Source organism: Cygnus atratus, chromosome 4 (genome assembly GCF_013377495.2).
Source record: "Cygnus atratus isolate AKBS03 ecotype Queensland, Australia chromosome 4, CAtr_DNAZoo_HiC_assembly, whole genome shotgun sequence".
In the NCBI taxonomy this organism is placed as follows: domain Eukaryota; kingdom Metazoa; phylum Chordata; class Aves; order Anseriformes; family Anatidae; genus Cygnus; species Cygnus atratus.
The window spans coordinates 32,258,415-32,402,593 of record NC_066365.1 but is presented as its reverse complement, the minus strand read 5'-3'; the positions used below and the strand labels follow the sequence as shown (position 1 = coordinate 32,402,593).

Sequence of the window (144,179 nt, the reverse complement as noted above, 5' to 3'; positions counted from 1 at the left end):
TGGAAAGCTGCCTTTGGATGTCCCTGGAGTCTAGAGGCATCCATTTCAGGTCAGAACTACTAGGGCACAAATGGGCACAGCAAGCAACAAAGTGTCTCCATGCTGACTTGATGAAGCAGAAGAGCTAAAGGTAATTTACTTTTTTTTTAATTATTTTTTTTTAGCTCCCTGGGCTGAATGGGCTAAGTGGAGATCTCGATCATGAGTGCTGGTTATGGTGATGGCATTGCATAATCCCTGTGTTTTGTAGTTAGAGGTACTAAAATGCAGGGAGAATGGGGAAGGTGGACAAGGAAAAGACCAAATTGTGACACCAATGGCTCATTTGTTTTCCAAATAACTGTTTGACTTCCTTTTTACAGATATATATTCCCCTGTGTATACCAATACCTCAGTTCCACCTGCTGTCTTGTAGTAGCAGTAAGAAAACCAAACAATCTAATGATAAAGGCATCCTGCAAACAGGATGCTGCGTGTACTGTGTTCAAGAGGCTTTTGGTAGATATAACCTCATTAAAACACATCCAGATGTGTTTGAAATTATGAATAGCTGTTAAAGACAGAACCTGCAGCATTGGAAAAGAATCATATGAGCCACTCTAAAACTGTGAGACAGGTAAGAAGTTGTGCTCTGCTTTTTGGATGCATTACTCGCTGGGTATGTGACAACTTCAACAGCCCTTTTTCCTCTTCTGAACTTATGATGATAGATGCAAACCAGAAGGAAACACATTTTTTTGACTGAATTCAGAACACTGTTCTATGGAAGTTTTCAGGATTGTTTCCCACTTTTTGATTATGATGTTAACTGTTATGTATCTGTTTTTCCTGCATTTCTAGATGAAGTACTGAGGCGTGGATAAGGCTTTCACCTTCACTTCTACACCACTAGAACTCTAAAACTTCATAGTGTAAATGGCAAATTTTACTCTTCCATTTGTTGTTCCCTTAAAGTAGCCTCCTCTGCTGTAGCTGTATAGACCCAGTGCAGATTCTTTCTACTGTATCTGTTCTGTGTGTACAAATAAGATCACAATCAATGGCTAAAATTCTTCTTTTGATGTTGTGGAGCCTTTTAAAAATTTGTGTGAATGGATTTGATTCCATATGTATTTTATTTGGATAGAATGGGTACAGAAAGAGTCAAGTAAAACAGAATGTTAAGTGGCAGCATTTTGGATGGGAACTTTTAATTTGGTCTAGTGATAGAAGGGAAAACTTGGAAGCATTTGAAGTATTTTGGATTGAAAAGGGAAATCTTATCCTACAGTCTGTGATTAGAAACTTGTGGATCTATCACTCTGTAAAGGAAGGAGAATCATCAGGTTACAAGTAGATAGTAGATCTAGGAAGCAGTTTTAGGTCCAATACAACATCTCCACAAGCACAGAGAACTCTGAGAACCCTAGTTACTGACATTCTGATATAATAATACTTGACCCTGTAAATGGGGGACCGTTCTCAAATATTTCTTGGGGAATAAAAAGAAGTTCCAGAATGATGGGAACTGTACCTTTGTATAGGAAAAAAGATAAAGCATCCTGAGTTAAAGGGCTGAACTGTTAAGTTCCCACTTCAACCTTTTGTAGGTCTCTTGATTTTTCTACATCATTCAGCCCCCTTAGGAATAAACAGACTTCTGTTTAGCAATTCACAGGATTTGTCTGAGGTGAAGAACCTTGTTTAGAGATGGCACCTTGCATGTTACATCGTCATAACATGTAATTTTACAGAGCAGTCTATGTTCCACTCTCCAGGCAGTTGAACATCATCTCTGCATCTCACCCTGGGGAGTGAGTAGTTCATTGGCCATGTCATGCAATCATATCACAAAAACCTTGGGGACTGTCAGTGTTTAATCTGCCCTTAACGAAGCCTGCCAGATCAGCTTACACTGTTTGTCACTATTTTCTGGCCTGGTTGCCGGAGCCTTGCCAATGATTTCTGCTTCTAAAACAGGGAAAGAAATAGGCAGGCCTGCAGCTGGGAGCATTAACTGAAACTGAAATCCATGAGAAACCCAGGTAGAAATCCACCTTTGATCTGTTTCCTGTGTGTTCTAGGCTAGATGAAATCAGATTAGTTTTAATCCCCATAATGACCGTTTCCTTGGCTGAACTTAGGCAAAATCCAAGCAGGGACTGAGGTCAGAGGTAGGGCCTGCCCACTCTCTGGGGTAGACTAGGGTTCAGAAACCGCTGGTCTGGGAAAGTCCCACAGCAGAGTGCAGCTTTGTGCACAGCACTATAGCTTGTTGGTGACCATGCACAGGGCCGGATTGTCTCTGTTTCTGTGCTGAGCTCCCCAGCATTTCTGGGCTATGAGTCGGTATGCAGATCCCTCCCAGCTCAGGTGCCCCTGTTCCCACATTGTAGACATGGCCTCAAGTACCTAATAGCCACCTTAAACACTTCTGGCAGAAATGTAGGTCTTCACAACCTGCCACGTAACCCAGGTGTCTGGAGATGCTAAACAGCAGAAACTGGGCATCTCCCTCATACACGTCAGGGCCGTCACAGAAGACACTCTGTGCCTGTCCTCTCTGAAAGCAGTTTGTCTGACAGAGCTCTGAAAACACCTGTTGAACCCCAGCAAAACAGCTCCTGCTGTCAGGGACCCAGAAACCTGGTACTACTCCTGATGAGCATCCAATAACTGAAGCAGAGACTGGACTTGCCAGGTTAGTGCCTTAACCAACAGCCGTGTACTAGGTTACACGGTGGTCTTTGTTCCCTCCTTCATTCCTTTCGTTATTTACTAGTAGCTGGACAGCTGTTTCAGGAAGATTCCTACCTTAGAATAACCTAAAATACATCGTTCAAGAAAAGGAATGTTGGTTAAGCTTTCATCTGGGTGCTAGTAGAGTTGAGCCACATTCTCTCATCTTTGAGTATTGTAATTGCCTCCCATCTCTTTGTCAGTCAACTTCTGTGAGAAAGGGTACAGGCAGGCAGTTAATTCCAGGTAGTGGCTGCGTATGAATCCCAGTTGGAGATGGGCATTTTCCTGCAACCCAGGTGAGGGTACCAAGTTCATGGAGAGAGTGTAAGGTCTCTTTCTTGGCTTTTCCCATTAGTTATGTTAGGCAGCTCTGTGCTAGTGTGCTGGCTTTTGTGGGTGTCATTCCTGGAAATCTGCCACCTGTAAGGCACCTTGCAGTTAGGATCTGGCAGCCCTGCGTGTGTCTCTTTGTAAACCTGTCTCCCCCTTTATTTATTGCTAAGATTTTCCCCCCCCCCATCCAAATCATGCCAATCTAAGTAGATAGAAAGAAGGACCTTTTCTCTGTAATACAGGAGATGATTTCCATAGGAGGAAAGAGACTGCTGTATCAAAAGCAATACAAACCTGATATAATTCCAGGGTATTGACTGTTTAAGTAGTTTGTCTATTTAAAAGCCTAGCATGGAGCTAATTAAGGTGATGTGTGGACTAAAAATTTCTTTGGAATAAGTAATATTGTACAAAGGTTTCTATTGACACTTCTCTCTACATTTGAGGAAGGCCATATGTAATATTGTGTTACTAATATAGGTTTTCGTAAGCTTGATGTAATGAGATGGGAAAAGATGTTGGAAACATCTGGACATGCTGGAATGGGTAGATACCATTTTAGATGACCACTGAAAGTCTGCGTTTCTCAGCTGTGTGTTAGGCTGTAGGATTGCTATCATGTTCAGTGACATGTGCCAAACAGTGTCCATGTTGTAACAGCTCAATTACATGTTTTCTGAGTCTCTTTGCAAAGAGACTATTATTGCAGATCCAGAGCTGTCAAGAGAAGTTTTTAGTCCCGGAGTGAGCTAACTCTGTGCTGGAAGGAAACTAACAGCAAGTTCGCAAGTTACAGCTGCATCTCTGCGTGCCTGTGTCCTTCTGTGAATGTAAATCTTTCTTTTGTTAGTCTAACTGCCTTCTCAGCAGTATCTCAGCCAGGTCACTTAGTGTGATCAGAAATCTATGCAGTTTGAGATCCCCAGGTAGCTAAAGAAAGAATTTAGAGAAAGAAATAGAAGTGCTGCAACGTTCCTACTTAGGTTAACTTACTGGGAGTACACTGGTAGTAGTGAGATGCCTATTTCTGAGCTTGATGCCCAAATACCCCATCTTATGCATGAGGAAGCAGCAGGTGTCTATGAATTGTTTATTTGCATAGGTAAATGGTGATGGATCCAAGTTCATGCTGCCTCTGTGCTGAGCTGACCAGTTATTATTTAACTTGGTCTAGAAGCCACGTAACCAATAATAACAATTGGTTGTTATTCTGTGATGGGAGAATTGGTACAGCTATGAGAATTAGTTGAGTTTTCTCATTCTATGTCAGATGTTTGCTTTTTTTCTTCATTTCTTTACCCTCTTTGGTTATAATACTAATTTCTCAATTTGCCCCTCTAGCTGTCTTTGTGCAACGTATTCTTAGAAGTTCAAGGTTTTACACAGCAAAATGTCAGAATGACATGAATTTAAGTGACAGTTTAGCTCTTTCTAATTTGCTCACAGAGTATTTTCAATTTTATTGCTTTTCTTTTGAGTATATTTTCTTTCCTAGGGCATTAAATATGTGTTTCATTAGACATTGTCTAATTATTATGTGATTTTGTATATAGGATTAATTTGGAAGGGTGATGAAAATATTTTCTAATTTCCTTTTTTTTCTTTAGTTTTGCAAGACAAAAGGTTGTTTGTAATACACTGGTTGTTGTGTCCTGTGGATAGAACATGAGATCAGAGGTTCAAAGATCAAATGTCAGAGAAGCCTGACTCCTGTGTAATATTTGACTGCGTATGAAACTTCTATGATTTATCCGATATCACAGTCACATAAGGTGCAGAGAATGTCCTGGTGGTTGTGAACTTTGTCAAATCCATTTGAAATTAACACCATGCATCAAACTTCCTTTGTTTTTCTTTGTTTACTTTCACATCTTCATAGAACGCTTGAGTTTTGGAAGAAGAAAAAAAACCACCAGCCTATCTGTCAGTATGATTGTCAAAGTAGGTGTGTATTGTGTAAATCAGTTTGGGTATTCAATGCAATTCATGGAGCAGTTTTCTTCTTTAGTTTAAAAGTCAAACTTTTCCCAGTCAGGGAAATCCCTTTGCATGCGTTTACCTTACGCATGTCCTAGTCGCTTGCGTCACCAGCTGCTTTTTAGTGAAATCTTGCTCTTGGTTCTTGAACACCTGCTTGGAGAAGCAACATCCCAATCAACACCTTGTCTTCAGGCAGCATGGGCTGTCTCAACTACACAAGACAAAGCTGTGGGGTTTGAATCAATGCTTCCTTTCTGCCTTATCCTATCCGGGACATCTTGTCTCCCTTTGTACAGTGCAGTGCAGGAGGACCTTACTTAAATTTTGGGGAAATACTCTGTAGGCTGTGCGCTCTCTCTTGTTCATCTTCTGAGTAGGCATAGAGGAGAAGAATCAGTCCCCATGTATATTAGTGCATTTTATGCTAATAGAAGTTGCTAGATTGACAGGTAAGGAGAGATTATGATCCACTGAGTCACAACCCTGATACCTCAAAGATAGGCTTTTGCTCGTGTTTCCCCAACAAGATTCTTCAAACTGAGATCTCTCATTTTGTGTAAATGTATAGCTCTGACTTCCTAATCATATGACTTTTGTTTTTTCTTAACACTAAAAGGGCTATCTGCAGGTGTGTCTGAAGGGGAGACATCACCAACCTGCTTCACAGGGGTCACTAAACATCTGTTACATGACCACTGTTTCATGTCATTCCCAACCCAGGCAAGTCTTCAGCCACTGAATTAGAAGCCTGCACAGCCCCATTACCAGGGCCCTCATCTTCCCATCTCCCAAATACGATCGGATAATCTGCCCTCCCTGCAATGGCTGTGGACAGGTTTGTCTCCTCCCAGCTGAGAGGAAAGCCATGTAAACAGCAATTTGCCTTCTCTCTTTCTGCTTCATTGCACACTATGCCTCACTGACTCGTACAGCTCCTTCCAGGCACTTCCTCGAGTTTTAATGTAGCACGGTCTCATAATGTCTAATGAGCGACTTTGAAGCTGATACTTCAGTTCTGAACGTAGTAGATGTGGTGAGATTCCTGTTGCTGGAAGAATAAATAAACAGAAAAAAAACCCAACAACTCTACGCTTTAATGTGCAGTATTGATTGCTACATTGAGCCATGATGTCAACTAAATGCCTCCCTTTCTCCTTGCTTCCCACAAATGCACAATAATAGACCTCGTTTACTGGATTTAGAAATTATTTTGTCTTTGTGAGTGGTGCTGTGACAGTGTCCACTACATTCTCATTTAATTTGTAATATCATTTGTATATTTCGTATTTCTGATACACTTTTTAGATAACTATATTTCTTGCCCCCAAAACTAATCAGCACTAATTTTATAATGAGAATTTCAGTGTTACCTTGTTATTAAAAAGAATCTAGGCCATATGCATTATGTAAGGTTGCCATAGGAACAGTTTCTCTGAGGGGAAAACCGACTGTCCGTAGTTTCCACAGAAACCACTCCCTGCTGAGACAGGTGCCTCCAAGGGAAGTGAAGGGAATATAAATGAGAGAGAAAGAGACGCGCACAGCTGTCATACGATCTCTGCAGCATCCCCACATTGCTGCAAATTCATTTCTGGGTTTATTTTTAGTCTGTAGTTTTTGCCTGTATGTCTGGCACCTTCTCTTGGCATGTAAACTCTGCCCATCCCTCCCTCACCTGGAACTGGTTTTGCAGATGGAGGTCCGGAAATGCTCCACCTTGGCAGTGAACTGACCACATCTGATAAGAGTCCAGTGCTCTGGGAACCACAGTGCATGGGAGGATTTAAATGGTAAATGAGAACTTTCCCCCTTTTATTAATTCCGTTTTTCTGAAAGAAGTCAGCAAAGGCAGATTTGGAAATAATTCCTTCTGGAGAGGAGTCAGCTATCTCGACTAATTTGTCAGTTAATGGTTTTGTTGTTTTTGGGTACCAGCATCTGATGATAGGAAAAATGTGTGATGAAAGATCAGGAGTTAATTCCTTTTTGCAACATCAGTTCCTAGGATTTGTTAACTGAGGAAAAAAGGAGCCATTTCTTTTAATATACTTTAATGTCACTGAAAGCAAGTATGGATTCGCATTTCTGAAATCCTTTGGCACATTTCTTCACAAATAGTGTTGATCTGTTTTATTTTTTTCTTCAAGGGAAATAAAACCATGACATTCATTCAAGGCTTAGTGCGGCCATAGCTACAGATTAACACGCTGGCTACTTCATCTTCATCCTGTCATGTCTCTGCTGCTTTATGGGGAAAGCAGGCTGACATGGTTATTAAATCTGGCAGCTGTGTTGTATGCACATGGGAAGCAAGTAGAGCACAGCATATAGAAAATGAGTAGCTTTCAGATAACTGCCTTCTTTTCACTGCTACGAGGCTTGAAAGTCAGCCTAAAAAGCTCCTTCTCCTCTTTGTAATCACCAGTCGTTGGATCAGTGTGCAAATATTGCAAATACAGTTGCAAATGTAAGTATTCCTTGCCTGTGTGCTGCTTTCAGATTGCTAATTAGGGTTTCTACCTTGGTGTTCTGCTTGAAAAAGCAGAGAGATGAAAGCTGAAAACATCCTGACAGGGAATGCTTCTATGCAGTATTGTTTCAGCTTTCAGTGGAAGATCTACTGAGGGAATGGGATGCATGAAAGCTTTCCAGAACAAATAGTTTGCAGTTGTGTTTGTTGATTTTGGGGATATCTGCTTGCTGCTTTGTCTCCGAGGGAAGAACCCAAGCAAATGCAGGGGGTGCTTCTAGATAGATGGTTTTCTGTTAGATAATATTAGATATGCAGTGGGAATGACACTTCAGTATTAATAGGCTGCTTGTGAACACGTAGGAGAGAAATCTGCCGTGGTATTTTTCACCTCGAATCTTTTCTTTGAAAATCCAAAAATGCAGAACTGGACTTCTCATTAAGAAACTCAGCAGTACCTTATTATCGGAAGCGCAAATAGTCATCATAAGGGGCACCAGTAAGTCTGCATCTGGCCTGATAAGAACAATGAACGTAGCACGGTGAGCGATGCATGTTTTTCACCAATCTCACTCTATTTGTACGTGAAGAGGATCTTTATCTGCTATGTTGCATGAAGGCAGGATGGTAAGGTGGTTGGGAAAGGTTGTTGGGAAGTAGAGGAGTTGCAGGTTTTCTGGTGTCACGGTAATACTGTAAAGAAGAGAACTGGTATTTGTTGAGTGTTTTTTTGATCTTTTAGCACTGAAGAAACAGCATCCTGTTTTTTAGCTTCCTTTCCAGTTCAAAGCTTCTTTGTCCTACCATTGTCCTATTGAGTTTATGGCTAGTGAATTCATATTATGCTGTGAACAAAATCTGCTTATTGGAAACAGCCAGCAATCAGTGACAAGTATAAATGTCAGATAATTGCATGAGAAATGCAGGCTATAGCCAGTTTGTCTGAGATGCCATGTCATGTTTCTTGCTTTATTTACAGGACTTGTTGTTTCTTAGGGACTGCTTTGATATTCTAAGCTTTTTATGAACCTGTGAAAAAGTCGTGATAACAGTTAACAGGTGCCTGTCATTAAGTGACTAGGGAGAGAGTATGTTGTATTGCTTGGTGCAAGGAGAGAACTAAACATATTCATAGTATTACTGTCTCTATGATGCTGTTATAACACAGATTATATGCTTGATCCATTTGTTGTTTAGAAGCTGTTTTTGCAGTATTTCAGATTCATCTTAACAGACGTATACATAGAAATGCCTGTCTTCGTTGTAGGAACTGAAAGGTGATTTTGGAGCTTCTCTTCCTCTTGTCCTCAATGCATACCCTACTCCCACCCTCCCCATACACAGTTAGAAATTAATAGCTTCCCAGAAACAGCTTTGAAAACGGTCATTTTTGGTGACAGCCGTGGAGCTAATCTTCCCAAGCTTGAGTGGCAGCAAGCCAACTGCTGAGACAAGTGGTGACCTTTTAGGACAATGTCTCTCACAAAAATGTCAAAATGTTAAAATGGCAGACATCAAATGCCGTGTGTGCAGGGAAGGGGTGTCAGCTGGCAGGCTTTCGGCTGAAGGCAGTTAATCCACTGCTTGCCTGGATTAAATATGGAAAGCCCCTGCCTAAGTCTATAAAAATGTAGAGAAATAATTCATGTGTGTCCTGAATCATTTCAGATTTGAGACATGGATGAAAAATCTCAGGTGTTTTATTTAAAATCTGCTCTGGCATCTTCCTGACAGATACCAGAAAAGCAGCCTTTTTGCACTTTGAATCATATACCCGTTTTTCTCCCAGATCTCATCCACGATGTAAATTGATCTTGATGAAGCCTAAGCAATGTTCATTGATGTGCATGCAGCTGGATGCTGAAATTCTGAAAGTGTGTGCATTGACTTTTAGACATATGCTCACTGAATGTTAAACAATCCCCTGCAGTTCTTGGCGCTGCAGCCCTGAGCTGAAACCTCATTTGTAATTATGTACACTGATGCTTTGTAGCTTTCTTTGAAAGCAATGAAGTCTGACCATTCCCATGCTTTCTGGTGTGTCAGCCTCTTGGAGATACCTTTACCCCTGGTAAACAGCACAGAACCAGATCAGTGATGCTGATTGCCACCATTGTATGTATGTCATCCCCCCTGCGTATTTCAGGGAGGTGTGGGAGGTGCGAAAGTACCCAATCCTTTACTGTGGCCTGTAGGAAAGCAGTATGTGTGGTTGGAAACTAACCAACTATCCTGTTCACCTTTTGGTTGACCTCACTTGGAGAATAAGAAAGGTTAATCCAGTGACTGTATCAGGCCAGTCTTGTCTGGCCAGTTTGCAACTGGCCACAGTTGAAAAGAATTTTCAGCGTTCTCTATGCAAAACACAGGGTGCACTGCCAACACAGGTAACCCCTGCAAAGCAGTCAATGACCAGAGTTTTTCTTTCCAGTCATTATTGTGATCACTCCTGTTTCCTAATTCCCTTCACGAAGAATTATGAAGCACATGAGGTAGGTAAGGACAAATTTCCTTAAATGTATTTCCTCCCTCCTTTCCATTTCTCCCTCCCACCTGTCTTCTAATTTCTATCTGCTTTTCCACAAGCACTTTCATGATTTGTGATTTACCAAGACTTAGAAATCTGTCTGGAAGGAGAGCATTATGCTTATCTAGTTGAGGAATAAAAAGGAAATTGATATACTGGTTAATGTAACCAATCACAATAAAGCTACCTATGATGAATTTTGGATTTTGATTTTCAAACAGCAAGTCACATGTAGTTACAGTCTATTTAGTCATCCATGATAATGGCGAAGGACAAATTAAAAAAATATGCTGCTGTTTTTCTGTGGACTTTGTGTGAAGACAAATTTGAGGAAAGTAATTAGGTATGTTCATTCAGTTATAATTTGTTTTTAATCCAATTATACAGGGCTTGTTTGTTTCCTAAAAACCCATCCAGTGTCATATCAATTCGTTAAACGTTATTAGTCATTACACCTGATATGAAATTCTGATCACAGCAATGGCATTTTCACTTTATTCTGCATATTAGATTATTACTCTGTTATTTCTGTATCATCCAGGAACACTCTTATTGGAATATCACTGAGCTAGATACTGCATAGAAACAGAAGGTAATCCTTGGACCTAGATTACTTACAAGCTATTGTAAAAATAAAGCAAAAGCTTAGCCATGAGGGAAAGAAGAAGCAAATATTTTAACTATATGTGATCCAGATGTCAAATCTTATCATACAACCAGTTTTCATGTTTGTCTTTTTATCTGAAGTCAGAATACAGATGTCAGTAATATGTTGAAACTGAATTGGTCATGAGGATGCCAGAGTTTTGCCTAGATATGACTTAAAATTGCATGTAATTAAAATAAGAAAATGTATACTTGCTGTGACCTTATTTCAAAGCTGTCATACTGATTCACATGGAATATCTCCCTTAGGCTGTTAGAGTTTAGCTATGAAGTTAATGAAGTTATTAATTGAAATTAACTCCACTGACCAAAGCATGACTACAATTTCAGGTAGTTGTAGACCAATGATGAAGATTCCCCTTAAAATCATTAAGACACTATTTTATTATTGACTTTAGTAATTACTAAGTTAATAATGTTGACGATAACCTTAATTACTAGGGCAATAATATTCATTATTAAGTTTAATGAAGCATGTTTACCTGCAGTTACTTACAGGATCTAAATTTCAATGTTAATTGTTGGAATGAAACAGCAGCAACATGACACTTGGCCGTCAGATGGTAATTGACTCATCATGGATCATGTACTGTGAACAGTGGGGTTCATAATATCTGTGTTTTCTATAAAGCCAATTTTTCCCGTCTTTCTGCTCCTCGCCCATTTTACAAGTAGATTCCAGGATAAGTCACACATCTGTTAACATCACCTTTTCTGCTATGTTTGTTTGAAGGGTATGGTGTAAGGTAGGCAGTGTTTTTTATACCCATAAACTAGAACTGAATCTGCCATCTGAAATAAGTCAGAAATACCCATATTATAATATGCTATTCCACTGAGAAGGTATTTCATTTATTCAGTTTGTACAATCTTCAGATCATCCTTCATGAAGCAAGTCTGTAGCACATGAATGCAAGCTACAGCTTAACTGAGCAATGTAACTGACATAACTGAGCAAAATTGTGTAATTATTCTTTCTGGACATTTATATTGTGCATATGATTTCTAGTTGCCATTTTTAGTATGAGAGCATGAACCTAGTTGTATATGCAGGACTAAAAATTCTAAAGAATCCCGGAGGGCCAAAGTGTAGTTGGAAAACTTCAGTACCTTGAATTTGATTTTTTTTTTTTTTAATTTATTTCAGATTGAAACTATACTTTGCAATAATATCTTCTTCTGTATTGACACTGCAACTTGTATAACTATATTAAGATGTTGTATAACTATGTTATCATAAACGTACACAAAGCTAACAGTGGGCATTAGTATGGGCCAAAATTTAAATATATTCTGACGGTGGTACTGTTGTCCCTTCCATAAAGCAGTTGCAGGAATCTAAATGAATGGAAGCTGCTGAACATGAAAGGTTATTGTACTCATCAAATGTCTTTTTTTTTTTTTTTTTTTTTACCTTGAATGCAGGGAACAATGAATAAAACAATTCTGAAAGATTATTTGCAAGCATGCAATTATCTAGTTTGATCTGAATGGATGAAATAGTATCTTATCAGTCTGGTTTGCTAGTACTTTGGAAGGATTTTGCAGAACTCATTAGTTCAGGAGTATTAGGACAGGTACCTTTTTTTTTTTTTTTGAGACAATACTATGATTCCCAAATGGATAAGCTAGAATCTCAAAGGCAAAATAATTTATCCCCAGGAGTGATATGGATTACTGTTAAGAAGTTTCTGAAATCCTGTCCTATCATTCACATATTTCAAAGCATTACTAAAAGTAATGACCTGATTTTAAAGATGGTAGATGAGAAATAACCACATCACTGCAGCTTGTTTGTCATTTAGAAAGATGATTAGTCTTAATTTTTAAAGGCTTCAGTTCTTTTTAGTTGCCTTTACAAAGACATTCCAAAAAGTTAAATACCTCACTGGTCTGAGGTGTTTTTTTTACTCATTCAGTGGGAATTCAATCAAGGGGCCTTTCTTAAGAACTGAGAGGGTCTATAGACTAAAAGTGAGCTTTCTCTGCATTGTTACAAACCTGCTTCCATTCTTTGCTGGATGGAAGTAAGTTCATTAAAATATAGCTCTGGTTCTGCCTCAGCGGAGTGTAGAAAAATAATTCCTCCTGCGTACCAGGGCTAGGTTTTGTTTTCTTTTTGAAAGAGGAGGTTGGTATTGACTCCCTTGATGTTGAGTTCTTTCCTGCTGACATATCTGAATCCATAGGCTGTTACAACTTTCTTATAGTATGTGTAGCCCTCAAACGGATTTTAAATTAGCCATTAGTTTATGCTGAGGCATTAGGTAAGTCCTATGTAAAAGCGTACCAATGAGTCTGAAAACTGATTAAAGAATTAAATCATCTAACACCCAAATTATTTTAATATGCTGGAGTTCCTAGGGCAATACGCATATTAACCTTGAGCCAAGATGTAGCCATCCTACAGGTAAATGTAACTCAATACTGAATATTCTCATGGCAAAATTTTACCCTGAAGGGGCTTCCAACCATCATACTGTTCCACCCAGTAGGATGGCCAAAGTACCCTTTTATTTACAAAATGATGGCTGTGCAATTTAAGATGCAAAACAATGAACTTGTTCAGCTTATTTTGTTTTTAAGAGCATGCTGAGAGTTAACAGCGGGGCTTATAACATGGATGGCTTTGTATGGTGCTAATAATAAACACCATAGTATGGACAACAAAGACCTAGAAATCAATAATTATTGATGAGAAAAGTCATTATTCTCATGGTAATTACTAGGATACTTGTGATGGCTTGCTTTGATTCTGACCTTGGTTCTTCATGCACTGAAGTAATTGCAGCTAATTCCTTTTTTCCAGAAATGTTTTTTTGTTCCATGTCAGACAGCGTAGGCAAGGGAGGACCACAATGGAAAACACTGTTATTCTTACATTTTGGGAATTATCAGTTTACCCTCTTGGGGCAACGAAAGGTCACATCATTGTTTTCAGGTAATGTTTTTTAAACAACAGGTCTGTCCTTAAGTTTTCTGAAGAAAGCACAAAAGTTTTTTTTTCATTGCTTGCTTTGAAGATATGAGGGCAGTCAGACGCATAGGGGACCTCAGCTGATTGTACGTCCTGTGGGGGGCTAAAAGAAGAAAGCTCTCTGATGCTCCTTGATCCTCAGCTAGCTAGCCCTTGGAGAAATTGGAGTGGGTGTTAAGCAACCCTGATTTATGGAACTGGGAAAAGGTTGTTTAGATCTTTCAGCAGCAGAGACCCCCTAGTAATCTGACCCTATCTTCTGAAAAGCCCTTTCCTTTAAATATACTTCCCCTCTATCTGTTGCTGAGGAAAGTTTGAGTATGGCCAGAGCAAGAAGTGGCACAACATCACCGTGTTGTCAGCTGTGCTTGTGGTGAGCTATCCAAATAAAGGTATTTGCTATTACTAAGGAGAACTCGAGAGAGCTCTTCAACTGATTGCTTCAATCAGGTGTGGAGATTAAAAGTTGTTGCAGGGGTGTCTGTTGCACTGTAATTCTCTAGGTCAGTGGGGTGTCATCTCTTTACAGGACTGTCTGTGAATGGATGTGTGTACAAAGAAGTCCATAGTAGTTTGTTTATCTACTGATTCAGAGCAGATGCTCAAATAGCACAACTTTTTATGAAGGAGGAATTGATAAAGAGTGCAGCTGGGATGTGGTTGGTACAAGAAACTCCATCCATCATTTTCCGAAAGGCATAATGAATGGCTTAATTGTTGCTGCTAACAATTGTTGGCCATTTTATTTGCTATAGAAAACGTATGATCCCACTAACAGCCAACTCAGAGAAATACAGTGACAGAGGAGTCTTTTTTCCATTCATTTGACTTCATTCACTGCACAGATTCCCTCTGGACCAAGACCTTTGAATACTGCTCACCTGCAGAGGAGACAGCCAGCAGCTCACATCTTTTCCACCGCGAGTGAGGTCCTGAGCTGCCTAACATAGCTCTAAATGGGGAAGGAACAGACCTGACAGTAAGGAAATAGTGTTAGTACAACATGCAAGGAAAAAAAAAAAAAAAAAACAACTATTTCATGCTGGGAAATCTGTGTACAGCAATATGTAAAGTTACTACCTTCTGAGAGAGCCCCCCATGGGAATACTTCTTATATCAAAGAGTTTCCTTCAGAGTCTTGCAAATGTAATCTGCCCTCTTCTGTGTAACTGGGTTCAGTGTGTCTTGTTTCGTGTCTTCCTCGGTTGCAAGGCTTATATATAAGGCTATCTCTGGTGCAACCTTTTATGTAAATTTTACTTCAGTGCTGACGTCTCTAGAGGACTTCACAAAACATTTGATGTTTGTCTTTCTTTTTTGGAACAAAATGCCTACCTGAATTTTTTTTATTATTTTTATGTTTACATGTTAACAGTCTCCAGTTTTTTTGTGGCCGACTTGTGCTTTTTTGATGTCTTTAACCTGTCTTTAAAATGGCCAAGAAATATAGCTTTAAAGTAAGTCCATTAATTCAAACAATTGCTTAATTTTAGCAATTATCAATGCCTCTTTCTGCGAGATCTCTTTCAGCTTGAGTCAGAAAGCAACCAAGAGCAAACAATCAGTTCTAAGCAAGAAGCCTCTTTTAAACATGCCACATGGCTGATCTCGACAAACATGCAGAGAAGCACAAGTGAATACACAAATTCTCAAGGCCTGCTGTTCATCCAAACTCTGGGTACTGTGCAGTATTGCCTCATAACACGTTTTGTTCCTTGCATGCAAATAGACTGCAGTGTGCAAGCTATAATTTAATCCATGCCATAGACAAGGCCCACACAAAGGCCCTGGTAGGGCACTGGGCTGTAGTCAGGCAGCTGTGACTGTTTTAACAGAAATCAGGGAGTTCTTGCTCAAGGAATGAGGCAACATATTCAGTACTTTTAGAGCAAGAAGAGGACTAAGAAGACCAAATGCTGAAAGAAACACTTTAAAAAGATACTATTTTAATGGCAGTTAAAAAAAAAAAAAATTGAGGTGGAACTGATTTCCTATTACTGTAAAAAATATCTTAGTGCTGCTGGATCTAAGTTATAGTTTATTTTTTTTCTCATTCTGCATATCTTCAGAAAGCCTTTACTAATGTAGATAGCATTGGAATTGCTTTTGCATGTACATTTTTCTTTACTTATTTGCTTAAGATAGAATACACGATATCCCCAGTTTTCTTAGTTGGCTGGCTAGTATTTCAAATGCTTTGTTCCTGCCCTAATGTAACATTAGCAAGCAATCTACCTGGACATATCTAGACACTATTGTTGACAAATGAAAAGCTACCTAGTTGATTTTAGAATCACACTGAACAAAAAATTAAGTATGTTTAATTTTCAGGCATGTTCTTTGTATTTCATATTGGTTATAAGTATGTTCTTATGTGGATTTTCCTCCATAACTTACAGTTGCTGTGTCGAAATACACTCTCATGCAACCATTTTCTTATGGAGAATGTTTTAAATGCTTGCAGATCTCTAACAAAATATATATTTCTGGAGCATTTCATCATTCCTTGAATTTATTTCTTGTCAAAACAATGAGACTGTACCAAATGGGGCTACATTCTCCTGGTGTGCATTAGTTCAGTAGTTTTGCTTGAATTTTATCAGCCATTTAGGAATTTGTGATAGCATTGCTGCTTTCACTCTGCAGTTATTCATTCGTCTATAGACTTGTTTGTTATTCTTGCCTTTAACATTGCCTTTAAAAATCTTAGTATGCTCAGTCTGCTAGCATTGTCTCTTATACATTTTTATCCTGGTTCTTGTATGTGTGATTGACAGAAGAAAGCTCTGGGAGTATTTTGACCCCCAGTTCACTTTTCTTAGGCTGCTATAAAATGATATGACTTAACTCCAGGCATGGGGACAGTTTGGTCCTGATCACATGACAGCTTTAACCATGTGCTGCTTGTTATGTTGTAACTGAGTTCTTCATGGCTGAAGTTTGTAATGTCTTCTGATATTAAGCCCTTCCCCTCTCCTGCTGTTCAGAACACCTTGTATAACAGAGGTTTGCTTGCAGACTAGCATGGCCCTGTTTTTATAGGGAACTGGGTGACCACAAGGAGCCTGACTTGAGAACACCTGGAAGTCATCAAAAGTTCCCTTTTATGTGACCCAGTTATATGAGGATGCTGAACACTTAGACTGTTGTGTTTGTTTGCTTTCAGGCTTCTGTAAGTACGCACTACCATCTTTTAAAACTATCTTTAAAAGCATTTGTTCATTCAAGTGAATGATTCTGACCTTTTTTGTGCCTCTACAGTTTCAACTGTTTGAATTATTTAAGTGTTTCCATGTGCTAAGTAACTAACATGCTCTCTCTCTAGGTTTGCTAGATAGAAAAGGGGATGCAGAAATAAACTGGGCGTAGCATTTTCTTGGTATCCCCCTCACACAGATTCAATATGTAGACAGCCAACATAAAACAGCTGGGTAGCCTCATTCAGGAAGAGGTAAGCTGCTGATCTTCATTGGGAGTGGGAAGGGATGAAGGGGACGAGCTTCATCTGCACTGTGAGGTGCAGACCACTTTGGCCGTTATTCAGTGTGTGTGTGAGGAGAGTTAATTCCTTTTAGTTCCTGGCTAAATCCATGGCTGACCTCATTGATGTGAGAGTGAAATCAGCAGGAGTTCTCATATGCTTGAAAGGAAGGCGTGTATTAAAGTGCTCTCTTTGAAACAAGGTCACTGCATTGCTAATTGAGCATTTTTCCTCTGATGGGTAAACACCTCCCCTTCTCTGAGCATCCTTTGCTCTTGTTTGCAGAGGTTTGGTACTGTGCCAAACAAGTGAGTGTGATATTTATGTTTAAGTTCAAGATGAATAGGTTTTATGATGGGAGCAGGAGCCACTGCTATCTTGAAGGCAGTCTTCTAATTATTCATATCTATTTGTGGCTTAACAGCAAGGTCTTCACAAAGAGTTCTTTTGAATATTTTCCCTGAGTTCATCTGTGTGACCAGGGACATCTCAACCCAGAGAAGTGTGAAGAACAAGCCCGCATTACAAAGGCCGTACCTAAAATGGGAGATGGCATGTTTTTTCATATCAGTTTTTCTGTTCCAAATATACTCCTTGAAATATTTACACTGTTATCTGGAAAAGCATTCCTTGGAGGTGAATCATTTTGTGTTGTTTGAAATGAGGGTAGATGTATATACTGCTGGTGTCAGTGGCTCTCTTTGGAAGTACCTGACACTGAATGTAGGTCTGTTCCAAAAGCAAAACATTTGTCCTTCTGGAGTATATTTGTGAACTCCAAAGCTAATCATAGCTAAGGGGTGTTTCGGCATTGTTTGAAAAATCCCACTAGAAGCAGATGAATCACCCCTGAACACCAGTGGAATTTAAATAGTGTCTAGATTCATTCAGAGAATTTAACAGAGGAGTGACTATAATGTAGTACAGCATAGATCAAAGTAGCTTACAGCCAGCTGGGGTATTGGAGAAATCTGTTTAGGGCAACATAGTGTCCAGCACAGGCTACTTCGCTTTGCTGCTAGACAGAGTTTTCTAGTATTTTGGCATCGTATATAGCAGACAGCTAGACAGCTTAGAGCTAGGTTTGGTATTTTTTGCTACTCTTGACGCAGAGAAGTCTAGTCAAACCTTAAGGCTCAAAAAGTCTCTGGTGAGATGGGAAACTGAGGAACTTAGTCTGCAAGTAAGATAGAGCATATGCAAAGAGTAGTTTGTACTTGAAACATCTCCTCCAAGCTCTGTGAACCACCTCTTACCAGGACAAGGAACCCAATGAAAACAGGGAGAGAACTTGCACAGAGGGAATATAAGCCTGAGGATTTACAGTGCTCTGTGACTCCAGGGTTAATCATTATCCGCAGCACAAGTATTTTTGGAGGTGCTTCTCTTTTTACTAGTATATTTGTATTATGTTTGGAACGAGTGACCTTAGAGGTGTCAGGAAAGTTGAAACAAAACTTACAGAAAGACCACATCAGTTGAACTGGATGAAGAAAAATTTCTGGCCTATTCATTTTCATTCTCCATGCACTGATGTTCTCTAACAGTATTTAATTGGCACCCTGATCAACCAGAGAAGGTCAGAATTAGAAGCATTAAATTATCCAGCAAACTCCTGTTGGAAATAAAATCCTGCCAGACTAGTTATCCTGTATTTATTGGTTCTGGAAAGATGTCTTTCCTAAATCAATAATGAAAGCAATAAGAATCTGCGTGTCCAGAATTTCTTCAATAAGTGCTTCAAGGTGCTGTAAATGTATCCACACAGTAGTTCTGCGAAATAGATGAGACATAATATTGATATTTTACAGAGGAGTATAAAAGATTAAATCACTAGTCCACATCTAACTAGAACATCAGTGATAATCGGATAGAATAGGAATTATCACAGCTGTTGATGTACATCAGCTATGTAACCTTATTTCTTTCAACACAGTTTCTACTGTGATAAATGATATTTGTATTTTTGCTTACAGTTTTATAGTAGTGTGCTGCTTTTCCACTCCTGTGCTGTAGAGAAACAAGTCTCTGTGTGCAATTTGGCATTATTTCCACTATTAAGTTCCAGGTGGGTATCTCAGCTTTGATCTGATCCCTGGTGTGGCATTACTGATGGGGAGCTGGCAGAATAGAGGACATCCCAGCAAGCCTTCAGCGGTGCAGGAAGGAGGAGTTGCAAGCCTCATCTTTCTGTGTAGCGAGCCATGAACAGTGATGTGCTGACAGCTGTTGTTTCACTAAATCATTTGGAGCACAGGGAAGTTTCCTGTAGTCAGATGTGACCTCCAGGGGCTAGACATATCCCCAGTGTCTTTTCTGGCATTTGCTTGACCTTGTGAGGCACCACAAAAGGGTTAAATAGTTCCACAGTGTGCCCCTTGCTCTCTAATTAGGAAATGGTCCAAGAGCTCAAAGTTCAAAATGCACATGGTCTGAGCTGGGACTAAGCCCAAGTTCCCATTGATTGCAGACTCATGTGTTAGTGTGCTACATCTGCACATGATCTCTTCCCCTTGCCATTTCTACGGTTTCTTTTCCTTTTTAAAAGAAAAGCTGAACAATTCACATACAGAGTTTCACTTGTCACCATCCAAAGTCTTTTGTTACTTGAGCTTGTGTGCTTTCTGGGAACAACTTGTGACCCACTTTCTAATTGAAACCAGGCCAGTAAAACATGACAGAAATCTTCCTACTCAACTCCCTTCTGCACTGTCTGTGGCTATTGCTGGGGAAGCAGGAGAGGACTACTCCTAGTGGAGGCACAGATACGAATTGGTCAGGCTGAGCCTCAGGGGGTCTGTAGCTCCCTGTTGGCCTCGTAAGGGGTGAGGGTGACAGGCAAAACGGCATGCAGCTGGGATTGTGTTTTGAGAAGAAAGTGCAGGCTGAATATAGGCTGAGGCCACAAAAAGGGAAAGGGAGAAAAGCAGTTTTACCGAGCAAAGAATAAACGATATAAAGCTGGGTGCATGGACGGAAGTAGGGAAGAAGACAGACTCAAAATGTTACCCCATGGAGGAGCCTGGAACCTCAGGAGTGGGCAAAGTTAAGTTGTGGTGATTCATATTCCAAATGCTTTCTGTTTTCAGATGCAGAATACTTAAATGTTCCCTTTTTTTTCCACATCAGAATCTTTCCCCTATCCATTTTTTTCCCCAGTAAACCAAGTTATTACTGTTTTCAGAAACGTGCATTTAATGAATATAGTACTCCACTTTCAGTTTGAAAACATTTTATTAAAACATTTTAGTGCTTGCTGGAAATCAAGCAGAGGGATCTTAGGTGTTTTTGGGATCTTGTGCCGAAGAGTGGTGTGGTTTGGGAGCTCATAGTTTTAGGTCCCACCCCAGAAGGGATGGGGGTTTCTGGGGATGACAGCCAACTTTCTGCTTATAAAAAAAGACAGATCCTGTCTACACCTCTTTACCTGTCCTGCTTCCAGCCACATGTGATCACTGCTTTCCTTTGCTGCCTCTTGCGCTGTTTGACATGACAGGGAGATGAGTCAGATCATTAACCTGCCTGAAAAACATACCCAGCAAGTGGAATTGGCTCCGTGAGCCATCACACAGCTCCTTGAGCACGTGTGAGGGAGGGGGCAGGCCTGTGCAGCTGGCAATCATGGTGAGGAGAGGGGCTGGATGGCCTCTTCGGTAAAAATGAGCTGTTAAATGAGCTTGGCTGTCCTCACATTAGCTGGCACTTGGGTCTGCAACCTTGGCTGTGCTGGTGACAATTCTCCTGCATCATACAAGGCTTAAGGACAAAGAGGTAGCTTCATCCTTGGCATAATTCTGTGAGTGGAGTCACAGGAGTTGTACCCAGAGTGACTTTGTCTAAAGTCTGCCTTTTCAACATAGTCCACTAAATCAGCTCATTCTTGTTCTCTCTTTTGTTTCTTTATTTGTGGCTACACTGAATTAGCATCTTAAATAAATTGCCATGGGAATCGGAGATGCAATAGCTAGCTTTCCTTCTTTTGTGCATCTACAAACAGTCTTTTCATAGCAGTCTTTTCACAATCTCATGTACAGTGTTTGAGCACTTGATCCATATCCATCAAGGGCTTTTGATACCTATCCTCTCCATTAAAAATCTAGCAGCAAAAGGTGCATTAAATATGGCATATGGTTGATAGAAAAATTCGAGCACATAAAATTTATATATGTGTATGGAACATCTCTCTTTCTGAAGTTACTTGCAGCCTACTTATTGCTCCTGAGACTCATTCTGATATATTATTTCAATGTTTAGTGATGTGTGGGTTGTAGAAAAGAAAGGGAAATAGATACTTCGATTTGATCAAGCAGGGCATTCTCTGCATAGAGGACAAGGTGGAAAGAAAAGGGCTTTGTAGGAAGAGAGAAGGCTGAAAAGACAGGCCTTGTGGTGAAGAGAGCTGTGGGAGTGGATCAGTAAGAAAGGAGAAACTCTGAAAAGGTCTTGAAGCTCAGGACAAGAAAGCTTGGCTTGCATGGAGATGTGTAGGCAGCGTGGCTGGGCTATGAAACAAAAGATGACCTCAGATGCTGAATTTTCTGAGGAGAACAATGCAGGTGCATTGGGAACGAGATCCAGGCTCAGTAATCAAAATGACTAAAGTAATCAAATACTGTGATCACACAGTAAATTTCAATATTGAAAACATTAAAGAAGAGATCTCTAATAAAATATTGTCCATGTGGCTAGCTTAGGGTTAACTAAGCAGCAGACCTGGATAAAGGTATAGGCACTGTACATTACATGCTTGGATGGCAGCTGATGGAGCCGTGCGGTTGCGCTAGAGTCTCAGATATCATTGCGAAACGTGCCTAGTATGCCTCCCTGTGAAGAAAAACTTGCAAACGTGACCCAGGCACGTTGTGATGCAGCGAAGTGTGCCAGAACTCACGCGCAGCCTGTCAGCAGGAGCCTGAGAGCTGCGATATGCCTGCCCACCCGAACGAGGTGCTAACTTCAGCAGCTGCTTTTGCAGGGGGCTCAGCTCCTTTACCAAAGCGGGGGGGCGGGAAATGGCTTGTGCCAAGACTGTAGAGACAGTAATGAATGGAGGGTGATCAGCCTGCTGTAATTTGCTCCCAGAAAAGAATCTGAGAATTAGGAACTGTCAAGGCATTTAATGCAGTATTCTTAAAACTCCGGGTAACATGTAGGACCAGAAAGAAGCAGAAGGCTGAAAAATATAAATGCACACTTACGAAAGTGGAACAGGAGCACACACCAGCAAACAGTAAAAGCTGTATGAAATATAACAAGTAGAATGCCTTGGGAGCGAGTGAGGAAGATGCTGAGAGAAGAATTAATTAGAAAGGTCAGAGAGAAAACTGCGAAAGCCAAAAAGATGGCATGGCATTTAAGAAGCATTTTAATTATTTCCAAAGCAGGGAAATTGCTCAGACAGACTGGAGTACAAAGCATGATATTCATCTAGGGAGTTGGTATAAGAGACTTGATGAGATTGATTTCAGCAGCAGACGGGCCTCACAGCCAAACTAGAGGCAAAAAAGTAGGACAGAGCAGGGATGAAACGGGATCAGCAGCTGTAAGCAGGATATTCAATTAAATAGGAACAGTTCAATTCAAACAACAAAGGAGATAAGAACTTGGAGAAACAGGTGTGAGCATAGATGGCTGAGGCAAGATCAGAAAGAGAGATTTCAGGGAGTACTTGCTTTGTGAAGCAGCTCTTCTGTCTCTTAGATTCACTAAACTGACCTAGATGTATTTGCTTCTGTGCTATGTTGCTTTTTCTTGGAAGGATGGGGGGGTGGGAGGGTGAACAGAAGGGAGGCTCAGCATCTCCACTTTCACCAGCATTATGTTGCTAGATTAGCTTGATTGTCTCTCAAAACCTCACCTTGAGGGTGCTGGGGTTGTGACTCTGCCCCGTAGGGAGGCAGATGACCAAAAGAACAAGCAGTGATGATGGAGGTGAAGAGAAGCAATGAAGAGGATCAGTAAAGGCTGGGAGGTCAGGGCCAGAGGGGCAGGGTAAGATGTTTGTGACTGACAAGTGGGAAACCACAGTATCAGCAAATGAAACATGTTAGGAAGGATGAGAATGTGAAAAAGAGTGGAGAGAAGAAAAATCAGAGACTTTGCAAGTGAAACTTCTCTATAGCAAATATGGACTGGACTCAGTTTACAGCGTTTGTGTGATTGACCTAAAAGGAACAATACATTGGGGATGCCTGTGGGTTTTCTAAGAGCAATCGCAGCAAGTATGCGTTCTTCCCGAAGTGCCTTATTGGTTCTTTTTCCTTCCGCCTTAAGCATTTTACTGCCCAGCAGTAAACTGTCAAGCACTAGTCCTTCCCAGTCAGCCCCTACTGAAGAATGAAACACAATATCTCGAACACCCAGAACGCGGAGCAGCTAATCATTGGCTCGCATTGTGGCCGGCAGGGCCGGCCCGCCTCTTTGGCTTGTGCTGACAAGCTGTTTGTGTTTGTGCAAGGCCACCCTTCAACGCAGCCGCCTGATGGCCATAATGGGACCAACTGTCTGAATGCTGCAGGGAGCCGGGTCCTCTGATCGGAGGCAGAGTGAGTTTCAGCCTCTCATACTCCTGCACGGACTCTATGGAACAGCAGTAAGTAGCCTTCTGGCTCATCGTGGCCTTTCTCCTAAGGTTAAGGACATGTTTTAGCAAGGCAGGTAGGCACTGCCATTACAGAGGTAGCTGTTAGAATGTTTTCCTCTGTCTGATGTAAAAAAGCAGCTACTTTGTATGCAGTGTCATGACTACCAGGATTACACTCTTTCAGTCTCAAATGAGACCTTCCTGGGAGGGCAGAAGTTAGTGGGGACACAACCCATTTAAGCTTGCATTTTTAAAAATAAATAAATAAATAGGTAAATAATTAATCAGTATCTAGTTCTTTTTAGCTGCATTTCCATACATGATCATTCAGTTGTGTTTCAAAGCGTAACAGTTTTTGCAATGTCATGAATGGCATTGTGTGAAATGGCTAGATGTGGGGTACAGTTAAATGAATGCTTCCTAAAATGCTGATAGGTGCTGTCATACTCTAAGATATATACACAGCCATAGGAAAAACAAAGTCATGTTCAGAGATTTCAGTCCTCTTTGCTGGCTGCTATTAGGAAAAGTTCACGGTTCCACAGAGCAAAAGACTGCAGAGATGGATTGAGCTTTACTTTTTTTTTGTCTTTAATATCATTTTTGATGTTCAGAATTTTAAATACAATAGTCCGTTTGGGCAATGTTTTTAAATTTAATCCTGCATTGCAAATATTGATGGACTTTTCAGATTCTTTCACCCTTTCCACCTACAAAGAAAATCATAATGACCCTATGAGCTGGATACCATGCAGAATCTCAGACCCACTCTGCCATTGAAGTTTTGTCCAGTCTGTCTAGATTTCATGTGGTAGCTGAGGAGCTCATCTTTCATTCACATTTTGTAAATGAAGAAAATAGAGATATGACAGATTAAGTGACTTTGCTATGACCATAGAGCAAAGTATCTATCACTCAGCAGCATATTGCTGAGGCCACTCAAGTATGTTATATTTTTTTCTTCCTTTCATTTATTTTACAAAATTATGTTGGATAATGCTAATGATAATTTCTAGGGGTGTCTGTGTATATCTCCCAGGGTTCGGATTGGCTGCTTGTCCAAACTGCTCTGAGCTCAAAACTGAGTGGGAAGCCTCAAGCAGATGAGGCTGCAACAATATTTTTAGTGCTTCCTTCTTCTGGAATAGCTGGAAATGTCCCATATGGCACTACGACAGCACTTCAGTAGTGCCAGGATGGCAGGATGGTCCTTTCTCCAGTGTGGTACTTCAGCTGCTGCCTGAACCAGAAGTGCTTGGATCTGCAGAAATTTCAGCTCGGGCTTGGAGTTCAGAGTACCTGGGGGGGAGAAGCTGTTACTGTAAATAAGCATATTCACTGTACCTATTTTTAAAGTCACAGAACTAATCTTATGTTGAAGTTTCAATCAGATCCTGGTTAGCTTTGAGTCATGACAAAAAATTAAAATCTTGAGAGACCTGATGCCATATAATTGTGCCCCGTGTCTGCCCTGCTGCTTGTGTTTTGGGGTAGTGCATTGCTTCTGCAGACAGCCCTAATGCAGTTGTAGACCCTTGGCTTAATGCTCATACTCCCCATAATGCTTCTGAGGACTGCTTCATTTAGTGAGTCTTGAGTTGCAGAGGGTTAATCAAGCAATATTATCTGTGTGAAACAGTGGTTAAGAGATACTTAGAGAGAAACCTGCAAATAGAACTGGCCAAACTGTGGGCAGCTATTGCACTTAGTACATTCTAACTAGAGGGGTGTTGATGCTCACAGAAATTGAGGTTTATTGTTAAAACACTAAAAAGAACAGTTCAGTTCTGAGACTGAACCTCCTCTAAAGCAATAAATAGTGTGAATAAAAGCTAGTTACAGAAATAGGCTGCTTCCATGTCAGCCTATGAACGCAGACTGGAGGTTCTCAGTTTTTCTCTCTAAGTAGTAGATAGATACTAAGCCTTGAGAAATAAAGATGAAAATGAAATTTGTTTTTTTGTCTATAGATTAAGAAACCTGGATTTCAGTACTTAAGTAAAAATGAAAGCAAAATGGGATACACATCAGGCATAAATGCACACCTAAGAGTTTTTGCTGTGCTCTCACCGTACACAGTTAGGAATAATCAATGTGCTTACCACATTGTCTGTCTCCCGTCTAAAGAAAGAACTCCCTTGTGCATCATGAGCTCAGCACAACATGGCTTGCTCTGTAGAGGCAGACTGTGCCTGTTTGATTTACATCAGAGTAAACAGGCAGCAGATTAAAATTGATTTGTCTTCCTCCCAGAGAGATAATTTTCAAGATGTATTCACAGGGGTTGCTAAAACAGGGCACCGAATCAACATCCTTCATTAAAAAAAAAAACAAAAAACTGACTACTGTGAACAGCATATACTATAATTGTACTTTCCGATTCTGAGATGATAGGCAGTGTGTGGAAACAAAATGATTTACTAATACTCATGAACTCAGCTCTCAGATAACTGAGGAAGCAGATTAGCATATCATCCTCAATCTGCGAAAGGGGGAAATGAAGTCTGCAAGAAAGTTGGAAATAGAACTAAGATCTGCTTCCCAGGGCTGTGTTTTTAGGGCAATTCATTTTCTTCCTCTGTCTCTGTAGGTGCACTGCGTGTTGACTGTGGGATCCCTTGCCAACATTTCCCTGTGGCTGGCATGTTCTGCCGGCACATGTGCAATATAGCTGCACTCATGTTATTGTTCAGTAATATGGCAGTTAACAGAGGGAATTAATTTGAGGTTGACCAAAACCCTGACCTGTTACTAAAAATTGCCAAATATATTTACTGGATTACGAAGACTGTAAAGTTGAATCTGATCTACTAGATTTCCCCCTTGTCCTTGACAATGTCAGCTGAGCTTCCAAAATTGATCAATCTCTTGGGAAAGAACGGCTATCTAGATTAATAAGAGTTTTGTGTTACTGGAGCTGTAATTTATGACACTGAGCATTCAAATTCTTAGTGAAAACAAGAGACTTTGAGGGCACTGTTCCTCTCAGGGATTCAGCTTATTAGCAGGTGCTCTGTTGATGTGTCCTATCTGCTTGACATTTATCAGCTAAGGCTGTGATAAGAGAGAGAGACATCAGCTGTTTGAGTCTGAACAGAAAACTGAATTGTCAGGTAACAGAAAAAACATCTGAGTGCATGAAAGAAGCTGTGGGAGCCTGCTGTCAGGTGTGGGTAGATTTCCTTGTAAAACTCCTCACGATCAGCACTCAGGTTTCTACTGGGATAGAGACTGAGGTTTGCAAACAACCCCTCCTCAGCCTCCCTGGATATGGTTGTCCTCTCTCTTAAGTCTGAACCCTCTGACTAATATTCTCCATGCTAACATCCTCAACCTTCACCCACACTTGGGAAAGCTTTTAAAATCTTTAACTGTATTTTTTGTTTTAGGGCCATTTTCCTAGGTATTAGATCCTTTTCTAGGTAAGGGATGTTGTTCCTAGTAAAGTGCAACGTACTGCTTCATTCTAAAAAATGAAAACTGTGGTAAGCATGTAGCCTTTTCAATTAAAAAAAAGAAAATAGAAGGGTTTTAGCACTCAGATCTTACTTGGATATCAAAAGCATAGGGTCTCCACCTGCTGTCAGAGTTTTATTTTGGTGGCGTTACTCAGTGAAAGCACTGTATCTAGGAAAGAAAAGGATTGTAAAGCAGGGTATATATGCAAAATTCACCCCAAAATAATGGCAGAAGTTTCTCAATCAAGAATTTGCTACAGAGACAGTCCTGTAGAATGTTTTGCCTGCGATATAGTGGGAAAGACAGGTCAAGGCAGAAAGAACAGGGACCTTCCTTGCCTGTGGTGGAGGGAACTGCAGTGGCTAAGTGGCCTTCAGACCTGTGCTGCCTTAAATCTGTGTTTACCAGAATCCACTAGTCTTTTTGACTTTTCTCCTGCCTGTTCTGTACACTTGGCCTTTCAGCTGGCCTGGAATGCTGAAGGAAACAGGAATCAGCAACACATGGTACTTGTACCAGCTGTGCTCTGTTCCTGTGCTGGGAAGATGCTCCCTTGGCCTCCACAAGCAAGCCTTAAGATTTCTTCTTACAGGAATCAGTGGCTTACAGAACTGGGCTATCTGCATTGCTGCATTGGTTTGATAGCGTAGGAAAGGCACAGTCTGGCTAACCACCTTCTTTTAGGATACGTACAGAAATGGTATAAAATTAATTGCAGCCTCCAGGTGGCCCACCCAGATTCCTCTCTCTACCTTAAGTCTCTTGGGCCCAGAAAGTAAGCTGTGTCCCAGTATGTGCTCAGGTAGTCGGGAAATGTTATAGATGCCACTGCTCTTTCATCCACAAAGGAGCTTTTAAATTTTTTAGTTTCCTTCCTTTTTGCCTGCGTAGCCAGGTTGAAGGTCTGAGAAAGCAGCAATTTATGCTTATAGCATAAAAAGGCCTTAATTGAGTGGGCAGCTTGCTGTGTTCTGTCCTGGTTGGTGCTGTCTAAAAAAAAAATCTTCTGTCATCAGCCTTTTCCTCTTACCACTGCTGCTTCACAGCATGTGAACCCGAGAAGCATAGTACCCATTAAGCTTCAAGGCTAGTACTGTAGTTTACCTCACATAATCAATTCATACTGGGGCTCATGTTCTTCCTGAATTCCTTCTCATTACATGGTGTCTTCAGCGGGCATTTTTACCTCATGCTCCCAAAGTATAATGCCCTGCTCTACTGTAAGACAGATGTTAATGTTTGTTGTAGTAATATACTGGCATAGAATTCTGCAGGTCTTACTCTGGCAAAACTTCTGCTAATGGCAGCAGCAGGACTGGTTACTTAAGGGGCTGAAAATGGACCGTGAGAATTACAATCTATTTTGGAATGCGTTGTTTAACTTTTTCTTCTGATTGGGACGCTTAATTTTAGAGCAGCAACTTTGGTCTTCTTTTCAATTAGTTTTTTGAATGTGTAAAACAAGTTGATAGGCATTTGATGTGGTCAATATTAACTCCAGCATTGCAGTGGCTGAACTTTCAGCATGTAACAGTTTTCAGACGTGGCCTTCTTGAGACCCACTGTCTAAAGAAATCTTCCTCCTTTCCCGCATTTTCCCCATCATTTTCTCCTGATATCCAATCTTCGTTGTCACTTTGAAATCTATGCTTGACTCGTGCACACATTTTAGGAGCCAGAGTTACATCAAAATGTTTTCTTGGTTCCCGGTAGCTATGGAAAATGTAATGCTGTTACACTTCAATGCACAGATGGGAATATGTGAGCTAGAACTTCTGTGGCTCTGACAGCAAAAAAAAAAAAAAAAAAAAAAAAAAAAAAGAGGATATAGGAGTGGGAAGAGATGATCATGTAGGTAGGAAGAGCAGGGGAAACATTCTTGTATACGTGCTCAAAACCTAAATTTGGGTATCCTCAGTAGAGATTCCTTGTATTTGCATCTGGCCCAAAGCCCTGCGCAGCCAGGAGCCCCTTAGGCTTTCACTCTGGTTTTTGGTATCTCCTAGCCTAAGGCCCCTCACCCTTTGTCCCAGTCTCCAGCTCATGCCAGTGCAAAACATCTAGCTCGTCACTCCCTACAGCCCGTGCCCCCATACCTCAACTGCATAGTTCACAAACTCTCCAGCTTTCTGCCAGAAGAGCTAACTTCTTCCCAGCTGTCCTCCTTAATGTCTTTGTTCCATACCATTTAAGATGCTTGTTCTGCTTGCCTCACAGCCCTTAAAAGCTTCCCCAAAGCCCTCCACCCTCTGACATATTCTCCTCCTACCCACTTTTTGTAGTCTTTCCCACTACAGTCCCGTGTTTGCAGTCACAAACAGGCTGTTTCTTCTCCCCCCGATTTCCAGGTTCCTCAGTGCAAAGGTCTCAACATACTTGCTTTTTCCTTTCTCCTTGTACTTGAGGGCAGAAAAGTAGGGTAAACCAGGCATATACTGGCCCTTTATGCTATAAGAATGGATGGCTCCAGGCAAGGTTAGAGAAAGACTAAGCCAATAAATATTTAAGCTTGGTACATTTTTTAGAAAATGTAGCCCTTCCTGTTTCTTTTGCCAAACAAACTGCCCAGTATTCAACACGTATCTTGTGAACCAACTTCAGCCCCACAAGGGCTTTTCAACTGCTTGCTGTGGTTATCCATGTGCTCTTTTCTTTGTATTACTGGTCACATGGTAACACTTCTGATTCTTGGATGAACAACATTTTATTTTTTTATAAAGGAGGGTTTGGACACGTTACTTTTGGTTCTGAACTTCTCATGAATGTAGCCATATGAAAATGTGTTATATCAGTGTTTCCTGGACGCTTGCTTTTGAAAGAAAACGTGCTTATGTGAATGAAAGTTCCGGAAAAACAGTAATACTGAGACAACATGATTTAATAGGAGCCTGGACTGGTGGTTAATTTTTGAGGATAGCAAACTATGTATGATTCAGGGCAGTACAGAGTAGAGCTGTGGGCCTGGTGTATGCCAGAATGTAAGGGCCATGATTGCCATGGAAGTGGGACTTCGAGCTTCAGCAGGCTGAAGTAGTGTGGTGCTTACCTGCCTGTGTCGTGGTATGTTTTCATGAGCAACTTGAGAAAGTGGCTCACAGTCTTCATTCTTCCCCTGCTCTGGTCCATAATGCTCAATCTCTGCATCACCCGTGGCACTCACCAGACCTGTGAGCTAATTCATCTCACTCGCCTTGCAGAAAGTTGATGCATTTTGCCGTGGGTTCATCTTCTGCCAGGCGATGAACTGTATCCATTCACTGGGGGGTCCAAAAATGGCCACAGCCAGAGTAATAAAAAATTGCCACAGTGCAAGGTGAGAAATAGGAGTGTGCAGCTGGGGTGTAGGGAAGGGAAACAGGAACCTTTGAAAACAGCTTAATGTTTGTCTTTTGGAATCACATCCTTCCAATCTTTGACCTTTATGAACGCCACTGGCAGAAATACATTGCATGCTCTTTGCTGGCTTATTTGTGAACTTGAAGAAGACAAAGGAGTATCCAGCCATTAGTTCCTGCACTGTGGGCTTCAGAGGGGGAAAGAAGGGCTCACCATAGCAGCTCACTTAGAAGGGACAAGGCTGAACGTCTCTGTCACCAGAGCTCTCAGAATCAGATTATGTGCCCCAGGCAAGCCTAGATCCCTGCAGTCACAGATGTTAGTGAGAGTTGATGTGAAAAAGTGGCTTAGTGCTATGCTTGTTGTCCCTTTTTACTGGGGAGAGCCAGGGGCTACTGCAGGCTGTAGTGAAAATATCAGCAGCCTTGGGGCTACTCCAGCTATGACATCAAGGTTATAATGTAATATATTTGTCTGAGCTGTGTATTTGCTTTCTGTGGAAAAGGAGTGTTACTACGTTATAAAGCAAAATACCAACAGCACTGAAGCAGCCCAATCCTGATCTAACAGTAGGAGCGGACTGCAAAGGATTATCACAGTATATTCTCTCTTCAGATCACCAGTAACTTGAAGGGGGACAGACTTTTGCTAAACTTAAGTCACTGGACAACAATCTGAAATACTGAAATGAAATACACAGTAAGAGAGTAAATTCACAGTAATGAATACAAGCTCAGTATCTGAACCCAGATCCGAGATACTCCATGTGCTGGCTTTAAATGTTTTAAATCACAACTAATTCTTCTTTAAAAAAAAAATGGGTAATTTTTTTGCCAAAATCTACATTATTATATTTCATCAACAGTAAGAGAACTGAAGCTTCACCTTGAACTCCTCCTCCAAGGGTCGATTTGTCTTTTTATCCGACTTGTGGTTTTTCAGTTTGTACAAAGCATGACAGCTTGTTTGCATCAGAAGATTCATATAGGACTTGACCTATGACCAACCTGAAATCTACATAAATGTATTTAAAATCCTATACCAAGTAGTCTACTGTGAGAATGAATGGTGAATACGTAGCTATGGTGCATCCCTGGTTTGTTAATCTGCCATCCTGAGCTTCCATCATTTTGCAATTTCATAGTTTCAAATTAAATGTCAAGGTGCATTCTCCAACAAACCCAGACCTTTCACCTATCACTTTCTCAGTATTTAAACTGCAAAACAACGGTATAGAAAATAAATTGCTTCCATCTATACCTTTACAATATAGAAGTTCCAACAGAACCACACTAGGCTCAATGGGAGCAGAATCCAATCCAAGAGAGAGAATTTCTGCCACCTACTGTGCATCAAAACCTGTCACTGACTCAGGAGGGGCAATTTTCTTTGCTTTAACAAAGATACAATGCAGTTAAAAAAGAATATTCCAAGAATCTAAATACAAAGCTGCATATAATAAGTATTATCAAGATCTAAGCTGCATCCTTCTCCTCGTCCTTGTCCTGCTAACACTGCTGATATAGTTGATCTTGGTGAGAAGTCAGGGTTGTTTTCTATTTACATGGAAAATAACAAGGTTATTTTGTAGCTGGCATTTTAAAACATCCCTAATGGAAGCTGCCCCTTTTCTGAAAAAGAAAATTGTTCTTAGCGGATTGTTTTCCTTAACTGATCTGGTCTTTGTTGCAGTCATTCCTATATAAAGCTTTCTACGGTAAACTTTTCTCTCATTAGCAAACAGATGAATGTCTTCCATCTCAGTTTCTCAAGAAAACTAACATCCCTGCGCTAGATAGGAATGTGATCCTTGTCGGCCTCGAAATTCATGGAGACGGTGTGTGAGAAACTGGGTATCAAATGATGTCTTAGCAATATGCAGGGGAAAGCAGTGCATGCTGCAGTGAGGGGACCCACAGCCAGCCTGCCTCGGGGCAGGAGGTATCTGTGGGCAGTAGGATGCTTCTACTCACACGGGTGATACTAAGGAGGAAATGAAGAACAGGAAAGGAAGGGGAAACAGTTGAAGAATAAGAGTGATCCCCAGAGCCTGGAAAATGAAAGATCATTGAAAATCAGTCCTCTGTTTCTGAATCTTGGATTTTATTTATTTATTTTTTTACATAGCAGTTATTTGTGAAAACACCCTTGATGTAAATGGACTGCAGTATTTTTCTGAGAACAAATAAATTGCAGGGTACCTGAGAGATCAGTGTAAGTAATGCCTTTGTTCCTCAGGGCAAAAAAATATTGTCTGCACCAACATCACAAACTGGAAGTGGTAATTTCCACCTACTCTTCACTTTACCACCATGTCTCACCAAAAAATGATTTCTTATTCCAAAGATAATGCTCATTCAACTTGTCCTGTACTATATCAGTACAGATGGGAAGAGAGCCTGTATGTCCAGAAAGCCACAAGAGGGCTATTCTGCTGTACCCTTGTGAAACAATTTCTGCCCCTAGATCTGAACTCTGCTCTACCAGGATCAAGTCCTTTGATTTCATGGAAAATATCAGTCCTGATAAAAGTAAGATGTAGTCAATTGACCCCAAGTGTTTACTAAGAAAATAATAACTCAACTGTTAACCAACCCTGTTTACTGCCATATCAAAAAGCTATGTTTGCTTCTGCTGATGTCTGTGCATTTTAAGGGTTTTGCTGTTAACCTTCTTGGGGGAGCAGAACAAAAGCAAAAATGCTAGAATGCAGGCCAAAGATGTACAACTGTGGTAGCAGTCAAGTAGTAGGACACATGAAATCTGTTCTCATGTACCTCTTGTTTGTGTGGGGTGCTCTGGTGTCTAATAATATGACTGAGCTCATGTGTAGCCCTTTACATTGGATCACTAGATTGTATTTCACTCTTCTGGAGGGCTGCCTGTTTTCACAAAAGCTGTAGGAATGTAATACCTTAGAGAGCTCTAGCCTTCTACTGGATTTGATCAAAATTATTCAATGGCTTCTACAACTGTTGGAAGGAACTGTGACAGCACAGGCGAAAATACATGTACAGAAAATTAGTTCATAATTTTCTCCTTTATTAATTAGAATTGTTTTTTTTTTAAAATAACAATCCAGTCATATCAATCCTGAATCCAAGTGGAGGATCGTAATCACGCAAAGACGAAAAATGGAGCAAGTGACGAGGCTCAGGATTTTCAGGCAGACTGTTTACAATGGTGTTTTTATTTTGTTAATGACTCACTGCACTGATTCATGCTTTAGTGAAAGCTGCCTCATTTACAGATTCTCAGTGTCCAAACAGAGTAAGCTTATTCCCAGCAGAAAAGCTTGCAGAAGTTTGCTGGCAAAATTGAAGACTAAATCAAACTTGATATTTTGAAGTAAATAACACAGATAACAACAATTTTTTGCTTCAAGCAACAGCAAAACTTCATCTTCTGTAAACAAGAGAAAATTTATTTTTGCAATTTTTTATTGGAAAAACCATGTAGTTTTGTACCGACTCAAAACCTCGAGCTACCCAGAAACGTAGGTGAGCACTCAGGCCTCTTGCATCTGAATGTAATCAGGTCAGTAGATCTTTAAATAGCTGAAACTAGGGTGTGAAAGTGACTTAGGAGCTTCAAGTCAGGGACTTTCACTGGGTGCTTTTAGAAATTTTATTTGTGATACTTTTTGTAAAGTGCTCATTGTAATTATGGACAGGATCACCCCAGAGGCTCTCTATCAAGCAACTGTCCATTGATTGTGAGTTGCCTTAGTAGAGGAAGAAAGAGCAAATAAGAAAAAGAAAAAAAAAAGACCCCAGTGGGTTTGTTTCCCACCTGGAAGCATTTAAAGGATGTAAGTGGATCAGCATTCACTTCCCTGTTTATAAAAACCAGGTTGTTCTAACCGAGTTGCTCAACTGTTGAACTAAGCAATGCACTATTTTTTTTTTTTTTTTTTTAAATTCCCTTTCCGGAGAAGCTGTTTGTGCTGGGAGGGAGGGCTGCCAGCTTGCTTTGTTCCCCTGGGGGCGGAAGAAAAGTGTCTGCCACCTCCCTGAGCCGTGGGGTGCTCTCGGGGGCTGGGGGCTGCTGGGGGGGGGCAGCGAGGCAGCCAGCCGCACGCACGCAAGAGTGCATGCAGACTGGCGTGGGGCTGCCTGTTTATTTTCAAAGCCTTTGTACCTCAGGTTACTTGTAAGGCTGGTGCTCGGGGAGTTCAGCTAAAGCTGGGCTGTGTATATTCCCCGGTTTGCTCGTAATTTGCAGTTTATGAAAACCAGATGGATGACTCCGTGCTCTGCAAGTTAGCGTAGGGATGCGAGCTCCTGACATGAGAGCAGCTTTTACAGAAAACACTGAGTTAAGAAGATTCAGGCTCAAGCTAGATTGCTTCTTCCCTCCCCCCCTTTTGTCTATTTTTACTGCATCATTGGTATGTGTCCAAGGAGAGACGGCCATATCATTCAGAAATACGAGGGGATAAACTTTTGACTGTTGGATCTCGTCAGGCTGAGAGGCTCTAGAGTAAATGAACTGGGAGAGAGAGAGAATTAAAGAGAGATGTCTTTAGGTGAACTTCTATGGTTGTCTGCTCTGCCAACAGCAGTGTAAAATAACGAAGAAACCGCAGCAGTCCTTTCCCACTGTCTCTCTAAACAATGTAAGTTATCCTTTCACACTCGTCTCTAACTATCCGTGTGCTTTTTCCAGCTCTCGAGTGTTTTGGGAGAGTAGTGGCTGAGCAGCGGGCGAGCTCCTGCCAGGAGCTGAGCTGTGTGCGTGAGCGAGGGCTTTGTCTTCGTTTCTCTTCCTAAAGTCAGGGTGGCAGCGGCGGAGTCCGAGCAGTTTGACAGCACCTTTCTCTGACAGTCGTGCCAGCTCAGCTTTAGGTGGCTGTCGAAACCTTTAAACCTTTTCAGTGCTTGTGCAGAAATCCCTTTGTGGCTGGCACGAGACAATAGGAATGTTTTGATTGAACCGTGTGCGTCGAGCTTGCTGTAAGAGCAAGCGTTTCAAAGGGGATTGATTGTGTGATGCTGTATAAACAGGACAGGATGTGACGGGGAAACAAATGCCTCCTGCTCTTTAATATTTAAAAGCAATAATTGAAACAAAGCCGAGCAGTTTGCCAAAGAAAGGCACGGTGATGTTTATTCAAAGCAAAATAAATCTCTGTAAATCTGAGAGGGCAATGTCAAGGTATTATTAGGAGGGAGACTTTTGCTTCTCACAAGTGTCAGGTTTTTTGAAGTTTGCAGTTGGCATTAATGTCACCATATTCTGTTGTTCTGCTTTTGTGAAGATTAACTTGAGCCAATACCTGATGCGTAGCTCCCCTGCTAAGCATGCACCCCACCCCACCCCCCAGCACTTTTTTTAGTTTATTTTACTGTTTTCAAAAAGCATTCTAGGCAGACTGTCAGGCAGATTGATAGGGTTAAGTAAGAACAAGGAAATATAATGTATCAGGTAATATACCAAGAATAAGACAATAATCACCCTGAAGTCAAATATTCGTCAAGCCAGAACAATTACATAAATGTCCATTTTTATGTATATAAGAAAAATGTGGTGAAAGTACGGTGACTAAATAAGTATTTATTAGGTAAGGACATGGTATAAGAAAAGCCGCCGTCTGTTCCAGCCTCAGATTGTTTGTCTTTGAGGGCAATGGATTTATTACCTGCATAACAGCTCTGTGGCCAACTATTGTGATATAACCATCAGAAGTTTCCTTTCTTAAAGTTCCACGTTTCCACTTGTGCAAGAACTGAACAGAAATTGACCAGTGATGCTAATGAGAGCTTCTAGGCAATGTAAAATGTTTCCAATAAGTTTAGGAATGTAAACGTTAGGGTTTGAAAAGTGTATTAAAAGGCTTGGTTTGTAAAAATCTATATAAACTTGTTTATTTTAAAGCTAGCCTCATGACTTTCTGGAAGATGGACTCATGAAATCTAAAGCCTGGAGCGGTTATAGAGAGAAGGTACCAGGAAGCTACTGTACCTGGTCTTGAGACTGCAACGTCTTGCTAGAAAACAAAGAAAGCCGAAAGCTGAGGTTAGTCCCTGTTTCCAGAGAGTTTTTTTGGGGGGGTTGTTCTGTTGGCTGTTGATAAATGAAACAAGGCTTTTGTGCTTTATTTACCCTTGTCCAAAATTGTTTATGATAAGCTACAGGTTTCCTTAAACTTCTCAGCAAAGCATCTGACAAACTTGTGAACAAACTCACATCTCTGATCTGGTCCTGCAGCGCCCGCAGTTTGGCTATAAAGAACAGCTTGGTGTTTTCTTTAGTGAGGGCTTCGTCATTTTTTATGAGAAATGGCTTTGATACACCAAGGTTTTCCTAAGAGGGAAAGTTAAACAGAATCTCTTTGTTACTCCAAGGAGCATCACTAATGCATGCTGCTTGAGGGCCAGAAGGAAACATGCAGTGGATTTTATGACAGAACAAATTCTAGATGGAAACATCTATTTCAGCCAACTGGGAAAAATTTTCTGTTTTTTTTTTTTTTTATGCAATTTTAAAAGGGAGACAGCAAATGTATCATGCCAGATACAGAATAAAAACTAGAAGTCTATGTTTAATGCCTTTTTTTAGGGCCGGGGAGAGGGGGAAATGCAGGTCTTTTTTTTTTTTTTGTGGAAATTGTTTTCTGTGCATGAATTCAGTGGAATCTTGGCTTTGAGGCTAGGTATGAGATAAGCAGTGTCCATGTCCTGACAGCACACGAGTGCTGTCTGAATTCTGTTATGTCCAGCAGTATGCACAGTGGTTGGAATTTCAGATCTTACCTGGATGAAGATGGCAGTGCAGCTGGGGGATTTCCTAAGCCCATGATAGTATTTTTCTCTGGCAATCCCAGCTTGAAGGTCAGGTTGTTTACTGGAAAATCCCAGATAACTGCTGCTTGAAGCCATCTCAAAAACATGTTGGGCCTGTCTTTGCCTGATAATGGAATTTAATTAATTCATAACAAAACTAGGATTTGAACAGCTTATATAAACACAGTGAGGCTCCTGGTTCCTTTGAGGAAAATTGAGGAATTAAATGAACTGAAAAGGTTTGGGTGTTCTAATTCAGAGAACAAAGTGTTGTACATTACTATAGTAAAGCTGAAATTTAATCATCTGCATAAAATATTTCTGCATAGTTTTGCAGAAATGTGTAAGATTGTGTCTAGACACATCAAGTATTTACACAAAAACAAAGGCAGGATGTATGGTAAGGTAGGAGAGATTCTTGGGCCAAGTGTAAATGAAATGGATTTGATCAGTTGGCAAGCATGTTGTCTCATCAAAATTAAACATGCCCGAGGGTACAAGTGTAGCTGGTTTGAACTATTTGTTTATATACAGCAGCAAACATGTCTTTACTCCAAATAATTCAGTTTATAAAGAATGATCCTTGATAGAACTGTACTATAGAAGAGAAGAACACTACAAATTGAAATATTTTGTATGGACAGTGCAGTATTATAAAAATCCATTAATTCTTAAGAATCTACAAATGGTTTGAAAACTCAAAGACAATGTTTTTCAACTTTTCTTTTCTTCCTTTTTTTATTTTTTATTTTTATTTTTTAATTTTTGGAGCCCTGAAAACTTTCTCCTGGATACCTGCCCATCCATACTTTGCAGGATAACATATATGAACTTGCTTTTTTTTAGTCAGGCTTCAGGGACCATATTGAAGAAATCCCATGACTGTCAGAACAAAATCCACAATTGCTGATCCTATGCTTGGCTGACACCTTGAACCAAAATCAGATATGCTATTTCCAGAGACTGCAGGTTGTGGTTTGAGGAAAAACGAAACAAACAAAAATCCTGACCATGTGGAAGTGTGTGGCGTGAGCTGCTATTAAATAAAAAAAAAAAAGGGGGGGGGCGGGAAGAGAAGACTCCAAAACAAAACCAGTACTTATTGAAGGGAATAAAAGTTGGAAAGGAAACAATCATTGTTTGGAAGTTACTAAAATACTGAAGGGAAAAGATCATGGCTTATCAGTCATAAAAATAGACTTCACCTCTTTGTGCCTCTGTTTTTGATGTGTATTTCTTATGACATGCTTCTTCTGTTAGAATTGAGCTTGCTCTTGTATTTGTTATATGACATTACCATATTGTAGACAGTCTGTTGGCGTGTTGTAAGGTTTATGTTGACATGTGCCTGTAATGGGAAGAGTTTCTTGGTTGCAAACATTGAGCTAATGCAGTTTGGAAAAAAAATCTTGTTTTGTGAGAAATTGTGTGAACCTTTCCCTTGCTTTTTGATCAACTGGAATTAAGCCCACCACCCTATGAGCAGAACTCATCTTGATCTTTGGAGAGATGTAGGTGACATTTCTTATCAACCTTTCTGATTTGTTTTATTTCTATAAAGACCAAGTTTCATTTCTGTGATTGAAATAATTAAATATTTATTGTATAAATTGCAATATTAAAGACATTTGTCTACTATTTTCTACAATAAACTCTCTGGATATTTTCAGTCACAGAATCTGTAGACTTATCCTGGCATTGCTTGTCATTCCTTCTAATATTTGGGGTGTTTTACTATATTTGGATTGGACATTGCTTATTTTAAAAGGTGGAAGTAGTAGTTCAGTTTGAAACTGGACTAGTATGAAGTGAAATAAATAACACAACATGCCATTCTAATGTACTGTATGGGGAGAGCCAAGGATCTAGTCAGTTGAGAAGTCTGTTGGCCACCAGGCAGCTTTCCCACTTGCCAGCTGAACGTTAGGTAAGAGCTCAGAAGCAAATCCCATTCAAAAGGAAGAATTGAAATAGCAATTGTAATATACTACTTGAGGCAGTGAACAGCTACTGTGGCAGGTAGATGTGGTCTGGCTCCATCCACCTTGCTGCTAGTTCGTTGCAGTAAGGTTAAAAAAGGCATAGCTAAATTAAGAAGGAGGTTAATCATAGACATGTGAAAAATGTTAACAGCATGTATTCTGGCACCTCTTATGTTACATGGTGATCTGCTTGACATAAGCATCAAAATATATCCTGTATAGCTGGACTGCTACCATAGCTGTTTCGGCAGCAGTTTGTTTGTAAACCATAACACTTTACTGTTAGATACTAGTTCTAGTCTATTTTAACTTAAAGAATATACCCTGCCCCTAGGAGAAGACAAATGGCTGTAGATGACATGTAATCACCTATAACCTGAAAGTTCCCCTGAAAGGACTGGACAACTTGGCTTGTTATGGTCAGCATTTTGCTCATGTGTAAAAGCATTATTCATTCTCTCTCACTTTGAAACCTTCTGAATGTTCGCAGTCTTGGATGGATGTTAGTAGCAATTAGGTGGATCTTCAGCTCTTAAGTCAGGGTGGATGCCCTCTGCAGAAGAGATACAACGATTGGAGTAGATGCAGTTGCTTCTGGACGGTTTTTAACTGCATGAGATGAATGTCCAGCAATCTGCCGGTTCCTAATCCAGTATGGAGTTATTTGTTTTAGTATTATTTGTCTGTCTAAACATGTGTATGATCAGTTTATTTCTGGGTGACTTTCTGTTGTTGGTTTGTTTCTTTTTTTTTTTTTTTTCTGTCATGTACAACTATTTGCTCTGTGTTACCATGAGCTTCTGTTCCTGACTTCCCCCACCCCCATTCTGGAAATGTAGAGTGACAATTCCCTCTTTTTCTGTTGATTTTTTTTTTAATCAGTATTGAATGCTAGGCTTAACGATGTCCTTTCATTGAATTTGTCATTTGAAAAACTGTCACATGGAATGATGGCTTAAAGGAAAAGTGTAAATTTTAGTCTCTGCAAAGATTTACATTGTGCCTGACTCCTATGCCCAAGCTTAGTTGAACTGGGTTATTTTTGAATTTGAAGGTGTGTGGTATCTTGCAGTGTGCTTTGCGTAGTGCTTATGAGTTGATTTAGCAAGGAAAGAGCAGTGGTTATATTATGTTGAACTTTTGACTGATATGAAGACACTCCTACAGCTTGTGCAGATCAATAAACCCTCCAAAGCAGTGATGGAATATTGAACAAATGCACTTGACATAATTACTTACAGACAAAAAAAAAAGAAAAAAGATTGCACTCAGAAGATTTTGCTGAACTTGGAAAATACTCTTGAAAAGATCCCAACAATATGTTGAGCTCAGCAAGTTTGCCGATGACACCAAGCTGTATGGTGTGGCTGACACGCAGGAGGGAAGGGATGCTATGCAGAGGGGCCTGGACAGGCTCGAGAGGTGCGCCTGTGCTAACCTCATGAAGTTCAACAAGGCCAAGTGCAAGGTCCTGCATCTGGGTTGGGGCACTCCCAAGCACAAATACAGGATGAGTGGAGAATGGCTTGAGAGCAGTCCTGAGGAGGATATGGGGGTGTTGGTTGATGAGAAGCTCAACACGAGCCAGCAATATGCACTTGCAGCCCAGAAAGCCAACCGTATCCTGGGCTGCATTAAAAGCAGTGTGGCCAGCAGGGTGAGGGTGGTGATTCTCCCCCTTTGATCTGCTCTTGTGAGACCCCACCTGGAGCGCTGCGTTCAGCTCTGGGGCCCCCAGCACAAGAAGGACACAGACAAATTAGAGTGAGTCCAGAGGAGGGCCACGAGGATGATCAGAGGGCTGGAGCACCTCTCCTGTGAAGACAGGCTGAGGGAGTTGGGGTTGTTCAGCCTGGAGAAGAGAAGGCTCTGGGAAGACCTTATTGCAGCCTTCCAGTACCTAAAGGGGGCCTACAGGAAAGCTGGAGAGGGACTCTGCCAGGGAGTGCAGTGATAGGACAAGGGGTAATGGCTTTAAACTAAAAGAGGGTAGATTTAGATTAGATATTAGGAGGAAATTTACTGTGGTGTTGGTGAGGCACTGGCACAGGTTGCCCAGAGAAGCTGTGGATGCCTCATCCCTGGAGGTGTTCAAGGCCAGGCTGGATGGGGCTTTGGGTAACCTGGTCTGGTGGGAGGTGTCCCTGCACATGGTAGGGGGGGTGGAATTAGATGGTCTTTAAGGACATCAATAAAGGCCTATTTTCCCCAAGCTCTATGGCATTACATTTAGAAAAATAGAGAGTACCTCTGCAGGGAGGCAAGGTAAACACATCAGTCTTAAGGAAATATCACTAGAAGTCGTCTTTTTTTTTTTCTTTCCTGAAGGATAAACTACGTTGGAAAATGAAGGGGGATGTGGAGAAATGGTAGGTTAATATTGTATTCACTAAGAAAAGGTTCCCTGCTCAGAGTGATGACCAGTCAGTCTCCATTGTTGTGTGTCTTGTTCATATGATGTAGAAGTGAGTGTACATGCTAAAGACGCTCTGTGGCTCTCAGTGGCATTCTTCATACAACAGGTTGTGTATTAAGGCAGCAGTCTGATGGATTCATTTCACCTGACGTCCCTAAATAGCTAAGTAATAAAAACAGCCCTGTGGTGCCATTATTGTCCATTAACTATGCAAAAAGGGAATGGCTACTATGACAGCTCCTATGATGTCTACACCAAGTGTTTTGAAGGTGAGACTGGGTCAAAACAAAAGTAAATCTAGCTCAGCCTTATAATCTGGATGGTGGCTGACAGTGGGTGCCTACAGAAAAGCATAAGAATAGATCAGACATATAATAGTATGCCCCTGAATGCTCTTTCATCTTCAGTGATTTGTGCTTCCAGCTCTGCTTCTGGTAGAGGTGGTGTCTTTATATTTAAAAATCTTGAGTCAGTTTACCCTCCGTGAATTTGTCATTCTGTCCTGGAATGCCCGTAAATTATGAACAGCTGTAGCATCCTGGGGCAGTGAGTTTCATAGCTCACAGAATGAAGTGTCCAGGACACGGCTGATAGTCTCAAAAGGGGTTTCTCATCTGTGGCCACTAAAAAGAAAGATTAAAATGCAGTAGATATAAATTGTGAATAAAATTTAACTCAGAGTTACAGGTTCATCAGCATTCCAGAAGCATTTATCTGAAATGTGTCCTAACAGCCCCTGACTGTGCTAACTGAGCCAGAGAAGAAGTTCAGCACCCGAAATAGTGCAGAGCATGTATGTTGTATCTGTAACCGGTTTTCCACTAGGATTTCTCAATTCCTTTTACCAGCAGTGCCTACAGCTGGTTACTTCGCATACTTTTCTAACAGGTGTTGTCGTTTTGATGATACTGCATATAACCTGTATCAAGAACAGCATGTTTTGTCTTGTCACATTCATCACAAGGACTGCTGATAAATTCTCAGGCAGCTCTTACATCGCTTCACAGAACTTGCAGAAAGAAGAATCTGGCAAGATCTAATCCCGTTCTCTGACTGCAAAAGATTCAGTCTTTATAAAGACTGAATATATATAAAATATAAATCTTTATATCTTGCACCTCTTTCGTTACAAAAGTAGCCCTCATCCAAACTAAAAGCTTTCTATGAAAACTTATTTCGTAGCGTAGAAAATACTTTGTGTTAGATTGTGTCATTGTGGTTAAATGGCAGTAGCTGACTTGTGAGACCTTAGGGCACTCCCAGTATTTGCAGAAGTACTGGCTTTCACATAAGGTAAAAGAGATGTATTTTTATATAGAAATGAATGTACTGTGTATCCTGGTTCAGTTTGGGAGCGTTAAAAATTGTGTCATTTGAGCGGTACTACTTTCCTCATCTTTCATTAGCTATTACTTTGTAAGTTGTGATGTCAATTTAGAAAGACAGGATACGTATGAGGGTCTTCTGAGCACGTAATTTTTGCAGCAGGCTGGCATGTTGTCGGTGATGGGCATTTGCTCAGTCAGCCTGACAGCGCCCTGTAGGAGCCTTGGGCATCTAGCCTGAACCTGCCGTGTGTGTTTGCTAGCACATGGGAACCTGTAATAGACATCCAAGGGAAAGCTTAGGAGAGTTATCCTTGGAGAAGGATAAAGGTGGGCACCTCTTCCTGCTGCTCCTCCTTGCAACTTGTATCTGCTCTAAAAACTTGTACCTCGTGGAAAAGGCCTGAGGAAAGGCCAGGCTGAGGCAGTGTAGCTGCTTGGCGGGCCCTGGGGAAGGACCATGAGGACTGCCTGGAGGCCCGGCCCGGCTCAGGGGCACGGGGGGCCTGTCAGGTGGCCCCCTCTTACTGTGGCTGCAGTGAAACCCTGCTGTGGAAATGCACTTTGGGAACTGGTGCGTTTCTGCAGATAAGGCCCAAGACGTGGGGAACACATCTTCTATGCTGCAGAAAGGTTTCGGCTTTTTCCCACAACAACAGTTCTTTAAATAGGAGCACTGGAGTGCAATCAGCGAGCGAGTGTCCTTGCTGAGGACTGGAAAGGCATGTTTACTCGGTGAAGTGCAGCCAGTGGGTGTTCCCAAGCTCCGAAGTGCTGGAGCTGACTAACGCTAAGTCAAATGGAGTGACCCTGTGAGTGTGGAGGAGGAGGAGAAGACAGCGTTGCAGCCAACGGGCTCAGGCCGTGTGCACTTGGAGCTCCCCACAAGAGCTGCAGATGGCTTTGTGTTATTGTTTTTTTGGTCGGTTTAACTCCTGTGCGTACAACTATTGTTATAACCCACAGAGTTGCTCTTGCCAAGGTTATTCTGACACTGTCTCACTGTTTCTGGTGCCAGAGTACCTGCCGTATGCGGCTATGTGTTTACCTACTTGCTGTGAAAGTTCAGTGTCGCGTTATTGCCAGCGTAAAGAGCCTGCCTGGGTAAACCCCTCTGCCTGCCACTTAACGCTTGGTTGAGGTCTTCTCTGAGACCAAGGATGATATATAGATGCTTAGACATACATCTGTGTGTTTGAAAGGCATTTCAGTTCTGAAGAAGGCAGCAGACATAGAAGGTAACGTTGCTGTTGGTTCCGAGCGAGAAAATGAGGTGGATACTGTACAAAAGCTCAGGTAAATACAGGGAAGCAGCAAGCAATATTTCATCCTTTAAACAGTGCAAGTGCTGCAGGTTATGTGAACCTGAATTCTGCATGCTCACGGGCTGGGGAGGGTCTCTTCTTCGTCTTGTCCTTCCCAGTCTCTCTCCCATATGTGTTTCTGGCAGAAATCCCACCTGCTCAGGCACTTTATCTGTGCCTGTGTTGTTTGCTTTTTTTTTAATGCTTATACTTTCTGCCATTTCTTGCTGTGAAACATCTGTATTTTTTCTCCCAGTTTATTTTTCTTATGCTGTTTCTGTTGAGAAGTGGGATTTTGAAAGTTGAAAAAAAAAAAAGAAGAAGAAGAAGAAAGAAACCTAAAGGGCTGGCAGTCTCTAGGTTAATTTTGCATAGAAGTTGCATGGCATGTGGTAATAGCTGGGTGCTGTCTTGTCCCTTGCTGTTTTGAACTTTGTGCTAATTCAACAAAATCCAAGTGAAGTAAATGGAAACAGAAGCAGAGGAGAGGTCAGTGGGGAATATATGATTAAACTCAAGGCTATCACCTCTCCTAAAGGGAGAGTTGCAGAACTGTAAGATCAAGCAGAGATGCAGCATGGGGCATGTCCAGTGTTTCAGGAGAGAGTAGAGGGGATGATCTCTGAGCAGTTCAACCTTCACCACACAGCTCAGGACCAAGCATTTGCATCTACCTTTTACTTTTCTTGCCATTGCTCAGCAGCTCTCAAGAAAGTGCCTAGAGCATTTTTTAATGTACCTTATATCTAACAGTATGTAGAAAAGGCCAGGGACCTCTTCCTAAACAGATTCCTGCTCAGCCTCCTGCTTTTTGTACTACCTGATGTCCTGTGCCTGGAGGGTTTAGCAGTGATTAGTGTGGAGTCTCTGTGGAGCATTTTTATTTCAAGTAGCATTTCAGAGCAGCTGTTTATGGAAGCTGCAGTGATTTGAGGCACAGTTTTAATTATTTGCCAGCTCAGGTTGTTTTTTTTTTTTTTTTTGAGCTCATGTACCTAAAAAGGCTGAACAGAGATTTGTTAGTGTTAATAAAATAGGTAGGCCTAGAGAGTCAAAAATGTGTAAGTGTGAGGGTTATGTTCATGGCACTTGGTAATTAATCAGAGTAGGGTTTTTTTTTTTGCATGGATGCTCTGACTAGCAGCTGTGGATGGTAAGTGTAGAATTTAAATCCTTTTACTTAGGCCTGCACAACATCTAGCCCATAAAATAATTATTTGGATCTGCCTCACTGTGGATTTTTTTTCTTTAAAATAGCTCACCTGAGAAAATGATGTTTTATTAAACATGGAAAGGGCTATGGTCCTGAAATGAGGTCCTGAAAACCTCAGACAGACAAATAGCCTTAAAGTAAGTATCACATCTCAGGTGTGTGATTACTGTGTGATAATATGAGCTCTAACCTGTCAGCCTTATCCCTTGGTGTGTGCAGAGCAGCCACCAGAAAGTCTCTCCTTCATCCGAGGGCGAGACTGCAGGAACATGGGGTCTGTAGGGATGGAAGCAGGACCACCAAAAGGTCCTGCTTTGCATAGGGGTACTGCAGAGGGAGGCAGAGGTTGCGGGGATGGGGAGAGAAAAGCAAAGGAGGGTTTAGAATGTCAGCTGTAACCCTTTCCTCCTCTCCAACTTGGAGTATAAAGCATAAGTATGTTGGTGTCTTCAGAGGCCCACCCACTTATTTCAGGTACACATGTTGTGATAGACTTTGATTACAAACTGAGGAAAGGAAGGGAGAAAAAAACATTAAGCAAGTGAAACTATTTAGCTTTCATTTATAGTGGTGGCTTCTATCCTTGTTATTCTGTCTTCAGCAGCCGAGAGCCTGTAAAAGAAACCTAATTCACGACCTTGACATCTGACAGTCGAACTGAGGGTGATCCCATTGCCGTGCAGAAGAGATGTCAGGATATGGAGCAGTTTTCTGGTGGCTGCAGTGCCTGGCCCTGCCACCTTAATGGAGAATGCCCAAAAGGTGAAAGACTAACACAGAGGAGAAAAGCAGCTTGTGCTTGGTGCTGCCTGTCTTGCAACATCAGTGCCAGAGACAGGGAGAGCCGCCACATCAGCCAGGCTTGCTCTGGTGGAGCGGGGAGGCCAGGCTGTCCCTGCCGCTGCTCTCAGCTGCCTGCCTGCTGCAGGCGTGCTACAAAAGCCGCAGCCTTGGCAAGCAGAGCTAGGTGTAAGCAGGAGGTAGAAAGAAACAGAATAAGGTGGCAAAGGCAGAGGAGGATGGGCGCTGCGGGGGCTGTGAAGGTCTCAGTAGCCCAGCGTTACAACCCAGGCAAACCTTTCAAGTTCCTTGCCTCCTCCGGCTGTGACAAGCCAAGTGTACGGTCACAAGCTTAGGGGAAGAGCATCTGCCCCACTGGATCACAAGATGGGCGGGTGATCGTGGCTCCAGGCTGTGGCACGGGGAGAGGAGCCAGCACTTGACAGAGCTCCTTTCAGGGCGGGCGTGTTGTGGCTGCGAGCAGGGCTGCAGTGGCAGGAAGCCCTGGCTTTTCCCTGCCAGTCTGAGCTACTGCCTGGGCTGCTGGAGCACGTCGGGTCAGGCTGCAGGTTGCACTTGTTACAGTGGGGAAAGGTAAAGGCGCTCCACCACCACCATCCCATCCAGATGACTAAGGGCCCGTGGTTCCTGGTGTGGGCACGGTCCCACAATGACAGAGCCTGGTTGTTTCACCCCACCTGATTTCCTGGTGCCAGGGTTAAATTAACAGTGTGGAGCCAGGGGGTGGCTGGAACAGCCCATCCTGTCCTGTGTTTGTGTTCCCTCATTCCCAGCATCATGGCTTTGGGGAATTGATTTCTGGTTGCTCCCACCTCTTATTTTCTAGACAGTCTTATTTCCTGTGACTGTATTATTTAGCCATTTAGTTAGGGCTAACCCAATAATTTTTTTTTTCTGCTGACCTTAAAATCTTCTGTAGAGCAGGCTGAGTTAGATTACTCTCCCTTCAGTCAATTTATGGCAGAGACTTCAGTGCAGGCCATTAATCTTAACCTGGAGTGTTTGAATGACTAATTTAATATTAGGGGAAGGATGTAGCAATATCCAGCTATGGTCTGTAAATTAGCTACAGGTTTGGGGTTGGTTTTGATTGTGGGTTTTGTTTTTTTTTTGGTTTTGTTTTGTTCTGTTGTTGTTTTTTGGTAACTTACCTTTTATGGGCTCCCTCAGAATGCTAATTCAGGTTGTGTTAGAAAAAGGAGAAGAATAAATTATTTGAAAAACGTGACAGTTACAGGGGATGATAGCAGAGGCTAGACCAGTCCTTTCTGTGGTGCTGTAAAGATGGCATGTGCTATATATTTTCCACAGAACTTACTTCCGATGGGTGCAGCAAACTTCTGTGGGAGAGTAGTGGTTTTTGTTCTTTTTTTAAAAAGAAAAATAAATAACAACAACCTTCATGCCCTTCCCCCAACTCAAAACAGACATTCAGTAAACCTGGTTGAAACGGGCCGGTAATAACTGGTATGGGGTAAAGTGCAAGATTGCTCACTGAGCTACAAATCCATTTCCTCTTCACAAGGGAGAAGGAACCCATGTGTCAACATTAAACATGCAAGAACCAAAATCTCAAGGGAAATGAGATTTTCTGTTGTCTCATTTTTCGGTTGTCTCATCTTCCTTGCCACAGTACCACGGCTTTGTTTTGTTTAAGAAGCAGAATCATTTCCAGAATATAAGATCATTGTCAGAAGGCAGCTTCTTGGAGTCAGTTACATGAGAACTGCATTTTGAAGCAATCTCTCATTTGGAGTTGTAGTTCCCTGTGAGAGTGGCTGTAGCTGTGACTCCTGCGGTCTCCTTTGGCCATGAGGTATGTTACGGGAGCGGTTCTGAGTCGAGGGGTTTGTAGTCCTTGCTGCTGACTGTAAGTGGACACAGTAATTTGAGCGATACTTGTCGTTCTGTTTTAGTGTATGTAAACTCGATGCTGGAAACGAACAAGGAGAAGCAAGCAGCTAAGTGATGCCTGTGTGCTTCTGTCTGAGTCTTCCACCTCAGGTCTGGGAGCGCACTCCAGAGTTTTCAGTCCTGGTTTTTGTTTTAAATGTGCTTTTGTTCAAGTGGCAAAAACAAAAGACCTTGGATCTCCTAGCTGTGGGAGTTAAAAATTTTGCTTGTTCTTTGTAATGGAGTTCTCTACACAGCTGAAAAAGAAAAGCAAGAACCCGAAGAAGGAATAGCAAAACCCCACCCCTACCCCTCCAAAAATATGCCTGAAACTCTGGCCTTTTCTTAAACTGTGAATTGTGCCGTGCAGATCCCTGCTTCTTCTGACCTGCTGAGTGTGGAGCTAAAATGAATCAGACTTTGTTCTCTTTGACAGAGTTCGGCACATGTCGAGGGAATCAGAGGAGCAGCATTTTGGCATGAGCACCCAAAATCCTAACACACGCACGCATGCTGCCTGATGTTTCATTTCAGGTTATAAACTGGATTACAACATGCTTTTGCCCTGTGGGCATTACCCAGGGAAACCAGGCTGGATCTGCACGATGTATAAAACCAATCTGGCTTAGTGACTGCCAAGTGGAAAATAAATGATGGGTAGAGATTCTATGTTTTTAACAGGAATTTAGATTAAATTTCAGTCATGATAATGGTTATTAATACTGCTTACCTGGTCAGCCCAAGAATGGAATAAGTATATTCTGGAAACTGTTTAAAGAGCGTAGGACAACTTTTTCAGCTGTGAGGTCTAAACTAACCCTACCTCTTCTAATTAAGTCCAAGTAGCACAGACAGTATTTAAAACCAACAGTTTTTATTCCTGATGCAAACGAGCTTTTGTGTCCTTTTATTTGTGGGAAGCTTTGTTAGCCTCAGTGAGCTGAAATACTTGCATATGATTTGAGGTTTTTTGTTGTCGTTTTGTTTTGTTTTTTCAAAAGAAAAGATTCACTGTATTTAGAGATGCAAATACTACCTTGTCTGCAAAACCCACCAGCTGTTATACTGGAGGACAAAGCTAATTCTATGTTGCTTAGCTTCAGTAGAGTCTGTGTATTCACAAGCATCTTTTTAGCAACTTACTCTGCATAGCTGAGAAATACCACTGACACCAACTTTATTTCCTTTGGTAACAGCCTGGTAAAATCTGAATTGATCTGTGAGTTAGTTAGTTAGTTAGTTTAAATAAGTTATTAGATTCACTGAGGGAATACAACTTCACGTTAATGCTTGTGCAGAAGTTCAGCAGGCTGCTGGCTCTGATTCTCTTGGTCCTTGAAAGTGAGGTTACGAATTGCAGCCGTGATTGTTCGAGCTGACTTGAGTCAGGTTAAACCCGTGGCTTTGCAGTGCAAGAAGCCGCTGCTGGTTTGTGTGTCAGTGGCACAGCTCTCGGAAGAGGTTCCTTGGTGCTGCTTTAACCATCTGGAGGGACAAAGGGCGTTTGTGGGGTCTTTTGTCGGTGCTGGAAGCTGGAGCAGGGGAGAACCGCACCGAGAAATACTCTGAATCCTGGACAAATCCTAATGCAATCACTGAGCACTAAGCTTTATCTCCCTTTCTAAATGAAAGTGCTTTCGTTTCATCTGCGGTGGCCGCCCCGATAACCGACGTTGCGCAATAGCGGCTCTCCCCCGGGGACTCAAATCCCTTTTCCGATTTGCGAGTAATATTTGCATATGTATTTCTGGGCTGCATTGACATTCCAGCTGCACAGTGGTGGCTGTCTCCGCCCGCTAATCCTGTAATAACATTCTGGTGCCCAAATTCAATGGCCCTGCGCGGAGCCTCCGAACAGCTGATCGCTGAGTGGGGAGGGAAAAAAAAATAACCCAGCGAATCTCCTTGCAGCTCTCTGCTGCATCCCTATCCCACAATGCCCTGCACGCTTTGCTGCAGTCTTTCTACACGGGCTGAGTGAGAAAAAGATGTGCTAAATAAAGATTGATTGGTTTGCATCCTGAAGGGGTCTCCCACTTGTAAATGACCCAGGGGGGAAAAAAAAAAAATTCATGACGACTTCACTGGGCCTCCTCTCGTTCTTCCATTTTTCTTTCCACCTGTCCTCTTCGTGGAATGGAGCATCACTCCTTAGAGCACAAAATACGCTGTACCTCTAATGGTGACCGTGCTCCGATAGGCATCCTTAACCGGTTTTACGCGTGAGGCTTGAAATATTGACAGATGATGTTTTGTTCGTTTGGATTACTGCGGAACTGCAGCTCCATCCCTGCAAGGATTTGGTCCTCAGCACTGCACTGATTAAGCTATTTTTCTACAAAGATGGGTAGGTCGAAAATGCTCGAGTTTTGCTCAGTGTTATTCCTGGTGGCTGCTGTTTTGGCCCCGATTGTTCATTATGCTTCTGCATGCTGTAAGAATGAAGAGGGTTGCTGTGTTTTAAACAACAAGGCACCAAACTGATTGCAGGAGTGGGAGAGAAAGGAATGCAAATGTAGCTTATCGAGCCTTCTACCCAAGCGGGCTGTGTGGCGGTGATGATTATTGATGTACTTGCTGTGTTCTGTATCGGCTGATTTCGGGGCTGCTGCTGTAAATGTCCCGAATCTGTCCTTTATTCCCAAAAAGCGTGGACAGATGGCATGTTTGTTTTAAGGAGTTTTAAAGCCCAGCTCCCCCAGTCTTTGGAGCAACATTGTTGAGGTTCCCCACCCTTTCTTACCGCTCTCAAGGCCTAACCGTTCCTTTGCAAACGTTGCCATTGGAAACCTAGTCATTCATCATACATGAATAGACCCTCGGGTTGTGAATGCCATTGATAAGAAGAGGATGAACAAGCTGCATGCAATTTGTTCTCCCCAGGCTGTACTTTCAGGCTAGTTGCATTTCTGGCTGGGTGGAGTTCGGTGATAGCAGCATCTCAGCAAGAGGGAATTCTGCTCTTTTAGGAATAAATCCTGGGAAATGGACAGTTGCAAGTTTTCCCACTGTCTCTTTCTCAGCTGGGCCATGGAAACTAACAGAGAATTCGGTAACGGTTGAAGAGATAAGTTAAAGAGACTTGTAGAAAGGATGCACTTCTCTATTGCGTGACTGTTTGTCTGAAACAACTCTTCTGGAACTGTTATTTTCTGTACCCTAACATTTTTCCCCCTTTTCTAATATTAGGGGAAGTTCTTTTTCATACGGGTGAGGCCACACCCTGACTTTGGTTCCTGGAGGCATGCATGTGTAGCAGGGCAAGGCTTTACACTAGCTTAGAGAGCCATTGTTTCCTCCTCTCTTTTCTGTACAGTGTATCTTGAATTCAAATCAATAGTTGTATCTCCAAGTAGAAGGAAAAAGAATGTCATTTTGGGGATGGCTGGAAATACAACGATCCTTAAGCCTCAAATGGGTGACAAAGGGTGTACATTTCCTAACCTTTTTTTGCACTTAATTTGGCAAACCTGACCCGGGCTTCCGGTCTGTGTGTGCCTCTTAGAGATAAATGGGTGGGGTTTTAGGTCTTGTTTGGTGCAGTGTTTCAAAAACCTTTAGCTTTGCCTGTTTAAATTATAAAGTGTAAATATATGGAGAAGTGATTCGGTGATTCTCAGGCTTATTTTCAAAGGTCGTGCTTCAGCTGCTCTTTATTAGATTATGAGACAAAAATGAAGCTCTGAAAATAACCCTAGCAGTTCCCAAGTTCAGAAGATGCTGCTATTAAAATGATGGGTTTTCTGTTAAAAAAAAAAAAAGTCTTATTTTGCACAATCTCCCGCTGCCAATACATCTGAAACTTACCTTGCTGTTTTTGAGGAACTGCTGATAGCACTGCAGTAAATCAGAGTAAATGCTGTCTTTGGCCAAATTCAAAGGGATCATCTAAAATTTGCAACGTTTCCTCAAATAGTCTTTGGTTACACAGTTGCTTTCATCGAGGCAAAACAGTCATTTCCATACCTATATCACATTTAGCAAAATTACATCAAAGGTGAAGTTGGCTCAAGGAGGCTGCAGAATCAGATGCCCAATCCTGGAAATAACATACTCGACAAACTTTTAACATAAATAATTTGTATAAGAATTTAACGTACCATGTAGTGGCCACAGCTTGAACTGTGCTGATGAAATTCTGTTTTCAGGTGCATCTTTTAGGCCTGATTTATGTGAGCAGAGGAAATAAATGATAATCATGGCCTGCTGTGCTCCAGACAAAACAACAAATATTAAAAGCACTTATTTCTGATCTCTCATTAATCTTTCCTTTGACTGACAAAGCTAAAAGTGTGAGCATTTGAAAGTTAAAGCAGCTGGCATGAGACCTATGTATGAAATGCTAAGAATCACCTGATTTTGCAATGAGACAGGGGAAGTTCAGAAGATGAGGATGAGGATCAGATGAAATGTACATGGAATTTTTCGGGCAACATGAGTTTTCCATGCATAAACACCATTTGCTGGTGTAGCTGTAGTTGATGGCTGAAAAAAAATTACAGTAAATCATGTTTGGTTGCTAGAGAGCTTTCTTCTATTAAATGGCAGGCAGCATTATTAGAGACCTATTCTTTTTTGTCTTAAGTACATTTTTAAATAAAAATGGTCTATGCTTAGTCTATAACAAAAAAAAAAGTTGCACTGTTCATTAACGTATTGGTGTCCAGTTTGGAAACTGTGCTTTTGATAAGATGTCTTCCTGCTTCTGATTATCTTCCCTGTTTTGTTTGGGTTTCCACCCCCCTAATTTTCGGGTTGGGAGAGTAGAAGGCAAATGCAGCTGCATCGATGGTGAAATAAATTGTCTTTTGAAACACACAGCTGAAGAGCAGCATGTATAAAGACGAACGCACGAATGTGTTAATGCATGGTGGATAGCCTGCTCCTTCTACTCCCATTTGTGAAAGCTGAATATTTTTGTTCCACCTCTTGTAAAGCCATTTTTTAACTCTAGCTTTTAAAAAGTGATGTGGGTTCATAACTGATCCCCCAACATTTACTGTATGTGATTTATGCCGTTTAAATAGGCTCACTTAGTTTGTGTTTGTGTAATATTGACATTTTATTTTAAGGTGGGGAAAGAAATGGAAAAAAGTGAAACAAATGATCAATTCTGAAATCATACATTTTTGGATCACGAGCAAACATTGCGTGAATATTATAACGATTTTTAACCTTACAGATTCCCCTTTTTAGTGGGGAAAAAGGGAACAAAAGGGCCCATCATAAATGTTGTGCCTCAAGTTGCATGTCAGTTACTGCTTTTGGGGATTTTAGCTGTGAATAAGTTTCTGCTGCTGTACTTGTTAGCAGAGGAGGCGAATCCCCAGGGGGGTCAGCGCACCCCGTTCCATAGGCACTGTCATTGTCCTAGGGGTAGCCACTTGTCTGGCGTAGTAAGCCAGCCATACCTGCACAGCTAAATACACAGCTCAGGAAAATCAGGATGTGTCGCTGCTGGTAAAATGCCATGGGCCGCAGAAGTCATTGTGGAACTGAGTGGCCTTTAAAGGAGCATGATCAGCACCTGTGGCAGGGGGTCTCTTGCTTCTGTCTTGGAAAGCCTCAGCTGCCTGTAAGCCAACTATCGAGCTGTCTGGATGACTACAAACTGGGGCAGAAAGTATTCAAGGAAGAAGGAACCACCTCAGGAGTGTACCTGTGGTGGAAGCACCCAGCTGGGCTGGCTGCTCACACAGAAAAGGAGCCCCTGCTCCTCCCTGGAGGCAGAAGGACTGGCAGACCTCAGGGCTACGACAGCGGAGGGAGGGAGCCTGTACCTCCCAGTGCTCCAGCCTGCTAGAAACGCTGGGGAAGAGGAGTTGTGCTGGCTACCCTGCCAAGGCCTCTGCTTTTCAGGTTTTCCTAACCTATTTTAACCAGCAGTTAACTTTTTCCTGAGGTTGCTCCCTTCCCTTTCCTCCCGTTTTCTCTTTCTGCAAATTTTTTTTTTCTTTCCCTTTTATTTCATGCCTTTTATGCCAGTGTTATGGAGACATTTCAGTGATTGCTCTTCCTGCCTGGAATGCCATTTTCCTTGCATTCATTATCTGGATGTGCTTCCTGTATCCCTCAGCCCTACCTTTGCTGACTCTCAGCAGCTATCAGGTGGCTCTTCTTTGCTCAGTCTCTGTTACTGTGAGAATTTCCACCTCAACTACCCCACCTCTGCTGCTGATACAGAATTTGAGCGCTCTCTTCCCAGGGACTGGCTGGCTCTGGAGGTTCCTTCACGGGAGTTCCTGAAATCCAAGCCTACCATATCTTTGGCACCATCAGCACCGATAAGGGGAAGAAATGTTAGGTTGAACCATTCTTAAGCTCTGTGACACAGTCATTTGGCTGGTGCAGTTCCAGTTTAAGCATTCTGCCAGTGGTGCTCCAGACGTAAGAAATTCAATGATTATGAGAAGTGGCTTAGCCTACTGGCACAAGAACATTTTTATCGTGGATGTCTTTAAAACCAAACAGCCCTGTAACTGTTGTATTTCAGAGGCAACATGCCTTTCCAGAATGCGTGCTCACACAGAGGTGTTATGTATGGTGGTGTAGACTGTTTCCCAGTCTCTCATCACTGATAAGACATTTTAGAAGTTTAATTCTCCATTGGTTTTGCTTTATATGGAAATATGAATTCCTGTATCAGGATGAAATATGAGTGAATTGGTTGTTGATTTTGTTATTTCTTGTAGTTTATAAGCCTTTTTTCCTTTTTTTTTTCTTTTTTTCTTTTTTTCTCCTCCCACCCAACTCCAGCAGTGTGCAGGGTAGAAGGGAACAGGATCCGTATGTCAGTGGTCTAGGATGGCCAGTGAAGGCTCTAACATCCCAAGTCCTGTGGTCCGTCAGATTGACAAGCAGTTTCTGATTTGCAGCATATGCCTGGACCGTTACAAGAACCCCAAAGTACTTCCCTGTCTGCACACTTTTTGTGAAAGGTAAGTCCTTTCTTTGTGCTTGTATCTTGACATTTGTCTTGGAACGAGCACAGAAGCCTGCGTCTTTATGGGACACTGACTTTTCTCTTTACTTGTAAAGGTCATGTTAAGGGACAATGACGTTTGGGAAAGCTGGAGAAGTAGGGAGGTAAAAACTATTATATGTGGTGGGCAGGCAGAAGAGACAGCTACAGAATATTTGGAATACTTTCCCTTTATGCAAAAGCAAATAAATAGATTTCATGGAAGTAATGAATAGAGTTACACCAATGCATAAGGTCACAGTCAGAATTTGGACCTCAAATTAATAGCCTCAAATTTATGCTGATTAGTCTTTAATTAGAAGGAATAAAAACCTTTCTTTGTTGGTTTACTAAGTAGTGAAATAATTATCCCATCCTTTAATGTCCAAGGGTTAGACACAATATATACATTATTAATAACCGGTGATTAAGTGTCCTCATTATTCTGCAGCTTGGTTGACTGAAGTAGAAAAACTCTCTGAAAAGAGATGGAGAAAACCCAGCAATTGGCCTTCTACTGTACTCACCTGAATTAAATATATATATACTTAGGGATATTTTAATGTTGTATTATCCATTCAAACAGTGGCAAGAATACAGCATCTGCAAAAAAAAAAAGTTAGCTGGAGAATTTTTTTATTAGAAGTCTTGATCTGATGATGGGATGCAACTCTTCAGGTTATATACTGAATGGCAGGAGAATAATAATAAATGACACTTTGTGTGAATACAGTTCAGGAGATTTCACCTCTTTCTTAGAACTGTGATGCGCATATTTAATTTTACAGGGTACAAGAAAAATTATGGATCTCTGAGTGTGCCAGATGAAATGGTCTTTCCTAAAGGAGTAGGAAACTCTGACTTTACTGAATTCAGCAGTGAAACTCTCACTGAAGTCAGTGAAGTCAAGATTTTCACCATTGTGTCTTAAGTTTCTTGACTTCAGTTCATGTGTAAATCCTAAAGTCTGCTTTTGGTTTTCACTGTAATCCTCTTACGCTGATCTGGTTATGGAGAGAGGTTGGAAGAACTCCTCCAGTGTACAGCTGATGAACAAAACTTAAGCTCTCCTTTCACAGAGCCCTTACTGGGGGGTCAGGAGGAGGGCTGCCAAGGGAGGATGAAGAGTGGTGCAAGCAAAGTGCTTGGAAGTGGATGAGAGACACATAGCTGTGCAAGGTCACCCTTCTTGATTGGCATCACATGAACAACTTGGTGTAGCACTGCTCGCCTTTCAGACTCCTGAAGGACTGCATTCTGCAAAGCTTCCTGTCTTTACAGGGCTATATTGAATTGCAGTCAAATGTTGCATGCTCAGCAGTTGTTAACTTGGGTTTCAAGGCCAGAAGTAGCACTAACTGCTGCATATTCTTGATCACAGAAGTTTTGTGTTGGATCGGTATTCTGCGAAATTTAGTCTCTCTAAAACAAGCAAAGGAAACAAAACGAAAAATAAAACACAAAAATCCCCCCAAAACTTGTCTTAACATAAACTATGATAACTTAGGATATGCTTCTCTATGTAGTAAGAACAAAGCAGAGTGAGCTGTGTTGATTTTGGCTAACTGCCAAATAACTTTCCTAATTGAAATAAATGGAAAAATTTCCATTGGTTTCATTGGGACCAGGTTTTAGGTCTGAAACAGTAAACCCAGAGATACAAGTTAATAAAGGAGATTCTATTGGAAAGGCAAAGGTCAACCATCGGTTACTCGGTTGAAGACGCAGGCTTAACGCAATAACTTCATGTCTGTCAAACTTTATCGGATAGTTTATCGTTTTTACTATCCTAAGAGCAGGATGCAGTAGATGTCTCAAAGAATAGATCAACTCAGCATGAACGGCTCAAAGAGAGGCACATAACTCTTAGAGTGATGTCAGCTTATTGAACATTTTTTGATGTGGCAGGGGAAAAAAAAATCCCCATAATACTTCACTTCTGAAGCCTGGAATATGATTTACCTTTTCTCCTGTAAGTAGGGGTAGTGCTATTTCAAACCAGTTCTTAAATGAAGGGAGTTTTTTTTTTTCCTCTTTGGTGATACTTTCCCTCTCTTTCTCCCCCTCCACCTCCCTTCCCCATAGGTGCTTACAGAATTACATTCCAGCCCATAGCTTAACCCTTTCTTGCCCCGTGTGCCGCCAGACCTCCATTCTGCCAGAGAAAGGGGTTTCTGCACTCCAGAACAACTTCTTTATTACCAACCTGATGGATGTCCTGCAACGAACGCCAGACAACAGCATTGAAGAGTCCTCCATCTTGGAGACTGTCACAGCTGTAGCTGCGGGCAAACCACTCTCCTGCCCCAATCATGATGGAAATGTAAGTGAGATGAACTCCCATGATATGCACAGGTACTGGTGTGTACTGACCAGTCTGGTTTGTCATGGACAGGTTATTTTAAATAGATAGTGGGGGAATTGGTATGACACGATTGCTTTGATTTTTATATTAGGTCAGCAAAGGCAAGTGACTTCTTAAAACCAGCAATACTCAAATGCATTCAGATGAGCATCTTAAAGTAACATTATTTCATCTTAACAACTCTCTTGGACGGTTCCTCCTTTTAGTACATTTGGTCAAAATTGCTCCCCTGCAAGCCCTGGACCTTGTGCCTTTGGCTCCTGGGGACGGCTTTCCATAGCTGTCTTACTTGTAGGCTCAAATATTGCTGTGAGAACCTGTGGGCTTTAGGCAGTATGAGGCAGGTACCTTATGAGCATAACTGACCCGCATACTGACCCCGAGAGATCTGAAGCAGTCCCAAAAGCTATGTGAGCGTGTTAACATAGCGCCAAGTAAAAGGCCATCCTAACTCAGGATGTGCTGGGTCAGCACAGGCTTAAAACAGAGAGCTTCTGTTTATCTGCAGTGCTTTGTGCATCCTGTGTATCAGTCCTCGGAGGCTGCTTTGTTGTTTTTTTGTTTTTTTTTTCCCCCCCCACCTACTCTTTTTGTCCAGCATCCTCTCACATACACCCTCAAATGGTATCAGTGTGTTCACTGGCAAGTACCCTCAAAGTGAGTAAGTATTTCAATATTATTACAAGAACAACTCCAACTCTGCAGCTCACAGCATTTTCAACAGTAACCTGTGTGGTTTCATGGTAGGCAAATCAGCTTCTGTCTCAAAGCCAGGCTTATGCAAGTGTGTAAGTAGACCATATTGAAAAGCTGAGCCGTGTAGTGTTGTAAACTTCTGTGCAAGCCAAGAAATGTATGCCAGTATTTTAAGACAACTTTCTGTGAACTGTTTTATTCAATGCTCAGTTTAGGTATATGGGTTGTATAGGAATAATTCGGTTGATAGGTATTCATTGCTCTTACAGAGAAACAGCTCAGTTCACTCTCTTTTACTAACCTGCTGCAATTAGGTTGACTTGTAGAACTGATTTGCTTTACAATCTGATTAATGAGTAACTTGCGTAACTTTTTTAGTGTGTGCTATACCTGTATGTGTGTAGTGGTTACTCATTAATGTATTCCTGATTTTTTTTATTTACATTTTGTTGGATCTCCTTAACATGAATCACGATTCTTTTCTGATATAGGAATTGTGATAGGAGCCATTTCATACTTCATTGTGAAATGCAGAAAAAAAAGTCAAAATGAAGATGTTACTTGTTTTGTAATTTACATTATCAACTGATGACTCTTTGGGTGGATGTAGAAAAAACTGTCTTGCCTACAGTTGAAGTTGGGCCACCTTATAGTTTTCTGAAAATTCCTTTCTATGGAAAGACGTGTTTGTAAGTCCTCTAAAATAAACTTAGTTGTCTTGCCTTGAAACATAGCTTGCCTTTTCAGATGCTGCGTACGGTGTGATGGGAATATCTTCTTGTTCCAGTAAATAACTGGGGGGGTGGGGGAGAGGCTGAAGATAACACCAATTTAAAGCTTTGTGAACTAGGAAATTAAAAGGTAAAGTGCACGTTAATCACCATAATGGGGGGAACTGGGGTAAGTTTGGGGGAGAACTGACCAAGGCTGGCTGGGCAGGCCTGGCCGAAGGACAGGGTGTGCAGGGCAGGGTGCCAGGCACCGTGGGCCTGCCTGAGGAAATGGGCTGCTGCTGGCTTCATGGGTACACAGCACGGCAGGGCACTGCGTGGCAAGGAGCATTATTGGAGTGAGCGAGGAGGGACTGAGGTGGTAGCTGGAGGAGGAGGCCTGCAAAGAACAGGCAGTCATTCTGCACTGAATCCTCTCCTCATTAACTTGTATATATTGGCTTGGGTATAATCATATGTATCATCAGATCCATTGTATTTTTACTCTCGAGGGAAAAATTTGCATCAAGTTTGTTTGATTTAAATATTTCCAGATTTTCTTTGTATTAGCTTGGAAACAAGTTTCTGTTTAAACAAGCTTTTTCAGCCTCTCCAGTGATGCTGGATTTAAAACTCTGTGATTAAAATCAGATAGAAACTGCTGTTTTTTTCTTACTGACTTTCCTGTCTGCTTCTACCTTAGCTTTCCTCAGGCCCTGTAGGTTAAGTGCTTTCCTTTCCAGTTGGTCTTGTTGCCACCGCTCATATTTTCCATACGTTTGTGTATATCCTATTTCTTCTGCACACATCCTCTCATCCTCTGTTGTGGCATCTTTGTTGTGTGCGTGCTTATGAAAAATGAAGCTCAGCTTGTAGTATCTTAACGTAAGAGATTTCCTGTGCTGGAACTATAAACTAGTGCTTCCTCATTCACCAAACACAGAGCACAAAAATGTCCTTGTGAAACTGGGATAGTAGGACACACATGGTATGGAACTTTTGAAGCTGAGAGAAGGTTCTAATCTTATATCTGCACATGAAAATAAGATTGGCTTTATTCTCAGCTGCTACACTCCTGTAACTCTGTTGGGCATAAGCATGCTAGTTTGGAAATGTTGGTTTACAATCATTTAGGGGCTAGGTATAGCCTGGACAGGAAATGATGTGTAACTGTAGGTCCATTACTATATAATATGGATTTTTTTCTTTTCTGAATTTGAAGTGAAAGCCAGCTTAGAGCCTAGGATCCTCGATTTTACAAGTGCAGTTTATTTTCTGCCTGTGGAGTGCAACAAGAGAATGCACCCAATACTAGATTAAACACTTGAAACAAGAGACCATGTCTCATCTCTGACTAGGTTTTTCTTGAAAGGTCATAGAATAGCTTGGGAACTTGACAGGTAAAAGATTGTGTTTAGAAAAACATTTCCTGAACTTGCGCAACTTTTGCTTACAGCCTATGTGCTTCTCTTAGAAAAATAAGAAAGCATCTATCCTTGATGTTCTGATGAAATGGCTTCATAAAATATCTTTTAAACCCGTTTTTCTCCTCACTTCTGTACTTCCCACTGTCTCACTTGTGTATCCCATTAAACTGTAATCTATTTTTTCTGTACTCTGCAATATTCAGTGTGTCATTGAGGCTAAATGAAAAATTCAGAATGTCAGAACTTAACCTTTAATGAGTATTAGCACTAATGAACTGAGATCACTGCTGGCAAAATATTGTTCTCCCTCACCAGAAATGCTTAATACAGTTAAGAAGCACTAGTCTGACTCTGATATAATCATATTTGATTAAATACAAGGGATTTAAGTGGTTTACTTGTATGTAAGTATGTTGTTTAAGTCATGACAGTTTTATAAACTTTTATTTTAAATTTGCTTAAAGCTTTCGGGTTTACTGCATTGGTAGGCAAAAGCTAAGACTTGGGAGAACAGGAGTCTGTTTCTAAGTTTTGCCACATAGGCTGGGAGGGTTGCTCAGGTAATCCAAACTTGTGTTCTTCTAAAAGCCCAAACATACAAATCTAAGGTACGCACTAGCTCTGGGACAGAGGAACTGAGCATGGGTGAGAGATGGGGAAGAGGGCTGGCAAAGAGCAAACTCTTCCTTTTCTCTGGACTGGTGTTTTAATTCAAAGAAATAGAAAGCAGAGGATGAACAATATGATTATTCGGATGTAGTTTTGGATAAATGAGGCTTATTGTTGCTGAGAGCTTTTTTTCTTGAGACCTGAGGGCTGGAATCCATGTGCTTTGGCTTTGTGAAATCTATTTTAGGAGTACGTGTAGACCTGATTATGCAAATGGAAAAAAAATAATCTGTAAATTCAGTTAAATTACAATGGTGGAGGTATGTGTGGATCTCTAATTAGATCACTGTGCTGAAATATCCTGGTCTGGTTTAAGGAAGAGTCAGTGGGTGGGATTTCAGAACCAGTGGGTATTAACTCACATTTCATTACAGCTGGTAGGACTATTTTCATTGCCTGATTTTGTGACTTTAGTGGAAACATAGCAGAAGGCAATGTTGGATGCCACAGTATATCCTGCACAAGAGGACATTTGGAAAAAAGGGTTTCAGGCAATTTTTTTTTTTTCCGAGATGCTTTGTGAAACAAACCTGAATCATGAAAAGTTTTCTGGGAATGTTACAAAATGTGATGCATTTGAATGATGCAAAATGTGAGGGGAGAGAGGAAAAGCCAGTAGTACATGTCTGCCTCTACTTAGAAATTAAGAAAAAATGAAATATGTGGAATCTCAGATGATTTGGAAGTGCTAGATAAAATCTTAGGAAATCAGCTTATGCAAGCACTTGAGGCCTGAATTGTGTTAATATTAGCTTTTCTTTCTTCTTCAGCTACGGCACAATCCAAAGATTTTCATGGGAAATGAAAGCTCTTTCACTTGACATATTTTGAATGCAACTGAGGCAAAGAAGACAATTTCTATGCGGACATATACATTAGCTCTTTATGGTCTGCTTGCTATTACCATTTTGGCTTATATGTTTCTCTGGCACTTGAATAAAGAGGAAGAAAGTCAATTAGGCTAAAATTTAATTTTCCAATGAGATACTTTCTCTTGTATATATTGTTGTAAATATGATGATATTGTTATGAAGTATTCAATAGGAAGCAGAAATATTAAATTATTCTATCATTGTACCCAAAGATAAAAAATATAGAACAAGTAAAAAGCTTGTTAAAATCTCTTGAACATGAGCATTAAATTATGAAGAGACAGAAAGATGAACTTTTGACACTGATTCAAAATAAGTGAACTTTTATGACTATATAAAATGGCTTATAGTTTCCTGATAAAATGTTGTTCATTTTGGTTGGTTCTGGTTGCAAATTTTTGAAGCCTTTGTAAATAATTGAATCCTAATCTCTGTTTAACTGATTTCCTCTGTGCTTGTGAAACTGCCCCACATCTCAGAGCCCACCAAAGTAACTGCCAGGTCTCAGAGGACCCACTACTGTCTAAGTTCAGACTTACTGGAGCAGTGTTAATGGGAGTTGCCATTATTTAGATCTACATGTTCTTTCCTTACCCAGTTAATTGGGGGGCAGCTTTTACTTTGTTTCTAAAGTGGCTTACACAAATGGCCATCAAATGACTGAACCCTCACTGCGCGTGAATCTCATGTCTTGTGAATTGAGATAAGAAGGAAAGGAGCGTATCACAGGGAAATCCCTATTAATGCTAATAGCCACATGGAAATTGCGGTTCTTACTTCTCCCTCCTAATTCTCAAGACTTGGAGCAGCCAGTTATTTTGGAGCTGTTACAGGTCCCTCTGCTCACCTGAAAACAGCTGGTTCTACTCTACCCACACAACCACCTAATGTCAACCTACATCTCCAGCACACTCCTTTGTGTGAGGTCTGAGTGCCAAAAGCATCAACCGAGTTATTCAAGATTCTGAGCTATGTTCTGAGTGCAAGAAATCTGCCAATGGTTTGCTTTGAAGCATATACTGTGAGCTTCCTTATATACTCAGTAATAAGCCTAAAATTATTTGTGCTCAAGAACTTTCAAGCTGTAAAAGAATGTCTCATGCTGAATTTGCGTGTATGTGCATTATTTTGACTATCATATGATTTTGCACACAGCACTTTTCTTTACCATCATGAATATAGTCAGATTTGGGGGTATTTATTACACAATAAAGGCCTTATTTTTTAATCACCAGACAGCATTTTACTGGGTATTTAACAGGTTGAAACAATCTTCTGCTCTTTTAAGTGTAGATCAGCACTCTTATTATAGTCTCAGATTTGGCGTTTTGATGGTTTTACGGGATTAGTAGTGGGATATAGAGCTTTTTCCCTGCAGCACATTTGTTCATTGAGGGTGTTTTTTCTGTAGCAAATAAACATGGCGTTTGGTGATCTCGGTTGAGTTTGTGTTGCACAAGTGGCCCTGCTAAGAAAAACAACCTAAGCTTGCACTTTCTGTGGCAGCCCCTTAAGGGAGACAAAGGATTAAGTTAGTGAGGGGACCGGAATGCCCTGATTTTTTTTGAGTTGTTTCATGGAGTAGTAGAGACACACCAAAGTTTACTATTGCACAGTATAAAGATGATGTTAGGGCTAGCATTGAGGTCCATCGTTGAATTTGCCAGCTTGCTGTTCTGATGCTTCCTGATAGAATAAAATGCATTTGGTAGGAGATATGTAACAATAACAGACAACCGTTAAGCAGTATATTGTTGGTGTCTTTGTTTCATGTTGAACTGTAATGATGGTACTGCTGCTATGTCTGAATCTAGAGTTGTGCACTTTTTCAGGTGATGGAATTTTACTGCCAGTCCTGCGAGACAGCCATGTGCCGGGAGTGTACAGAGGGAGAACATGCAGAACATCCCACAGTACCACTCAAGGATGTGGTGGAGCAGCACAAGGCTTCCCTCCAAGTCCAGCTGGACGCTGTCAACAAGCGGTATGGAGTCTCCATGGGTTATTTTTCAGTTTTACCACTGGCTTCCTGTGTTACCCCGGGTAGATGTTTTAATGTGCTTGTGCCATGGACCTTTACCTGCAAAATAGGGGATGATATGAGGGAAAATATGAGGACAGTATAAGGGAAAAAAAATCCATTGAGAGTGATGCAATGAGGGATTAAAGAAAAGAGGAAAAGATACCTATTTGTGTTTTGCAAAACAGAAGCTGTTGGAAATACAAGTGTCTTCCAAAGAAGGAGCATAAAATGTTAAGGAGAAAAGTACTAGCCAGCCATGAATTTAATAATAAATAAGTAATACTGTATGCTTAGACTAGTACAAGCTTTACTCTGGCAGGAAAGCTTAAAAAAAAAAAAAAGGGGGGGCACATCCGATTCCCTCTTCTCTAGTAGACACATCTGCATAAAGGACAGAGAATCCAGCGCCTCCCTGTTGGAACTGCCTGAAGTGTAATGGATTTCCACAAGGGAGGGCCCTGGCTTAGCCTTGTTTTATCAGACCCAAACCATTATGTGGTTATAAAAAGAATGAACTTACTTCTGGGAAATGACCGAGTTTAAAGACAGCCTGGTGATGAGATTGTTTCATCAAAAAATGTCAGGGCAAGGGCCAATGTTTAATAACTTTTGAAACAGCAATCTTTGTAATTTAATCCCTCCCTCAGGCTTCCAGAGATCGACTCAGCACTTCATTTTATATCTGAAATCATACACCAGTTAACCAACCAAAAGGCTAGCATTGTAGATGACATTCATTCCACTTTTGATGAACTCCAGAAGACTTTAAATGTGCGAAAGAGTGTGCTGCTTATGGAACTGGAAGTGAATTATGGCCTTAAACACAAAGTAAGATGCATGTTTTGTTTCAATGAAAAGCTATTAATTTAACAGCCAGTTTTTACAAATGATGCAGGATGCCACTTTGACAAATTGTGTCTGAAATCCAGAGGAGAACTTTGTCTTCCTGAAATCAAGTACTTCACAGCCTTGCTTGTGGGTGCACACTCTCGAAAATGGAATCCAGACCCTGTATGGGTAGCTAGCCCCATGCATGTGGTGTGAGGAGATCTAAAACAGCCAGTACAATGAGTAGGTATCTGCTTAAAGCCCACGTGTTTCATGTACAGATGCCAATAAGTGAATACCAAACTGAAGTCTGAAATCCTTGGGCTGCAATCCCATGAACCTTCTCATGAAGATACAGGCCAAACAATTTCTGCCGAAGAATTGAGCAAGGCTTACTATTTTGCTTTAAAGCACTGTTTTCCTTTCAAATGCCTGGTAACATATTTTGTCCTAGAAGTTGTGGGTTGAGGATTAATAGGTCTGAATTCAGATTCTGAATTCTGTTTGTCTGAACGTATCCAAGATGTCCCAAAACTGTATTTTCTTAGCAAGAATATATACTCAGTTTGTGTATGAAGTTCACACAAGATGGAATATGATGATAAATTATCTTACTGTTTTTTAAAGGGGCATGTTCAACTGTTTTAGGATTTACAGAACCAAAGTTTATGAAGCTGCATATAAGCAATAAAAGAGGTATTTCCTGTTTGTATAGCAAGAGTGATTAGAAACAAATTTTGTTTTGGACTGAACAGTAGGCCTGCAAAATAATTAAAACCCAAATATTTCATCATTCTGACCTTGCAAAAATAAAATAAAAAAAATGGAAGAGCTACTCTTTACTAAAAGAAAGTTAGCCAGTCAGCTTTGGTTGTCCAGTGGACTGAGAGAGGCCTCATGTAAAATGCTCTAAACACATCTGAAATACTAATTATGGTAGGACTTAATATTTTCCATGTCTATAATGAAAGAAAGCGACATTGAGAGTATAACGGTTTTAAAACGTAGCTGCAGATTGTCTTCCTCCACTGTCTGTGGTTTATCCTGAGTGTACGGGTTTTTGTCATCCCAGGACTTTACTAACTATGCTGCCTGTTTAACTGTTTATGGCCTGGAATAAAGGCATGGCAGATCAGAAATGCCCATTACTGAATCCTGAGAGGTTTTTAGATGCCTCTCTAGGCATCTAAACAGGTAACAGTTAACAGTTTTTTGGTGTCCGTCCGTCCTCCCCCGCCCCCCCATGGGTGGAGAGAAAGAGATAGCTACATAAAAATCAGAAAAAAAATGCCCTTAGTATCATTACATAGTGTTTATCAGCACGAGAAGAGTATCTCATAGTAATAGACACAGAGTCTCTAAGTTTAATTTAAAATTAACTAAAATGTTTCAAAAATACTAATTTTACAGTGACAGTCAACAAAATAACCTCTCTGATCCACTATAATGCCTGTGCCCTAGTTCTTTTCGGTAGGAAAAACGTACCACATGTGTGACTGCGTCCTTTGGTTTGAGGATTTTGTCAGTGGAGATTGTGCGGGATAGCTGGAATGTTTGTGTTTGTTTGTGTTTTCCAGACTCCCATGAATTTCTCTGTTAGGTTGTTATAATTCAGGGATCTTTTTTCTAATTCATTGCAAAACTGGTTTAAAAAAATGTTAGCCTTGTTCCCAGCCCACACTTAACAATTTTGAGGTCAATACTGTTTTAAGGATTTCAGACTGCGGGCCAGAACTGAGCCTATAATAAAGCTCCTTTTCAGTCTTAAATATAGAGTCGCTAATTGCTGCCCACCAAAATTTCAGGCTACTCAGCCCAACTCTTTCCAGTATCCTCAGTCCATCCTTTACGTTTTGCTCTACTGACTGCTGACAATGGGGAATCATCTTTCCAACTTCTGCTGGGGGGACTTTTACTGGATGTCAGTACGTCAGGATGGATGTAGATTCCTTCTTGTCCATCCCCACAGAGGAAGGAGTAACACAAAGTTTCCTCTGGCCCTGAAGAAATCATTTTACAAAGTCCTTGCAGCCTTCCTTATTCATGGGCCTGGTGATTCTTAAAATCTCTCTCTCTCTCTCTGTGCAGACAACTTGCTTCACATTAACTATCTCATTAACTGTAATAGAGAATTAGATGGAAAGGTGCTTAAAATTCTACATTTTTTTATATTTAAAAAATAATAATAAAAAGAAAAATAAAGGCAGGTAAAGGCAATAATTCAAGCTAGTGACAGTGGATCTTTGAAGCCCTAGAGACCCAAAATGGCGTACGTTTTTTGTGTCACAGTGTGGTATTCCAAGAACGTGCAGGGAATCAGTACAGTACATTTTCTAAAAGGAAACTGTAAAATAAACTGTAAAGTGAAGCACTATAAATTGTGTTCCTACAAACGCCTTCAGGCAGAAAGCATGCAGCGTCTTGCTAGCACAGATCTTGCAATGTGATGCTAATCTGTTGTTTGGCAATGCACACAGGTCCTCCAAACGCAGCTGGATACCTTACTGGAAGGACAAGAGAGCATTAAAAGCTGCAGCAACTTTACGGCCCAAGCCCTCAACCACGGCACTGAAACCGAAGTGCTGCTGGTGAAGAAGCAGATGAGCGACAAGCTGAATGAGCTGGCTGAGCGGGACTTCCCGTTGCAGCCCCGTGAAAATGACCAGTTGGACTTCATAGTGGAAACGGAAGGCCTGAAGAAGTCCATTCACAATCTGGGTACCATTTTAACCACCAATGCTGTTGCCTCTGAAACAGTCGCCACAGGTGAGGGGTTGAGGCAGACCGTGATCGGACAGCCCATGTCTGTTACCATCACAACGAAGGACAAAGATGGGGAGCTCTGTAAATCTGGGAACGCTTACCTCACTGCTGAACTGAGCACGCCTGACGGGAGTGTAGCAGACGGGGAAATACTTGACAATAAAAACGGCACTTACGAATTTTTGTATACTGTTCAGAAAGAAGGGGACTTCACTTTGTCACTGAGACTTTATGATCAACATATCAAGGGCAGCCCATTTAAACTGAAAGTGGTCAGGTCAGCAGATGTGTCCCCTACCACTGAAGGGGTTAAGAGGCGCGTTAAATCTCCTGGCAGTGGTCACGTGAAGCAGAAAGCTGTGAAAAGACCTGCGAGCATGTACAGTACTGGAAAAAGAAAAGAGAATCCCATTGAAGATGATTTGATCTTCAGAGTAGGTACGAGACTTGTGCTAACTACTAATATTATTAAAAATAGTTCAGTGAAACTGCATGAAAAATTCTAGAAGTTAAATTATTTTAAGGTTAAAACTGTAAGTAGAGCAACCTGATAGTACCTTTAGGCCTCTGGGTTATTGTTCATATATAAAACTTAAAAGCACATGCTTTAGACATTTTATTTGCAAATATTTAATTGGAATTTGGGTTAAGAAATGCATGTATTTGATTTAGGATAAATTTTTTTTACCACCGCTCCTGTATTCTATTGGGCATCATAAAGTGGCAATATAATAAGGTTAATGCTGCAGATTTAGATTAAATTACTTCTTAAAAAAGTTGCATGGAAGCAAAGTTGGAGGACTCCCCCTCTAAAATGATTACCCCCCCCCCCCCAATCTAAACATGTTTGGTGCTTTAGATGGTGTAATATTATCTCTAAATTTGTGTGTTTCTAATGCTTGGTAAAAATACGACATCTATGTGTCATTGTGATTTTCTTTCAGGTCTTTTGATGCAATCAATTTTAAAGCTCTCTAACAATTCATAATTCAAAATGGCTGTAAAATGGCTTTGTTTGATTAAAACAAAACAAAAAACTACAGAAACTTTTCACTTTGTACAACTAAAGAAGAAAACAAAGTTAACTCTTGATAGGTGCAAGTCTGGATTTCAGCAGTAGGTATACCAGGTTTGACCACTAGTCAGCAAGGTAGCTTTCCTTCTTGTTGTAGAAAATGGATGATGGTTAATCCTGGAGGGATTTTCAGTAGTTCTGCTGAAAACTTATCTGGATACCACTTGTCAGTCAGTTAGCCCTGTCCATCTGATTTCTTCTCTGTCAGTATTTCTTTAGGAATCTTTACTATGATAGACAGTCTGTGCAATAACGTAAGTTTTATATCAGAAAATGCATTCAGCATGCACACTTTGCTTACTGGTAGGACAGTACAGTGCAACCTTTGGATGGAGCAACTCATAAAATGTCCTGCCTTTCCCAGATGGCCAGTGCATTTCCTTGTAAGGTAAACAACCCCCTATATGTAACAACTACAAGCATTTTTACAGAGTCAGTGATACCCATTTTACTGTTAGTAAGGCTAAGCTTTATGGTGATTCAGACCTTGTCTGAAAGAAAGCATCTCTCTGACCTCTTCTGGGAGTAGTCGTGGCATGTTTTATGCTAGACAGAGAAGGGGCTAGATGGGCAGGTTCAGATTGAAAAGGTCTCCCTAAGTCTGTAGCAGACAGGAGCAGGACAGAAAAGCCTGCACAGGCACAGCATGCTTGGGAATGGCAGGGGGCCATTGTGGCTGACCCTTCACACAGCACTAAGCACATACATCAAGCGTTAATTTGTCTGTTTGTGGAAATTGTCGATCTAAATGGGGACAAGGTTGACCCACCTTTCAAAATTCCTCATAGAGTTAAATACAAAAATACATGCGTTTAATAGTAAATACTTAAGAAAAAATGTCCTGAAATTATTTTGAAACTTTTAATATTCTTGTTATAAACCTTTCAATATGGAACAGGATTTCAGATTACAGTTTCCACCTCTGTATCCTTTGTTTCTAGTGACCATTTTCTAACCTAACTACCAAACAGTAGTATGGCTGTAGTTTTTTTTTCCTTTTGTCCAAACTGTTCTCTCCAATACACCATAAACTCTAAAGCAGTCTTGAATGTTGTTTGAAAAGTGCAGGGTTTTTTTGTTGTTGTTGTGATGAAATGATTATGTGCTTTATTTCGGAGTTTTTCCTCCTCCCCGTTTGCTGTCTTCCTTGCTCTGTGTCCCCACCTCCTCCAAAAAACAAGAAAGAAACAAAAAAAGAGAAATGCATAGCTCTAGTTCTAGAGCTTTAGCTTGATGAAACCCCTTGGGAGTTTCCGCATTTGGAATACATGGATTGCTGTTTTATTAAAAAACAGAACTGAGGGTAATGCTTCATCCCATTCCACGTTCTGTTCTCAACCACTGATTTCTCAGAATGATCCTGCATAGGGATGTCCCTGTGGGGTTACGCATACTTCATCTGAAAAGTCTCTTAAGTATTTGCAGCTGCGGTGCTCTAGATTTTTACACTATTCCAACATATGTGCAATTAATAAACACAGGTAAAACTTCTGATGTTTTCACAGGGATAGCCTTCAGGGATTTAAGATTTTGTACAGTTCCAGTTGCAATGCACTTGGAAAAGTTGAATTTCGGTTCATTTGTTGATGAAGTTTAAAAAAATAAATAAAGTTTATTGCTGCTTTCCAACACAACTGTGTATTTTTATTTTGAGCTCTGATAGCCCTGGCCAAATCTGGATTTTTGTTCTAAACTGGGCAAGATAAAGCCTGTAGTTGGGCTGCCAGAGGCTCGTACAGCTGCGTTGGAGAATCATACTGTAATATTCCTATGGGCATCCGAGTATATGGAGCATGCCCTTGTATATACGCTGATATATGGACTTGTATGCACAAGTAAATCAGTCAGCTCCTAGCAGGAGATAGTTCTTGTGCGAGTATTAAGAAATAACATTAATACAACATTAGTGCAGGTAAGTGCTTTCATTCATGGGGAATTGGGCATTGCATCCTTTGCCAATTCCATCATATTCATGGCTTTTAAAAAGGCATGTGGTTCTATCTAGACACTTTAGGGTCACGCTATTGACTGCACATTCATACAGTTATATAATTCATTATTTAAAAGAGCAGAGTATTTCTTGCTTCCTCTTCTTCTCTCTCAATAATTTATAACCTCAACTTTTTTTTTTTTAAGCAGGCATGAGCTGTAAGAGTGTGTCCATGCAGTTAGCGTGTTTCAGATGTTACAGCCTGCTAAACTTGCTACAGGAATGAAAATAAACAAGTAAATGCATAGTTTTACAGAAATCCATCTCTGTGGCATGTACTTAGTTCGTGCAAATGCAAACAAAAATGTGTTTGTGATATCCAGAACATAATTGTTCTATGATGGTTTTCACTACTGCTGCAAGTGGTAGGAAGCATTAATGCGAGAGGAAAGGATCTTTTGTTACCCAGCTTTTGTGCCTTAAACCCACGCTGAGTGGAGGAATGTGGAGGTGAGGGAAGTGTCAGCCACTTCCACCTTCCCTGTAAACCTCTCCCAGGTCCCCCAAAGGAGGGTTAAGAGCCATGGGTGGCATCAGATAGCTCCTCCTCTGCCCAGGGCCCTGTCTTGTACCCCAGCTCTGCCATGCTGGGCTGTATGCCTTGGTACATTTTTTTTCTTTTCTCTTTCTGGCACTTTTCATGACTGGGTTCTTTGACGGTATTTAGCAGTAGTGGTGCCATTTCCCACTTCAACTGCTTTTTCTCTTTTTCTCTTCGTTTCTTTGTGCTTGGACTTGGCATCAGACACAGCCAGATGGAGAGTTGGCTCTCTGCTAGAAAGTTCAATTTTCCTTTTCCTCAGACCGTGTTTAGTTCTCTGTTCAACCATGTAACTGAGCGGCTAAGTTTAGCTGGTAAGTTTAATGGGTGTAAATCACTCCACTTTTTAAAAAAAAAAAAAAAAAAAGAAAAGAAAATAAGCCTTTAACAGTGCTTTCTGTCAGCTTCCTTACTAGGTGTGGATGTCATCATCTGGGCTGTTATCAGTGCTAAAAGCAAATAGAAGCCTTATTGTGAATTTACCCCATAAGAGGTCATGAAGAAGGCCCGTGTAATAATAGCTGGTAGCCTGATAAAGAGTACAGTTTCAAAGCAGGCTTAGGGGGAGCAGAAGGGTTAGATTTACATTTGACAAATAATAAATGGGGAGCAGCGAGTTGGTTTTAGGGAAATGTTTAAATTTTCTAGGGGACGTGTTCTTAATCTGGTATTTATTCTTTAATTTTCTCTGAAGGCGTCAGCCTGACATTCTGTATTGGATTGTCCAATTTGAAAGAAACAGGGCTGCCTACAGATATGTTCTTCTTAAGCAATTACAAAAATAAAAGTGGGTTCTCTGCGTGGACATCCTGAAAATATGTCTTATTTTTCTAACTGATTAGTCCCCTTGTATGCATGGCTCAGAGGAATCCCAGCTCCCCCATAGCAAGCAGCACCTGCTCCATGCATTCCACCATCCCGTCCCAACCTTTGCAGGAGGTCCAACCCTATCCACGTTACGGCCTGGCTAAGGGCATTGGGGAAGGAAGGGATGTGCAGGTGTAGCTGTTCGTGCAGCACGGAAATATGACACGTGGAGTGCACAGGCCCCTGACACGCTTTCATCAGTTGCTTTCCACTCTCCGTTTTAGAAACTAGGAACAAACCAATTAAGAAGTAGTAGTATATGTTTTCTATGCAGAATTTAGACTTCTGTAGAAATAGGAAAGCCTTGTAATGGGGAAATAGAATTTCATTTTCCAGTTTATGAGCTCAAATCCCTCTGAGGCCAGTCATCAACTCTTTATAGGCTTGTGATTGCCAGTGTGAAATTTGGCCAGACCTATGCTGTGTAGATTTGCAGCCATACCTGTATTGGACCGGGGCTGAAGAACTCTGATGTCACAGACTGAGGTAATGACCTGTAATGACAGAGAGCTGCTCTTGGTTTGCCTGCTGTTGTCTGGGGTCTTGCTGCTGTCCCAGCAGGGAACTGTGGCTGAGAACATGCGGTGCACCCACCCCTAGGACCCGTGTACACCTAGCTGCGGTGGGGCTCTGTCGCACAAGCAAGGCTTGGCAGAGCTCTTTGCCAAGCTTTTAGGGGCAGATGTTGCATTAAGCATGTGAGTATAAATTAGCTCAAACTCCACTACTAACAGTATGTGTGTCTGCCAGAGTTCCTACTGAATTCCTCTTTACAGGTTACAAACACTGTGTGCCTTCGTGCAACAGAGTGGCTTTAAAACTTAGGTAACTTGGATTAGTAACACTGATGTTTATTCTACAATAAGTATGTAGTTTATTAAGTCTGATTTAGTACAATTTTGCTACAGGGCCTCTTGTGTTTCAGTTGTATCTATTACAGAAGAGGCATATCCTAATAATGTGTAGGGTTTGACTAAATATTTCTTGGCCCTCTGAGAAAAAAAGAAATGAAGCTAAGGAACAAAGGAACAAGAAAGCAATTCCTTCATATTTGTCTGTGCTTTCCATGCTGTTCAGTTTTATCTTTTTTTTTTCTTTTTTTTTTTTTTCAATACCACATAGAGAACAGTCCCAGAAGAAGTATTCAGTGTTGTAGGCAGGAAAGAAATGGTAGTTTAACAACATGCTATTGGTACTGCATCCTCAGTCTCCCCTTTAATATCTAAGCTTTCTGCAGGGTTTTTGTCTCTTTGAATACATTCCCTTTCTGCTGGGGGGAGTGGTATGTGTTCTTCTTCTGTTTTAGGAAGCTGGTAAATCTAGGTTAGCAAGCAGGGAGGTTATTATTCACGTCAGTGAAACTTAGCAAAAAAAAAAAACACTTCTATTTTTATGAGTATCGAAAATGAACATTGTTCAGCAGGTTTGTCCAGATGCCCAGCACTTACACAGCAGACTTAGGTACGTGATGTAATTTTTAACAACCCCTGTGATTTTAATAGGTTTCTAGTTTTTTTTCTTCTTTTTGGTGAGATTCAACCTGGCCTGTACTGTTCAAGAATAAAAGAGTGAAGTTTTGCAGCATTCTGGGTGTGCTGTATTGTCTTGGGCTGAAAAATGGATACTCACTTGTTGAAAGCATATCTTCAAACTAAATTACTTGGTTTGTGCAGGGTACACTGAATAACACCAGCAGAAATTAGATAGGGCTAAATCCAATCTGATTGTTTATTTAGAGAACTGTATACAACGATGGTTTGAAAGGAGCTGTTCCATGGATCTGATTCCTAATGGCTCTGTTCAGACTGCCCTTTGAAAACTCTGCTCTCCTCTCCCAATCCCAAACATCTGCCACAGAAATTGCAGTAAAATGTCTTTTTCCTCCGTTGTGCCCCTCAGTAGCTCAGAGCCAGTAGGGAGGCAAGGCTGGTCAATGAGAAATATGAAAGATGCAGGTTTTTATCTCCAAACCAGGCTGTGTGGGAAACCCTGTAACAAGGATCCACAAACCATCCTTTAGCCCCAGCCCTGGGCTGGGGTCAGTCAGGCTGACTGACTGACTGCCTGGAGAACAGAAGACAAAGCATTGGTTGCCTTTGTGTAGAGGGGTGATACCTCACAGTAAAAGATTTGCTGAAGTTTCTCTCTCAGGCAGGTGTTTGTAAGGCAGGAATCTACTTAACAGGGTGGAGCTGTCATCCTTTGGTATTACGGACGTGGCTGCAGGATCCTGCTTTCCCGGGGTGTGGACATGCACTACTACAAGCTTTCCTCTCAACTGAGCTGCTGCCACTGACTGTGCCTGGCTTCACATCTTTGCTGGCATAGTGAATTGTTCAAAGTTATCTGTTTTCTTCCTGAACATAATTTAAGAAATAAGGTGTGTGTTTCACTAACCTCAGCTGAGCTCTTCAGAGAAATTTGTCCTGTTGCAGAGGAGACTGTAGAGGAGCCTGTGTGCAAATTAGGACCTGTGTCCTGGGTTTAATAACTGCAAAGTGCTATTCACAAGAATGCTACATGGAGCCGGATTTCATCTGCACACTGTGCTAGTAAAATACGGTTTCTAAAACTTACTGTGAAATGTTACTATGGCATTCCTGGGTAACTTCTTTTCTTTTTCTTTTCCTCCCCCCCCCACTTCCCTCCCCACCCCCCCACCCCCCTTTGATGCATATGTGAAGAAAACTCTGAGTAACTCTTTATATAGATCTCATTTATCTTTAAAAATGAACATTTTTCTAAGGGGAAAGCGCATACATTCCATAATGGTTGTGCTAGTTGGTTCCAGATGCTCTAGCTTGCACCTCCTCTTTTCTAACAAATGTTTTGCCTCTTCTCTCAGTATTAAAAGGAACGCTTCTTACTTTTCATCCACTCTCTTTGGCTAAAAGGCAAAAAGGAAACTTAACATTAACATATGGTGGAAAAAAATTACTGCAGGCGTCCCTCAGGCAGTGCTCAGTAAAAGAATACAGTGGAATGGCTCAAGTGTGGGCAACATAATTGGTGCATAACTCACTATTCCCTTAACACATAGTTTCCTCTTGGACTACAAAAACCGAGGAGCATTTGCCTTGTTGAGAAGATGTAAGCATACAGAGATCAAGAAAACAAGGCTTGGAACAAAGGGACTTGTTCTCAGCACCAGGTAACAAGGAGTTAAATGTTGCTTGTTAGCCAGTGGCAGGAAATATGCATCCCACATCCATCACCACAGCTGAAGGAACGGGTTTTAAGAGTGTGCACATCCCTAATGAAAGCTAAATACAAATTAGAGCTAATATGGATGCCTTCTATTGGGGGTCACAGTCAGAACAGTTTTAATCATTGAGCTCCGGCATATTTGGACTGACTACAGTAAAATACAAGTTTTTCAGTTGAAACCAATTAATGTCTGATAGGCAGCCAGTGAATGCTTGTAAAAATACTTTACCAGGGAAAAATAGCTCTGCATCCAAGTCTCAGAAAGAACAGCTTATACAATATTTTTTTTTGAAATTCATTCATTCATTATGAATAACCTTGTGGTTCAAGATCATAACTATATCTCCAGCTTGTCTAAAGACCCCTGAGCCTTCTTTACAAACACAGCAGGAATTTGGATACTGTTACTGTGCTCCAGGTGTAGTTTGGACCAGACACTTCAGTGCTAACCTTTTAAAGACACTGGTTTGCTTTGTGACTCTCCTCTGAATGTCTCGGAACAAGCATCTACATAATGAGGCACCTAAAACTTAATGAACTTTTGTGAAAACCTGGCTTTTTATAGCTCCTTATCCCATTAGACCCTCTGGGGAAAAGACTTACAGTTCTGTGTACATCACTATCGCATTTGTCCTGGATAAAAATGGGAACTGTGTGTGTGTGTGTCGCTTTATAAGGACTATCAAAGGTCACTGCAGAAAGATTTGGTCTCCAGGTGTTGGTCTTCATTGGTCCACAAGTCCCAGTCATTCAAAAGTAGTTCTTCATCACAGTTTCCTAACTAAGGGAACTTTTACATCCTGTGAATGAAAACTGTATGAGTGAATGGCAAACTTCCCTGTTTTGAAAAGGCCCCATCCAAAGAAATCACCGGTATGTTTTTTTCCTTGACTTTGTAACTTGACTGAGGAGATTTAGCTAATTGTACTAAACACCTGTCATCCATCCAGGTTCTTATCTTAGACTATCTGTATGCTCCCCCAGTACTGCCTCTTTCATTGCCCTCTTAGATGAATAAAAATCCGTATTTAAAAAAAAAGTCAAACACGTGAAAAATATTTTACTTGTAACCTCTCGCAATAGGCAAATTGTGAAGATACCTTAATCCACAAAAGCCAGAGATAATTCCTTTGATAAGAGTAAGGACAATCTCTTCTTGTAACTAACTGGGATCTGTTACTGAGATGGTTCTTTGAAGTTGTACCAGTGATAAGAACTCTTCAATGTAGGCATCCATACATCAAGGATGTAATAAACGCACGTATTGGCATTTAAGGTCTAACTGATTAGTCCTGTCTAACCTGATTTGTTATGTGCTTTATGTTTAATTTTAGGCACCAAAGGAAGAAACAAAGGGGAATTTACAAATCTTCAAGGTGTAGCTGCATCTACAAATGGAAAAATATTAATAGCAGACAGTAACAACCAGTGTGTGCAGGTATGAGGATATGCCACTTTCAGTATTCTTCCGTTTCTCCCCCCTACCTTTGCCTTATTTGTATTCCAGGAAAGACAGATTTTGTACTATTCAAGGACATGTAAATTCAGAGAAATCTCAAACTCATCCACTATCATCCCATCTTCTTGACCTGCAGCTATCTTTTTCATATCTGCACTGTATCTAATATGCATATCAGAGTATATTCCTTCCTTATTATGTTTGGCATTGATTGAAGACAGCAAACAGTGCAATAATCTGGAAAAAATGCCCTTTTGTAAATATGATTTTACATTGTAAATTTATCACCCTGTGTTTCAAAATAAATATAGGACAAGGTGTCACAAGTATCATTTCCTAAGTGAGCACAAATACAAAAACAAATGCGTAAATGTCATTTTAAAATGACATTTAGTCTGCTTAATGGATTTTTCTGTCTGGTATCATGATAAAATCTTTTGTGCTAGCATCCCTGACACCTGTGGTTTTGTGGCTACTGTAACCTGTGTGAAAATCAAGCTGTGCTTTCTATTTTGCCTGCCATGTGTTTTTTTTCTTCTTTTCTTTTCTTTTTTTTTTTTCTTTTTGTGTATGTGTGTGTCTTTTAAACCATTTACAATTTGTCATCACTCTTCAGGCTGCCCATGTGGTAGCAATGAACAAGGCAGAAGTTAGTGGTTCGTTCTTAGTATATCAGAACCAGAAAGCCACATGCAGTAACAACTTGTTTTCAGGCCTCTCAAAGAGACAGAGTCAAATATTCATCAGTACCCTCACACTTGGTAATTTGCAGCCACTTCAGAAGAACTTCAGTGTTTAGCTGGTTCAGGGTCGCAAGCAGGGGACTGATTTTTAAGTAGCTAACACATCTCTCAGAAAGTGGTTCAGTACTTATTCTGAAGTTAAATGATTACATACTGAAATTCTCTTTCAGCTTCTGTTCCTATCTCTTCTCAAGTCTAAGTGTTTGACTGTGGCTGAGCCGCTCGTTTTCCTCATTTCTGTTATGGGAATAACACCAATTCTTTCTAACTACCTGAGAGGGACATTGTGAAGTATAATTCACTAATGTTTTTAAATTACTTTGATATCTCTGAAGAAACAGTGCAATGTAAGTGCTGAGAAATTCTTTATTATGAAATCAGGGTCCAGGTGGAGGCCTCTTCTTAAATTAGGCATATCACTTTCAAATACGGATTCTGTAAAGTGCTTCATGTTCCTAACTTTTTCCTTACTACAGTGTTCAGACTTGCTAAAATGTAAGCTTCAAGAAATAGGTGATGTTCTTATGCTGACTTAGTTTTAAAATAAATGTTTTCTGTTACAGATATTTTCCAATGATGGCCAGTTCAAAAGTCGTTTTGGCATAAGAGGAAGGTCTCCTGGCCAGTTGCAACGGCCAACAGGAGTGGCTGTGCATCCCAGTGGTGACATCATTATTGCAGATTATGATAACAAATGGGTTAGCATATTCTCATCAGATGGAAAATTTAAGGTATGAGTTACCATGTGAGCTTTGCTTAGCTTTTTCCTCATTACAAAGGAATGCAATTTTTTTTTTTATTTGTGTGTGTGTGCGCGTGAAGAAACTACATAGTTTGTAACTTAGTCCAAATTCCATTGTTGTAATGTGGAAACAGCCACGTTGTATAATAAATAGGAAGAGGTCACAGCTGTGGTGCCAACGTAATATCAGATAGAGATGATACATTTACTTCTACAGTTCTACACACTGGGTACTTGGATGCCTTTCTGCAACTCACAGTTGAGAATAGCTAATGTAATCAAGTGTAGTTGGACTAGCTTAATAACATCATATCATTAGTATTTTGATTATATAAAAAGGCATGTGTATATATGTATACACACACGGGACAGACATAAAAACTAATGGGAAGTCTTCAGTGACATATGGAAGGGAAATACAAGGTAGCAGACTGATGGTGACTTCCCCTGTTTACTCCATATGTATCAACAAATCAAGTGCATAATTCACATATGGTCCTGCTGGTAATAAATGCAAGGAAAGGCAACCCAGGAGGTTGTTCCAATGCTATAGCATGGTCAGGAGTATTTTATCTGGGGTGATGTGCAATGGGAAAACTGCAGGAAATAATGTCTTAGGCTTCAGAAATGAGAAGTTCTGAGAAGAGTGTGCTTATTTTCATAGCAGCTCTAGTGATTCTTATAGGAGTTAAATAAAAAGACAGTTACTGTACTACACGAATGCTTGCAAACCTGCAGTATTTTTCTTGTTTGGGAGTCAGTTGCAATTCCAGAGAGAATTAAAGGTTGCCTCCATTTGGTGCTGTTCTCTGAATGCATGTTACAAAGTCTGACAATGCATGCTAGAAATAGCCATCTCTAGCAGAGACTAGCAGCACACTGTCTGGTGAGATAAAAAACCTGTAGGGAAATTTCTACCATGGTTACTTAGTTCTAGAGCCTTGTATTGGAGATAAATCACCTGTTTGGCATTTTCCAGCAGCCTAGTGACCAAAAAGCTCAGGTCCTGACATGTTCTCGTGGCTGCCAAGAAATGGCCTTCCTTTATTAGTCTTTGCAAAGTGACAAATGTTATAGCAAATAGCTAGTTTTGCTTGCAGGGTCCTCAGTGACCCCCTTCTGAGAAACAGACACCTGTATGCTTTTAAAAGTATCCAGATCCTATGTAGACTCCAAGCTAAAATAAAACAGTACTAATATGTAATGCAACTGTTAAAAATATTTGCATTTGCAGAGAATACATGATCTTCCTTAAGTAGTTTCCAAAATGTACACAGGAACACTTTGGCTGAAGCCCTTGAATGAAATGAAGATACCAGAAGGAAATACAGATGTAGTTATTTAAGAATCCAAATACTCTGAGTAACTTAAGTGTGGTATAAATAATTATTACCACCTTTAATGTGAGCTGGCTTGATCTGGAAACGGAGGGTGGAGGGTTCATTTTCCTTCCTTCTGCAGACAGGCTGTAAATCCAGCATTTTGGATGGTGTCAGCTGTGGAGGAAAAAGCCGTGGCTCTGGAGGAGCCATGATCCTGCATACTGTACTCTATCAGCAGCGAGAAAAGTATTGAAAAAAATGAATTAAGGTAGTTCCTCTGACACAGAGCCTGGCTTCATTTTTAGTTAATGTTTCTGTTGGACTGCACAAGCTACATGAAGTCGGCAATGTTTGTGTGGGTAATACTAGTGAGTGCATTGGACTTCGTAGTTCCTGGGACTAGGCTGATTAAATGAGAGATGAAACTAACAATATACAATACTACTTTTAGATTTCATACAACAAAATATATTTGTGAGAGAAAAATACAGGATTATTTGCGGAAGCCTGGTATATATGGATGGAAGGTGTAATCATAAAGTTGAAGCACAGGACACAGATATACCAGGTCTAGCCTGTGGGAATCTGGGAAGAGCTGCGTGAATTCTTAGGTGTTGGCAATGGTATTCTTAAGGGGGCTCCGTCAGATTAAACTGGGCAATGCTGGCAAAGATACACAGATAGACAAAGGGATAATGGTGTTTCATCTCTAAGGATTGTGCCTGCAAGACACTGTGCATCATCTGTGATACAAGTGGTCTGCTAGCTGTTAACTCAGCATTATCAGGGGCCTGTGTTGTACTTAATCTGTTCTTTCTGTATTTACTCTCCTTTAGCTTAGCAGCATTTAATAGAGGTGTGAGCCCGGAGGTGGATTTCTCCTGGAGCCAGGCCCAGGCACCTCCCTGATTTCAGAAGCGGGCTGACTCACCCCAGCAGGCCCTGCCAGGCAGAGAAGTGTCACCTTCTTCAGTCGCTGGTGGCAACACAGACAGCGCTCCGTTTTCTCAAGGCTGGGAAGCTGGCATAATGCAGAGCTTGGCAAACCCTAAGCTAAAGTTACACCAAAACATGAGTCTCCTAAAATGAAAGGCTACATTATCCTTTGAACAATAAAGCATCTGATAGGGTCTTAGAAATTGGGGCTTTTCTTTCTGGCTATGTTATGGGTCTCACAGGTGACTACTGATCTTTCATTTCATTTCCTAGTGCTTTATTTTGCTCATGTATAAAAACTGGGTGACAATGCTGGCTTCCTCCGTAAATTACTTTCAAATTGCCTAAGAAAATTGTTATAGAAGATGTCTTAATTGCTAGGCTAAGAGAGAACACATGCTGAAGCAGCAGAATCAGCCTCTGTGTCAGGGGTGGTGTTCACACCTAGTGAAGGAACTGGAGGCTAGGGCCACAAGAAGGATTCGTGGTCCTCTGAGGAGATTTCTTTCTTTCCAGTCTTGAAGGGTCACATCTAAGACAGCCTGTTGTCAGCCAACCACAGCTGTAAATCAAATTAAGACATCATGTTAAGATGGGTGGGAAAAGATGGAAGGAAACACTTTGCCTGTCAGACTTTTATTTCTTCTTGTCTCATTAGAGGGACTAGGAAGGGAGCTGCTTGAAGCTGGCTGCAAGTTTAGATAGGAAAAGTTCTGTGGAGTATGGTATGTGGTCATGGTTCAATTAAGACAGTCAAGTGAATGATAAATCCATTTATCGTGTGAAGTTGCAATGTGTGGTGATGATGCATCTCCATGTTAGGGAAGTTCTGGAACAGGAAGAGGTGTATTTTAAGTCTCTAAATTAATTCCTGACAGTCATGAACAATCATGAACCTTTCTGACAGTAACAAGATTGGTGGAAATGAACTTAAAGCCCCAACACACCTACTGCTTCAGTGGAAAAGTCTGTATATTTATATATATATATATATATACACACATACAGTCTAGCTCATTTTTTTATATAGCCTAGCTCTCTTTTTTTAAAAACCTCTATGAATATCCCGGAGTAGAATATTTTCCATTCTAGTAGAGTGGCTTTATAAACACATATTTGAAAACCAATCTAAATTCATAAGTGCCTATAAAATAAGGGACATAATGTCCTTGACTGAATTCAATTAAACACAGTATTTGTATTAAGGATTCAGATGATTCATTATACTTTATTCATTTCTAATGGCAGAGAAGTCTGAAAATACTTCCATTCATAAACTTAACAGGAGTGACTGGGTTTCATAATACTCCGTTTTAAATAATCAAACCTATAATTCCAAGAAACCTTCTGAAATAAAAATACACAAAGCATATGTTCAGCCAGACCCAGTGATGTGTCATTAGTGTATTTTGATCTAAACTGGAAACAGAGATTCTTAGTATAAAGAACTTCAGGCTCTAGCTGGACATAATTTATTGCTGCCTGCAAATTGTATTTTAAATCCTGGCCCAAGGATAGTGATTTTTATTCCTTTTCTCAGTACTGAGTGCCTGTTATTGTAGTACGTGATTTATTCATGTTTTTTTTTTTTTCATTATTTCTTATGTATTCATATGGTCAGGAAGACACTGTACTCATGAGTCTGAGTCATTTTTCCATAGGAATCATAGAAAGATGGTAAGAAGGTGGTGCAATGCACAGGCAGACAAACACCCAGGCATCCCAGAAGAAAGAAGGGAATATGATTTAATCACCCCAGAGGAAATAAATCTACTGATTTGCATTTGGTTTATGTTGTTGCTTTGTTGTTATGCAAACCTGAATGCATTTTGTAGGTGTGTTCATGTCTTTCCCTTGGTGATCACAGTCATTTTTAATAGTTTTTCCTGGGGATGTTTTAGCATGATTTAATTAGGTATTTTTTGTCTAAATATTGAGCAATTTCTAAGAGCATATGTATCTGAACATAAACCAGACACATGATCGTTGCATGCTAGCTAAGCGTAGTCTTTTAAGCTGCAAGATTTATTCCCTGAGGTTTTCTTTATTTGAGACTGAACAAGGTTGTGTAGTAATGCTTTTGACTTCATACTAGACAGCTTCAGGGAATCTAGATTTCTTTATTTTGGGATGGCTCCTACTTCTACCTGCAACCCCACCCATGAGAATGCATGGTAGAGTAGGAACATGGGGTTTCCTAAGGACAGCTGAGCTTCTTCAGATACTAATGTGGTTATTTGCTTTAAAACCATCTGGGAACTGAGCAAAATGAGTTAGGCAATAGATCTTCTCCATGCCCTGTAATCTGTCATGCCTTGACAGTCATGGACTAAGACAGCTTCAGCCACTCACAGAATCACAGGATGGTTAAAGTAGGAAGGGCCCTTTGGGTCTGTCTGCTCCATACCCCTGCTCCAGCAGGGCCACCCAGAGCAGGGTGCCCAGGACCATGTCCAAGTGACTTCTGAAGATCTCCAAGGAGAAGACCCCACAGCCTCTCTGGGCAGCTTGTGCCAGTGCTCCATCACCCGCACAGATGTGCTTCCTGATGTTCAGAGGGAACCTCCTGTGTAACAGTGTGCGCCCAGTGCCTCTTGTCCTGTCCCTGGGCACCACTGAGAAGAGCCTGGCTCTATCCTCCCTGCATCCTCCCTTCAGGTATTGGTACACATGGAGGAGACCCTCATGAGCCTCCTCTTCTCCTCGCTGAACAGTCCCAGCTCTCCCAGCCTCTCCTCACATGAGAGATGCTCCAGTCCCTTGATCATCTCAGTGGCCCTAAGCCAAACTCTTTCTAATATGTCCACACCTCTCTTGTACTGGGGGGGCCCAGAACTGGACTCAGTACTCCAAGTGTGGCCTCATCAGTGCTGAGCAGAGGGGAAAACTCACCGCTTGCAGCAGGGCAGGAAGATGGACACAGAAGGCAAATGCATCACTTGTTCTAAGTGGTGATCTGTCCCTTCTGCAAAGACAATGTAGTGAAAAATGGTCTTTTCATACAGAATATGAATCTCTTCCTATCTATTTCATTTAAATTCAGTTGGAAACAGGAAATTATGTTTATAGGATATCTCTGACAAATTACTACAGGGTCTGGAAGCTCTGGGATCCATAATTTCAACACAGCCAGGATTGCCTGTCCAGAACAGTAAAAAGGCCAGCAGGAACCTAGACTTTTGGAGCCAATCTGGGAAACTGCTTCCAAATCTGCCCATCATTTAAGCTGCCCATCTCCCCCCTGCCCCTCCCAAACCAGAAAGCAAGTTGCTGTATTCCAAAAACAAAAACTCCAAACAATGTAGTGGTGTTTTTATAACCTTTTTTTTTTTTAATGGAAAGGTCAAAACTCGACTGATTGTACGCAGTTTAAACCAGCTTCTAGAATCTGCCTGGGGGAAAAAAAAAAAAAAAAAAAGAAGAATGGTGAAAAATGTGAAATGGTTTGGGAGGTGATCATAGCATCTTCTTGGGTATACACCTGGGTAGCTCAAGGGTTCTGTGAAGGCGTTGCCTCAATTTCTGCTTGCCCTGGGCTAGGTGGGATGCTGTTGCCTAGAGCCACCCACTATGTAGATCCCCTACTTAGTCCCCATGAGCTTCACCCTGCTTTTTGAGAGGCAGTCAGTGCATATGTCTAGGCCAGTGGTGGCTGCCTGTGTGCTTCTCCTGGAAGGAGAGGTGCTGGCTGTAGCTTCTGTTGGCTTTTCCTGGGGTCTGGAAAAGGTATCTAACATTCACTAGTTCTGGTGTAGGTACCTACAGCTTTCAGTCAGGAGCCATCTGCAGGCTGAGGAAAATCATCTGGTTGCTACCTCCGTTCTGCACATCTATACCATACTCAGCACAGTAGCAACTGAGAGACTTCTAGTAATGTATTGATTTCCGTGAGTCATGTCCGTTACAAGCTCATCTTCCCAGTGTGCTAACAGCCCATCTTCCTCACTGTGCTAACAGGACAATCCGGAATATTCCGGGCTGCTGAGGTGCAGCTTGGAGCTTCCCACAGCTCCTTGCTCTGAGGATGAGCTGTAATTGGTGACAATAATAGAAAGCAGGTCTGACCAAACACAGAACACAAGGCTGAGCTCAACAGTTGCCCCTCTACGTGTAAAAAAAGGAAGAGGAATAATAATAAAAGAGAATAGGAAGGCTAAGCTACAGTCTGACCTGCCATTAGTCCGTTGTAATGCACAAAACCCAATAAAAGGCAATTGCAATCAGCTGTGTAAATACCCATGTATATGTCTAGCCTACTTAAAGAAGTATTTTCATATATATGTATAATTATATTGTAATATCTATTATAATGGCGTATATAAAAACATACATATGTATGTTATGAATATATAACAAGGTATATAAGTTGCCCGTTCCAGTGTTTATACACCTACTAAACAACCTTCTAACATGTTCTGATTTGAGAGCTCTCTACCTTGTCTAAATAACTCACTGTGAGATCCACATTATCTCCACTGAAGGATATATATATACATATTTTTTTTCCATTGGTACAATATTGTATACAGTTCCTTTCCTGTTCCTGGCAGATGTTTTTGGTAGACAACAAGTCCTATTTAAAGTGACGGAAATAATTTTATTTCACCTAAGATAGGACCAAACTGTGATTTCTTTAGTGTTTCAGAAATTACCTCATTTGCAGTTTGGCAGCATGATCCTACCTCCTTTGCAGTTTTCAGCTGACACTTTAAGTGTCTAAGCAGTCCCAGGTAGATCTGGTGGAAGACGACATGGAGATTAATGAGGTAGCAGATCTTCCACTCCAGAAAGAACATATAGAAAACAATCTTTCTGCTTGGCTGAAAATATAATGAAGTACACAAAATCAGTTGAAAAAGCAATCACTTTCTTCTGGCAAAATTTTGACGACAAAAATTTCTCTCCATGCTACTGTGTGTCTATAATACAGGACATCTTTGAACAGTACTAACTTACTTCTATCATGTTAATGTATTTTCCTGTTCTGTGTTTTCCCTTTTAGGCCAAAATTGGGTCTGGAAAGCTCATGGGCCCTAAAGGCGTTTCTGTGGATCGTAATGGGCACATCATTGTGGTGGACAATAAAGCTTGCTGCGTGTTCATCTTCCAGCCAAATGGGAAAATAGTCACCAGGTTCGGCAGCCGAGGAAATGGTGACAAGCAGTTTGCAGGTACACTTGATGGTAATATGTAAATCCCCTTTTCTTGCCTCTTCTGCTCACATTTGCATGATGTTTGAGCATGTTGAAGAAGCTATATCCTACTCATTTTTTTCCTGAGCGGGGGAAAGGTTCTACTAAACACACAGCTCCTGTTCACTTCACCATTTGTTTAACTGGCTGAGAAGACTGCAACATCTGTTCCGCAAACGTAGCTGTAATTGGGCTGTTTTATCTACCTTTCTGTGCCCGGAAGCATTTCATATCACTGACCCGAGAACGACTGATCTTAACTAGTGTTTTATAAATGCTTTGCAATGCCCACACTAAGCCGTTCATGATAATCAACTCAGACATCGTGCTTTGTATTTCCTGTGATCAGATACACATTAACCCATGCCCTAAGTAGTGTCATCCCATTAGAAAATAGGCGTAATGGAACAGTGTTAGACTGAGATCAGGAAGACACAGTTATGCAAATGGCAAATGCCAGTCTGGGGAAATTGCCACTTATATATTCAACTGACTACTTGCACATGGTGTCTCTCAATTAGAACATGCAATTAGGTTTAGAGAAAAACAACAAAACTGATATATATTTTGAATGAATAGCGTTTCTTTCAAAATTTGAAATGAAGACACCAAATTATACATGCAGGTCATTTTGCAGGTGTTTGGTCACTTAGAATAAGTAGTTAAAGGCTGGTCTGATGTTTTGACAAGCTCATAGCACAAGAGAGAAATAGCTTAAATGATATAACTGCTCTCATCTGACTTGAGATCTCTTTCAATGTCTCATGGCAAAAGTAAAACTATAATTTATGAAAGCTTTGGCTGTAACACAGCCAAGTGTCACTTGATTCAGGTGCTTTTCTGTTTTCAAGTTATCATTTCTTATGTAAGTTTGCGCACATAGTTCAATAAACAAGAAAACAAAAATGTAGTTTTTCCCTGGCAATATTATTCTAGTTAACTTTTGTATTTATCCTAAAACTTTCTTCCTTGAGAGCTTGTAAGAAGTGAGCGAACAAAGGATAGAAGATTTCATTTAAAACTGTACTTTTTGAGTAGTATTTTCATTTTATATATACAACTTTATCCCTATGCACTGAACCGTCTTAATAAGCGTATTAATATCTATGTAGACATCCATATATAGAGGAAGAGGAAGGAACAAACAGTGCTTACTGATACGATAGCACTAGCTGACAAATGGTTGAACAATAAATGATTTGTTTACAAAAAGGCATGCTGAGCTTTTTTAAACATGAAATGGAATTTCATGTTTCATTTGTTCTTTCAAATTGAGTAATTTGATTTACTCTTTCAAATATGAGTAATTTGAAATGGATAGTCCTATTTGACAGTTTGTTATTCAGAAATCATAGTGATATTTTGATGTATTTATTTGAAAAAATATTTTAGTGATATTATTTTTATTTTTTTTCTTCTTCTGTATTGCAGGTCCTCATTTTGCAGCCGTAAACAGCAACAATGAAATTATCGTTACAGATTTTCATAACCATTCTGTCAAGGTACTGTGAATTAATAGCAGTTTGGAAAGCCTTTTATTATATCATGATACTTTCCTGGGGAAAATATTGTTAAAAACAAAGAGATCGTGCTCGCTATGAGGCCTGATGAGAGGACTGCACATTTGAAGATCTTTGCATGCAGTACATTCCTTAATGGAGATATAATCAGTTGTCTTTGTTTTCACTGTCATGTTCTCTAATTCAATTGCTTAAACATAAGGTATACCTGACATAAATTATATCACTGTGGTTATTTTTGATTAGCTGTCTGCCAAGCCAGTTATTTATTGTTCTTTGGTATTTTAGGTAACTGATAACTACTTTTGAATAGCTAAGTAAAATCTTCCCACTTTTCTAGTAGAATACACGTATATCAAAGTGAAGATACCTGACAGCCTTTAATTCCATATTTATAAACTTTATTATTATAGATCCATTTATAATGTGATAGTCTTAACAACTTCGTAATACATCAATTTTCATCCAGTACATCCTGCACAGGGCAGAACTGTCCACTAGTCTTTACACCCATGGGAAATCCCGACTCATGGCCCATTAAACAGTCGTGGTAAGATAGGGTGGTGTATTTGTTTGTCCCAATAATAAATCAGAACAAGGATGAATGTTGAGATGTCATGTGATGGAAAATTTATGTTACGGAGTTATAGGCCATTTCAGAAATTAGTCACCTGTGTTTGTTTTCAGGACATGACAAACCCTTTCAGTCACTTTCTGCACTCTGCATAGATGCAGCCTCAGTCCAGTTCATCAGTGTAACTAAAATGATAAATTGTGTATGTTTACGTGGAGTATGGAATTTTTGTCTGCCTACTACTGAGCATATACACCTTGATGTCCGTAGTGGTGCTGAATCACCTAGCATTTGAACAGTGATCTTGCTTTTGTATGCTCTTGGAATCGGCGAAGAAATAGTGACTCGTGGTTTGGATTACGACAATGAAGCCAAGACTGTGGCAGGCGCCCTGTCGCAGAGTGTTTACGTGATTTAGCAGCAGGAGGCCTGTGGCTCCATAAATTACCTCTCCACCAGCAGGGCTTACTGTGGTAACAAGAATGCCTGGAGAGAGTTAACAACGAGGGCCAACTAAAATGAACAAAAGCAAGTGAACAGATGTAAGAAATGAGGCATCTCAGTGAATTAAAATGAATTGCATCGCTAATGAGAACAGAGCGTCCTGTCTGTGTCTGGTGTGACTCAAGGGGATAAAAATGTTATTTGTTGCAATTTGGTACTAACTGGAAAAGATTCTTATTTTTGTAGTGTTCTCTAAATCAATGCAGATAATTGTTGACACTTTGGAGAGTTATTTATAAACTGAATCATGCATAATCTTTTGTTAGATGGTGAGGAAAAGAGCAGAGAGTAAACTTTGTTTTAAATAGTGAATACATTTGTAAAAAAATAATCTTCATTCTTATGGCTCCCAAATCCCCTTCCTCCCACCAGTGTCTTGAATTATACATCCTCACTCTGCAAAGCGTTATCTTCCCATGGGCATGGAAAATCCTCCTCAATATAGGCTTCTCTCTCGTTCTGTCACTGACCACCCCATTTTAACCCAGGCAGACAGCAAATTATCTTTGCCTGTTTTTTCTTAATTAGTTGATTTTTTTTCTACTGTTTTTCATCATCTGAGGCATCACCCTGGTGCTTCATTAATTTCCACCCCCAAAGGCTTTCTCTCTGTCCGTTGTGGGTGTTGGAGAAGAGGATGATTTCCTCTCATCTCCCACCTTCTTAGCACCTCGGTGTGTGTTTGGCACTTGTCAGGTCTTTGCATTTTCTTGTTTGGGCCACAGCTGGTCCCTAAGGACACTGCTGGACCTTGTGGCACAGCTGGGCCTGGGTCCAAGATGGATGAAAATAAATGGAGATGGTTATGATATTATGTAAATGAAACATCCTGAATCTCACTTTCTAAATATTTTGGCTTTTTTAATTATGGGAATGCTTCTTATTTTGCTTAGCTTGTTTTCAGGATGTAGGCTGGTGCTGGTATTGTCAGTGAGTTCTTTGTTCTTTAATCATTGTCTGATTTCACCTCATAGTCTCAACTCAAATTTTCATGGTTTGACGCATGTGAACAAAATGAAATGCAAACTTACCAGGTCTTTGAAAATGCAGATGTAAGCAACCCTTGCTACAGTCTTTCTTGCCTTTCCTTGCAATGCAAATAGATCACTCTGCTAAATATTTCTAAAATAAGAGAAAAATAGGAGAACTATAAATGTCCATGCTGAGAAAGGGTGGGGAGGGAGAGAGAGAGGGAGTGAGTACTGGAGGCAGAGAATATTGCTTGGAATTCTTCGATTCCCAATTTTGTTAATAAGTGAACTGGTAGTAGTAGATTAGTAATATTTGATGTGATGCCATTCTTTTTTCTTTCTTTTTTTTTTTTTTTTTTAAACACATACAGGTATTTAACCAAGAGGGCGAATTCATACTGAAGTTTGGATCAAATGGAGAAGGAAATGGACAGTTTAATGCACCAACTGGAGTAGCTGTAGACTCTAATGGAAATATTATTGTAGCAGATTGGGGAAACAGCCGAATACAGGTAGAGACTTGTGTATTTCAAAGGTGCTCGATTAGGAAAACTAATGGATCGATAACTCTGGTCACTAAAGTCTTCAGAATTCCCAAGAAGCAGGACAGCAGCCCTGGAAGTGATGTGGTTTCTAACACAGCCTTTTCTATGCCTCATTGCAGGTCTGAAGTGGTAGTGTACCACTTTTAGAAATGGTAGTGTCAGACCACGGGCTTCCCAGCGTGACTGCTGGCAAGTCTGATGGTTACTTAGACCAAGGCTCTTGTCTCCAAGTAGTTCCCAAAAAGCTATTTGATGAGTTAAAACTTACAAGCTTTACTGAGATTATAGTAATTTATAATAATCATCATAACAGAAGATTGGAGACATGGTGGAAAATACAAAAAAGCAAATTGTCTGTATAGATCCTGAGGCAAATATAGCAGATTTTTATCATCTTTTTAAAATGTTGGAAAAATATTCTGCTTTTATGTTAAGAGAGTTGCACTCTTTTTATCATTCAAGTACTAATCACAAAATTCTTTCCTATTTGCCAAAGAATATCTAATAAGTAACTAAATGTAGACATTAGTTTCACTGAATATGAAAATAAGGGAGCTGCTCGTGAGTTGTTCTCAGGAAGCACTGTCAACAGTGTAAACAAATTCCTGGTTTTCTCTGTGTGGGAACCTAAGATTCATGCTAGCCACAACAGTAAGATTTGTTAGGAAAACAAGGTGTTGGTTGAGTTCCTGATTGAGTTTGATTTATTGTAGCTGGTTATTTTTAGAGCAAGGAACAGCCGAGATGCTTTTTTTATTATTACTCTGTTGCATGTTTAATTCTTGCCGAAGATCCTGGTAGCCTTAATTAGTTCTTTTTAAGAAGGAAATACATTTGTTTATAAACTTGCATATTATGAGAATAACAGATCAGATTCTGCCCATATTTATTCTAGTGTATGTATGTATGCCAACAGTTTGAAAAATAAGAATAGTGGTGTAACTGAAAGCAGATTTTTGTCTGCTAGTTTTCTTTTTTATTCATAACTTTTCTTATGTGCTTTATCACCCCAAAGGTCTTTGATGGAAGCGGATCGTTTTTATCCTACATTAACACCTCTGCTGACCCACTTTATGGCCCCCAAGGTCTGTCCCTTACTTCAGATGGCCACGTTGTAGTTGCAGACTCTGGAAATCACTGCTTCAAGGTCTATCGATACTTACAGTAACAATGAGCTCTGGAGATGGATAATCGTCCACCCGTAAGCAAAAACTGGTCCCAGAGATCCAAGGCAGGATGTCTCCTACTTTGAGTTCATTTTTAATTATGAAGGAGTCTCTTATGGACTTCTCATGTTAATTTCCAAACTTAACCTTGTTTACATAGAACTTGCACCTCTTACGTTCCTCACTCAACTTTTTGTTGTAAGGGTTAATACACAGAATCCTCTTTAACCGAATTCATAGAGACAATGTGATATTAAACACAAACTGCAATTTACGGAACTGGAATTAAGTAGTTAGGCAAAAATGAGAAAAGTTTGGGGAAAAGTCCCCAAAGCTATTTGAAGACTGCGAAAGGTAGCTCCTGTTCAGAGCTTCCAGATTTGAAAAAGTGTCATTGTTATGCATTATTTCACCCAAAGGTGATCCTGGGAATCTTCTAGATCTCATTATCATGGTAGGTATTACACTTTTAACATTCTTGAGTCTTACTATCTATAACAAGTAGGTCCTTTTAGTATAAAGTTAAGTCACACAAAATCAGTCTAGTTCTAACTGTCAGACCTAACACAGCTCAACATTTAGCACTATGAGAATCAATGCAAATTCCCAGCTCCTGTGGGATTAATGAAGGATTGTTTCATGTGCTTGTTCTTCACTCTTCCTCTTGCTCAATGTGCTGGAAGGACTTTGCAGAGACCTGACGTTTCTAAAGCTCTGGAAAAGCTTAATTGTAGTGATACATTAGTGAGAGCTGAATTTCTGTATAACGACAGACCTTTTGACACCAAACTAGTTCATTAGGATCAGGGTTATTACAATGTCAACTCAATTAACCTCATGTGTGCCACTCTTTCGTATGTGTTCATTGCCATGTTTCCTTAAGGCAACTCATTGTATTAACAAATAAAAGAAATGCAGCATCACACAGGACAGAAAGCCAGAGAAGGTACCCCTATGGAGGACCTACATTATACAACCAAAGGAACTGTGGTAAACAGAGGTTGTATAGGAAAGCCAAGGGTTACCAAAGCTATTTCTTTTTACATGAGGAAAAAACGCATTACAAATAAGAATGAATTTGAACCAATTCCTGAAGTCCTTCATCAAAGGGAATTTTGTTAGAGGATAAAATAAGGACTGTGAGATTTGTTCTGATTTGTTTGTATGTATGTATGTATGACTGACCGACAGAAAACAATTTAAAAAGTAAATGTATGTTATTTCAGCAAACTGGAACATATGTATGCCATTTGACAATGGCAGTACTCTGAAAAATGTCCCTCCTCCTTCCTTGCCAGATCTTTCTACTGTGTTCTTTGTTGAAGTATTATCTTAATTGGAAATGCTTACAATCACATGACTTGGTTCTGTTTTTAAAGTTTTTTTTAATTATTTTTAAGTGTGTACTTGTCCTTTTTAAAGGAGTATTGGCTTTACTCTTAATTCTAAATCCAATGGTCACAAGATGAATTGCTACCATAGCCTAATATAGAAACAGTGGTGCTCACTCTTAAACCTCATTCGAGGAGCTGGTGAGCATGCTGCCAATGCCTAAAATAGTTTGGCAAGTAGCATTTTTCTCTTCTAATTTTTAGGGCCTTGAAACAAAAGGGCATTGGGTCAGGAACAGGGGAATGTTTTAAGCATATTTGCAAAATTGAAAGAAACCTTTGTTAAATGACTTATTACAGGTGTTTGTCTTATTTCTAAAAGGTTAAAGCTGTTTCAATCAACTTGAGAAAAAAAAAGAATGGTTTTTTGTAAAGATACGTTTGACTTGTAAAAATGCAGACCCACGAATTCTTAAATGTAGTGTTGTCTATTTCTTTTAATTACTGTTTCTTCTCTTTCCCTTGTTTATTTTTTTTTGCGCATAGAACCAATTTACAAACTCTCGTGCAAAGATAAGTTTCCTTATTTCATTGGAATAAATATTTGTGTGTAAGGCATAAGCTTTGGACTATATAATGCAGCTAAGAAACTGGTGGTAACATTTTTGAAATGTTAAAAATCAAGTCTGTTATTACCAAAAGAAAAAAATAGCCTCTGCTTGAACTGAGTTTGTCCTAAAATTCCTAAGATGATAGTTACCTCAGATATTATACAATAAACTGTCCTATCAAAATTTAACAAAGTTATATATCAAATTTTATGATGATCAAGTAATTTTCTTCTAAGTGTCCTTATAAGCAGCCTTTTGACAATTTCTAACATTGGAATACCCTTAGATGGCTAATTATCAATGAACAAAGGTACATAGCGTTTTAACTATATTGCTTAACAAAAAAAAAAAAAAGAGTTCTGGTTCTTTGAGAGGAAAACAAAAAACATGAAAAATGTACTGTTGCTGTTAGTTATGGATACTACTGATTGACTCTAGTTCCAAATTTTAATTTTCATAATAACATTTTACTAAACTTGCGTGGCTTCCTCTAAAGAAACATTGCCAAATCCTCCATTGCCAGGAACTCTGAGAACCACAGAAATCAGACCCTAACCCATATATCAAAACATATACTTAGGTCTGTACTGTTCCATGCATCTGCTTTACGTGGAGATTTTCAGTTCATTTGACACCGTCCTGCTCATCAGGATTTTACATAGCCTATGTCAACCCTTTGCATCCTGATGAAACGTGGAATTCTGCACACAACCCCCTTTGCTACCGAGCTAACAGCATTAGGGGTGATGTGGGTTTTTTCTTAAGATTGAATAGTGGTTTGGGTTTTCCATCTTATTGATATTTCGGACACCACTAGCACTTAGGGCACTTGAAAAAGGGCACTGATTTGGATTGCCTTCTGATAGATAGCAAATGCTACAAATTACAGTTTCAAATTCAGTGGCATAGGCTATTTCCTTCCAAAGGCTGGCCTTATCTCCCTGGCACAGGAAAACTGAGGAACACGTTGCTTTTGCAGTGTGCTTTTCAAGTCAACTTAGCTAAAATGCTTGGCTTACTAACCTTACAAAGAACAACCAAAGCAGAAATTCTGTTCTAAAAAACCTGGCAGATTGTTTTCTCATTCAATTAAGCGAACGTCAAAATTGCACTACTTGATTTACTGAGTTGTTAGCATTTATTAAAGGCTTTATAGGCATTCTGCTGCCAGATTTCAGGTATAACCAAATGTTCCCTTGACTTCCCTGGAATGCTAATTGACTAGCAGCGCAGCGTGAATGGTGAAAGTATGTGCTTCGTTTAACTAATCTTCAACTCAAAAGTAATCGCAAAAGGTCATCAGATCTTGTGTAATTTGGAGTATTTTAGGACAAACTAGCCAACTGTATTTTCATTATTTTGTGAACAGAATAAGAGGATCTGTTCAGATAGATCCACTACAAATAGTTGGGGATTTTTACCTAGCTTAAAACAGCAGCAACGTAGCTGAATAGGAAAAGGAAAATGGCTTAAGGCAAAGCATTTGTCTAATGTAGACGGAGAGTTATTTATTAGTAAATGCTCTTCTGTTCTGTAAAAGCTAGAGGGTTTTCAATTTTATGTCACTATTTTTTATAATTAAGGATCTAGTGTTGCCATAATGAGAACTATAAGTGCCCAATATGTTGTGTTTGTTATAAAGAAATGACTTCCAGCTGTGGGTGACAGCTAGTTATGAAACCATGGTGTACATTGAGACTTTTCTTGAAGAACTGTGAGCAGTGACTGTTTTGGTCTGTTTGTGGAGAGTGCGCGAAAGGTGTCCGTGCTCCGCAGTAGGAAGGTTCCTAACTGGTTGCGTTATTTGCGATGAATGTACAGCACTTCAGTTGATGTTTGTGAGCAACACGGCCTTAACCCGGACAATTTTGCTTTGGCTTTATGACATAGGAATGTTCCCTAAGCTGCATAGTGTACGGCAGTACCCCCGTTAGAAATCTCTACCAGTTGATACGCTGCAGCTTTCTGGTTCCAAGAGTCTGTCTTTTCTCTTGATTTTTTTTTAAAGCTTTTTGTACATTCCACCTTTGTAAGTCCATTTCATATGTTTTGTGTACATGTAAGTCTTATGTAAGTCTTGCACTCTGTTGAAACTCATGATGATTTTTTTTTTATTGGTGGTGTTTGTTTTTTGTTGTTGTTTTGTTTTGTTTTTAAATCCCTATGAGGCTAAACACAAACTTTGTCTCCTTAAGGTCGAGGATGAAAGATGCGCATCAAAGTGTTTGTGTGTGTGTGTGTGTGTAGTTTTAGCTTCCTGTGTGCCACGGTATTATTGATGCTTTAGCCGACAATAAAAATAAAAAATTACTCTGTCTTGGAAATGTAGGAAAATCAGAGTCAAATGTGTATCTTTACCACGCACAAAAATTTCAAATAATAAAAATAAAGCTTGTTTCCTCTGTTATTCTCGTTGAGATTTTATTTTTCATGTGTTTCATACTCATTGTCCCTAAAAATATCTCCATAATGTAGCAAGATGGGTAATTTTTTTTTGAAAAGGAAACTCTGATACCATAGGTCACAAGCCAAGAAAACTGTAATTACTTCAAAGGTCTTTAGCTTTTATCTAAAAAAAAAAAAGAGTGAAAGAGGAACTTAGATCCTCTTGGGAAGCAGGTGGAGAACTGGGCTTCCTTGTCCTCCATGTTCCAGTTCAGTAATCAAAGGTTCAATGATCAAAATTAACATTTTTATTGGAGAATGCTGCTCTTTACAAGGAAATTTCTGCAGTAAATGGCCAACTGCCTCTCTGGCCTTGCTGTGGTGCTTACTTGAGTTCTGTGCAGAGATGAGCACATGATCTTTTAGAAGTCCTGTGAACAGGAATATGGAATCCTGTTTTCACAAATGAGAAACAATGTCAGGGAAAGCAAGGCCAAAATAGTTTAAAAGGGCACATATATTCTGGGTGCCCATGTTGAGATATCCAAAACCTCTCTCTTTAGGACTGCTAACCACTTATAAATAATTACACGATCAAAACTGTTTCATTGGTCCTTAGGCTAAAATTCTCTTTCACATGCAGCTGCACTGCTCCACAGTTAACTATCCCCATAGTTTTGCTGACAGTTCATGTGAATGGTCCGTAATTTGTACCAGACAAAAATAACTCCCTGAACTGGAACAGTCGATGTAATTTCTATGGACAGATGCTCTCCCCAGGCACCAGCTGTGCTGGTGGAAGAGAGACCCACTGTCTGCTGCTCATCGCTACCTCCAGTTGAAGTTTCCTGACCCTCCCCTGTGTCAGATGAATGTGAAATGCCCCATTACCAAAAAACTAGTAGTTAAGCTACTCATTTCAGCGAGTTGGTAAATGGTTACTTCAGAGGTCTGCTAGCAAAGCGTGGCAGCAGTGATCACTGGTGCAGGGCCAGCTAGCATCTCCCACTGGGTCAGATGTTTGCAGGGAGAATGCCTGTTCACAGGCTGGGAGCCCAAACACTTGCTTGAGCATGAAATGAGGCAGCAGATGCTGTAGACACTGCCCTGTGTGGGTTACTCGTGGGTCGCGTTGCCTCCTGATGCCCTGCCACGTCCCACTGCAGCCTGCTGGGCCCTCAGAGGTGTTGGTATAATCACCGATAGGCAAGCAGCTCCCAAGGCTCCCCTTGTCTTCCAGCCTCCAGCTCCACTGCAACATCTTCTGGTGTCAGTCATATGGATGTCGTGGAAGGTAGCCCACAGGACTCAGAAGGTTTGCTGTTAATTTTCTGGAAATGAATTCATCTGCTAGTCAACTTGAATTCCTTCCTTCTGTTGAAAAAATTAGCTCATGTGAAGACTTCCCTATAGTGCACATATCCAAAAGGAACAAAACCAAAGTACAACAGACAATTTTTGTTCTCCTACTTAACCTTCCTGCCTTCCAACACCACTGTAATGCCTTTTCAAACAGAATTTATGAATGTAATTAAATTACAGAATTTTAAGAGCAAAATGAAGGAGTACAAGATCTGTCTATCTCATGTAAGCATATTTTAACACTGACAAAGCAATGGTCTTTTTCTCCGCCTCAGATCTCAGGAACTGCAAAGCTGTTGCAGCTGGTGCTTAGACATCTCCCTCAGACACTGAGCATAGAAAATTTCAGCCCAAACTGTTAGAACTTGAGAAAATCACACAGAAATGAGAACAAATTTCTAATAGAAAAGCACAGTTATGTGCCAGCCTTCCACAGCATTTCCATCCATTGTCATTTTATATTTAAACATTCACATTTAAACATTCCCAAGCCCATAAAAATGCCAGACCTTTCTGTATTTTAAGAGTGGTTCTTTCACACTCTATTCGGTAACGAAAAACAATCGTCACTGGACAGAGCAGGAGATATTCCTGTGTACTTTCTGTTTGGGACCTCTTCCAGCTGGTCTTTCAAACAAGTTAGTTTTAATTAGAAGACACCGAGGCCTGTGCCCCAAACCAATTCAGATTGCGTGCCCCTCTGGAACACCCTCCCCTTGTGCTCCTCCTCATCTCCCTGCGGCATTTTTAGCTCCAACACCCACTCTGCTCCTCGCATGTGTTGCTTAGAGAAAATCCACGCTGCAACAGGTGCTTTGCAAGTGCCGCAGGAACCTTTTGAGAGGAGCGGAGCTGGGTTTCGTTTCCGGCTGTGAAGGAGCAGGAAGGGGCCAGTGTCCTGGGGGAGAGAAGGGCACAGAGACAGGAGGGAAGCAGCTGCTGCTGGGAGCCCCAGGAAGGGAACCCTTTGAGGGCCGGCCAGAGGAACAGGGAAGCACCCAGACAGAGCAAGAGCCCTCAAAACAGGTGAGGAAGAGTGTTGTCAGATTTCACAGCAGGTTAAGCTGAAAATGTGATGCACAAGGAAGAATAAGAAAACAAGCAGCTTTGTATTTTGTATAAATATTACACTTCATATTAATAATGTCCTTTCTAACTTGCATTTCATTTTTAGCAATACACTGGCGCACACAATGAAAAATGAAACCATTGCTAGGTCTGTGTGGAAGAGAGCTTCAGGTTTCAGGAAAGGGGGCACTTCATAAAAGCGCTGAAAAATATTTATGGGACTACCTGAACATTTCAGCTGGCATGTTTTTATTTGCCTGAACTTAAACTCTACAATTAGTACGGTAGATAGGAACCCCTTGCTGTTACCGTGCTGAGCAATTTCTCAAGACTGCTGCAGCCGAAGGAAGGTAATTACAGCACAACTAATAATTACAATGAACTGTAAGTAATTAACGTTGTTAGAACAGTCATCGCGACGAACAACTGTTTCAGCAACACCAGATGCGCCCAAGACCTTTGCTTCCATATGTTGAGAGGGGTTTCGTTTCCCCACATCCTCCCTCACCAGGCTATGTGTGCGATACGGGTAGTTGTAGGCTACCGTTAGTGTGGCTGCATTTTACATTTGCTGTTGGGCCTGGGAGAAGAAGACATAGTGTGTATGTGGGGCTGCATAGTGCAAAGGCCACAACGTCTTGTCTTGGGGGTGTCGCTACCCAGAGGCACACAGCACATATCCTGCAGGTTTTCAAACCCATGGCTGTAGACAGAGACTCAAAAACAAGGTTGGAGCCAGTGGTGGTGTGCTTTTAAGTATTTTTTAGGCTCTTTATTGTGGAAGTGAATACATTTCAGCAATACAAAGTATATCAAAGATATGGCAATCATATCTGTCAAGAAGATTGCACTTTCCACACAAAATATAAAATGGATGTGCATTGAGAAGTATGGGAAGGGTGAATGTAATTTGTTGGTAAAGCCTGGGCAACGCCATCTGAGGAACTTCATCATGGCCCCTACATCTCAGTAGGCTTTGTAACTTGCACCCGGTGTAACTGACAGCTAGCCAGGAACGAAATCTGTTTCACCTGCCTACGAGGGCATATGATTTCAGATTAAAAAAAAAATAAATAAAAAGTTAACGAACAAATGTGGCATTTTAAATAATTGAGGTAAGTAATAAACTGCTTCGTGGTATTAAAATAGAGGTGGATTTGTTGTACGGCAACTGCTTTATTCAAACGCGAGGCTCTGTTTCTCGGCTGACTCCACAAGGTGCAGAAACCAGGATGTAATTTTACTTTTTTTTTTTTTTCCCTTTTCCCCCCCACGCGATTTCATCCAGCCCCGGCCGGCGCCGCTGACAGGAGCCGGCGGCGGCGGCTGCCCGCGGGCGGCCGGGTCCGGTCGGCAGGCGGCGCTGCGGGCTGCGCAGGCGGCTTCCCGGCGGCCCTTGCCCTGGCGCTGGCGCCCAAATCAAACACAGCCCGGAGGCGGCCATGGTAAGTGGCGGGGCTGCCCTCCTCCTCCTCCTCCTCCTCCTCCTCCTCCTCCTCCTCCTCGCCCCCGCGGCGCCGTTAGCGGGGTGGGGGCCGCTGAGGGGCGCGGGGCGGGCAGGGGCCGTTGTGGCGGGTAACGGCCGCTGCCTGCTGGAGAGGGGCCGTGGGCGGCCGGGTGGAGGGGAGGCTTGCGAAAGCATTAATAATGCTTTTTAAAAATATAGAAAATGTAGTTAGTGAAAGAAAATCTTGTCCGTCTGTGGGAGACTATATCCTAACGTTACTATATCCTAATATTTCTGCCCTTTGCTTCTACTTCAGTCCGTGTTCTTTACAGCTTGGTCACACAGCTGCAGAGAAAAGAAAGGGAAGAAAAACAGCTTTAAAACCGTGACCTTGAAATTAGAAAGCTGAGTGGGAAATTTGAAGACCTAGTAACGGAAAATGCAATTTTATCACCTTTCACATTAGCGTCTACAGGAAGCATGGTTAAATATTATATTTATATTATAAACACAAATATTATAAACACAAAAAGCAAGAGACAATCATTCTTATCTTTTTAAGAGCTATTAAACATTTGGGAAAGTTACTGGGAATTGGCATAAATACATATTTAATCACATTCAAACAAAAAAACAAACTGTTTGGCTACGCCAGGAAACCTTGAGGCTTGAGCTTGATTAGATTGCATGAAAGGTGGCCTCCTAACTTACAGTACAGCTCCAACAGTTTAATATATTGCAGGTGGGTCAGCTTGCTGTAATGATTCTTTGTGAAAGCTCAGGGTTAGCGGTAAGGTATTTAAAAGGATGGCAAATATAACTTAGAGGTATGTAGGTAGGAATTCTGAGCAAATGTTATTTATGCAGATGGCAGAATATGTTTTTTTTTTTTTTTTCCCTGGTCTAGTCAAAGAAAAAAGGGCTGAGTTTTGAGGAGAAGAGAGCTCGCATGATGGAGATCTTTTTTGAAACAGTAAGTCACTTGCTTACAATTGTCCTGCATTTACATCCAGTGGGAAGACAGGCCTTAAAAGGAGGTTAATTGTAGATGAACTGTGTGTATGTTTCTGTGCTTTTTGTTGATGCCCTATGTTGTCCTTGTATAAATTACTGGGACAGGGCTGGATCCGTGTAACTTTGGATCAGGTGGCTGGTCCCCTGATGGAGCCAAGGCGTAAAGATGCGCAGGTGTTGTTAAATGCTCGATGTGCTCCCCAAGGGGGCCAAATCTTCTCATGTTGAGTATGTTACCATAAGAGCAACAGTGAGTGATTAAGAAGGATCTCACTGAGTTTGAGAGGTGGGAGAAATCTCAGTGTTACAAGAGATCAGAGCAGGCCTGAAAGGTCACTGGGGAGAAGAAACCTGGAGATCCAAAAATCAGACGTACAGGTATACTGGTGGGATATGTACGGCATGATGCTATTAAAACAGTTACTGTGACCTTTCAGTGCTTGAGCAACGCAGTGCAGTGCATCTGGTGCAGACAGTCTAACCCGGACTCTGTGTCCTCAAAGGGATTTTCACTCTAATTTGGGCAAAGTTTGGTGACTTTTTGGTGACAAAGAAAAAAAGTCTCGTTCTTTTCTTTGTTACTCTAGAGAGAGCAGTAGTCTTTCTTTTTAATTTCTCAAAATGCCCTAATTCTATTGAGGGATATACATCATATTTCCCTAGCAAAACATAAACATTCAGTTTATTTCCTACTTGCTTTTATTGGCATTGATTTAGTGTAAAAACCATACAGGCTTAGCTGGTGCTGTCATTTGGAGCTGAAGTATCTTTTATGTTTTGCACAGAAAGATGTGTTCCAGTTGAAGGATATAGAGAAGATTGCTCCAAAAGAAAAAGGGATTAGTAAGTATTTACAAAAGTTTTTTCTCTTGAGCCATAAATTATTTTTGGGACAGGTCAAATAGTGTACATTTTCCTGGTTCTGGTTATAGGCTTGTGATTTTAATAGTAATGGGAAAAATGTCTGGAAAGGCAGATAGTGGTCAATGGCAGGGCTGCTGAAGTAACATCAACAGATTTTTCCTATCATGGTTTGCTAATGTTTGCATCACTCAAATTGGATGATAGCGCCAAAATTAGACATTACTGACATGCCACAGCTACCTACAAGTTAACCAGTAAATGGAATGGGATTTTTCACAGGTTCTGAGACACCCAGCATCCAGTGGCTTTCATTCTATGAAATCATTATGTATACTCAAGCGGAGAGCAGATGATTTACATCTCTGTCTGTAATGTCACAAATATCTTGAAATGCCAGTCCAATTGTACATGGTCAATGTTCTGGTGAATTTCAGTATCGCCACCACCCTCCCCCCAAAATGGCTAGATAGCTGTAAAGGGAAGGGGTTTGTCTTTTCAGTGAAAGCATTCCTGATGAGATTGTTGGTTTTCAGTTAGATCCGAGATGATTTTTCTTACACTGTTGAGTTGTTTTATATAGTCCTCATCCTCATTCTGCTTTCTTTTGTGTTCACTGGTAAGAGGGGGAAGGAGAGTGGTGTTTGTGTGGGTGCTGCTGCCCTTCATTAGTGTTATCTGTGTGGCACTATGAGAGTAATGGCTAAAGATGGTTGTTGGGAGAAGTGCAGACACACTGAAAAACATTGCTTTGCCATATTCACATTATGTCAGCAGCTAGCAGAGACATTCATAGAATTGTAATGCTGTCTTGATTGGTCTGTCAAAAAAACTATTGTATACTTAGTTGCAGTTTGCAGGAAGAGGATCTAAAACAGTAAGTATAAGCATTGGAATCTCATATTTAAAAATACAGAGTTTCTAACGCCATTAATACCTTTGAGGAGTCCAAATTCATCTTGCCTCTGAATGTGGAGGCATTTAGTCACTAAGCTTAAGTCCCAGTTCCTCTGAAAAGAAAAACCCTTAGTCCATGGAGACGCTCCTCTACTGCCTATACTGGCATTCAGCATTTAGCTTCCAAAAGATGGGGTGTTTCTGATCGGGGTCCCCATTAGACCCGAAACTGCAAGTCAGACACTGAAAACTGTGAATTAGCTTGAAGGTGTTTGTATTTGCAGCACTTGTGGATGATGAAAACTACTTCCCTCTGCTGAAATGGAATAATTCTTAAAGCAGTGGGTTGTATCCCACATTTGCTACAAAATGAACAATTCCTGCACGTATATAATGTCACAACGACTTTCTGTATTGGAACTGAATAAAATCAAATGTAAAATCTGTCGCTCGTGAGCCTGTATGCAGGTGGGTTTAGTGCCTCTGCTGCTGTTTAATGCGTTGGTAAGCATTGCAAAGTGAGATGTAATCACAGTCCTAATCAAGGAATTGTAAGTTAATCCATGTTATAATTAAGATTGCAAGACAACTTTTCAAATGCCCCCTCATGCGTTTGTTATGCTATTGTACTGTAATAAGTATGTATATTCTGTGATAGCTGTGAGCGGTTTACAAACATCTGGTAGCAGACTGTACTGAATAGCAGCCTTTATGTTGAAACCACTGATTTCAAAGGGATTCATTCTTTGAAGTGAAGCATCAAGCATGGTGTCCTCTTGGAACCTTCCAGATAGCTGACATTACAGTAAATTATTCGTACAGATGACTGTAGATGTTATCTAACTATATTAATAATTCTCCGTGGTTCTGCGGAGGCGCCATGCAGTTCTAATGTGATATTTTTGTTTTTATTAGCTTCAATGTCAGTGAAAGAGATTCTGCAAAGCTTAGTTGACGATGGCATGGTGGACACTGACAGAATTGGAACTTCCAACTATTTTTGGGCTTTTCCAAGTAAAGCTCTTCATGCTAGGAAGCGTAAGTTAGAAGAACTGCAGTCTCAGGTAAATCGGTTTTAAGGAAAGTACTTGGTAACCAGAATTTATTCTTATATCCTCTTGCTCATCTCACTCGCTCTCATGCACGCCCACCCACACACATACCCCTAGTTTCCTGTGAGAATCATTAGGCAGGCATGATAGGATATTCTTTCTCGTTATCTTGATAGCACCCCCAGAAAAGTCTTGGAAGCTAATTTTGCTGGAGCTTGAGAAGACTTTTTGCCACTTGCTGCTGAAAACATGTTGTGTGTGATGCAAAACATCATTTAAGGACTTCCTTTAAATAATTAGGCAACGTATGCTTTTATGTGTCTTATATAGCGTAGGCCATCATGTGGTAATGTTCTAAAAGCCAGGAGAGGTCTGAAATGGATATCCCAAGTAAATGTGGCAGTGGTTTCTACTTAGGGCCGTTGTTCGTTCACATCTGTTCTTATTGATAGCTTAATTAGTGTGCGCTTTTATAATCCAGTACTGCACTTTTATTAGGAGAGAAGAACAAATTGCTCGCTCATGTGATCTCCTTCAGAAGAGCAAGGCATCTTTTGTTGCAACACTGCTGTTTGTTTGATCTGCCTTTACTAGTTTTTAGGAAGTGTCTTTCTTGCTTCTCTTAATTGGAGCGGGAAAGCAGCTATTCATCAGTGTGTTTGCAACTGGAGTAAATGATAACAAGTTCAATAAACTAGTTTTATGGTCTTTATTGTCTGCACAACAACCCCGCCAGCTTTTCCCGTGCTTATTTAGCATTATGTTCATTCATCAAAGAATCAGCTGAATTAATGGAAAATTATTTGTAGCATCTGGAAATTTTTACACACACTTTCCTTCAGGCATAGCTCTGGTGTCATCATTGCTATCGTATGTCAACTTCAGCTATTTCGTTAGTGCTGCAAATTAAATGTATAAAAACATGCTTTTTTCCCCAACGTGGATCGAAAAAGTATTTTGTGAATCTGAAGTCTTTTCACCAAGATAAAGTAAAAAGTCTGATCAATGCAGTTGTTTAGTAGCTGAAGTTCCTTTACGCACAGAGTGTAGTATGAACAGCTGAGAGGTAACCTTGTCAGCTGTCCCTGGCGATGCTGTCACTGTTTGTAAATCTTTCACGATTAAACTGAAAGAGTCCATTCCGCTGCTCTCTTTTAACCAACATAAGGTCATTTCCACTTGCCCTGGGGAAAGGGCCGTTTAATTACTGGCCTGGATGCTCTGGACAGGCATCCCAAGGTGTTTTGTGTGTCTGCTTGTGTGGATCTGGCAGAGGGAGGGGAGTACCCATACTCTGTCACATGCCTGGTGCATCTACTCCAGTTTTCAAGGTTAAGAATGAGGCTTGTCAGAACTTTTGGCTCCTTTTACCATATTCACAAATCTGTGTTGCTTTTATGAGCTGGCGATGCCTTCAGGGCTCTGAAGAAGTAAGGAGGAAGTACCGTGGAAGGCTGCACTCCTGATCATCACTAACTGGAACTGTGTGGTGACAGCCTTCCAGGCAGGTGCTTTAGATGAGTTGAAGAGTGCTGGTTGAGATAGCTGCTGTGCTACTGTTTGGGTCATCAGAATTATTCGCTCTTTCATTTCAGGTTCTGCCACTGACTTGCTCTATGTTGGGCACCTTTCTCAGCATCTCAGATGATCTGTTAGCATCATGGATATAAACCTGTGTGTACTTGTTCACCAAACACCCTAGTGCTACCGTCTTGTTGAATGCAAATGGTTTGCTCATGGATTCTTTCTGGTTTTGGCCATGTGACATACTGTAGCCAAGTAGGTGAATGATGGAATTGGCATTTGTCTTTGCCCTTGGGCCCATTCCCTTCATGAATTTTCAAGATAATTGATCAAGAAGGCCTCTAGCATACCGTGATGAATACCTTCCTTTGAATGCCTTGCAGAGTGTGCATAATGTGTTCCACTGCAAGTATCCAGGGGTTGTCTACAAACACGTTGTGCTGCCTTAAATGTACAATTACATTATTAAGTATAATACCATCTATTATTATGGTATTATAATAGTCGTGCAGTTAGTGTAATGTTATTTTGTGGTTATTTCTGTTTAGAAATAAACTATGCTGATATAAACAGTTTCATAATACTAAAGCTGTTGCAGTTGAAAGAAGACCTTTTGCTACCAGACTCTATTTGCAAACCAAGTCCTACTTTTAATATACGGGCTTCCTGAATTCTCTTTTAAAACGTGTTATAAGTCCTTAAAAATACTTTTATTCATTACCTTGCTTTTTGATGAGAATGGAAACGTTTCAGCATTTCAGGGGAAACAATTTTCGGTAGCCAAACCTTTCCCTGTTGACACAGTGGAAGGGTGGCACTTTCAAATGAATAGCTCTCAGAACATTTTGACAAGATGATAAAAGATACCGTCTGTGGGCTTAACTCGGCTGTATTTAGTGTTTGTATTATTCTCTATGTGAACACACGCACGTTTCCTGAAGGGTTTCTAAATCCAGTCACCAAGTATCACAAAACGTCCTGTCAGAACATGTAAAGCAGAGGGAAGGAGTAAGCTGTTGTACCGTTTCTGCTGCACGTTGCCTGTCTTTGATCATTCCCATGCACAGCTTGTGGCGTGCTGTGAGATGTGTTTTCTTTCTGCATCTTGTCCAGATCACTTGTTTAACTGCATCAGTTGGTCTCTTTCTTCAGCAGTTACAAGCTGGAACTGGAGTGCTTTACTTAAAGCAGAAGCTTAAAAATCCAGCACTCCAGTTCATCTACAGTTAAGGCTTTAAACCTAGAAGCAGTATCTTTGTTTGCCGAGGGCATGGGTAAATAGTTGAGGGAAAGGGGTGATCCCACATGCTGAACCGAGACATTTGAAAATAATGTGGAGGAACAGAACAAGCTCCTCCGTAATGCAAATTCTCCTGTTAATTTGTGGAGCCCGGGCCTATGTTTGACTAGTCAGGCCTGCTACAGCACCTTTGGACTGCAGACATTGGTATTTTATAATGATTTAGCAAAGCTAAAGCTCATAGCTTACTGCATGTGACAGAATATGTGATCGTGGGGAATCTTGAAACAAAATTTTTGGTTCACTTTTTTAGTGATTATTGAGCCACACCCCAACAGAGAGACAGTAGCAGAGAGGTCTGACTCCCTGCTCCTAACAAAGAGTATGCCATGTTTGCCTGGGTGTTTAAAGTTACACCTCATGGTTGTTGTGTATATCCTTGGCTTTGTTATGTTTCGTTTTCCTTTCCAGGAAGGATTTGTTATGTCTTTGGTGTGATCTCCTTGTGCAGAGATATGGCATTTAAAAACAATGATTGAATTAAGGTTGTTTCTGTTGGCATAGCTCTTTTTTCCTTGTTTTTCATCATGCTTTTCTGGGGCATGTGTTTGGAGGGGGCTGCAAACCCCTGAACAGGACGTAGATGGCAAATCCTGTGCTGATTTCATTAGGATTACGATCTTAGTGCTGCTCTCTAAATCAGAGTTACTATTTGGGCTTCGTCCTGTTTTTCTGAAAAGCAGTTACCACTAATACCTTTGCTTTGTGTAGCTTCTGCTGCATTTGTTTTTTCCTTCAATAGCTCACAGAGTAAGAATTGCTTGGTAGGTCCCTGTGGATTTTGGATTGATTTGCTGTGCATTGGCACGGCTGCTCTTAAAGGTTTATGCCTTCCGCCAGATGCTTGTTCTTCACCTCTCAGTTATGCTTATGCAGTTGTGAATTGAACCATTGAAGAAGACAGTGGAATCTGCATTTTGGTTAAATCAGATTGTTTTGCAGGTCTGGTTTATTATGGCATCAGTACAGCTATGAGATGGTGAAACCAGAGCAAGGGTGTGGATTGAGAAGTATTGTTTAAACAAGGCTTATAAGTGGAGAAATTTTTAATGGAACTCTACCTCTGTTGAGGGAACTGTGGAAGCTTCGCTCAGGGGGTTGGTTCTTTTCCTTCCGTAAAAATAGGTGAAAGGATGCAGTTTTATTCTTTATCAATATTCTCCTGGCAGTCAGTTTCTGAAGTTTTGAATTACTTATGTTCAATTATGTTTTGACAAAATGAGTTGTTTTTTCTTGGCTTAGCAATACTGGAAGCTCAGGGGTTTTATTAAGCTAACAAAGAATGTGACCTGTGCAGTGTAAGCAGGAAGATCATCTTCTGTTGAGGATTCTTCTGCCTTTTGTTGATTTCATAGCATGCATAAAATGAGGAGATTGGAGATGAGTAACTCTGGCATGTTACTCACAGTCACGTTCCATCTCAGTCGAGAGTTGGTAATATGTTGCGTACATACTGCATGTTGGGTTTGTGTGTTGTTCTGCTGGACGTATTGCTTACCAAATGGATATGACTGCGAAGGATTCATTACCTAACGAAGATGAGAAGGCACATATGCAGCAAAGTCCTAACAACGGTTTTACTGGGAAGGAAACAGCATATCAGTGAGTGAGGCAAAGAGAGACCTTTCTGATGTAACCTTAGTATAAAGAGATTCAGCTTAGATTTTCTTTCAGTTCTTCTTTCAGTATCTATGTGTTTTGTAAAACCTTTGCAACTGTATTGTCTGTTTCAGATGAGGTGAATTAATATCTGCTTGTGTTTTGCTTTATAGTGGCTTGAGTTAAGTATTAATGAAAGTAACTGCTAACACTGAGGTCTTTTTCACCTGAGGGTGGACCATGCTGCGAACCACAACCCTCAGAAGCTGTAAGGAGCATCCCATCTCTCCAGCACGTTGTCTACAATAGACAAAGTGACCGAGGGGTTCTCTACTTGAGCTGCCCAGGGCAGGTTTAGCACTTACGCTGCTGGGCTTGAGGGACCAAGTTCTTCAACAGAGGTCTTTCTGTTGTTAGTGTTAACTATTGACAGTACTGGAAATACCATAATTTAGTAATTTGGGGAAACAAGAAGTTTACTTCCTTTCCCCAGTCTGGTTTTACGATGGTTCATTTCTCTTTTCAGTTCAAAACAGTTTGTTTCACCGTTTTATTGTCAATCATTGCAATTTACTTTATTTCTCATAATGTTGCTTTCTTGTGGGTTCTTCTTCTGTGTTCTTAGGCTTTGCAAGGGCAAATTTAACAGCCTTCTGTTATTGCCGCTGTTTCTTCTGAGACAGAGACTAGGATGGTATCACCTTTTACTGCAACAAAGATTAATGAAAATCTTTTCAGAGGAGAGTATTGGATGGACTTTCTATGCTGGTCCATGACCTCGGTTCAAGATACACATGATCAACAGAGACTTTGGGAGAGTTTCTGGCAATTTTTCTTTTTCCTCCCACTAAATGTTGCATTGGGCAAGTGTTAGTTAAGATGGAAGAGATTAGTTGATGTTTCATTCCTCAAATCCCTGCCCTAGGGTTGGTAAGAGGAGGGATTTTCACTTCCCATGACTCATTTATTGAGCCTGGGGAAGAATTTAGAAGTCAGTATATCCTAACTCACTTTTGGCAGTTAGTTTGAAAAGAAAAAAAGTTCTTCAGGAATGAACATGTTGAAATACAGTGACTTCACATGTACTAAATTGTTTGTATTTAGGAACATTGAAATATGAAAAGAGGGGATTTAATGCATTTTAAAAAAGTGCTTGGGGAATGCTATATTAGGAAGTGCTTTTGTTAGGAATGCACATTGTTTGAAAATAGTTAATGGAAAAAAATAATCATATTGGTGAGTAATCTGGCTTGAGGCCTCTTGGAATATGTTTGACAACTTAGCTAAAAGGAGAGAACCTTATTTGTTCAGAATGCACACAGAAAACTTTGGGTTTTAACCACCAGATAGTTTGGTTTATATCTATCCTTTTTAGCCAGATACATTTTTCCTCCTCAAATATTGTGACTGGGTTACTGCATGGAAGGTTTGCTTGATAGTGACTGCCTGAGGCCACTGGCTGAAGCAAAAGAAACCTCTGCTGTCTGCCTTGTTTCGGTCTGAGCAGCCTCCTCCTTGACCAACCGACCGATGGGGATGTCAGTGTGCCTCCACGCAGTGCTGAGGCTGATCCCTGGCTTCATGTAGGTACAGGTGCTCAGAGCCGGCTGGCTTCAAGGCCTCGGTGCTGAACTGAGGTAACGCCCCGGCGGACATGGCGGGCGCCCCGTGAAGGGGAAGGACCTGAGCACCAGCTCAGGTCACGCTACTGACAACCAGGCCCCGCGTACCATGGCTGGCGTTTTGGCTCGGCCTGTCGGAGCTAGGGCTGTGGAGAAAGCTATTTGCATCACTCCTCAGTGGTATCCTCAGTACATGCCATATCAGCCTTCAGCAGAGCTCCTTGGATCTCTTGTTCAGTTTTCAGTCTCTGTCAGCAGCTTTGAATGCAGGGTCTCCCTAGAACACAGATGTGCAACACCTCTGGAATCCGTGGCCCGATGCTCTTTGTAGAGCTGTTCATTTTGTTTATCAGATTGTCGCATTATACTTACTTGAATAGCTGTAGTAACAGAATAATTCAGTATGGTTTTTAAAAATACTTTTTTCATTTATTGAATGTAAGGGACTTGCACGAATAAATTATCTTACGCTCCATCGTTATCTTAAAGTTTGCTGAAATACCTTCTGGAAAAGCGTAAGTCTGTACTTTCAGTATGATTTTTATGAATGTTAGAATAGCATACTGAAGAATTGTCCTTTAAAACCAGAGATTTACATCAGCAGTTTTGCAACTAATGTGTGCAAGTTATATTAGGAATGATTCATTTAGACATTTTTCTCTTATATGTGTGCATATAATTTTGTTTTATTAAGTTGTGGAAAGCATAGTAATTTGTCCCTTTCCAGGAAAAATAGAAGTCTAATTGTTGAAGAGTTCTCTCTTTAATGCCCATTATAAAATATACACAGGATCCTGATGTGTTGATTAAGCAGTTATGGTAGTCTTTCCATATCCATGCTGGGCTTTCCTTTTTCTCCTTGTATTTGAGGGCAACTAATCTAGGATTCTGGTTATTTATTTCTTTATCTTTCTTTTTGCATTGGCCTGGCCATTTTGCCAGTCATCAGTTCCAGTCATCTGGGTGGTTCCATTCCTTTCTGGCTTTTTTTTTCCTTCTGTTTTTTTCTGGGTAGTGATGATTCTCCCAACAGAGGCAATTAGTGATTTTTTTTTCCCTATTTTCAGCCTTCAGGCTTTCACAGACCTATGCATTTCCTTCGAAATAAAGGACTAAATAAATAAAGAAATGTACAGCTGTGGAGCTGGTATGGTGTCTATCTTGCTGCTTCATGCCATCCAGTGGGCGTTGTAGCAGTAAGAAGTATCTTAAAAGCAAGTGTCTGAGAATCTGCGTCATCTAAACAGATAATATGTTGATTACAGGATCAGCAGATGAATGAGCATAATGCAAAGCTTCTTCCTTGAATCAGTCTCCTGGAAGATGCTAATACATTTTTCTTTGAAGCAGTTGAGGTTTTTTCTTACCTATTTGCATCTTGCATTTTAAAAAATGTTGATGCCTTGAAATGATTCTGAATTTAGTAAGTCCTAAAATGTCTAGCAGAGAATGCTCTTCTAATGCTGTAACTCATTAGAGCCTTCTGGATTATGTTTAATGGCATGCTACAAAGCCCTGGAGGGTATGCTTAGTTACCGCTGTCATGGCAGACTTCTAAAAATATGGTGCTCTGGAGGCTTCTGTTAGAATTAAGCAACCTCATAATTTGGTGTTCATTAGCAGAATTTCATGCTTTTCCTTTTACTAGCTGTTAATATGTAACTAGATTGATGGCAACTGTGCAGTGTAGGTTTTCCCTTCCTGCCTCCTTGGTGAGCATAAGCTAAAACTGGCATGATTTAAGAGCATTTTTTTTTTCTGAGCTGGCTCTGTAGTACCTGTAAAGACTATAAAGTAGGCTTAACAGAGGAATCCTACTCTATTAAGAGGGATGTCTTGTTACTGTGTCCCGGTAGTGTATGCTACGTATTCATTCTGCTATAATGGAGTAAAAAATACTAGTATTTTTTTGACTGTGTGTTCTGTGAAACTTTTTTTTGTGTATTTTTTTCAGGTTATGTCTTCACATGGCTTACCTTTCCTATTTGAAGAAGCTTGCACACTAGCTGCTGGCTCAAATATATTCCTGATCCCGACGTTGCAGTGAAACTATTGATCTGAAATGCAAAGAAACTGGGAATAAACACAGAGCCCTCTTTCCAAAAGCCTTATCAAATCTGGCACAGATGCACCCCTGTGCCTTGCATATCGTGAGTGACAGCGCAGCACATTAGCTGAAACCCAGCATCTTGAGAAAGTTTAAGGGCTTAGATGTTGCGTTGTGGCATGCGTGTAAGTTTGCCTCTGCTGTAAGGCCAGGAGCATCCAGCCTGGGGATAAAGCATATGCAGTACTGCCTTTCAAAGCTGGGTTTGATGGAGGTGGTGAGTTGTAATCGTATTTAATTTGAACTTAGACTTTCACCTTCAAATCTTGTCATTTGATTAATACAGCATATTTTAATTCAGAAAATGAGCACGCATGCAGAAATAAAAATCCTATCATGCACTTATATTTGAAGTTTCACTTCATAGCATTTTTATCTTCTGGAGGGAATGAAATAAAAACAATTTATTCACTAGAGTTTAAAACTAAATGTGTGAAGTCAGTTTGAAGCAGGGAGACTAGGGGAAAAGTTTCCTGTCATAGTCATGCAGCTAATTGTTGTTGAACACATTGTATTTCCATCTAAGACCGTTCATTGTATCTGGAATTTGAGATGACTTGGTTATCTGTCTGAGCATTGCTTAAAAGCTGTGAAATTGGAATAAAAAGTGAATATGCAAGAGTGCTGTCAAAACTCTGATATTTGATAATGTATTTTACAGAGGCTTTTTATTTTACTGTTAATATCTTGAAGTAGAATTTCAGCTTTTTTAAAGTTTCCGGAATAAAGTTTTGAATTTTATCTTGTAATCTTTAAGGCAGGACTTGAGCTCAGGGAGTATCAGATGGATATTGTGTTTTGACTCGGGACTCTCTGTGCTTAGTCCCTGAAGGCATTGTCAGCTGGTTAGGATAGCAATTTTTAAAAGCCCTTTGGGGAAAAAATAGAACTTTTTTCTTTTCTTACACTTTCTTTCTAAGGAAAAATATTTTTCAGGGTTTTGTCTCCTTTGAACAGACGTGCTAACTATCACTTTGGACTTTTTGGTTTAGTAAATACACTAAGGCACAGTTACAAGCATCCTTCATGTCCAGATTATTAACGTTTTCTCTGTTTCTGTCAGTCTTGTTGGGTGCCTTTTAGTTCCTTCAGCATATCTTATTAGATCACTTGCATTTGTGAGGCAGGGTTGAAGACTGAGGCATTTCTCCTTGTTCTTTTTTTTTTTTTCCCAGGTTGATTTGGCATACTTGGTATCTGTATCTGAGTGGACAGCCATCTGCCCCTCAGCTCATTCCAATTATGCCAGCTCTGAAAGCAGCCAGCGAAATTCAGTTCTTTCATTCAGCCTGCACAACTGTCTTTCACTTTTGTGTTTTAAAGGGGTTGGCCTGGAGTGTTGTTTTTTTTTTCATTGCATAACCAGTACTTACCAAATGGTGTTGCAAATGAATAATGCAAAAACCATAAGCTCGTGGCAAGACATCTTCTTTGAGTAAATTGTAACTTAACATTTAAGGCAAATCTAAATGGATTTTCTATCTAAATGGATAGAAAATAACTGAATTAAAAAACACTTTTAAATGTACAGTGGTTTACTGTATATAAATGATCTTTAAAAGGACTGCAATAAGCAATGTAAGATTTGTACGGGTGAAGGTTCCAATGGAGGCAGAATTTGTCAGTTTCTTCCATGTATGGGGCCCATTCAATTTTCTTTATCCAAAAGCAATTGCAGGCAGGACTGATCTTATACTGTACAGTACCTTCTGAGAACACAGCCATACCTTATTTACCATGGGATATATCAGTTTTTATTAGCATGCCAAATAAATCAGGATTATAGGCCTAAATTTAATCTTGGAACACAAAATGGATTATGTTTGTGGGAGGGATGGGTACATCAGTATTACCCACATCAATACTAGTGCAAAACATATAAATACTGCTTATGAGCGCTGAGACCTAACTTTAGAGTTTTTATTTATTTATTTTTAGGATCTTAATAGTGCTTCATCAGACAATTATATGGAGTCAGATATTTGTTCAGTTAGGTTCCCCCAAAAAACTTCACTTAGCTTGAGTTTCTTATATCACTGACATAAGTTATAATCCGAAGTTTAGAAAAATACTCACTGATTACCTATATGTTAATTATTTTAAAAGATGTAACTTGCAGAAATAATAGCATAATATTTTAGAAAAAATATTATTCACTTAAAAGAATCGGTGCACCAGCCTTTCATTTTGAATAGCAAATATAACTTCTCCTGGGGTTTCGGGTCTCCTTTTTCTCCAGAAAGTTGTATTTATTCCCAATCTTCAGTAAGTTTTTGAACTGATTCTTGCAGAAGTTGCATTAAAGTTGAGGTAGTCTTTTATGGTGAAATTTGTAGCATGCATAAAGAGAATGTTTCTCCAGTATACCTATAATTCAGTGTTTAAGAAAAAAATAAATATTTAAGTACAGAAATATGGTGGGCTGTGATTCACCTCATTTTTTTCTAAAATCTGCTGCTAATCTCTTTTATGGTGTTCTCTTCCTGTAAAAATCTTACTGTCTATTCTTTGATTTCTGGATTAAATATTCTTATTCTGTGTTGCTTTCATCTCTATGCTTGCTCTTGCCTGTATTTCTTTAACTATTGCTGTCTCCCAGGTGCTTCTCATATGCTCCAAGTCCCAGCAAACATAGTTCCCTACTTCATGTTGCTCAAGTGACTTGTAATGTCTTACCCCAGGTCATTACATGTTCTTTTTCTCTTCCTTTCATAATCATATTAAAAAAAAAAGGAAAAAGTCATTTAGTTGTATTTGTATAGCAAGTGTATACTTTCTGTGTATGCTTCACTAGAAGTGCATAACAACCCTGACTCAAGACCCAGCGGACCTGGGGCCTGCCCCATCTTCACTCTGGTGACTGCATGGGGTATGTGCAAAATGGCATTTCAACAGCAGTGTGCCTGCGGCCTGGGAGCAGGGCAGGAGCGACAGTGCTGCAGGTCGTGGTGGATACTCTCTCTACTCCACTGTGAGCGTGCTAGCAGTGTGATCGGTGCGCCTGATGTTTACTTCTCTGCGTTTGGAGGCCCTGGCAAGAATTGATGTAAAAAGTAGTTGCATGTTTATTTTGTGCAGTACTTCAGAAAACAGTTCTGCATGTCAATGTGCTTTTCTATTTTTTAAGTTTTATTGTTTTAGTCAACAGCAATTGCTGAGTGGTTGCTTTTAATGGAGTGCTGTGCCTTTCTTGTAACACAAGGCGTCTGTTTTCAATATTTTCAGATTGTTCTTTGGCTGTTAATCTTTGCATTTTTACTCTCTCTGTGCTATCAGTCTTTTTTTAATCTTTCTTTAAAATCTAGAGGAATGCTTTGAAGTACTTTCTCTCCATGCCTTCTGTCAATTCCACTTACTTTTTTCAGTGGTGAATTAGATTTAACATAGGACAGAAATACGCTGCTCTGCTGCAAGTGTCACCCCGAAACTCTCAAACTGCTTTTCTTTAAGCTAAAAGCAAACAGCGCTTGCCTCTGGCCTGAAACAAAGCATAGAGAACTTCAAAACTCAAGTAAATAGTTTAGCAAAGTTATGAACAATTAAAAAATGGATGTCTTGAATTCTTCTGTAGTGCCACAGTTGAGTGGCGCACGCGATAGCAGTAATTTTTTTAATACCATTTTGGGTTGAGTATTTTGGCCACGAGAAAACTAAGCGTCTGATATTTCTCTTTAAGACCATAATGACAGTGGGATAACATCTGTGAACATTCTCAGTGGTTAGCGTGTGAGACCTCAGTTTGATCCACGTCCAGTGTATATACGAAGGCCTGTGTTTGCATGGCTGACACCAGGTTTGTAGATGCTTTAAAAGGCTAGGAAGACAAGCTACATGCTTGGTGGGACACCGGTGGTTGCAGTGGTTGAGAAATGAGAAACCAGAAGGAATACGACCAACAAAAACATTTGCTGGAGAACAAAATACCAATAGTGTAGAGCTAGAGCCGTATCAGGCAAATTTTGAGGAGAAAGAGGATTGAAACCTGCTGCTGTTGTGTGTCGGGGTTAAACGTTCCTCTTCCAAATGTACATCACTGACTTGCCACAGTGCAACCCTAGTAATGGTACGTGCATAATGTATTATAAATTGCCCGTGCACATCTAATCTGTACCCCTTGACACAAACCAGACCCCCAGGCCTGTGATGGGAGTGATGGTTATCATCAGCATGTAGCACTTAACATGCGCAAACTGCTGCACAAATGTATAGCTAAATGCTATGAGTCCCTTGCAAAGCAAGAACGAGCATCCTTCTGGGGGACTTGGGATTGAATTAGTGTCAGGGCTAGGCCGGTGGTCAGTCAATTGACCACAGAGGCCTGTAAAATTAAAGGAATGGCTTCCCAACTCTCCTCTATTATAGATGTTAATTACCTCATTTATCTGCCTTCTTGCAGGTTCTCACCATGTTTTGCAAACACTGAAAATACTCTTATAGAGTTTTTTTTCCCCTTGACTTTTTGCTTTAATTATTTAGTGTTGTTCCCCCACACACTTGTTTAAACAGCTTTCTGTGAGATGACAGTTTTTTCTGCTTTCTTATATCTTGCTTAATCGTGTGCTGGTTCTGAGGAGGTCTTTTTGAACAGACAGGCTGGAGACATGACACTTTACAGTACAGCAGAAAATCTTTCTGCACTTATTTTCCACATCTGATGAGTTACACTTGTGGCAGAAGGTTGTTCTTGTGTCAGACCTGACACATGTAGAGGGGAGGTAATAAGTAGCTTTTCCTCCCGATCAATCCCACAGCTATTGGCAGGAGTAAGACTTCTCTCAGGGTGGTTAATGTTCCTTGAGAAATTATTTGTCAGTTCACTTGAAAAACGTCTCATGACTACGCCAAGGATTGAAATCTTCCATCTGCTACTGTGCTCCTTTACAATCAGACCTTTCTACAGCTGGTGAGTGGGAAGGTGAGTTGCTTTATTTGTCCAGATGTGATCCTCTGCTAACATACATACACAACATTTCCAAATTCTGCTTTTTTTTTCCGTTTAATGCCCTGTAACCTGTCATATACTATTTGCCCTTACCTGTCACTTAAGTATTGTATCATCTGTCTTCATCCTTCCTCCATCTGACTCCTTTATCCTTGTTAACTGTCTTTCATTCTTTCATGTGCAGTTATTTTCAGCTGTGTTCTTGCCTTTTTATCCAAGCCTTCCTGTTTCTCCCATCCTCACAGATTCCTCACACAGACCCTGGCCATCTGTTCTTCGCCCTTTGCATTCTCATCCTATGTTTGGTTTTTTTCAATCTCTCTTCTCATTCTGCAGTTCCTTCCCTTATCTTTTATTGTCATAGGAACACCCACTATGACTTCTAAATAATCCATAAAGACTAGGGGTTTCATTTTTTGTAAAAAGAGAACTTCCAGAATTCTTGATAGTGAAAACAACATATATATATATTTTTATATATTTATAAATCCCACAAGATATTAAAATCCATGAGAGAAGAAAGCAAAAGTCTTCAATAAAATTGTATAAAAATTATCATTGCTTTTAGGCAGAGGAAGATCTTCTAGTCTTGCAGCGTGGTAACCTTGCACGTTATGTAGGTCAGAATTTAGTCCTGGCAAAGAAATTTCTATACATCTCAGTGCTTATCATTACTGTCTCTTTCATAATTAAATGTTCTGGAAGATGGAGGACCAAGAAAATAGTGAGATGCCATACTGAGGGACATGCTTTCCAAGCTGGAAATGAGCTTTTATTACTTTATTGCATCTCTCTGAAAAGTTTTTCTGTGCTTCCATCTTAGAGAATGCAGATACGTTTCTAAAGAACCTTATGAATATGAAATCAGAGGAAGTAACTTTATGGCTTTCATGTTCCAGAGAACATTGTCTTTTTCTTTGCACATGCACTTATATAGACCTAGATAAGCTCTTTGGCATTTCTGCTTCCTCTGTGAGTTTAGTTCCAGACAAATTCTTTGTTCAGAGATGCTGAATGATGTGTGTCTTGGTATTTTTCTTCCTTGAGCTTCATAAAATGCAAACTACACCTAATTGCTTGTCCTGTGCTGAACTGTGTATTTCTGCCTAGTAAGACTTAATGTGGGGACTAACACATTTAATTTTATATGAATTTTGTGGAAACCCCAGAAAGAGTACTGTTTAACTCCCCACCAAAATTAAGATGTTGGTGTACTTGAAGCCACATACTGAAACCCACACCGCCTAGGTGGTTACTTTCAGTGAGTGCAATGAATGAACAGCTGGATATATTTTTCCCCAAATCATATATGCAGTGCCATTCATGTTCTCACACATGCATGAACAGATGCTTATCCAGAAAGAGGAAGCAGTTTTGAAAAATTGAGGTACAAAAGAAACACCCCCGCACAGAACCCTCCTCAAACCGAGTGAACTGCATTTGGTCTGGGACTTAATCCGTAGAGATCACCAGTATGGAGTTTCTTTTTACCCTTATGTCTGATACCTAAGACTTGACAATAAGCTCTGCATCATATTTTTCATGCATTTACATATAATATGTATTTCTGAAAATGTGTACTGAACACGAGTTTAAATAGAAATTGAGCAGTGGCTATAGCTCCAAACCAGCTCTGTTTGTGTTGTACGAACAGGTTGGATGCTTGCAAGCAAGGTGATTACATATAGTCCAACCAGAGAGAACCATGCTGCAGAAATGCTTTTTCATGTAAAGACTAACATGCTCTTGGCATTTCAGTTGCATGAGAATGTAAATATGATTAAATTTTAAGGCTAGGGATATAGCAGGAAATGTCTGGGAATGCCATTCCACTAAGCGCGATCCTCAGTGAGAAAGGGGATATAGAAGTGGAGGCCTCATGAGAGTTTGGGAGGAAGCCAGTACCATTGGAATGAGGTTTTTTTTTTATTCTCTTTAAAGAATGAAACATGGGATCTCACAGCCACCTCCATCTTCCTTGCAATTAATCTGGTATACCAGCTTTCTTCCTGGCTGATACGCAGAACGTCTCAAAGTTAAGCTGAAGAGTTAGTTCTTACAAAGAAACCCAATGTTTCCCTTTCGTGAGTGAGAGAGAGGGAGTTCAAATTAAGGAATTGGTTTCAAAACTATATATTTGTTAGAACTTCTTTTTGCATTCTCCTTCATCTTGTGTGGTATTTCAAGAAGCTCTGGCTAACGCTGAGTACTGTGTCCCTGAGGAGCAGCGGGTGAGTCACGCGTCCGGCTCAGCTTCCAAAGTGTCCCTGGAAAACTTCCAACTGAACTGGTTGGACGTGGTGCAGGATGGGCGGCAGGTTAATTGAGAGAGATCTCTCGATAAGTGATGTGTCCTGGAGTGACAGGACCGTGCAGGGAGCGCTGTACCAGCCTTGGGAGATGGGGCCTCTTCTGAAAGGTGTCCCTGCCTCGCTGGGGAAGGAAGGCAACTCTCAAGTCTAGCCATAGGAAAAGGGGCCATGGTTTTACATGCCTCAGAGCTACGGAGACTTCTGTTCACCAGTGTGCAAAAAGGATTGGGGCAGTGCCAATGGCATAGCAAAGTTGGGGAAGGCTGGTATCAGCATCTGAGCAGGTGGATTTGCTGCAGCTATTGTCACCCCGTTTAGGGAATAAGGGAGTAGCTATGGGAGAGATTAAAGAGCTGGAAATGGATGAAAAGAAATCATCTAGTCCAAAGCCTCCATGTCGTGGAGGCCTTTGCATAGAGATCCCAGGCTACAGTATGAAAGAGGATTTTGGTACCATGCTGAACATGCAGCACGTAACAAGATTATGTGGCGTGGGAGTAAAAAATTTGCTTCCTGTAATTGTTTTCTGTGCGTCAGAGCCCTAGACTTATATCTGTGTGTTTTTGTATTTATTTTGATTTTATTTTTATTACATGTGTTATAAATATATATATAAATGTATATACCTGAAGTGTATATTCTATTTATTTAAATATTTTTCTCTATATACACAATTTTATAAGTATGCTTAATATATGTCACTGAAATAGGTTGATTTTGTTCTTTATTTCCTTTATCAGCTTGCTGAAAGCAGTCAGAAAAAAGAGGCTCTACAGAAAAGCATTGAGAAATCAAAAATTGGACGTGAAGATACTGTAAGTTGGTTTGGGGGTTGAGGTGATCCTATTAGGGAACAGGGATACAAGTATTCCCAGTTTGCAAATAGTCTGAGTTGTTGGAAATCCATTAAGATTTTGAAGTACTGAAGATGAGTAAGGGAGAAAAAAAATCGGATGTTCCTAAATGTTAAATTCTTCCTTAGTTGGTCATGTACTACTGAGGAAAATATTGAAAACTGGTGATCCAAGGCTGAGAAAATGAGACTGCTTGAAGTCTGGTAGTTTTCCGGCTTTTTTCAGATTGAAAGATATCGTTAAACTTGAACTACCCACAGTTATGTGCCAAAGTTGCCAACCGTTGCTGAACTGCCAAATCTAGTAGCCGCAAACTTAGGTGTTGGGGATCTTCTATTTTTATTTCTTTTAATCTTACTTGTAATCTAGATTTCTAAATTATTATTCTGAGAATTCAGTTAAGCTTGGTGCTCTTTGCATGCTGAAGCTGTTTAAAATACATTGTAAAATAATATTTAGGCTTCGTATCTAACATACATACGAAGTAGTATGTTAGAAAAAATTCATATGGTATTCTAGCTCCTGATTTGTTTTGAGATGCTCAATGTAAACTGGTTTAAACCTCCGATATGTAAATGCATAAACAGGGATGGACAGAAGTTTTCATATGGGATGGAATTTTGTAGGAAAGAGCCATATCTTAGAATCCAGAATGTTTTGCAGAAACACTCTGAGCTTGACCATAATCAGTGAAACACAGGCAGGTTTCTCATACAGCTGTGCTTGTCAGGTTTCCAGATGGACTTAGAGGCTTGGGTTTCTCCACCATGTGGTCTGCCCTAGTCACAGGAAGCGATTGGTCCTGGAAATCCTGTTTTGCCTGATGCTTCCAACACCTCGGTTCCAGATTAAACATCCGGAAAAAGTCCTGAGAAATCTAGATCACGATGTATGTCTGAGCAGCTGGCCTCCATATCCCGGTGTCTGGAAGCCTTTGATTTCCATTCTGCATTTTCAGAATGGGCTGAATCCAGGCAGAAGCTCTGCGAATGTGGAAGTTCAAAAGTGTTTCAGACTGCCAGGCTGCTGTGGAGATTATAAACTGTCAGGTTTTTATCCAGAGACAAACTTGTGTTGCCTGTCTGTCTGAGGCTGCCTGGTGCCCTGGCATGAGTTCTTTGAATATCCCAGTCTTCAGCCAAGTCCAGAGGTTGACTGTAAGTACAGGCTGAGTTCAAAATATGTGCTGAGTTGGCTATGGGAGTGCTCATGCTGAGTCAGGTGTCTGCAGATATTATTAATCAGTAGAATATTTGAGGTAGATAGTGTATACTCTCCCAGGAAAGACTATCATGTCATAAATATTTGAACTTATTTTTGAGACTACTACTGTTGAACAGTGTGGAACAAAGAAGAAGAAAAATACATTGCCACAGCATTCATACATAATATCCTGATACGTGGAAGTGCTTTAATGACAAGACCAGTGATCTTAAATGTTCTTTAACCTGAGTTTGTTAAACCACTCAGAGTTCAAAGATTGTAGGACTTTTTTCTTTTGCTTATCCATTTTAACCTTATTGATACTGAATACAAACTGGAAGGAAGAAAACTGAGTGTTACTAAGAGTCTTGTGTGCATAAAATGCTCGGTTGGTTCATTGATGGAAAGCAGTAGTGAAAACACCTTTTAAATTTATATCTTTTTATTTTTGAAAAACGTTCTCTGCAGTAATTTGATTTTTATTCTTTTTTATATCTCCCAACATGCTTTGAATCCTCAGGCAGAACGTGCAACGCTGACAGAGGAACTTGCTGCCCTTCGGCAGAAAAAAGAGCAGCTAAAGGCGGAAATAGACAAATATAGAGAATGTGATCCAGACGTTGTTGAAGAAATGCGTAAGTCAATATTGTTTAAAGTGAACTTTTGCATGGAAAATGTCTGCACTTTTTTAGCTTAAAAGCTGGTGTGCAGAGATAAGCCAATGAATAGCTGCTTTTTTTTTAATCTGTAAGCACTACAATACAGGTACACTGACCATTTCTTTTTGTGTTCTGTCATACTATATAGGGTGATTTTTTAATTGATATTTACTCTGCCAACAACTGAGCTGTTAAGAAACAATCCTAAAATTGAAATAATTCTGATAATTATAATTAATGCTAGGACCGTTCTTTCTGGTGCCATAATAATTCTGTAACTGAATCTTAACATGCGTGGGGCAAGTATTCACTGGCTCCCATTTACCTTCAATCCCATACTGACACAATAAGATACTACTCTATTTCCTTTGTCTTTTCTATTTAAAACATAAGCATTTCATTAGAGACACTTAATTTGTATTTATACTTAAGTATGTCTTTACACTGTTGACTTAACGTTTGCACTCTCTGAAATTGTGGGGTTTGGTTGAAGTTTCTAATTCAAATAGAATACAAGGAATAATGAGTGACTGCAGTACTTAATACAGAATTGAGCAGTGAAATGTACTTAATATTCTGATCCTTAATGTGAAAAATGAAAAGCATGCATGAAATTTTATTGAATTTTCTCTACTTTCATGTTTTATTTATTAGGCTCTTAGGTTGCTACCCAAACACCACTGCATATTCAATTGCTCTACACCAAAATGCCATTACAGAGTGATGAGAAACCGGCACAGACCTTTTCTGGGGAAGATACATGACTGACTCTTTTGCTTTTCTTATTCTTCCTCCTCCTTATTCTTAAAGTCCAGCTTTAGAAATGTGCTGAGAGAAAGCCAGGAACATAAACAATTGGCAGCACACCCTCGAATTGGACAGATATTCTTTCTTTAGAGGGGCTGTGACATTTTTCATCAGCTGCATTATCTTTCCCCAAGGATGTAATGGTATGAAAGGGAATAAGCAAACTCGAGACCTGAGGTTACAGTACTGTAAATCCTTTGCTGTGTGCTCTCCTGAGGAGAAATAACAGACACGTTCCAGCTGTGGAAATGAGTAAGTTTAGACATATAGCGACAGCAGAGGATTCATAGTGCCAGGTATTGAAAGTGCTGAGATATCCTTACAGTAAGCATTGCACTGAAGGTGTTGAAGAGCCTCTCTTTTAAGCAGTTGCCATGAGCATGTTCCTAAACACTAGGCACAAGGGAACAAATCACAGCTTGAATGGCAGGACACAACTGCATTAGCTGGCAACATGAGGCCTAATATCTGAAAAGAGAGGAAGAAATGTAATCGTTAATCACTCCAGGCACGTCCTTCTCTTCTTTGAAGTGTGTGTAAGGTCCACATGAGCTTCTGCAATGGAGGGATGAGCGTTTAAGGGAGCTTGTGACATGAACCTGGTAGGGCTACCCAGGGGAAAGTACAGTAGTGTTCTGAAAGTAATTTGTCCCTGACCTTCAATTAAAAAGTTGATGCTTTGTTATATGTTTTATCAGTCGTTGTTGCACTGTCTAAATTTGCTAGCAGTGTATAAATGACTAAATGTCAGTTTGGGGGAATTAACATCTTTGTCAGAGCTGAATGGAATTTCACAGGATTTAAATAATAATGGTAATAATGGGTGGGGGATGGGGATGAGACTTCTCTCATTTCAGAGTGAGGGGAAGAGCAAAGGCAAAAAAAGATGCAGGAAGTTATAGTTTTTAGTGTGAGAAGATGTAAAGAATTTCAGGCAATTGAAGGTATTCATCTAGACATAAAAGTTACCACTGCTGTTTCCCTGAACAACCTTATAATCAAAGTTATTTGTTCAGAGATTTTTAAAGCATTTTCAAATTGCACGAGTGATGCATGTTTTTCCACTAGCTATACAATTTCAGTAACTTAATCCTTGTGATTATTTTCAGTTGGATCAATGAGTGGATTCTTAAATCTAAATTAATTTAATTTTAAGTCAGAAATCAGAAATGGCTGTTAGATTACATAATGCACTTTTTAAGAGTTGCATTGTTGAGTATAATACGTTTTGTAATGGGCTGTTGTCATGTTCTACATTTGGGTTTTCTCTTTCCTTCCTTGAATGGCTTTAACCTCTAAGGAAATTTTTCCAATATTTAGTATAAGATTTCACACTTGTAACTTCCTATCCCGTATCACAGAGCAGCCTTGATTCTCGTGTGGTATTTTAGGGGTATGTCAAATTGTCTTCTGATTTCAGTGGCCTTCTAATTTGGTGAATGCTTTGCTGTGCCTTTTTAATTGCTCTTTCCCTCATAAAAAGTATTGCAGAAGCAAACCTAGTGGTGTGTGTTAGGTTTACATATGACAACAAGCCTCATTAAAACACACACCAGCACATGTACATGCACATTAATTCCAAGGTCAAAATGAAATTTGGATGATTCGTAGTAAATATCTGAAGACAATGAAAGCTGAACATCTGTCTTGCTTCCTCAGTCTTGGGATGAGAAAGTCATGCTTGACGATGTAACTAAATATACTAGAATTCACCAGGGAGCAAACTAGAGAACTAAATAATAACTCTATTTTTTGCTGACTTTACCACTTGTCCTTTTAATATAAATAGCAAATGGTTTGTTTTATGTTTTACCTTAATTTCCTTGGCTTTTCTGTTAGAGAGCTAAAGTATAAACTCTAATGCCTTCCCAAGTTTACAGCGTTTGAACACATTTGTGTTTAAACAACTACAGTAAATGGCAGCAGAAACAAGGTTTAGGGACTGGCCACTAGAGGAAGCTACATAATAGTCTGGTCTTGTGGATGCATGGGTAGTTCCATTTTACAGGTAGGGTATTGTAGAAATATATCTAAATTTGCAAAAATACAGGGATTTTTTTTTAATGACTGTTGTAGTTCATTGCTGGGAGCTTGTGTTTGCCCCTTGGAAATGTCATGTAAGCCACCTAGTGTAATTTAGGATTGAGCTATAGATCTTTCCTCAACATTACAGGCGATAAAACTGACAACAGTCATCGGCAGTAAAAACAGAAATTCTGGGATTTTATTTTTCTGTGTTGAACTTGTAATCCTGCTTGAGTTGGTACAGGACTGAGCCATTTCTTAACCTAGAGGCAGATTTTTGTAGGCTAGAGGATATTCTCGTGGGGAAAGCAGACATTGTGGAGAAGAGTTTCCCTATTCCTCCAACAGAGGGACTATATGGCAAACATGTATGTATACAGATCGGATGTGTACAGATGTGATGCTGGTAGATTCCCTAAAGCCGATGGTAGAGAACAGAGGCATGGAGAATGCAAGCTGTCAGTAGTTCATTATTTATCTAAATTTGCATAAGGCTGACAAAGAAAGCTCCATGTAACATCAATATTAATCTGCTGCACAAATTTAATTCTTTCTGCCCACCAGAGAGAGGTTAGGGAGCTTAAAAAAAATATAATAATTATCTGACAATTAATTTTATAGAGAGGTTTGTCTGGCAGCTGAAGTATATAAATGGTACTGATTTTGCTCTTAGTTGTCAACCAGTTTCCAAGCAGAAACAGACAAACATTTTCAGTATTCACTGTACTATGAAAAACATTTATAGAATTTAAAAATTCTTCTACTTTGATGAAAGGAATGTTAATTTATACTATGTTAAAACATAGTTGGGTCTAAACAAATGCTTTTAACTTTAAAAAAGTGTTTGGACAAACTGTATTCTCACAAAGCATCAAACCACCAAGTACAGCACACGTAATGCATCATTTCTGATGTCAAACTTCTCTTTGTTTATTTTTATCTTGTAGCAAGGGGCATCAGTGGATTGAAATGGACTGCATTTCAAACCACAAATATCCACATAGTTATCCTCTTGAATCTTCAAAAGTGTAATTGCAGAGGCACCACTATCAGTCCAGTTGAGGTCTAGATTATTTTCTAAAACTAATGCTTATATGGCTGTATAAAAATAAATGTTGGGAAAATAGCCAGAGTTTACTGAATACCAAAAAATATCATGCTTTACTTACTTTGAAAGTGCTTTTTTTTTCATTGTTGACAGCAAACTTTGTAGATGCTTCAAAAGTTTCTAATTCTGATTTGCTTAGACATGGAAAAAATCACATTTGTGGGGTGAGTGGTTTTAGGGTTGTTTGTTTGTTTGTTTTGGATTTTCATTGTTGATACACACAGGTGTTATTTTGTAATTGTTGCATTCAGATTGTTTTGAAAACATGTTATGCATACAGATGTATTTGACATTACAAAAACTTAATATCAAGTACTAGATTCTTTTAGGGGGTTCTTATTATTAAAATCCCTGTTCCCAGAGGGATAACGGTAGTGAAGAAAATGAAGAAAAGAGTAATGGAGAGGCTTTAAAATTATTTGCATCAGTTTTACTCAAAATTCTCCAAAACACCAGTTATTTACAAAGTGGTTTAATGGGCAATTTTATGGCAAAGTCTTTCTATTGTTTGGAAAAAGGTATCAGAAAGATTATTTAAACTAAAGAGGATTACCAGTGCTTTCAGTTTACAAATTGTTACCTATATAGCTGTTTTTATAAATGCAATGATTCATGTAGAAAAGTGAACGTCTCCAAATAATTTTAATCACAGTCTAGATCCTACCAAGGTCAATAGGATCAAGCCTATAGAGAGAGTGTTTTTTCAATCACCTCTAGATCCAATATGTTCAGTTTTCCATTAAGAAGATGTTTTCTAGCTACTGACCCTGAAATATGCACCTGGCATCTGAGAGACAAGCTGTGCTTTTTATGGTTTATGCGTCAATACCATTAACAAAGAGCCTGCAATTAGAAATTAGTCATTCTGTTGAAGTTAGATTAGAGTCTCCACCCACACTTATGTTAGCCTTAGAGGGTTAAATTGAGCTTTATTTGGAGTGAACCATACACTTAAAAGCGTGTAGAAAAATAATAGATTTAAAAGCAGTCACCCCTCCCCCCTATATATATATATATATATATATATTTATTTATTAATTTATTTATTACTTAGTCTCAGTTTTTGTAGAATTGCATATTCAATGCATTCATCTCCTGAAGATCTGGATGAGGATATTACAGGAAATAGATGATGCCTGATTTTATACCTATCTGGCAGCTATCTGCTACCAACAAAAACAAACCCTAAAAGACCCCTTTCCCCCTCCTTTCTTTTTTTCTTTTTCTTCCTTCATGGAGTACAAGAATGCATATAGATACGTACCAGTAATGTACGAACACATTTACTCCACTAACTGCATCATGCTAAGATTTTTTTAAATACTTCCCCCACTCCCTATTCTGTTCAGTTGGAAAGCTGAAAAACTAAATTACCCACTCTAGAGCTACATTAAACGACAGAGCAAAACTCTTTACCAAGACTAAAGATATCTTTATTCTTGATTTTCTTCTAAAAATGATAGAAGTACTTCTGTGTGATCATAATTATACACAGTACCAATAAAAATAGACCTTAACTGCAAAGTAAAGTTAAAAAAGGAACAAGGTACTAATGAGTGGAATTGCAAATGTATATTTGATCATGAATGCTCAAAGCTCCTCAAGCAATCATCGCAAGCAAGAAGGCATTGCAAGTTTCCACAGTACTTCTGCTACTTTATCTTCATCCCTTCAACTTGTCTTTATCTCTTGAAAATTAAGGGAGTCTGCAGCTGAGTTATTTTAAGTGCTGTTCCTTTGACAGAGCAACCAGTTGCACAGCAGAATCTGGTTGGGATTGCTGGAGGCTGTAAAGTGCTTCTTTAAGGACCTTCCCGACAGAAGTAGATTAAAAAGTTCCCACCTTGGTCCTTCGTTCCTGCGCTGAAGTTTGCCAGTGGTGACAGCAAGTGAGTCAGACTTGTCAGTTTGAGTTAGGAACCGATGGTGTATACACACATCCTTGTCTTGTGGTAGAGTCTTGCGAGGTCTTTGAAACCTCCTTTTCTACTGACCAGTCAGCCTGATGAACGCTTATGCCTGCTTCTTCAGAAGGCTTTCATACATATGGTAATTTGTCAGGCGTTTCCCAGAATTGTCGTTCTCATGGTAAATGTCCTGAAGAGCAATCCGGGATCCTCTGATCAGCTAGGAGCACATCAGGTAAAATTTTTTCTAAGGGCATCTTCCTGAACTCACAGTGAGTTGAACAGTGTAGAAAACTGGTTTGGGAAGGACTAACTGACATAGGATATGGAGTAGGTAAATGAGCAGCTACTGGCACTTAGAAGGAAAGGAGAATATAACAGCCAGGAAGAATATGGGGCCTTGGCCAACCTGGTTTAGTGGGTGGCATCCCTGCCTATGGCAGGGGGGTTGGATTTAGATAACCTTTAAGGCCTCTTCCAACACAAACCGTTCTATGAATTACAAGCATGGGACCACCAGGACAGACTTCTGAAGCTTAAGATGCATCTGCACGTGTATTTCAAAGGTGCAAAGCTTGAAATGACATGTGGGGCTTTTCACTGAATCTGGGAAACTGAAGTGCAGAAGGGCCATCTGGCTTTCAGCAAAAAGCCCTAAATCTCAATGTTTTCAGAGTAGCTCTGGATACTCTGCATTTGACCTAAAGTTTGGACTCCAGCTGAGGTTACTCTGCCGTGAAAAAAATGTCCTAGATGTACATACACAGGCATATTTATGTTTTTATACCTCAAACACATTCTAGCAAGATTATTATTCTTGCAGAGCTTGAACTTCTGCTGACTTGCTTTAAAATGGAGCTGCAGCTTAGCTGGCTAAGCCAAAATAAAACATCCAACCAACCAAGAAAAAACAGCAAACCAAACCAAAAACCCCACAAAACGACAACAAAACAAAACAACCAAAAAAAACCCAAACAAAACAAAATTTTAAATTGTTTTGTCAGTGGAGTTTTACTTAGAGACTCAGAAAAGAGGCAGTTGGAAGATCAAATGTTTAGCTAGGATATATAACACCCTGCTTAAATAAACTGGCTACTCTGACAAGTTCCATGCTCCAGAAATTAAGTTAGAAAGCTCACAAGTTTTATTTTTGTTCTTTCTGTTTGTTTTCTTTCTTTTTTTGTTTGTATGGGAATGGCAGAAAAAAAAATGTTGTGTGAGGGGCAGACAGGTGAAATATATGGGAATGATTTTAATGTCTGAGCTAGTAAATCTTTATGGCAAAATTTGTTAAGCTGCTTAAGTATGGTAGACACTTGATAAAATTTGTGATGTAGAAAATGGCTGCTTGTGACTACATTTATGATCTTCATTGATTTAGAAATGGATTGGCAGCAATCCATTTGCCTGTGTTTTAAAACCATGAAAAGAGCTTCAAATGGAAGTAATCTATAGATCATTCATAAGAAACCAAAAAAGCTTTTGTGGAGAGATTATTTTGCTTGTCTCCCAGTGTTCGATGTTTGAGGTTAGTTTTATATGGTACCGTTTAGTCTGTTTTGATAAACTTATGATGATATTCAAAGGAGTTGCAAATAAATACTTATACCTTTTCAAGGCTTCTGTTGGTGAAATGAAGTCAGGAAAGGTATTTTTGATTTTTAAATTGTTGTCTTAAGTGCAAAGTCAAATGTCCTTGTTTAAAGGAAAAAAAAAGTGTTGCCAATCCCACACATTGGAAAATCTCTCAAGTGTTTTTGTATGGTACAGTATGTTTTCATTATGGAATTATCTTGATTGGGACTGCATATTAGGAGTGTATATTCCTCACGTAGGTTCCTCATTCAGTGCTATTTAACTGCAGACATTTTGCAAGGCAGGTTGTATCAGTGTAAAATTAATTATACTATTGGTGGTGTATTTGAGAGTATTTCTGTTTCTTTTTCTCTTTCTCATTCGAGCATTTTGTGAACTAATTTCAGTGGAAAAACTAGGAAAAAAATAGGAAAAAAAATGGAAAAGAGAAACAATTTGGGAATACATAGAAGAACACAGATTTTATCTTTGCTAGTCTAAGAGACCTTTGTAGCATGGGAGAAGTTTTGCTTTGCTGTTTTGCATGATGTTGTTATAAGAAAAGAAGGGAAACGCAGTCTTGATGAAAGTGCAGTAGTGTGAATCTCAGACTACTTTGTTATTACACTCAAGGTTTACTCACTAGTAATTCAGCATCAGAATCTGAGGTTCATTCAAAGAACTTCTAATAGGGTCTGTTGTGTCTGCTCAGTATTTATATTAATGAGCTGGATAATAGAACAGAAGATAAGCTTTTGTTACATTAGCAGATGATGTGAGACCAGGACAGCCTGCGTGGACAGAGGACAGCGTGAGCGTGACAAATTCCCAAGATAGTCAGAGAAACACTGAATAAAATTCAGTAGTGGCCAAGTGCAAGGACATACATGTATGCATTTGAGGATATTGTGTTACACACAATCTGGAGCAATTGGTTAAGGGGGGTGGGCTTGAAAAAGATGTCAGGATTACAGTAGTTTACAGGTTGAGCGTAAGATATTCATATTGTGAAGCAAAATCGCCTTACAATGATACAAAAACAGAAGTGTAGCCAACAATAAGATATATGAAATAATCTTTCTACTCATGTTGGCATTAGTGAGACTTCAGCTGGAACACTGTGTTCAGTTTCGGATATCTTACTTTAAAATGTATGACTAACTGGAGAGAATTCAGAGTACAGCAAAAAGACTGGAGGTCTAGCAACCACGTTACGGGGGAAAAGATTAAAAAAAGGGGCTTGAAAGAAGATACATATTTCTGCTTCAGAAAAGGAAACGAATAGCCCATTGCTCAGGTTCATGGAGAACTGAGCAATAAGTAAATAGCTTTAAATGGCAGGAAAAGAAAGGATGAAAAACTATTCTAATGGTAGCAATGATCAAGCACAGAAGTAGATTGCCTAAGGAGGTCGTAAAAGCTCTAACAGTGGAAGACTTACAAACAGGCTACGAACAGCTCTGAAATGGCATAGGTAAGGCTGGACATGTGTAAAGTCATGTGTGCAGAGAGTAGAGGCCCTCCTGAGACACCTTGCAGACATTTCTCTACAACTCTTGTGACACAGGAGGTGTGCAGCAGTGACAAAAAGCCAAGCGCTCTGGGATGGGCCTTTGTGTGAATTGCAGTTCTGCAGCACAGCTCAACCAGTAAGTGAAGAGAGGAAAAGGAGCCCTGAATCAGAAGGCTGGTGTGCTTGTTTCCCTTGTGTAAGAACAGTACTTCTGCTCTGTTAATTGGATAAGAATAGATGCATTTTAGTTATGCAACTAGGATTTCAGCATGGGCTTTCAGGTAGCGTACTTAAAAGGTAAGTGGGCTTTTTCTGTGGGTACGTGAATACAGTAAGCTTCAGCACGAGAACATCTATTTCCCATAGAGGAATCTTTTGGTAGCGATTCTGACAAATTCTGTTGGACGTTTTTCAAAGAGACACTGTGTACTTACTGATGAAATTTGACAGTGTGACCTTTTCATATAGGACAGAGGGAGCTCTTGCTGATGAGGCTTGACACTTTTTTCCAACAAAGATTGCAGACCCTTTAAAAGCATATTCTCATAGATGTGGATCAGCATATTGGTAGCTTTCTGTGCACTGGTGCGTCTCACCCTGTAAATGAGTGATGCCATCTTATGTATGTTCTCAGATTTATTTTCAAGCATATATATATATATATGTCTGTACATACAGCTGTTGAAACAGGAATGTTAATTTAATTCATTCATGTGTTAAAATTCCTTGAATGCTTTTCCATCACAAGTGGCTTATTGTGTTGTGTTCCATGCTTTTAAAAATAATTGTAGATCCATAGGTAGGAATCATAATAATCGACAGTTGTTTTCCTGTAGTTCTGATTTTTTTTCCAGAGTCTAAATGTAAAAAAGAGATACTCCTCAATATTATTTAGTAATATGTCAGTATAAATAGTTCTATTGAATTTGTGATGTTGTTTAAATGAGAAGTCATATCTTTTCATTGACTTGAATTCAGTTGTTATGAATTCTGAAGCCTTGTGATTTGTTGCTTGATATCATGGGGATAAGTGTTATGTGGCATGCTGAAGTATGGGGGAAGAATGATGTGTTATTTTGGATTCAAAGAAGCTGACAAAATTCTGATGTGCTCTCATTCTTCTAAAGAACAGCGCTTTATTCTCTTTATAGGTGGAAACTCCTCTTTGGGAAGCACGGGGGAAGGTGAAAATTGCATATAGCATTAAACAAGCATCTCCGCCTAATGCTTGGTTACAAAACTTTCTTCTAAAACCACTCTTGCTATGTTTTGAGTTACCCTATTGACAGTGTTGTGAGCTACTTCCTCTCAAGGATGCTTAACTTCAGGCGTTTAAAGAAGCCACTTGATCACATCATTGTGCGATCAGGGGCTCTGGTGTTGGTTTGTGGATGGATGTGTCAGTACGAGTTGCTAGGTAATTAGCTTTTGTACTCGGTGGATGACAGGTGTGTAATTCTTTACTCGTTGTGGCAAGGCACTGGAACAGGTTGTCCATAGTCTTGGGAGTGTTCGAGGCCAGGCTGGATGGGTCTTTGGGCAGCCTGCTTTAGTGGGACGTGTCCCTGCCCATGGCAGGGGGTTGGCACTCCATCATCTTTAAGGTCCCTTCCAACCCAAGCAATTCGATGTTTCTGTGAATTGCTGTGTTCACATTCTACCCTGGGCTTTAGAGATGGGATCTTTATTTGCATGAGACATTTTCTTTTATGGGAAAGGTTTTTGGAATTGTGCATCACGGGATGTTAAAAAGATGCTTCTCCAAGGGGCAGAGAAACATAAATCTGTTCCAGTATGATAGCAAGGTAAACAATGTTTCTGGAAAGTGAGGGTGGCCCGAGAGCATGAGAATGAATAACTGTAGACTGCAATGAATAATCAATCAGTCATTGGAGATTCACGTTCATATACTTTTCTTCTGGTTGTTGCAGTTTTTCATATTTAAATTTGGTGTGAGTGGATGCAGAGTTATTACTGGAATTCAAATCCCCATAATGCAACTTATTTGCCCTGACCAGTTTCATGAGAGAGACTGGCAATCTTCGGGCTAATAATCCCCACTGGCCCGTGTGAACAGTTGCAGCTGTTCTCTGCATTTCATACACAAGAATTGCAATTCACACTGTGAGATTACTCCCTCAGCCACATGCAAAATACAGCCTCAGACTTTGGCATGTGTCTGCTTAACAGTCCCACAGGTTGGTGGGTGGCTGTCTCCTTGAAAGGGTGCTAGCTCTCTCTGCAGTCAGGCATCTTCCAGGTGGGAAATCCACACAGTTCCCTTGTGGCATTAGTTGTGGTAGGTCAAACTGCCACCAACTCGTGCTAGTTTTATAAATATAGATAGCTTTTGTTCTGTAGACATTGGGGTTCCTGGCTGGTCCTGGAAATTTTGTTTATGCATAAAAGCATTGCTTTCAATAATCTCTGAAGTTATCTTGAACGTGTCAGAGTAGAAGCAAAGAAGAAGAGAAAAGAAGGCTACATGTCTTTCTTTTCCAGGTCTGTAGGTGGTTGTGAGCTGGATGGGGCTGTGCTGAGAGCTTTTTCACTACAGCTGTTGGAGCTAAAATATGTTACCTTTACAGTCTGATTTTTGAATACTCTTCAGTGACTGCTTCCATAGTGTTACTTTAGTGATAGATGCAGGACTTAAAAAAGCTTTTGGGAAGAACCTGAAAGTAAGTTTGGAAATATTTATAATGTGGTTGTTGTTGTAACTGTGTTTTAGCCATGGAAGTATCAGAAGTCTGACAGAAGGAGTAACCTAGTCTCCTGGAGCATATTGTGTAGACGAGGCATGTAGTGGTTTTCCCTGCCTGTGGAAATATTTGGGGTTTTTAAAAACCTCGAGTGGCCATTTCACTTTGGAACACAAGTAGGACCTTCAATTCCCACCACCATCCCCTCCAGGGAAAAAGTGGGTGAATGTGGGGGCAGGAGCAGGGACGAGAGGAAAGAGGAGACTGTGGTTCTGCAGTATGCAGAGAGTGGCTTCCAGAGCTGAATCAAAACCAGCATGGCCTGACCACGCTGCTTCTGAGCCAGTACATGCAGCCAGCTCAGATTTGTCTGGACACATTGCTGCACTAACGTTTTGTGCCGCTGGACGTCACTCCAGGTCGGGTGCTGTCCATTTGCCTCAGGAGGCTTTTGCTGGACCTCCTGCTGCTGTTCCACGCGCCCTTTCTTCAGGGCAGTCTCCTGGTCTGCTCCTTTATCCCTGTGGTCACCATCTGGTTGTCACTCGCCTGCCCTAAAGAGCCCTCCTCCACTTTCTCTTTAAACATTCAGGCCTTCCTTTCCCTATCTTTGCTTTCCTTTACGGGGATTTAGAGGCTTGTCCCTATGGTAAGGAAACTGCTTAGGAAAATGATTCAGTTCCCAGAATCTGGGCCTCCTGAGTTCCCTGCAGGTTTCCAGAGATGCATGGGGTTGAGGGAAGAAGAGAATTCTAGAAGGACTGGTTAGTACTAACTCTTTGACCCATAGCCTCTCACTATTTAAGGTATATTTCCAGGTGCGTCTTGCTAACATAACAGTCTAGTGTTGCAAGCATAGAGTCATTGAATCATTTAGGCTAAAAAGCCATGCAAGCTGTGCTGCCTCTTGGTCTTGCACCGCTGTGTGTGCAGTGGTTGCTTTTGTTCAGTTCAGGAGAGAGAATACAAGCTTCCATTTACCAGCTTAGAAAATGCTGAGAGTGCCTGAAACTGGTCAGCCCAGGACACAGGTGTGCGCCTCAGCTGAGCAAACGCCTTGAGTCCTGCAGGCAGGGAGCAGGCAAGTCGATTGATGAGTTGTCACAGGAACTGAAGTAAATACATACTTCAGCCCGCTGTGTGGGAGGCCGATGGCTGTATGATCCCGTGGAGCTAGAGAACAGGCAGTCCAAAGCAGCATGGCTTTGACTTGCATCAGCACGTGAGGTAGGTGGCGGGGATGTCTGTTCTGCTCCTCCTCCGCTCCCTCACTCTTCGTGCACACACGTGTGCAGATGATGCAACCACTGAAAGTCCCAACAAGCAACTACAAGAGGTTTCCATGAAGTAGTCCAGGTGCAGATTCCTTTGTGCCTCTCAGTTCTTGTGATGGAGGTGGGGCCTCTGGAAGATGCTGGCGGTAATGCAGATGCAGCTGGTGTCTTCAGGTGATGCAGGTCCGTGACTGCCAGTAGCTGTTCCTCCTTTCTCTTTCAGGCAGACGAGGTTCTGCAGTGGAATCATAGGCAAGAATTGAACCACATCCCAAGGCATTTTAGTCTTGACTTCACATAGCTAAATGCTCACCCAGCCCATAGCTATGGTGAATGATATGGCGGTTTCTGGAGATGGATGAGGCGTGTTTTCCCCCACCCTAGATTAAAAAAAGAAATGTAAAGGGAAAGTAAGTGAAGGAATTAGTGGTTAAGCAGACTGCAGCGCCATCATGCAGCAGCGGCAGCGCCAGTCTCGCTTGAGGACAAGAGGCGGTGCAAGCTGTCTTGTTTGCATCAGCTTGGTCAGGCTAGACAAGAGGAACACGTGGCTGTGTTGTAACTTGCCAAAATAGCTGGCATTGCTGCTGATACAATACGGCTGTTGGCTTAAGCAACTTCAGGCATGGCAGAATAAACTCACATCTGCCTCTGTGTGATGCTCTTGCATGCCAGCCAGTGTAAATGGGAAATCACAAGCAACGAGAATTGCCCCAGCCTCTAGTGGATGCATTTTCTGGAGATGTCTTGTGCCTGAGGAAACAAGTGGCTCTTGTTTCCCCAGCTCTGAGCTCGCTGTCAGTAATGTGGGGGATGTGTGTTCCCAGCTTCCAGAGGACTGGGGCAGCCTTTTCTTTGATATTCAGCCAGATTGTTTGAATGTCACCTTCCTCATCCTGAAGTTCTGCCTCCACTTGTCATCTTTCCACACTTGCAGCATGACACTTTGCTGTCAGTCTGTGATCAGTCCCAGGTGGTGCATGGCAAGAATGATGTGGTTAAAATCTTTCACCATTTTGTTTGTATACTTTCACTCTCTGCTTGCTTTTGTTGTTGCTTTTGTTATTTGTTGTTGCTTTTGTTATTTCCTACTATTTTAGTCATTGAAGGTGCTGCCCACTGTGGGCTTCCCCGCATAGCTTCCTGCCCTTGCTACCATGATGTTATTTCTAGCCACAGCTCTGTTACAGGCAGCCACCACCATTCTAGCCACACTGTTGCCCCACCTGCATCTGTTGGTCACCTCAGCCTTTTTTGTCAGAGGTAAAAGTCACATTTTAAACCCAATTGCATCTGTGTATTTTAACATGCGTAAGCAGTGTTTGAAGGGTGACAAAGCACCATGCTGCTGCTATTTTTCACATCCTCTGTACCAATACAGCCACTGTGCTTTATGCACAGGGCTGTGTGCTGAAAGCTGCAGGAGCTTAGAGCTGCTGTGCAATGCAAAAGCAGAGGAATCGGCTGCTTAGCTGCTTCCAGCAAAGCAGAGCTTTCTGCAGAGCCCTAGCAGGCGCCATGGAGGCGGTCGCCGCATCCCGACCTTGGGTATCGTTACCTTGCAGCTCTGGATCCAGGGAGTTTGATACCATCCTAGTTTTTGCCACTCAAACTTTGACTTGGAGTCAAATGCAACTTTACAGTTGTACTCTAGCATTAAAAAAAAAAAAAAAAAAAAGCTGAGTTAAGTATCATTGCTAACGCATTTAAAGCCTTGACCAGCAAAAGCCCTTACTCTGCAAACTTGCTCTGTGTAACATCAGGTAAAGTACAGTTCAAAATGTCCTTGGCTGCCAGTGTGATGTCAGTGCTGCCATTCATGGAACTGAAAAAGTGGAGGTGGCAACAAGAAGTCAGCAAAGAAAATAAGGAGTATGTCTGTTCAGCAAGGAATAACTTGAATTTCTGATGTATGCAAATGATCCAAAATGCCATCTTCCCACCCACTCCCTTTTCTGTCTGTCTTTCTTTTTCTTTATGGTATGTCCAAGCTTTCTAATTGTATACCATCTTCAGAAGCTGCAGTTATTGAAACTGTGTTTTACTGTCATTTAAACATTTTCCACATCACTTACTGAGATATACCGAAGGGTAGAATAATGAGTGCTTACTTTCTTGCGTGCTAACAGATGATTTTTCAAGGTAATTTAACTTTGCCTGAAGTATAATCTTTATAACGATGGACACCTGATCATCTATTCACTTCTCAGTACCCCTGGAGACAAATTTCATGCTGACCATTCAAATGAATATTATCATGCAAGTACTAACAAGACTGACTGGGAATAACTGAGTTATGTGTAGGCGTGAGAACCATAATGATTCTGATAAATTCCCACGTTACAAACCAACCTGTTGATTTGATTCAGTACTTTTTTTTACTGGGAGCAAGGTGATCTAAGAGGATTTTTTTCTTAATACAGTTTTGCCTCATGGAAGCTATATAAAAGCCATTTGTAGTAATGGCAATTTACTATTAGGTATTTAAATCTGGAGTTGTGGTAAGTGAGGGAAGCCAAGTCTAATAACCAGGAGCATTATTTTGCCTTCCTTTCATCGAGGGGGTTCTCAAAGCTCACGGGACTTTCCAGAGCTATGTGATATGTTTGCAGATTCCTGTGATAGACCGTTACTCTTGTCAGTTTCCTTATCTGTATAGAGTCGTACATACCTATGTGACAGACAGTTTACATGCAGAGAGGATTATAAAATATTTTCAATCTCATTTACCCCTAGTACCTTCAGGCCATGTATCTAGTTCCAATCTGGATACAGACAATTAAGTCCCCAGGCAAACCAAACTAGGATTATTTTATTTTAAAATTCACTTCAAAAACTCACAATTGTTCATATAGTGTCTTTTACGCTCCTTTGCTCCTGATTCTCTTTAATTTAGCTTCATGCTTGGTGGAACATTAAAACTGTAAAACAGAAAAAGGCTTTGGAAGCAATAGAATAACTTCTTTATAATCTGTGGTTCCCTAGAAATGGCATCAATAAAAATGTAATCTCCATATTTTGAAACTATTGTATGATTTCACTCTGATTTATGCTTTTTTTTTCTTTTTTGTTTTCATCTGTTTCAGGCCAAACAAACAAAATAGCCAAGGAGGCAGCCAACAGATGGACTGGTGTGTATGCATTTATCTTGCCTAGCACATCTTCATGCTAGAGCAATTTGAGTAAAAGACCTACTTGATAATAAGAATTTTAAATGTTATTAGGACTTGATGCAGGATAGCTCTCACTTTTAAAAAGCATACAGAAATATATCTTTTGAACCATGATTTATACACAAAAGAATAAATTTCCTCAGTTTAATTACTGGATGTACTTAATGTCACTTAATAGATCTGTTCTTCTGGTGCTGTCTTGCACACCATGTTAAAACCCACAGCTCATTTTTTTGGTTGAGTTAAAATCTCTTAAGATGAGGAAAACTTTAATAGAAAGAGACCAGAAATGGCAGTGTTTAGTTTGGCATTGTCATAATTCCAGGTATCCAAAAAGGTTAATTCTTCTTCTCTGAATTTTCATCTGTTTCTGAAAAGTAGAATGCTTTGTGGAACCTTATTGCTGCTACCATATGATGGATGCTAATATAAAGCAGGGATTTCTTAACCTAATTCATCAGCTTTGATGTGCAGGAGAAATGCTGCACAGTTTTATAGAAATTTACTGCGGTAACATTTGTATGGAAGTTTAACTCAATTTTCTGCTGTTGCTTAGCTTAGCTATGTTGCTTCATATTTCCATTTTGCAGAGCAAGCAATATGTACATCCGTACTTTTTTCGTTAATTATTTGGAATACAGTTTGTAATTTTTTGTTTAGAATTCATCTACTACTGCTTGACTGCTCGCTATTATCTGTTATGCCAAGTGCAGCAGTCTATAGTAGTCATAGTCTTTTGGCTATTATTACTTTCTATCTTCATTTTCACTGGGTTGTTTACTGCTTATGAAGAAACAAAGTTACGTATTTTGAAAATAACTTGGGGGGGTACAGTTGTCAGGGCTTTCTATTGTTGATGACAGGCTGTTGTTATCAAGATGTTTAGAGAAGTGAGGGAACTATGCCTCAGCCTGCAGAAGGTACTTTGCTGTTTAATTGCAGAATTAGGTTAGAGGTTGTAGTGTGTATATATATATATATAGCATATATATAGTTAAAAGACCATTTTTAAAACCAAATGTCTGATGCTTAAAAAAAAAGAACAAAGAACATTTCCATGTTGTGCAAACACAGAGAACACTTACTATCTTGAATGAATACTGCATTTTATGCTTGGTAGCAAATAGTGAGTTTCAAGCACATGCAGGACTAGGAAGGACCTTATGGTTAACTTGAATCAGATTTTTGCAGTTGTGGACAATCACACATCAGGTGATTAGTTGAAGAAGGACCTATAGAATACTTCTTACATTCACACTTTCCTCATCACTGTATGGCAAACTTACACTATAACTGTAGCTTTCAATCCTTTTATAGGAGAAGCACAAGAAAAGACCAAGGTAACCTCCAAAGGAGATGACATGTTTTACTTAATATTTAGTAAAAATGTCATTAACGAAAGGCTCCCGTTTTCAGTTCCAAATCTACTTAATAGTGATGTTCTCAACCATGTACCTTTTTCTTCTCTGTAGAGCTGGTGCAAATGGATTTGGTGTATGCAAGACCACAAGTCACGCTTTCTTAAACATTCAAAACTGTATGTTTTCCATCCTGTTTACAGATAACATCTTTGCAATAAAGTCCTGGGCCAAGCGTAAATTCGGATTTGAAGAGAGCAGAATTGATAAAAGTTTTGGAATTCCAGAAGATTTTGATTACATCGATTAGTTGTTCGGCAGTCGATGGCTGACACAATTGTACATAGTTTGTTAAATATTGCTCAGCTGATGTTTAAATGTGTGCTTGAATCCTCACCAAAATGACTGATTGCCCTTTAATTTGCAGTTTTTGTTAACGTTAATAAAATTCTAAAAATGTTTGTTGCATTTCATTTTTCTGCTCCTGTTCTCTGGACTTGGTTACTCGTGTGAAACAGACTAAGAACAGAGAGAGGTTATTGAGGATAATTATCACGAAGTCCTGAGACTATTTTTTTTTTTGCTTAACTGAGAGCTATAAGTACTAAAAGCTAGAAGATTGAGAGATTTATGTTTAAACAGGATGAAATGGAATGGAAAATACTGGGCAATGTGGAATAGAGTAAATTTTTCCCCATCTAGAAAATGAAATACAAGAGAGGCATAACCCATCAATGACAAGCACTGAGACAGTAGCAATGTGAATTGAAAGAATGAGGTTTGATTTCAAGTTGTTCTTTGTTGTGTTGCTAGAGCTGTTTGGGAGTTTAATGACAAGCTTTTGTTTGTTGTTGGAAAAGACTAGTTCATCAGAGTTAAGTCTTCTGTAAATGTACTGGAGTAGACAACAGTCATGCTGAGAAAGCTTCTCTGGTCAAGATCTTTACTGAGTAGAAGAGGAAGGTAAGAGAATCTGTGCATCCATTCGCACCACAGTGCAACAAGATTTTGGATGTTAAACTGGGATGTAAGAGACCAATTCAATTTGCTGTTCAAAACTGAGCACAGTAGGGCTATTTGTGTTTACAGGCTTTTTTCAATTTCAGTACTAAAAAAGCAGCCCACCAAAGTAATATCAAGTTTCAGTTTGTCTCGTTTTTGTTTGGTAAACTTTCACAAGTACTTCAGTTCATATTTGGTTCTGGTTTCTAGCTCTCATCAGTGCATGGCTACAAAAAGAAGGTTTGAGAGTACAGACTGGGCTTGTACCTCCTGAAGCTATGGATTGTGAGATCACATTTCTGCTGTGCAACTCCAGAGGATATAAGCTACACCTTTTTTCAGAAGGCAGGTATGCCTGCTGCAAGGTAGATCCATGTATCACTAGAAAGCGTCTGCCTTTTATGTAACCACTGATGAGAGTATTGCTGAAAAGGTGACATTTAGCAAGAGATATGCTCAGAAGCTTGTCTCCTGTGATTTTTCCAGTTAAAGAGCTTCCATTTCAGTGTATGTTTAAATCTAAGGATTTCAGGTGTGCCCCTGGCTACTGTCATCTCACTTCTATAAAGTTATTGGGAAGATACGGAGTGGAAAATTTTTCTCATAGATACCTTACCACGCTACCTCTATGTTGCCTAAGGAAAATGTGTGTGATGCCTGGCACGTAGTAAAATGTCACTGTTGCAATGGAGACATTTCCTTCTCTGCATTTGGAAGGATTTTATTACTAATATATCAGTGTGCACACCTGCCTTTGAGAGCATGGATCTGCCACACACAAGGTGGTGATGACCCAAAAAGCTTACTTGTGTTAAGGAATGCTGAGCACATGAACTCTTTGATGGTGCTTACCTTACAGAATCACTCCTACGTGGATGAGCTTCTGTTCACCAAGGAGTCTCAAGTAACTTTTGGTCTGGAGCTGCTGGTGCACAAAGACTTCCTATGGTACCTGGAACAGCTGGCTTACATTGCAGGAAAAAGGGTTTCTTAACGAGTTTTACTGTTTTGGCTGCTTTCCAAATTCAAGAAGGAAATGAAGATGACCAGCTATGTAAGTTTAGCTGCAATATTGTGGCTTCCTGTCTGTAGGGTGAAAGCGCTGTGGACTGCAATAAAGCTACTGAATATAATAACAAATATAATGGATAACAAATAAATATGATTGAGGTAGACTTGCTTAGAGATGCTGCAGACAGCCAGCATGAACAACACTTCTAAAACATCAAATGCAGCTCTTATGCTTTGGACACAAAACTTTAGTAGAAGCACAAGGAATTTTTAGAAATATATTTTTGTAGAGTTTTTGTTTTGTTTTGCAGGTACACAACAGAACACAGAAGTACGGTCATTCTCCTGTCTTCTACTTCTGATGCTGGTTAGTAAGCATGTAGGTAAGAATGTATCTCTTCCTGTAAGAATACCATTTTGGAACAACCAAGACAAACTTCTGGGCTAAAAAGAGGCAGTGAAAAGGAGTTACATTATCAGAAACTGATGCTTATTCCCCTAGTGTAAATGACTTACTTTATGTTACCTTTCTCATGATTCTACATTTTTCATGCAGGTGACTCTCAGTGGGAAAAGCAAATGGAGTTCCCTTCTGAGACAAATAGATAATTTTTATGACTTGAATATTCCAAGACACGTTGCCGCACCACTTTTAGAAGCTTTTCTTTGTAGAATGATATGCTACAGGCCTCTAAATCCCACAGTATGGAACCATGTGTGATTACATTATGTGGAGATATGTGTGTTCACTTGGATTTTTTAGAGAAACAGAGAATTGTTTTCTGATGAGTTAAAAGGTACCAACAGTTAAAATGATTATCCTTCTGAGATGCTTTTTGCTATTAGCCTATTATAAAAAATGTAAACAGTCAATCTAATCTTGTGCCCTGGTTTGTTTCTTCGGAGTTTTCATTGCATAGAATCTGGGATATTTCTAAAGAGTCTAAAATGAAAGTGGTGGTTTTAAAATGCTCAATTCTGCTGTCACTCTTGTGGTTATGTCACTGCTATATTATTTATGTCTTCCTCTTTTTTTTTTCCTGCCTTGTAGGTTTTCTGCCCATGTAAGGTAGATATTTTCAACTGTTACAGCTAAGTCAGAAGGTCAGGCCCTTACTAAAATTCAGGCTTATAACTGAAACAGCTACTAATGCGCAAAGTGTGCAAATCAAAGGCAGTTGTTTTTAGCAGTCCACAGCTCTTACAGGAGGACTATCAGGTTCAGCTTTTTCAAAGTATTATCATGATAAATTTATTGATACAGTAATAGGCTGAAGTGATGGGTAAACCTACTGTTTGGGACTGGTGCTGATTAGCCACAGTGAGGCAAACCTAGACCCAGGATAAAATACTTGTTTGCACCCACTCTACCTGCAAATCTCACCTGTTTAAAGAAAGCTTGCTGATTTATACCTGCCCTGAAAAAAAACTGTTCTTCAGCTGTCTTTTAACTAGCCATGTGCATGCTCTGTACACCACCACGCATGAACCCTAGAGCTCCTCTTGTGGAGCTTGCACAGCGTGAAAATGTCAGCAGTCAAAAGGGTCTGGGCTCTGACGTAATTCAGCTGCTAAATCTTTCATTAATGCGCCCTCTGAAATGTCATTACTTTCGCTTTCTTAAGCTTGGAGTGCAGTAACCTATGTGTTTTAGATGGGAAAATCCAGGCTGTGAGGCAAATGGCACGGTGATGCTGTGACTAAGCAGCAAAGCTGGAAGTGAAACTTTCCCAAAGAGCAATGGGAAAAGAAACACGACCTGTCATGGTGACGGAGGTGCTGGATGCAAGAGCTCCTTCAAGCAGAGCCCTCCTGTTACCCGAAATGTTCCCAGCAGCTGGATGATCTGGCTGGTACTTGTCTTTACCTTGTTTCTTGCAGAGGTGAGGTCTGTATGATTACATCTGCTGTCATTTCTCTTTCTTTTCCCTACAGTGTTCTTAAACTTTGCACTGGATTTCGGCCAAATGCAGTTGGAGGGGCTGCAGTGCGAGCTTGCAGTTGATCTGTTCTGCTTGGCTGGCCGCCTGATAAATAGAGGCTTTCCCTTTCCCACCCGCTAGTTCAGGGACTTGTGAAGGGACAGAGCATGCCAGAGGTGGAAGGAAGAAGGAGAAATGTCGGTGATAGCTGTAAAAGACCTAGAAGCTTTTCGTGCCTGGTGGTGACTGAGTTCATGGTGAGGGTCTGGCAGTGCTGCCAGGGATGAGGTTGGACATGGTATGTACATCATTTTGGGGGAAGGAACGGGGATCTAGGAAACCGGTCTCTTGGCAGCCAGACTTAATTACTTCTGCTGCTCATGGAGCTGTGGTTATTGGGCTGGGCTTCCGTGGCGCTGTAAGTTTGCAGGAGGTTTTACTGAGATAGCAATGGATGACTTGCCTGCTCTAGAAAATCGGTGTGCCCCAGAAGCGTGCATGTCTGGTGGCCTGAAGAGCCTGGTCCTAGGCTAGCGCTCAGTGTCATGCAGGTGGCTGGGTTCTTCAGTTTGCAGTTAGCTGCTAATGAGATACAACATTTGTGTAAGCATTCATCTGCTCCAGGGATTTACCTTTGCAGCAGCCTTATTCTTCAGCATCCTTTTTCCATGTTCCTTTTGCTTTTACTCTTCCATTCCTCCACTATCATTTCCCTTTCAAATGTGCTTACAGAAACGACGTAGGCTGGACGAGCAAGGCGCTGCAGTCTGTACAGATGGCTGTCGTACTCCTCTCGCTAACATGCACGTCAGCACACACACCTTCCCCTGCACAGCCACACAGGAAAGCAGGCAGGTGCAAGTTAGACTTGCCTCTGTAAGCAGTATTTGCAGAAGGCTGTGTCTCAAGAAGAGTGGAGGGCAGAAACATCTGTGAACACCACCACAAGTACTTCTGAACCTTTCAGGATCACTTCAGAAGCATTACAGTGCCTCACAAATACCAAAACAGTCTTCACCCTGTAGATAGTTCAGCTATCAGTCATTACTTCTTCGCCCAACCTAGTCAAAAACATTTTCCTTTTGGAAAAAAATCATTCCCGGTCAAATGTTTATAACCAACAGCTTTCAACCAAAACCTGCTGGGCAATTTCCTGTCTCCATTTTTTTTTGCTGAAAACCCAAGTCATTCTGAGAAAAGAAGAACCTTTCCACATGAGAGACTTCATTTAAAGAAAAATCTAGCCTTTAGTTTCTAAAAATCTTAGTGGTATATTAGCAACCAGCTCTAAAGCAAATCCTCCAGTCTGAGGGGCACCTTTGTCAGGTCAGGCGGCAAAACTGGACTGTGCTGGTGATGAGGTGCAAAAGGGATGCTGTTAAAAACAGTAGCCCCTAAAGAAAGCCAATAGAGGAAGGAGGTGTTTTAGAAGTGAAAATGGCCTGAGTTACCGCCTGCATGCTTTATCAGGATCCTGCAGGGATTCGCCTGCAACTGGGCTGCTTTGTCCCTCACAACTGCCTTTAGGCTGAATGTCTGCAGGGCTCTGAAGACAAAATTTTTATGCTGAGGTGCAGAAAGTGTTATTTCTTTTCTAGAGCCTACAGTGGGGAAAAATTATTTTTTTCTCCTTCTGTCCATTTAAGAAAAAAAAGGGGGGGGGGGGACAGGAAAGAAGGCAATTGCATCATGTTTTCTCAGATTACCATTACTAGCCATGCAAAATAATGCC

General features: G+C 40.4%; 2 protein-coding genes and 1 long non-coding RNA gene across 10 annotated transcripts; all 3 read left to right on the top strand.

The window, feature by feature from the left end:
* The first annotated feature begins 23,577 nt into the window (after nucleotides 1-23,577).
* Nucleotides 23,578-95,268, top strand: TRIM2 (tripartite motif containing 2). Of its 8 annotated transcripts, none has more exons than XM_050710477.1 (13): nucleotides 23,578-23,747; nucleotides 36,411-36,551; nucleotides 55,009-55,190; nucleotides 57,299-57,536; nucleotides 63,785-63,936; nucleotides 64,623-64,803; nucleotides 67,281-68,004; nucleotides 76,581-76,684; nucleotides 78,012-78,179; nucleotides 85,451-85,631; nucleotides 87,072-87,142; nucleotides 89,581-89,721; nucleotides 90,770-95,267. In XM_050710477.1, the coding sequence occupies exons 3-13, from the start codon at nucleotides 55,057-55,059 to the stop codon at nucleotides 90,920-90,922; spliced, it is 2,247 nt and encodes a 748-aa protein (XP_050566434.1). In that variant the 5' UTR covers nucleotides 23,578-23,747; nucleotides 36,411-36,551; nucleotides 55,009-55,056; the 3' UTR covers nucleotides 90,923-95,267. The 8 variants fall into 8 exon arrangements, with proteins under 8 accessions (XP_050566434.1, XP_035407429.1, XP_050566433.1 ...); XM_050710478.1 differs by having other exon boundaries at nucleotides 23,623-23,747; nucleotides 85,451-85,619; nucleotides 90,770-95,212; XM_035551517.2 differs by lacking the exon at nucleotides 23,578-23,747 and adding an exon at nucleotides 34,508-35,151 and having other exon boundaries at nucleotides 85,451-85,619; nucleotides 90,770-95,268.
* A 3,766-nt stretch (nucleotides 95,269-99,034) lies between these two features.
* Nucleotides 99,035-138,972, top strand: MND1 (meiotic nuclear divisions 1). The gene is made up of 8 exons (XM_035553019.2): nucleotides 99,035-99,122; nucleotides 100,032-100,097; nucleotides 100,924-100,981; nucleotides 102,812-102,960; nucleotides 119,095-119,169; nucleotides 120,932-121,046; nucleotides 137,068-137,112; nucleotides 138,716-138,972. The coding sequence occupies exons 1-8, from the start codon at nucleotides 99,120-99,122 to the stop codon at nucleotides 138,820-138,822; spliced, it is 618 nt and encodes a 205-aa protein (XP_035408912.1). The 5' UTR covers nucleotides 99,035-99,119; the 3' UTR covers nucleotides 138,823-138,972.
* Nucleotides 107,183-111,718, top strand: LOC118251165 (uncharacterized). Its single transcript, XR_004779680.2, has 2 exons — nucleotides 107,183-107,374; nucleotides 110,948-111,718. It is a non-coding gene; the product is annotated as an uncharacterized LOC118251165 (long non-coding RNA).
* Nucleotides 138,973-144,179: the final 5,207 nt, after the last annotated feature.

Excerpts from the sequence above, each read along its gene's own strand:
- TRIM2 (XM_050710477.1), top strand. The coding sequence starts at position 55,057 with ATGGCCAGTGAAGGCTCTAACATCCCAAGTCCTGTGGTCCGTCAGATT. Across the intron at positions 64,804-67,280 it reads ATTATGGCCTTAAACACAAA|GTCCTCCAAACGCAGCTGGA; the intron begins GTAAGATGCATG and ends CAATGCACACAG. Across the intron at positions 87,143-89,580 it reads TTCATAACCATTCTGTCAAG|GTATTTAACCAAGAGGGCGA; the intron begins GTACTGTGAATT and ends AAACACATACAG.
- MND1 (XM_035553019.2), top strand. Across the intron at positions 100,098-100,923 it reads TGGAGATCTTTTTTGAAACA|AAAGATGTGTTCCAGTTGAA; the intron begins GTAAGTCACTTG and ends TGTTTTGCACAG. Across the intron at positions 102,961-119,094 it reads TAGAAGAACTGCAGTCTCAG|CTTGCTGAAAGCAGTCAGAA; the intron begins GTAAATCGGTTT and ends TTCCTTTATCAG.